We start from the raw sequence: 141,586 nt of genomic DNA on the forward strand, positions 1-141,586 counted from the left end.
CACTGTCTCAGATTACAGAAGATATTTTTTTCCCATGTTAAGATATAATTCCCAAAGGTGCTGGGTTATTAAATAAAAACTAGATCACAGTGCATTTTTAAGTAAACTCGCTTTTGCATTTTGTCAACTCATGATTTTGGGCTAACCACTTAAGAATTAGGAAAAATAAAAGCTGATTTCATAGGGCCCTAAAGTAGGTTGAGCTTTGCAAAAAGTCACTCATGCCAAGACAGTACAGGTCCTGGGAGGCATTTTAACAACATGTGTTATGAGCATGAACAAGATATTATACTGTAAACATGTCACCATAGATCAAAATTAATCTGTCAGCTTTCTCTGTCAAACATTTTATCCACGACTCATAAAATTGTCTCCACAAGTAAGCCATGCACAGAACGGCTGCTGGTTTGTATTCGTAATGCGAGGTCAGTTGTTGTTCAGTGGTTACTAAAGCGCACGTTATGATCTGACCAGCGAATGACAAGAAGTCAGTGCTACCACCACAACCTAAATTAATAAACATTTAAAACAACAAAAGTTGTAATATTATTTCTGATCTGTAACACGTGCTTGAGCTTGGTTAAAAGTCATTTGTTAAATGCAGCCTAGGACCTGATGTTTGCTGTCTGCACTGTTCATGTAGTTGTAAAGACAAACAAAGTTTTTGTTAATGGTCAAGAATTAAAGAATGTCACAATTGTGCTTTTTTTGTGTGGTGTCTTCAATCTGTTTGTCAAAAAGCCCTTAAATGATATCCACTGTTTACAACTTAACATCACCGCTGAAGTTAAACCCATTCAAGCTCCATGCATGTGTGTGGTAAATTTTATATTGAGATTTTAAAAGATAATGCAACCTGTGGACTGCAAAAAATGCAGTCCACTTAAATTGGGGTTGTCTGTCTACACTGATGGAGGAAAATTAAGGTCTAATAGACATTTTCATACAATCATAGCCTTTTCTTACATTATTTATATTAGGCATAATTCATATTAATTGTGTTTTCAGGGGAATTAGGGCAATGAGATTTTTAAAAAACAAATATCGCGTCTGTTTTTGACCTGGGTTTTTGAAAACATATTTTTTCAATTCAAATTAAAGATAGAAACTGCATGAATACCCTAATGTATTTTTGTAAATTATAGGGTGTGCTCCCCCTCAATTCACAAGTGTAGTAAGTATACCATGAGCAAAGCTATTAATTAATTGTTAGCACAAGACAGCCCCTCTGTTTAGATCTATTCCTTGCGATGGTAATATGTGTGCAAAAAAGCTTTGGTAAAGGCGATGGACTGCTAATTCATTGTGCTCTGCACGCGTGGGTTCGAATCCCGTCCTCGTCGAAATCTTTATTTTTTATTTTTTTTGTTGTTGAAAAATTGTATACAATTTTAGATTGTTTTTCTATATTAGTAAATGGTGAAACACTAGACAAATACAGTAATATACAATATTTCAACAACAACAAAAATAAAAAAATAAAGATTTCGACGAGGATGGGATTCGAACCCACGCGTGCAGAGCACAATGGATTAGCAGTCCATCGCCTTAACCACTCGGCCACCTCGTCTTATGGACTCCACCACGTCAATAAGGTGCTATTTATAGATGACACACATCCTACCAATGTTCACAATCATTTTTGCTTGTCTTTAACACCGTCACTCTCTCACATAAACTGAACTAAATTGATTGACAATAGCCCCTTTATTCTCAAGCAGCTACAGCTCTGCTAACAGCTAGATAGTGCTACAGGTCGGTGGCAGCCGGTTATGACGTATGTACATGCGCAGCAGCAGCAGCAGCAGCTGAGCAGGATGCATGGTAGCAACTGTGTTGTTATTTGATGGGAGATCACACGGAAACTGGATTAGATCCGTCGTTTTATTCGGTGTTGTCGAGGGCTGTATGGAAATCTGGTGCAGTTATGCAACTAACCTGCAGGATATGCAAGTGTTGGTTGCATTTGCAGCCCCAATAAGGCTGCAGAGTTAGCATTGTGATAGCAAAGGAAACCTGCTTTGGAAACCTGCTTTGTGCACGCTAGTTTTTGCAGTTTTGCAGTTTCTCTGGGAATGCATCTCTCCAAGAAATGCTCCGTCTTCAAAGTGGTGCTGAGTGCTCTGATGATAGTGGCGCTCCTGCAGCTCATCTACCTCTCCTTCTTGTCCCAGTTTCACGGTAAGCAGCAGAGGTACAGGTTCTCGAAGCTCTTTGGAGGCTCTGGGGGCAAAAAAGATGGGCACCAAGAGAAGAACTCGAGGAAGGAGCGTCTGAGGTACTCCCTGTCCACTGGTGGGATCTTTGACAACAGTGGTCAGTACAGGGTGTACAAGAACTTGATCAAAAGTGACTTCACCACCAATCTGAAGCCAGGATCTGACTCCACCTCCAATGTCCTGGCTCTAGCCACACACACAACCATCAACAACCTGCATCACCTGGAGTCTCTTGTGGAAAGGTGGCACAACCCTCTCTCTGTGGCCATATTCGCACACGGGCAAGATGTCAAGTTTGCCACAGCTCTGGTGTACGCACTCAGCTTCTTCTGCCCTCAGATCCAGTCCTTGGTGGACTTCCACTTGGTCTGCCTCTCTGGGGAGATGGCCAGTTTCCCTGAGCAGGACCGTGAGCATTTCGCAGGGCTTGAGGACTGTGCGTCTGTGTTCTCCAGACTGGAGTCCCACAGGGATAAATACAAGAACTACGCCATCAGTGGGAACGTCTCCTACCCCAATAACCTTCTTCGCAACGTCGCCCGAGGTGGCACAGAGTCCTCCTACGTTTTGGTCATCGACATCGACATGATGCCGAGCGCTGACCTGCACCAGCAGTTCCTGGCCTTGATCGTGAGGCGTGAGCCGGTGATCGAGGAGGTGTTCGTGTTGCCCGCCTTCGAGATCCGCCACGCCCGGAAGATGCCCGCCAACAAGGCCGAGTTGGTGCAGCTCTACCAGGTCGGCGAGGTCAGGCCCTTTTACGAAGAGCTGTGTCCTCGCTGTCAGGCCCCCACCAACTACTCCCGGTGGGTCAACAGCCACGTTAGAGAGACAGGCACCCTGGAAGTCGCCTACACGCTCACCTGGGTGGACCCTTGGGAGCCTTTCTACATCGGGCCCCACACTGTGCCCCTCTACGATGAGAACTTCAAGCAATATGGCTTCAATCGTATCAGCCAGGTTTGCACAATTTCAACATTTGACTTTGGAAATCCCAGTTGATTAACAAAAAAAACATAACTCCATAGGTCTGTAAAAAGGTAGTAAGTGGACCAAGAGTTAAGATTTTCTTATCCAGTGCAGAATGAAGATGCAAAAGAAAAACATTTCTGTCAAATCTACTTTCTTTAGCAGAGATGAAACAACAACAGATGGTATTTTACCCCAAAATAAACAATCTTATTGTCTCTCCTTTCTCCAATGGCAATCCAAACATGAAAGGCAGAACCAATAAGTCAGTATTTCTTTAATTATTATTATCAAATCCCACAAAGAGACCAAAACCAACAAAGCATTGGAGCATCTGGTAATATTTTCTGACAATAAGGAAACAATAAGAACTAGAATTGTCATCATTCATCATTTTATCCTGTCAGAAATTTCTGTTAAATACAGTCTGAGTTGATTCATTATTCACTAGGGACCTCAAGAGATGTGAATGTAAATGGGTTCTATGGGTACCCACGAGTCTCCCCTTTACAGACATGCCCACTTTATGATAATCACATGCAGTTTTGGGGCAAGTCATAGTCAAGTCAGCACACTGACACACTGACAGCTGTTGTTGCCTGTTGGGCTGCAGTTTGCCATGTTATGATTTGAGCATATTTTTCATGCTAAATGCAGTACCTGTGAGGGTTTCTGGACAATATTTGTCATTGTTTTGTGTTGTTAATTGATTTCCAATAATAAATATATACATACATTTACATAAAGCAGCATATTTGCCAACTCCTATGTTGATGGAGAATTAAATACTTGGCAAATCTCCCTTTAAGGTACATTTTGAACTGATACTAAATTTGTGATTAATTTGCAATTAATTGCGATTAACTATGAAGAATAATGCGATTGAATGCAATTAAATATTTTAATCGATTGACAGCCCCATTTACTTCTAATCTTCTTGACTCAGAGAGGATTTTTCTTCTTCTGTATTACTTGTTTTGTCCAACCAACTGTTAAACAAACAAATATTCACACTTGAGAAGCTGCAACCAGTGAAATTTTGGTATTTCTGCTGTAAAAAACAACTGGATTAATGGGGCAATACGCACATTTTACACATGAAGGTCACTGTACTTGGCACAAAGAGTATTACTCAGCCTGTAAAAACTGTGATATCATGTCTGAGCGCTCTGAAGTCTGAGAAAATAACCTTAATCATATCATCAGGGTCATATTGGGCATATTTTTTGGCAGTAAGCCTGTGTTATAAAATGGGGGTGTGGAGTTCCAAAGACAAGGGCATTTACCAAGCAGGGAAGGTCTAATGACAGACGCTATTGAGTTGCATTGTGGGATGCTAAGATCCAGTGTTTTTGGAGTCAAAGTCAGGATATCTCGACCTCTGCTGCTTCGGTTTTGACCTCTCCCATGATGAATGCTGTCCATACCATTACGTCTCTTTGCCCTTCCTTCTACCCATCTTCCTCATGCCGTACTTCATCCTCCTCGTTTCCAGTCTGTCCTTCTAGTTGTCACCTTTCTTCTCACCTCCTCTGTCCTCTGCTTAACCCGTCTCGTCCGTCATTCTCACGTCCTCTCATCACTTCCCACTTCCATGTCTCCCTTCTCACCGCGTCTTTCTGTCTCCCCGCAGGCCTGCGAGCTTCACGTGGCCGGATTCAAGTTCTCGGTGCTGAGCTCAGCCTTCGTGGTGCACCGGGGCTTCAAGATCCAGGGGGAGTTCCACGCCAGGAAGGACGAGGAGAACAAACGCAACCGGGTTCTGTTTCGCAGCTTCAAAGAGGGCCTGAAAACCAAATACCCATCCTCCAACCGACGGTGCTGAAACGAGATGAGGGCTACACATCCTTCCTCTACAGTTTTCTTAATTTAAGCTTCCAGTCAGGCTATCTCTTCCCAACACGTCCTAGCTTTTCTTTTAATTTTTTTGTGATGGCGGCACAGCAGGAGTTTCATCTAATGCAACGCTCGGGTTTATTTCAAGTCCCTCTGAAAGTGAGCAGCAGGGATCTCTGGGGATCTCTGAGAAGTAAGAAATGATCACTCAAGACTGGAAAACTGGCTAGCAGCTTTTTTGAATCAAATGCATATCCAACATCTGGATGGTCATTTGATCGACATTAATGTTTAAAGCAAATGAGGTACATTTTCTATTTTAAAACATTTTTTGAGCTTGTCCAGATACAAAAATAGACACGGATGTGACTGCAAGCCAAAGCGTCTCTACATATTCACTCAGAGAGAGATCCTGTGAAACACAAAGTTAAAGGTTCGACACTTCATGACAGCTGATCAAAGATTGCCTCGTTCCTCAAAGTCCAACTGAAATCACATTTAGTCTGTCAAAAGCCACTAATAGTTGAGTTTTTTTATTAAAAAAATAAAGAAAAAAGGGTCTTTCTATCACAAAGATAGAACTGTGATGTTATCGCTACTACGATATGACTGGCTGCTGTACGAAAACAAGTTTTCCGTACACGTGGAAAATAAACTGACTGGTTAATGCAAATATAGGGGGCACAATCAGGAAAAGGGAGAATTACTGGTATATATTTTTTTGGTTTCATGATTGTGCCCCTTATATTTACCTCCGCCAAGGCCAAGGGTCTATATGCAATTCAATTTCAGTTGGACTTTAAATTTGGGTCAACAAAACTCTAGCCTGGTTCAAGACATTTTTATCAGATATTTTCAGCTATTCCATAATAATAATAACAATGAAGTGAAAGTCTGATTACCAGGTTAACTACAAACCCAGTTTTCCCACAAATGTATCACTATATTTTCAGTTTGAATGTCGTGTCAATCAATGATGTGGTCCGACCACTAGGTGGCAGCGGACACTTGTGTGAGTGTTAAGTGCAGTGTTGCAGTGAATATTTGAGCCTGAAGTGAGTGTTAAAACACTTACATCAGAACACAGGGATTACACAACAACATGCAGTGTTGTTTGGCGCTCAGGGGGGATGTAAATGTACGCCGCGCCACATCTGTCAGCACATTTCAGACGTTCTCATCGCAAACTGTCTGAAGAGATCACCCCACAGGTCATGAGGACAACAAAGCACTGGGAAACTTTACATAGAACATTGTACGACACAATGATTTCACCAACACTGTGGGAAACTACTGTATTATAACACGGAGGATCTGGCGCTGGGAGTCGGTTAGATTATTCTCTATATGATGTGGGCTACAGGTAGAAATACTGCACAATCAAAATGTTAACCACGAATAAATAAGCCTGTGTTATCGAAATGTTTATCTCAAATATCTCATATTATTCTGTAACTTACAGCACATATCATCATTAAACCTTGACTACCACTCTTCTTATATAAACAGCATATGTACTGTATGCATATACAAAACATGTTTGGTTACTTTTAAGTGTTAAGTTGTAATTTTGGAGAATACTTGTAGTGTTTTATGATATATTTATTGTGAAAATCTTTTTCCTTCAAATGGGATTAGTTGAACCATCTTTTTAAAAAATAACCCCAAGCAGGAAAACTGTAGCATGAACTTGTGTTTAGTGTGGAAAAAGTGATCATTTTTTGTTTTAGAACCACTATAAACTCATTTTAATTTGGTATTTTTTTGGAGTGAGATCAATTTAATCTTGTGTGATGATGTGATGTGATGTTTCATTTCTCATGTCTTTTCCTTACTTGAAATTTTCTTCTTTTTTTTGTATTTATTTTTTTCTTTTGTGTTCACAAAATACAATGCCTGATTTGTATTGTTGGGACTTCTATTAAACCTACTGGATGACTTTTATTAGACCCATAACTGTCACTTCATTGTACTTATAATTGCTATACAAGATACAGTCAGTTGAAGGGCTGCTCGATTATGGCAAAAATCATGATTATTTCGGTCAATATTGAAATCACGATTATTTAACACGATTACTCATTTACTTTGGAAACATCATGCATTTAAAAAGAAGATTTTGTAGCATGCATTTTAAAATTAAAGGGAGACACTGCAGGCAAAAACATTGTTTTTCATGACCTGGTCCATTTGAGATATGGGGCTATTTTGCTTCCATAACATGTCTTCTTTCAGGGTAGTGCAAAGAAAACATCCAAAATACACATTTAGGTGTTTATTTTACTACACGTGTCGGTAGATTTCTCCTAAATTCACCAAAAGTTAGCACTAGATAATACCTCATTTGCATATTGAAACATTTTAAACTTGTTGTACAAAAAAATAACTTTTCTAAACGAGAGCATCATTGCGAAACAGAATCGAGCGTAATAATTGGTATTTGTCGATTATCTTGTTTTCATAAACGTTGGAAGCCAAAAACGTAATTGAAATTTGATTAATTGCACAGCTCTAGTCAGTTGTTACAACTACTGAACAACGTCCTCAGTCATCAGATTCAATCGATTAACTTCACCGGAGGGATTCGTAATGACAAGTAATGTCAACAGTGTTTCTGGAAGTATCACTTAAATATTGGTGAAGAAGCGGAGGGCAGGTACAGAGCTTAATGTTAAGAAACATGATCTTAACAAACATATTACAGCAGATTTCACTCATTTGAACAAGTGAATATAGGGTAAAAAAAATCGTAACTAATAGATATCACCATGGACCTTCCCCAGTTGATTACTGACATTAAGACAATTATTTTTTGTATTACAAGTTTTATGAAAATGTATGTTTAAATATGCAAATGAGGCATTATCTTACTAAATAAGTGCTGATTTGCATAAATCCAGAACCGAAATCTGAACATTGGAAAAAGCCAGGTTCAAAATTCTTGTTTCATTTTGTTAACATATTAGAGTCAAAGATTTTTACAGAGGGGATTTCAGATGTCTCTTTATCAATCCATAAAAATTATAAAATGTCAACAGCCATAAAAAAATTTTTTTTTCGCAATGCTTTTTAGGAATAAATATTCTATAAATCAGGCTATGAATGATACATGAACAAACCCCTCTGTAAAAACCTTCAGAATATACAGTAGATAGAAATGAAACTGGAAGATTTGTTGAATATAAGTGCTACTGAAGTGGGGATTTCTGACTCAGAGTGAGAAAAAACAAATTTTGAAAAAGCGACCTTTAAAGATATGGTTCGTAAAATTTCATACATTTTGAAGACACCCCAGGTGAATATGGTAAATATGTTTAACTACTAGATATTACAATGAAACTTCCCCAGTTGATTACTTACATTAATATAATAATTTTTTGTTTTACAAGTTTTATGAAAATGTATGTTTAAAAATGCAAATGATGCATTACCTTATTAAAAATGTGCTAATTTGCATACATTTCCAGAGCAGAAATGTGAACATTGGATAAAGCCAGGTTCAAAAGTCTTGTTTAATTTTGTTGACATATTAGAGTCCAAGTTTTTTTTACAGACAAAATATCTATTTATCACTCCATAAATCAGAAAATACTGTCAACAGCCATAAAAAAAAAAAAATTTCTGCATGTTTTTTTAGTAATAAAATGTTCTATAAATGAGGCTACGAATGATGTATGAACAAACCCCTCTGTAAAAACCTTCAGAATATAGATAGGAATGAAACTGGAAAGTCTGTTGTATGTAAGTGCTGCTGAAGTGGAGATTTCTGGCTCAGAGTTTGAAGAAAATGGCCTTTAAAGATATGGATTGTAAGATTTCATACATTTTGGAAAAATGTTAACGAATAGATAGCACCATGAAACTTCCCTAGTTGATTACTTACACTAAGACAATTATTTTTTGTATTACAAGTTTTGTGAAATGTTATGTTTAAATATGCAAATGAGGCAGTATTTAATGGTAATTTTTGGTGAATTTAGGAGAAATCTACCGTCGCAAATAGACAAAGTAGTAAATAAACATCTAAATGTGTATTTTGGAGATTTTCTTTCCACTAGTCTGAAAGAAGACATATTATGGAAGCAACATTGCCCAAAATCTCAAAATTGACCAGTATTTGAAAAACTATGTTTTGGGGTGTCTCCCCTCAAATTGTGTCTGCAGGGATTTGTAGTTTTGTCTTTGCGATGGGTCATTCACAGCGAGACAAACTACAAGATATCAGTAGGAGTATCGTTCACCAAGCGCTTGACACAGTTGACATGAACCTGTGGTGTAACATGTCTTAAGATGGGGGTTTAAAGGCATCCCTGCTCCAATAGCGTGTGGTGGGTGATTACAGGGCGAGTCGCGCCAGCAGCATCCAATTAAAAGCTCCTATTTAGTAATTAAGATCTGAATTAAAGTGGACTTTAAGGAGTTCCAAGTAAGGCTCCTGTTTGATATGAATCACTTCCGTAATGGAGCCCAAACACCTACACCACCTGAATAACCAGCTAATATTTCTAAACGTTTTTAATTATTTAATATCTCTGTATGACAAAAGTTTTTAGAAAGTTGACGCAGAAAAATAAACAACATCTGTGTTTCGAGTAGCTTGCCCGATTGTTGATGGGAGGACAGGCCATCTGTTGGTAAAGTAGAGCACGTGTGACATTCGGCGCTTGACGACCGTCTGAGGCACTTCGGCATTTTGTGGCTAAGCCTGCATTACCGGGCTGGATAATGAGCCAGGCAAGCGAGGGCTGGTCGCACGCAACTTGGCTTTAGACGGGCTTTCATTGAGCACAACTAATCACCGCGTTCCACCTGATCAAGTTGTGTGGCGTCTGTAGTTATCTGGCACTTTTGCTTTCTGGTCAATTTATCACGCCTTCCTCTTCGAATATGCGCTCTTACTCCAACGTAAAAGCACGTACCGACCAATTTTTTTTTAACATTTTTAAGGAAGATTATTCTTATCAATGTTTTTTTTCCACACTCCTTCGAGTTACGACTTTTTCTTACAAGGTTTATGTAAAAATGCGTACATTCAAAACACAACTTACTCCTTAAATAAGCTGTTGGCATTCACACTACTCATGTTTCTTCTCCCCATCTCCCCCTCGTCCCGGGTGTTAATAATGTGGCAGAAGGTGCAGAAATGTTGGGTGGGGGGCGGCTTGTGTGGATCAGCAGAGGCAGGTTTGGTGAGGTAAAGTGGGGTTATATCGACAGCTTTGGGGAGTCGAGGCTTATCTGGGTCAGAGAGCTTTACGACATAAGCAATTAGGGCTGCCCTCTCTTGTGTACGCTAGCAGGAGGGAGGCCTCCCGCCATCTAGATTAGCCGCCCTGCTAAGGCCAGGAGAGCTCCGCGGCTTCTGGACGGTGGAGGGAACCAGCTGGAGGGCGAGATGAGCAGGCGGTGGTGGGGGGTCCTCAACGAGGGCAACGAGAGCAAGGGGTCAACATGCAGGCGTCGTGGACATACGGGCCCTTCTGGGTCAGTGAATGGGGAATGGGTGAGAGATGAGGAGTCAATGACCCATGGCGATGAAAGGAATTCGCAAAATGAAACGTGGGTACAAACAAATGGGTTGTTTGTCCAGCGTAGCATGTTTAACAGAAGAGAAAAAGGACTATAGAGGATGTTTATGCCACTCAGCTTAACATCAGTGATTTCTTCTAATGAGCCACTTGACTGGAAGGATTTGCGAAGTGATTAGGACACATGGTTTAGAGAAATGGTCCAAGAGGTCTTTCCACTTATTGAATGAATATGTTAACTGAAAATACTGACTTACAAATAGATTACAATTACATACTTGTGTATTTGCCACACTGTCCCTCACCCAAAAATACAAATATGGAGAAATTTAACAAAAAGTTCAGCCAATAATGCGTAGTTAAAAATCAACATTTTACTGCTGCTCCCTAAACTTTCCTGAAAGCAAGCCGGTTGGCAGGGTTATGAAAAACTTACTGCAACTAATGATTATTTTCATTGTCGATTAAGCTGTCCATTATTTTCTCGATTAGTTGTTTGGTCTATAAAATGTCATAAAATGGTGAAAAATGTCGATCAGTGTTTCCCAAAGCCCAAGATGACGTCCTCAAATGTCTTGTTTTGTCCACAACTCAAAGATATTCAGTTTACTCAGGAAAGAAATCAGATAATATTCACATTTAATAAGCTGGTATCAGAGAAATTTGACTTTTTTTTCTTTAAAAAAATCACACAAACTGATTTGATTATCAAAATAGTTGCCGATTGTTTGAATGGTTGTGAACTAATTGATTAATTGATTACTTGATTACTTGTCGCAGCTCTAGTCTTCATTATTTTTTGATTAATCAATAAATCTCTTTATTGAATGTCAGAAAACAGTGAAAAAAATGTCCGTCACAACTCCCTAGGTTCCAAGATTTCTCCGAACTGATTTATTGTCAAACCAACAATCCATAAATTTACGTCACTATTTTATATTTACTTTACTTTATTTTATGCCTTAGATACATATTTTATGAGCATTTTTTAAGGAACCTGAGACCAAAGATTTTCATTGCCAATCTAATTGACAAATGACAAATAAACAACCTTGAACCTTGAAAACCCAAACATGTTACAATATTACACTTTATAATGATATAAAACAGAGATACGTAGCAGCAAACAGTCTCATTTGAGAATAATGATTATGATTAAATTAATTATCTGTCACCGACTAATTGTTTCAGCATTATTAGTCGTTTTTATGCTCCATATATCTGGAACAAACTCTCACTTCTTTCAAATCAAGGCTGAAGACTTTTATGTTTGCTGCTGCTTTTTATTAAATCAAATAATTATTAATTTCTTACACTGCACTGTATTCTTGTATTTTACGCCAGACTTATTATGATTTAACTTGTTTTATTTTTTATTATTTATTCTCTTGGTTTTAAAAGTGGTTTACAGATTATGTATAACTTAAGTGTGTTATTATTATTATTATTATTATTATTATTATTATTCAGTGGGTTTTATTTTCCATCTCTTATTTTATCTTTTATAATGTGTTTCTTGATGCTTTTAATGTTTTATGTAAAGCACTTTGAATTGCTTTGTTGCGGAAATGTGCTACATAAATAAACTCCATCTTCTCTGTTCTTTTCATCTCAATAAAACAAGTTTTAAAGTTCGACAACTGTAGTTTCTTATTACTGAAACTGTGGGTTGAAGTTCCAGTTAAGAGCTGCAAGTAATGATTATGTTCACTATCGATCAATCAGTAAAAAACAAAATGCCTTTCACAATTTTAAATGTCTTGTTTTGTCCTGTAAATAGTCAAAAAATTCCAAAGATGTCAAATTTACAATGATATAAGAGAGAGTGGAGCAGCAAATACTCACATTTGAGAAGCTGGAACCACATACTGTTTGGCATTTAACTTGAAAAATGTATTTTTTAAAAATTAATTATATCTTTTATTGACACTTAGCAACAAACATACTTCCATGAAATGAGTCACAGACCCTGTATACATACATCACCCACCTATGTCTGTCTAAAGCGCCACATTTTAAGATTTGTTACACATAGAAAAAAACAAACATTGAAAATCTTGAACAAAATAGGGAGTGATCTTTTCGTTACAATCATAGATTTGCAAAAATAAAATCTGGCCTGTGGGGTGTTACATAGTTAACCAAGTTTTCCCAGCGTGACACAAATTATTCCTTGTTATGGTTAACCTATGCTGTTATAAATGTGTTTTAAATTTCATTATTGTTGACTTTTCGTAAAAAACTCTTATGTCCAACATTTTATTTTGGCTTATGTTTTTATTCTGTATTGTTTTTATCTTGATGTTTGCACTATTTTAACTTATGTAAAGCACTTTGTAACTATGTTTGGAAAGGTGCTATACAAATAAAGTGTATTATTATATTGTAATGTCCATTCATGAATCTAAAGTTGGGCTCTCCTGTGATAACCATCTCCTTGTAAGAGCCTTTTTACCAGCTACCAGCAATATATTTAATAAATGTTTGTCTCTTTTCAGACATTCTTGAGGCATAAGTCCAAAAAAATAACTCTCCAGGGGAACATGACATCTGAAAATATCTCGTCAGGCATTATGAATCCCTGAAATGTTGAATGACGGGACAATCCCAGAAAACATGGTAATGATGTGCATTTAGATTTCCACAATTTCTCAACATCTCAACCTCAATATTCTCCAATGCCCTCTTCTAGTAACACCTTTATAACCTCCCCTCTTCTCCTCCTCATACATGTGTTACATGTTAATTAGATGCATGTGAACACGGACACAGTCTTTCTTGATTGTAACCACGTCTCTGTCTGAGATGCAGCCATCCGTTTCACTTAAACAAGTGGAGGCTTAACCGCCATCAATGCCAGCTTTGGGAGAAGTTTACCTGTCTGCTTACGGGAGAAAAAAGCCTCTCAGGCAAAGGGCACGCATATCACTCTGCCTCTAAACCTGCTGCTCTTGGACGCCCGGGCTACCCGCACTTTAAATGTATCCCGCTAAAGCCAGACTATCCGGGCTGGAGGGCAGAAGTAATGAGACGTGACACTGCCCAGGGGAAAGAAAAGGAGGCCTAACGGATATAGGTAATCCTTCTCACCAAGCTCTTAGCCTCCGGCTGTCACATGAACCCCAGAGGGAAAACACACATCAGACGTGTACACGAGAATACACACACACACAGGTGAGTAATCATTTAAAGTCAGCGTGTTTGCATATGGCGTGCTGCGCTGCAGAAAAATTCACACACAGAGTGAAGCATTAAAACATATGTTCTCTGCCACACACACACACACACACACACACACATTTTACAGTGGGCGCCGTGAGTTAATTCTGAACCGATCGATCGAATGCCATTCAGCAACAGATGATGGAAGCTATGATTCAATTACCCCCATGTTTGCACAACACAACCTGGGTGTATGCCAACAATGTCTCAAAGATTGCCTGAAGGATTGCAGTGATATCATCATGCCTTTGATACTGATATTTTCAAAAGTTTCTATCAAAAGCAGCACTAAAGATTCAACTGATTTTACTGTAAAGATCAACTGCCAACCTGGCTGACCACTTACTCTAACACGGGAGATTAAGTGGGATTTATATGACAGATTAAATTTTAGTTGAGCGGTCAGCCCCTGTATCAAAGGATCACGCAACATGACAAAATCAATATAAGCTAGTAGTGAGGGTGACTGTAGTTGCTTTCTTTGGCCTGTCCTCGACCAAAGAAATTCTTAGTTGACTAATCGAATAGTTGACTTAATGAGTTTCTCCACAAAGAATCACTCAAAAGCACCAGTTTGAATCTTATGTTGACCAGAGGTGTGCTCAGAAGAGTCTTGGAAATATGTCATTCAGCATGAAAAACTACTAATCGACTACAGAAATCTAAGTCGACTACGACCAGAACGACAGATTAGTCGACAGAGAGCCCAACTGCTTTGTGAATTTTCTTGCTGTCATGATGTCAGAGTTTCTTTGCATCTAAAACGCTGCAGTTGGTGTTATCAAGGTAGTCAAAGGGAGAATTGGTGAATAATCCTTAAATAATAATAATAACAGCATGAGAGTTTATCTATATCCAGCAGACTAATTTAACTATTAAGGCCCTGACACACCGCGCCGACGGCTGGCTGTTGGACGGTGAGCGTCCGTCGGCCTAGTTTTTGCGATGTTTTCTCGCAACGTTCTCTCTAGTCTGCCCGTGTCGGAGCTTTTTCGGCCAATTCAGCATGTTGAATCGGCGGTGAGAGAAATCACTCTTATTGGCTGTTGAGCTTAAACAAATCGTGTCCAGTCTTTGCGGTGTGTTCGGGTGCAACTTGTCGGCCAAAACAAAGGCGACGTGAGGCGACGCAACAGGCGGCCTTCGTCGCCGCTAGTTCTCTGATGTCGGGTTGGTGTGTCCCCAGCTTTAGCAAATGACAGACTAATTCAAGTAGATTTTGAGTATGTGTGTTAAAAGCAAATAAAGTATGTATTTTTTAAGGCCCTGATCAGACAGAGCATGTTTAAGCAAACTGCAAAAAACGCTCTGTCTGAACGGGTGTCTTCACCAAAAAAAAAAGGGCAGCGCGGTGCACTTTGCGGTTTCAACTCGCAAAATACGCTCAGACTGATCGCAGCCTAATGAGTCAGAATACATACTGAAACTGATTTTGGAATGTATTGTCCCAAGTAAATGAAGGAGCTGCTCAAAGCTGCACCAAATTAAAAGAATTAGACGACATAAATTCTACACAGAAACGATTTGTTTGTTCAATCCAGCTTTGACTAAATATTTACCAGCCTACTTTGGCCATTGTGATTGGAAAGTTTACACACACATGTGCAAAACTTCAATATTAAATGCACAAAACAGTCAAAATATGAGATGTGAGAAAGAACGCTGTTGAGCATTATGGCAGAAGACTAGAGCTGCAACAATTAATCGATTAGTTGTCAACTATAATATTAATCGGCAACTATTTTGATAATCGATCAATTAAGTAATTTTTTAAGAAAAGATTCTCTGATTGCACCTTCTTAAATGTAAATATTTTCTGGTTTCTTTACTCCTCTATGACAGTTAACTGATTATCTTTGAGTTGTGGACAAAACAAGACATTTGAGGACGTCATCTTGGACTTTGGGAAACATTTTTCTCCACCCCCCCCCCATGTTTTCAGACATGAGCCTATAGAAAACATACAAAGTGACCATCATGGGGGTATGTGTCTTAGCCCACCCCCTCCTAACACAAAGGTCACCAACAGGCACAATGTTTTATCTGTTTCCCGACATGATCCAATGGTTTCAAAAATCCTGCACCTCATAATTATACAGCAGTACAACTTCTATAAAGTATGGGTGTAATGTTACATGTATTCATCCTAAACGGTTTGTCTTATAGTTCGGTATTTCTTTCTTATCATAGGCGTGTTTCTTATCGTGGATATGTGACTATATGCAGTCATAGAGAAAACAAAGCTTGCTATAATGTTCCTTCATGTGTGCATAGTTTTGTAATTAATTTACTCCAATACTGACACATTTTACTTTTGTTTTACTTTAACTCGCTGACAATAGAGTGCTGCAGGGATAGCAGTACAAACTGTGGTTCACTTGAATATTTCCTAATATTCTTATCAACCCCTCTGTCATGCTTCGTCATAAAGCCCTCCTCTACCTCTGCTTCCCGCCATCATCATATGTAACAGGTGTTACTGGAGTTGTTTAGAATCCTGATGGGTTTAAGGTGGGACTTATTCTTACCTAATACTATAATGCTCATTAATTCCTGCTTTGGTGACTTACGTCCCCCTGATCCTCTCTGGTCGGCCCGGCCCAGCCGGGCCCGGCCTCGCCCTCTGTGCTGCCGACGCTGTCAGAAGGGCTGCTCAGCTGTCAGATGGGAAGAAGCATTGGAAGGATGATTTGTCTTTTTAGAGGGAAGTTAAAGAAGAAGGCGGGAACATGAGATTGTAATATAGGGGTCTGCATGGGCGTGCCACTATGGGCAATTTAGTCATGACCCACCAAGCGCAGAGAGGTGTGTTTTGTGTAACAATTGTTTGCAGGGATTCGGGGCATACTGTGTCCAAAACAATGGTTTCTTTAGTTAAGGCGGGGGAAGAAATGTTATAGTGCTTTTTCTTTTCATTGATTCCCTCAACTGGAAACCCCTGGTTCAAACATCACAAGCGTTCGCCCTGTTGAAGCATGATGTAGTTTGTACTGGTTCTCCTGTTCTGTGGCTGAACTCTTTCTTTACCTAATTTCTTTAACGCATTTACACAGTCGATCTGTCGGAGGCTGTAGTGGGCTCAGAGGAAAGATACTGGCATCATATGAAACTAGAAAAACCTAAAGAATCCATTGGTACCATCCATGTCATACTAGCTTGTCGAGAAGGAGGTTAAATAGCGCTCCAAACTTGTGCTAAATTATGGCGAGGAAAAACTGTCATGGCCATTTTCAAATGGGTTCTATGAGTACCCACGAGTCTCCCCTTTACAGACATGTCCACTTTATGATAATCACATGCAGTTTTGGGCAAGTCATAGTCAAGTCAGCACACTGACACACTGACAGCTGTTGTTGCCTGTTGGGCTGCAGTTTGCCATGTTATGATTTGAGCATTTTTTTATGCTAAATGCAGTACCTGTGAGGGTTTCTGGACAATATCTGTCATTGTTTTGTGTTGTTAATTGATTTCCAATAATAAATATATACATACATTTGCATAAAGCAGCATATTTGAGAATTAAATCTTTGACAAATCTCCCTTTAAGGTACATTTTCACCAGATAAAAAATTTATTAATTAGCGATTAATCCAGATTAAATATTTTAATCGATTGACAGCCCTACTATACTGTATATAAATGTGTGTGTACGGCTGTCCCTGCGCTCCTTGTTAACTTTAAATTAACGAACATCATTGTTTTACTTAAAAATGACATATACAAACAGCAAAAGCAGTTTAAGAGGATGGAAATTGTAAAGTCACTTAAAATTACAACAACTAAAAAGGAACGACACATTTCTATAATTTCCCTCATCGGACTCTTTCAAACAAATTTAACAGTCAAAGTCTTTCCAAGTCTGGAAAAAGTCCCATTTTTACTCCTGGCCTGTTACGTCACCTACTGTGTCACCCAGACAGTCAGCTCTCAGTATTCAAAGCTCTTTTGACCACAATCAGACCAGAAAACAAATAATCCAGTGCGAGCAGTGACTTTGCCGGGCTATTTTTTTAAAGGCTTAAATTAGAGTTTGCCAGCTAACCGTGAGCTTGTGGTAAGCTGATCCTTCAACAGCGAACATGATACTGTCCGGGGGTGGTTCGCTGTACTGGAGGGAACGACAACCCCGATCCACCTGTTAACGATACCTGGAAAGAACAACTCATTACACAAATAATCTCCAAGCAGCTTTTCACTTCACACATTCAAGTGTAAAGGAGCTTGTTGCTCTGACTCTCTTATGGATTCACGCGGAGGGGATTTCCCCTGGATATGCTATAATGTCACGAAACCAGCACTACATACGAGAAGTGAATCAAGTCACATGCCACAAGATCAGTGACTTTTAAGAAAGAAGACCTCTTGAATATGCTTGACATGGCGTCATTATTACCTGATCTACTTCTCTTTTAATCTGTACGATGTTTTAATCCTGGATGGAAAGCTCTCGGGGTTAGATGATGTATGAAAAAGAGTCTGTTATCTACTTACTATCTACTAATTTCTATAGAAACCGGACCTTTAAGTGACGTTTTAAAAATATATTAACAATGTATTCCCTTGAGCATAAACATAACAACATGATATCCACAGTAGGGCTGGGCAATATGATGATATATATAGTCAAAACGATAATAAAACTTGTTATATTCATTTTGCACTCAAGTTCTTAAAATGAGAAAATACTCTACTACTCTACTCTTCATCATAAATACTTTTAATTTGTCAAGTATTTAATTCACACAGGAATATACAAACATAGGCTTTACCATGTGGTTATTTCATATAGACTATTTATTAAATTACACACTATATCCTGATATATATCGTTATAAAGATATGAAATTACCTAGATCGTGATAGAAGATTTTGGCGATATCGCCCAGCCCTAAGCCACAGTCTTATTTCTGACATAACTACCACTGCCGATTTATTCCACAGCTACGAATTTACCATGAAAGTAATTTGGTAATTGTTTACAGGGCTCAACAATAAGGATTGCCCGCTTGCCCGGGGCAAGTAAAAATAGCCTCTTCGGGCTAGTAAATTGAATCGGTCAAGTGGTAAAAAAGAATTAAACTCATTGTTTTTTTCAGAGCTGATGATGGAAGTAGCTAAGGAGTATGGAGGACGGAAGCTGCCAAAATAAATGACTCGATAAATAAACAAATAAATATGTCATTAAATATAGCAAAAATGATATTAAAAAAATTTATTTAATCATTAATTAATTGATAAAATGTAACATTAATTGATTTTTCTGTTTTAATTTGCTTCTTTACTTATATATCTTTGTATTAATTCCCCTATTGATTTACTCTTCTGTTTAATTTTCCCTTTTATTTATTTATGTATTTATCTTTATTAATTTTTAAATGTATTTATTTATTTTTGCATTTTTTTAATATTTATTTTTAAATGTATGTATTTATTTATGTATTTATGCATTTATTTATGCACGCTTTTCCCTTTTTCACCGCATTTCAGCCCTATCATCTTTGTCATTCAAAAACCAACAATATACCTAATGTTTAGGTTGTTTAGCCTAACAATAAAGCTTATTTAAATAGCATTAAAATCAGGATAAATAAAGTAAAAAAGCCAAAAAAAGTTGCGCTGTTGAGCCAATCATTATCCCCGCAGGTGAAATTCCTTTACTGCGACAGCCCTACTTGGGTGTAACAGTTAAACAAAATGAATCATTATATAATACGTTACAAGCCAAAACTGCAAAATAGAGATTGTATATGCTCACAAGCTTTGCATTGCCTTTCTCCCATAAGATCACAAAGTCTCTGAAAAAAGTGTTTGCTAGGCAGAAGCTTTGAATATACCACTAAAGGTTTTTAGATATTCACACTGGCACAATGTGTGTCTGTTTCCTTAATTTATATTCATACTTTAAATATATTCAAATACATCCATCAAGTTTAGCTGGAGATGTAATTGAAACCTCTATTTAGTTTTGCTGATATCCCATCAGTATTTGCTGAAAATGCACCTTTACTTTATATCACCTGTGTCTATTGAATCAAGAGATCTACCTCTCTTTCTCTCCTCCTCTCACCACACAGCGATGGACGGGGAAGTAATTTCTGTCGTTTGTTTGGCGAGTGCCCCCGGCGTGGGCTGAGAGGTAAAGCTAACACACAGTATGCTGAGGACAAGAGGAGGAGAGGGGGGGTGGTGGACGCACGGGGATAGACCTGTCTGAGAGGATACTGCTATTGAGTTGCAAATGAGCTTGTAATTAGCCCTTACACATTTGCCTGGAGGGAATTAGTGTGTGTGTGTGTCATTGTGTGTTTTTCAAGCCATTTTCCTTATAGAATAGGGGTCGACGGTGATAAGCAGATAATACTAATTACTTCTCCTCCCAATTGCTTGTTAATTGTGCTTGGTGTGGATTTATACAGCATGGTAATACCCCCCGTTCCACACACACACACACACACACAGATGCATGCCCCCCCGCTTTGCCTGTTGGCAAAATCAACAGGTCATTTCTTTAAGCAGGAGGCTTCTGTTTAAGCCTCTAATTAATTATGCCAAGTGGGGTTCCACCATCTCTGGGTCCAGCCAACGAGGCAGCGTGTGTGTGTGTGTGTGTGTGTACATTAATTTGTGGTTGCATATTCTCCGGTTAGTTCTTGAATTTGGAAACATCATGCATTTAGAAAGAACATTTTGTAGCCTACATTTTAAAGTTAAATGCATCAATCTGGTGCACTTTAAGAGCAAAATTAAGAGGCTAGATCTATGAAGAACTTTGTGATGTAGCAAACAATTTAATCATAAACACATTGGCTGTATAGATATGAATGGTGATGAAAGTCACACACCCATAAAGTATTGTAAACGAGACGGGGTCCGTGTTACAAGATCGGACTTAGAGACCATTACGGAGGAAATATGCTTATGTTTTCCGTACTTGTGTTACGTATTTTACTTAGTTTATGTGCTTATTGTAAGGCCAACCATGATGTTTTTCCTAACCCTAACTAAATGAAGCTTATAGCGGAAGTTCGATCAGGAAGACCATTGTGTGCATCGATTGATTCTCGGCAACTCATAAAGTCCGGAGATATCACATGAACATGTTGTATTTACCATGTTTTTTTTCATCGAGTGGACTTCAATCACTCGTACACATGAACTACACTTAAACCCTGCCTGGTATAAATAATGGAAGCTAGGAATAATCTCCACTGTTGATATTTAGATTCAGTCAACTTCCTGGTAGTAAACATCTTTTACCTGATGAGTTGACGAGGAGCACTTGAATGCACCAGTAGTTTTCTGTTCAGTCTGGCCTTCAGATCTGGTGTTCTGTGTCCTTTGGATGATTCACGATCTGAATTAGGACACAGCACAAGACACACTGTCACTTCTACAGGCAATTTGTGCTTTCCAGTTCAACAATCCTGCATGTGTTGGGACTGTTTGAGGGAGGGAACCCGAACACTTGAAGGTCACCTTGGAGAACATGTAAACTCCACACAGAAATGCTCCTGTCGGCCAGGTTGGGTTCAAACCGTTCTGTGCAGTGACAGTGAATATTTAAATTCTTGGTTTTGCTGCTGAGGGTTTACCTAAGGCTTCATTCACACCAAATCGGGCGTTGTGGTGAAAATGCCAGTGCTCCCATTCATTTGAATGTGGGTAGTGCGTTTAATCTGCGGCGGTCACAGGGGGTGCTGGAAAAAACACAGCGGCGAAAAAGTTGAAACACTTTTAAAGAAACGCAACACGACTGCGGTGGTCGATCACATAACCGGCGATCCAGAGCTAAACAACCGTGCCATGATGGAACAAATGACGTTGATCTTCGTACAGTGGCTTAGTGTTGATGGGCCATTAAGTGACACTCTCACAACGCTGCACAAGAACTATAATATGTAGAGACGAAGTTGAAAAATTCACTTTCAGAATTCCTCTCACCTGATAGTTTAATGCATCCATGACACCTGACCAAAGCTTTTGTGGCAGCTATTGAACATTCATTTAAATTAGGGCTGTCAATCGATTAAAATATTGAATTGTGTTCAATCGCATTATTGTTTATAGTTAATCGCGATTAATTGCAAATGAATCACAAATTTAGTATCAGTTCAAAATGTACCTTAAAGGGAGATTTGTCAAGTATTAATACTCTTATCAACATGGGAGTGGGCAAATATGCTGCTTTATGCAAATGTATGTATATATTTATTATTGGAGATCAATTAACAACACAAAACAATAACAAATATTGTCCATAAACCCGCTACAACCTAAAAATCACAAGTTGTGTTAATGCGTTAAAGAAATTAGTGGCGTTAAAATGAATTTGCCTTAACAGCCTTAATTTAAATACATCTCTGTTAGAAATTTACTGTTATTCTCCTTGTCATTTGAAAGTGCAACGGTGCAACAATTTTTTCTATCAATTTCAAAATAAAAGTTTGCCCGAAATTGTTGCAGATGACATACAGGAAAATATATCTTATTTAAATGGCCTCACTAAAGCGGGGGTAAATTATCAATAACAATACATTTGAGGGTAGTAATGACAAAAGCATGATCAGTGATGTCAAGATATACTATTTCACAAAGACATCAAGTACAGGATATGATATAAACGACCCCCCGCCCTTCTACAAACACATACATAATCCGTTCATCCCATCACCATCTTACCATTCATCCTGTTCTAACGGCTTGGGAGCGCTTAAGCAGATTTTGGTTCAGTCTGCTCTCAAAGTGTTAAACAGATTGGGTCCGGGGGGGGATTTCTTGTAATGAAGGTGAGTGTGTGTGTGTGTGTGTGGTGGTCAGGGGCGCGAAGTGTCTGAAACTTGGAGGGGTTAGATTAACGGTGAGCATGATCTTCACTGAGCTCATTTCTCCCCTTCTGTGCCAAAGAGTGTGGCTGTCACACACACACACAGTCACACCTACCCCCCCTTTGCATTAGCCCACCAATCCCACCTGGTATTTTAATCTAGATTTAGGATCTAACACGTATCAAATGATTGCCTACTGCTTATAAAGTAATTCTATACGCTTTCTATAGCCTAAACTCCACCGAACAGCATCTCAGGAACAGATTTGGAAAGCGTCCTCCTTGACTGCTGCTGGAAGGATTAGTCTACTAGTTGACTGAACATTAACTTGTGTCAATTCTGATAATTGATTGTTTGTTTTAAGTAATTTATCTAGTACATATTTGCTCATTTCAGCTGCTCAAACGTGAGGATTTTCTCTTATATTATTGTAAATTGAATATCTTTGGGTTTTGGGCGGCTGGTTGATTGAGCATAGTTTTTTATGTTAAATGCAGTACACTAATTTCTTTAACGCATTAACACAACTTGTGATTTTTAGGTTGTAGCGGGTTTTCTGGACGATATTTGTCATTGTTTTGTGTTGTTAATTGATTTCCAATAATAAATATATACATACATTTGCACAAAGCAGCATACTGTATTTGCCCACTCCCATGTTGATAAGAGTATTAAATTCTTGACAAAAAAATAACTTAAAAAAATAATGAATATATATATATATTAATTATATCCCTGACAAAAGAAATTTACGGAAAAATGACACTATAAATACAGATTTTCACTATATAAATATATATAATATATAATGTTGAGGGTCTTTTCTAAAAGTGTGGCATTGACAAAATGTCATAATTGGTGATTAGGGAAAAGATGAAGCCTCAGCCATAATTATATTGTCGAGAAAAAAAATTCAAACTTAAAACTATTTGGGGGTAAAACTTGCTTCACGAAACCGATTAAATATTTGTATTGCTTAAATGAATGAAAACAATTTGAAATATTTTATTTGCACATGCTTTATATCCATTCAGGAAAAAATGTCCTGTGTTTCATCAGTAAATATTTAAAAATCAGAAAACATTTTTATCATGACAAACACAACTGGTGTGTGAGTAAAGCTCTTAAGATGACTCCTAACTCGATGCTCGTATGGACTTTACATTTTAATACCATTTTACTAAATAAAGGAACAAAATTGATCAGATTCATATAGTTCACGGTTCAACAGTTAATTTCGATTTAAACATAATTTTCTGCATTTCTATGTGTTTATTAGCACTGAAAGAGTTAAATAAGATGACACGAACAGAGTTTATTGTTGTTTTTGTTGGACCTAACTACAATCTATTTGCACACACATATTGGGACTCCTGATGTTCATAGATCAGCGCTCGGTGTCTGGCAGGCTCATATCTGTATTCTAGACAGATTTTAAGCCAATTCACCTCATTTTAAACCAGATGATCCTTCACCTGACTGCAGCCTTTATGCAAAGCCTCATATTCACTCCAGGGATTAATCTGTGTCTGGCTTCAGGGGCGTTTATTGTAGGCTTTAAGTGAAATGTAATATCTATAATTTAACATTCTGTATTCAGGCTTTTGTCCACTGATTCAAGGCAAAAGTCACAGATTTCCTCCAAGCTATGAAGTGCAAATGAAGTGTAACATATTTGCATTAAAGTTGACAGATGCTTACAGGATCCTTAACCTGATTAATAAGAAAATTATCCTAAGACTGATTAATGAGCTACTGAGATCAGAAGGATTGGAGATTGCAGATCATTAATTCCCTGTCCTGGAGTTGCTCCGCCATACATCGATATCTAGGGGCGTTCTCATTATGTCTTGTCCTGGCAAGAAGTCTCTGAGGATGACCTATAGCTGCTACCATGTCTGTTTTAATTACATGGGTATTAGCTGGTTGGGGATCGCCACAGATTTGTGTCCCGACGTGTCCCGACGTGTCCCCAATGTGCCATCCAAGTGTGTGGCAGAGTAACTGTTGCGGCTTTAAAGTTTTTACTCATATATAAAAGAATAAATGACAGAATTTCTTTGCTATTTTCTCGGGGTTTTGCCTGCTAAGCGTTGCCCACTCCACATTTCACTCCCCTCATCATCACCTCCTCCTGAGGCTCCCTCTCCACTAGATCCGTCCTATCAAATAACCTATCCTCGCTTGTTTGCTCACTGCAGTCATCCTGGCAGTCAATGTATCCTCAGGCTATAAGCCAAACAAGCTGATCAGCCAGTCACCTCTGTACACACTACCCCCCACTAAGAAGATAATGGCCTGGGGACGTATAATCCTTCTCAAAACAACTACAGAGATGCTAATTGCATCTAGCTATAAATACAGGTTGACTCCTTGTCCTCTTTCTTTATTTGGCTCTACTCTGGAAACCTTGGAGGAGCCGCCACCGTGGCCATTGCGCACCGGCTTTCTCTGAAACATTTGCCCAAATACCAGAAAAAGACTCAGCTACATAAGAGAGGCAGCACATAGATGCCGCAAGTGTCAGTAATCTTGCCAATCTTGCCAATTACGCACGGAGCGTTACGCACGGTTGGAGCGTTACGCACGGTTGGAGTGTTACGCACGGTTGGATACATCCATTCCATGCGCCTTTGTGAGAGCATTTCACAGCTTCTTCGGTGACAAGCAACTAGCCCGAGATGTTCCCACTGCCGATGTTCACACCGGACCAAGTCGCCCGGGTGTGCGAGAACCTGGAGGAGACCGGGGACATCGAGCGCCTCGGGAGGTTCCTCTGGTCCCTGCCCGCCGCCGTGCCTGGCTCCGCCGGGGAAGCGCTGAACCGACACGAGTCCGTGATGCGAGCGAGAGCGCTGGTCGCCTTCCACGGGGGGAACTTCGAGGGTCTCTACCAGATCCTCCAGAGCCACCGGTTTACACGCGAGTCGCACGCCAAGCTCCAAGACCTGTGGCTGGACGCGCACTACCGAGAGGCGGAGAGGCTCCGGGGTCGGCCGCTGGGCCCCGTGGAGAAGTACCGGATCCGCAAGAAGTTCCCCCTGCCACGCACCATCTGGGACGGAGAACAGAAGACGCACTGCTTTAAGGTAAACATTGGGGCTGTGGAGTTATTCAATTCAAACTTTATCTCAGACACACAGGAGGGTCCATAGCTATAAAAGAAAAAGAAACAAAAAACATACAAGATAAGACAACAGCAGTTCATCATTCAATTCATATGTAGGCTCTGAGGTCATCTGGATCAGGTCTGCTTAGTGTCCCCATAGTCAGAACTAAACATGCAGAAGCAGCGTTCAGTTTTTAGCAGGAGCTGCAGGACCAACTCCAACTCTGAGTTCTTCTAAATCAAAGCTTAAAACTTTCCTGCTTGCTGCTGCTGCCTTTTATTAAACCAGATAATGATCTTACACTGAACTAGAGCTTTTACTCTTGTGTGTTATATTCTATTTTAGCTTTTATTTTTAGCTTGTTTTTATTTTCTAATCTTTAATGTCTTTATAACTGTTTTAATTATGTCTTAATGTTCTTTTGCACTTTGTCACAATGTTCTTGAATGTTTATGTAAAGCACTTTGAATTGCCCTGTTGCTGAAATGTGCTATACAAATAAAGCTGCCTTGCCTTGCCTAGGCTATCTCGCCAGTGTTTTCTGAGCCTGGATAAGTACCGAGTGCAGCTCTTGCTCGGGCTGGTTAAAGATCTCAATGATGCTGTTCTCTGACTCATCCAAACGACAAATAAAATTATACATCAAATGTCTTAAAAGTGCCTCACATGTAGGAATACAAGAGGACACAAACAGTTGACTGGCACTATGCCATCTGGGAACCCGAAGCAACAACCTCATTTCATCATTGTAAGCCACTATGAGCCTTCGCATACTACTTTTCTTGTAGCTAAACCACAGATGAGCTGTGTACAAAGGCGTGCAGAAAGCTCTAAATAATGAACATTTTACATTTACGAAACACATACTGAACTTACGAAGCAACATATTTGCCTGAGCATATAGTCTACAGCACTGTCGATAGATACCTCTGTCATCGTTCCGATCATCAGAGAGAAAATGGCCACGGTGTTTTAGTTAGAAATTTAACCCACATGGCTGCTGGTGACACAGGGGGGGACCCCGGTACCCACGTGTTCCCTCGAAAATGTAACTGATCAGGCTGCTGACCCGGACTCCCAGGCATATTACAACATGCATTTAAACTACATGAAACTGCATCTTAACATTGGAAACTTGACCACCAGTTGCTCTCTTGTAAAGGTGCTTCTTGCACACCGGCAACATTTGCACTATCTGTTTATAGCTTATTTTGTATACTGTATATTGGTAGAAATTCAATTTTTTTATTGTTATTTCATTCTAACGTGTTTATATCTATTATTTTGTTATTATACTGTTTAACTTGCACCAACAAATCCAAGGCAAATTCCAAGTGTGTACCTCTTACACCTGGCAATAAACACGATTCTGATTCTGCATCAAGCAGCCTGCTCTTTGAGCTCTTAAGGTGATAATGATCAGGAGCTGTGGTTATCCTTCTGCCTTCTGCCATGAAGTTTAGACTTGTTGCAAGATCAGAGATCTGGTACAAATCTGGACTGTATTTTTTCCTACCAGGAAATTCACGCTGTGACTGTTAAAAACAAAGTCAGACAAACTGGTTGTGGCTCCTAAAGATGCCAAAAACTAGTAGTTTTAGCACTGATTCTTGTGCAACTTGTCAATCCACATGTTAATTTTCATTATTATTTTGTCTCATATAGCTTATAATAACTTTATATGATTAATTTTATTTACATCTGACACGTTTGAATTGTCACTTCAGCATCATTTTCTTCTTCTTTTTTTATTTACTTTGTTGTTACATTTACTGTGTGTAGCTGCAAAAGGCAGGTTTCCCAACAGGGTCCATCAGAGTTCATTCTTTAATTAGTAGATATACTTCTTTCAAATATGAACTCCACTTTAACTGGCACAACCATGCAGGAGTCTAAATGAGCCATCTATCTGATATCCAGGAGCCTTTTAAAAGAGCCATGTTTAAAGAGCAACATTTTCAGTGCATCGCCTGCAGACTGCTGGTGCATCTTGAGCACCATCGTGTATACAAATATCACTTACTGGTTCATTCGGAAGCAAATAAATTCCATGTTTTCACTCACAATTATGACACAATTTGTTAAATTTCACAAGAGAGGAATGAGTTTACTGGATTCAAAGTTAATAAAAAATAGTGTATGTTAGACAGCAAAGAAGCATGCACCTTGCCTCCTGGCTGTGTGTGTTTGTGTGTGTGATCTCCCTCATGTGGCCGGGTGACGTATTGTTCATAGTTAATCTTTAATTCCAAACCTCAGGAGGGATAGCCTCTCCAACTGCCTATTAAGCCCCTTAACATGATCCAATTTAGTGGCTATAAATTGTTATGTATACTTGTGATGTAGATTGTAATCATCTACTGAATTCATAAATCCAGTCTAATACGATTATACTGAGCATCATATGAGAGTGGTAAGATTATTGTGCTTTAATAGGATGATATCAAAACACCATATGGTGTCTTTTCAAAGTGCTAATAAAGTGCACTTTGTCTCAGGAGATATATGCATGAAGATGAAATGAATGGCCGCCTAAATATTCCATATATTTCTGTGCGTTCTCCAGGAAAGAACTCGCAGTTTGTTGAGAGAGTGGTACCTCCAAGACCCGTATCCCAACCCGTCCAGGAAACGCCACTTGGCCCAGGCCACGGGACTCACGCCCACGCAGGTCGGCAACTGGTTCAAGAACCGCCGCCAAAGAGACCGCGCTGCATCCGCAAAGAACAGGTATGTCAAGATTATGCTGATTATTAGGGCACAAGATTTTCCCAACATGATCATCGTGGGCCAAAAAAAAAAAATCACGATAACGATATTATCGTGATATCTTTAGAAAATGTAAATAATAATAATGCTATCAAATTGACTTTGTTTATTGTGCGTTTTGTCTCTTTTTTGGCAAATGAATTACACTCAAAATACAATATGTAGGGAGGTGGAGAGATAGTCTTTAACCACATGTAGAATGATTTAAGAGGCGCTGGATTATTTATACGATATTATCATATGTGTATTATTAACATGATATTAGTATTTAATTTTTTAAATATCACGGTTATTGTCAATACCGGTATATCGCAACACCCCTACTGAATAAAAAAGAGAAAAGAGGAGGAAAATTGGACTCATGGCGACTCAGAATTAGCTGTTTAAGTCGAGTTAAGATTCAGTTTGTTTTGTACAAACATTTCCTGAGAAGCAGACTCAACTGGCCTTTGGTACAATAGGTTAAAACAACTGATATTGTGTTAAATGTATGTGATAAATGCCTGAAGAGCAGCTACACCACATGCATTGTTAAACCCACCCTCATCTCTCCCTCTACCCAGAATGCAGCAGGATCCGTCCCTGATGCCCTCTGGGAGCTCACCCGACGGCTCCCTTCAGGACCGCCGCCATCACCCCCACATGTTGCCTCCCTCCCCTCGCCACCTGGGCAGCCCGGAGGCCAGCGACTGTAGCACGGACGAGCGCAGAGGAACAGGAGCGTCCACCCCAGAGATCTCTGTCAGCAGCGACAGCGAGTTTGAGTCTTGAGATGATCACGACTCTCGGACCTCCTTGCAGAGGTGAGAGCAGATCATCAGACTCAGATAAAGACACTTGAACTGGCTGTGGACACACTGGAGGTGTTCACAGTGAGGCCACTTGATGTGGCTGTGAGTGGACGTTGCAAGGCAATGATATGCAAAAACAACATGCACTTAAAAAAAACACCATGGCACATGACCTCGACTGCTATATGAATTAGTGTACTGCTGACCATGGTCTTTAGATAATGCGAGAATTAATATTTCAAGTTTTGATACTGGTTTCAGTTCATATCTTTGGATAGATCATTTTCTAATAGTCATTACCTAAGCTACATAATTCATTTGTACGGAAATTGTGAGGACACAATGAACAATGCCTTGAGTAGGCTATTACTACATTTACATGCACATTAATAACTTGATTATCTTCAGATTACAGCAAACTGTGGTAAGCAAACTATTTAATTGTCTTATTTTAAATTAATTATCAGCTAGATTTTTGCTCCACCATTCAATTTATTTGATAAAAAAATGTGGGTGTTCGTGAAGTTGAAGCAAATATAAACATTTAAAATTGCAGTATTATTACCGTAATCTTGTTTTTTCAGAGTGATCGGGATATAATGTGCATGTGAGCATAGTGACTGACCAATTAAACCCATTTCACTGCCTTAAAAAGGAACTAAGGGCATCACTCTTTTACAATGCAAAACCAAATAATAACATGAGTTTAGACAGACTTTACATATGCACCTAATGATGCACATGTGCTGCTTAAAATACAAAGCATGTTGTCACCAGCTGTGTTTTACCTGTTCACTTGTCTTTTGGTTACTGTTTGAAGTATGTAGGGCTTTTTGTAAACGCTCCTGAGCTGCTCTGACCATGAATTCCTGCAGGAGCTGAAACAGAAAAAATGAGACAGCGAGAATGTAAAGCATTAATCGGTCTTAACTCAATGTGCCTATTACATTTGAGAACAGTGAGACCGAGTCGGATATGATTGTGTCCTCATGTCAGAACGACACACTCAAAGGCCTACCGTTTGCCGTCTTTCTTACAACCATCATTTCTCATAACACATGACTGCATTTCAATGAAAAGATGTATTTTGTAAATGTTTTATGTAAATAAATGAACCTATTTTTATCCAAGGTTATACTGACTCACTGTATTTAAGTTCAAAACTGTATTAATGCGGTATAGCGATGAAGTGTGATAGGTCTGTGCGGCAGATATCTGAAATTAAATCGTGACGAGTCAGAATGACGTTGTCGATATCTCTAACTGGAGTTAGAGTCTAAAAAAGATAGTCTAAATGTAATTACAGATATCTAGAATTAGAGTTGTGACTAGGTCAGGGGTCTCTAAGCAACCTGCGTCTCGTAAGCTCCTCTACAGTGGCTCCCTGTGGATTTAAAAAAATGGAAATTAATAACAGTTTTTTGTTTACATTTTCATTTATCATTGCTGTAGGTCTATGGTACGGCAGAGTATTAGGGCCACATTGAGGGAAAAAAAAAATCTGAGATTTCAAGAATAAAGTCGTAATATTGTAATTTTACTTGCTATTTTTCTTTTATCCTCGTAAAGTTATGACTTTATTCTTGTAATGCCACAACTTTTTTTCTCGTAAAGTTAGGACTTTTTTCTCATATTACGTTTTTTTTTCTCATAAAGTTATGACTTTTTCTTGTAATACTACAACTTTTTTCCTTGTTAAGTTATGACTTTATTCTTGTAATATTACGACTTCTTTTCTCGTAAAGTTAGGACTTTTTTCTCGTAATATTACAACTTTTTTTCTCGTAAAGTTATGACTTTATTCTCGTAACATTGCGACTTTTTTTCTCATAAAGTTAGGACTTTTTTCTCATATTACATTTTTTTTTCTCATAAAGTTATGACTTTTTCTTGTAATACTACAACTTTTTTCCTTGTTAAGTTATGACTTTATTCTCGTAATATTACGACTTTTTTTCTCGCAAAGTTATGACTTTATTCTCGTAATTTTGCGACTTTTATTCTAGTAATGTAACGACTTTATTCTCGTAATATTCCGACTTTTTTCTCGTAATATTATGACTTTTTTCTGTAAATCTCAGATGTTTTTTCCTCTCAATGTGGCCCTAATACTCCGTAATACATTTGCACTTTGGCCCTCACTGCATTAGACTTATATACTATATACTTAGACTATAAACTGCGTTACCTCCATCACAATGCTCAAATGTTTTGCGGCTCCAGACAGATTTTTTTTTTTTGTTTTTGCATAAAAGGGCTCTTTTGATAGTAAAGGTTGCTGACCCCCCGCCCTAATGAATGGAAGTCATTATTCACCCTCCTTTGAGCTCTTTCGTTAGCCTCCTGGGGGATAATATCAGGCTCTTTAGCTGCTAAATGTTCCAATATGTTCACCAGCCAGCATGATTTAGCTGCTAGCTGACTTTTGTCTGTTGTAGGGCTGGGTAGAGTACAGTGTTTTTATGAGAGCTTTTCACTCTTTATTCCTTGTGTAATCATAGTTTTCACATTTTAAATTTTTGCACAGATGATCTGCATAAACATACAAGTCAAACTTTGAAGAAAAAAAACAAACACACACACTTACCAATGTTTTGAGGACATTTCCAGGTTCCCGAAATATTCTTCTACCCAGCTTGAAACGAAAACTATGTTCTGCTGCACAATGGAGAAGGTGTTTAACACTGTTCACATGTTGCAACCGTTTCCTAAAGCAAACAAACATGGCGACCGGAAGTGACATACCTTCCTTCTCTTTTTGTAGCCCAACCTGAGCCAAAGAGTATAGAAGCGGCCAAGAGGCCAAACTCTGCTGCTTTTTGACAATGGCCGCTATATACCGCCATTTTGGACTGAAAATGCCAATGAGTCCATAGCCATGAATGTAAAAAGAGACATCATTTTTTATTTTTTGAGAAAAATCAACTTCCCAGTAGGAACACTTAAATATCCCTCATTTAAATCATTATGTCCGAAAAGTTGTAAAATTAAGTAACAGCTGAATCCAGAGTTATTTTCCTCGGCATAATGAACGTGTATCAGAACAACGTGACTGCACCACCCTGCACATTCATACGACATATCCGGTTCGGCCAGCTTCCTGCTAGCTGAATGCAGCTGTAATAATGGATATATTGGCTGTAATTCATCACTTTTATTATCTTATAATACACACATGGGCTGTATGCTGTAAGCCTGTACCGTGGTGGATGTATTAACGTCTCTGTTCCCAAACAACCGGCTATCATGTCGAAAATCATAATAAAAAAGTCATGGCGCGTCAAGGCAATGATTTAGCATTACAAATCAGCAAAGAAAGAAGAATTCAAATTGTTTAATTGTCATTTATTAATGAAAAATGCCAAAAAAATTGGCCATAAATATAAGTGAGGTTGTGTATACAAATGGATAAAAAAAGGCATGTTAATATTAAATAGGATTTTTTTATATGGTAATAGAAAACAGTGAGTCAGTCACTCTCAAATATAAAATCGGACTTCTTCTTCTTCTGAAGGGAACCTTTATACTAACATATTGACATCTCATTTTTGTGGCAAACATTTTACATTCAGTTACAAAGATGTAGCTATTGCAAAAGTGTATTTCATTCAGTTAGTGAACACCTCTCCACAAGAGATTCACCTCTATGGTTTCTCCTGTGTATATTGACCCTCAGGTGTTTTCTCAAGAATGTGATTTGAGAAAATCTTTTTCCACAAGTGTTGCAATTATGTGACTTCTGACTTGTGTTGGTTCAAATAGAACACTACTTGTCTGTATTCACTCGTATATGCCTTTTCAATTCAAGCACTACAAAGAATCTTTTCCCACAGGTCTTACGAAGTTACGCCTTCTCACCAGTGTGGATTCTTCTCATGTGGACCATCAAGTTACTATTATGTCCGAAATCTTTCCCACATGTTTTACAAGTAAACGGCTTCTCACCTGTGTGGGTTCTCATGTGGACCATCAAGCTACTATTATGTCCGAAATCTTTCCCACATGTTTTACAAGTAAACGGCTTCTCACCTGTGTGGTTTCTCATGTGGACTGTCAAGCTACTATTATGTCCGAAATCTTTCCCACAGGTCTTACGAAGTTACGGCTTCTCACCAGTGTGGATTCTTCTCATGTGGACCATCAAGTTACTATTATGTCCGAAATCTTTCCCACATGTTTTACAAGTAAACGGCTTCTCATGTGGACTGTCAATTTTCCATTCAGTCTGAAAGCTTTTCCACATGTTTTGCAAGAATATGGCTTCTCACCTGTGTGGACTCTCATGTGGACCAACAAGCTACTATTACGTCCGAAAGCTTTTCCACATGTTTTGCAAGAATATGGCCTTTCACCAGTGTGGGTTCTTATATGACTCTTCAATGTTGATTTCCGAATATATTTTTTTCCGCATGTTTTGCAAGAATATGGCTTCTCACCTGTATGAGTTCTCATGTGGACTGTCAATTCAACATTACGCATGAAATCTTTTCCACATGTTTTGCAAGAATATGGCTTCTCGCCTGTGTGAGTTCTCATGTGGACTGTCAAATCTCTATTTTGTTTGAAATCTTTCCCACATGTTTTACAAGTAAACGGCTTCTCACCTGTGTGGATTCTCATGTGGACCAAGAAATTACTGTTACTACCAAAATCTTTTCCACATGTTTTGCAAGTAAATGGCTTCTCGCCAGTGTGGGTTCTTATATGACTCTTCAATGTTGATGTCCGACTGAATTTTCTCTCACATGTTTTGCAAGAATACGGCTTCTCGCCTGTATGAGTTCTCATGTGGACTGTCAATTCACTACTTTGTATGAAAGCTTTCCCACATGTTTTACAAGTATACGGCTTCTCACCTGTATGGGTTCTCATGTGGGCTTTCAATGAACCTTTACGCATGAAATCTTTTCCACATGTCTTACAAGTAAACGGTTTCTCACCTGTGTGGGTTCTAATATGAATCTTCAATGATGTTATGTGACTGAATCTTTTCCCACATGTTTTGCAAACGAACGGCTTCTCACCTGTATGGGTTCTCATGTGTCTCTGCAATTTTAACTTAAACTTAAATTCTTTCCCACATGTGTCACAGCTGAAAGACTGTTTACCTGTGTTAGTGGTACGGTGAATCTCTAACAAGTTAGAGTTGTTTACATTGTTACTGTGACTTCTGCTTTTGCAATGTCTTTTCTGTGATTTCGGCTCTGCATCTCTAGTTGATCCTGAGTCTCCATGCTCGCTTCCTCTCTGATCTTGGCTCTCAGCTTCATGAGAGATGTGAGAGAAGAGCTGGTGGTCACTGTTTGGTACCGATACCACAGAGGTTATAACTGGCATGTTGACAACAGGCTCTTTCTCTGCAGCATTCAAGTAAAGAGTCTGATCTTCACTGTGGTCAGCTTCCTCATGAGTAGGAGTCAACATAAAGGAATCAGTCTCCTGCTTCAGTACAAGCTGCTCTCCCTCCTGACTGGTGCAGAGTACCTCCTGTTCCTCTTTAATCTGTGGAGGATCTGGGTCCTCTTGGTCCAGACTGGAGTTCCTCTCCTGAATACAGAGCTGCTGGTCAACAGGAACCTCCTCCTCCTTACAGACATGTTGCTGTGGGAGCTCTGTAGGGACAGAGAACAAAAGCAATATGATACTAACGTTACTGTGATGAGAGAAAAACTGACATCTGAGCAGACAAATACAACCAGTATGTCTTTAAACCATTATGAGTCATTTTGCCCCGTTATTTTAACTTTAAAAATATATATTTTTTTAAATATAGAAAATAAACATATACATTTGTTATATAGTACATATAAGTTTGATGCTTTTTTACTATGTAGGCTACATTCCTCAAGGAATTGAGAAAACTTTTAGAGGTCAAAAACAGTCTGCAGTATAGCTTGGAATTTATTCATCTTGATATTGAAGGAATTCCCCTCAGGGAATCGTCACCTTCATGCGTGTTGGTTTATCTTCTAGGCAGCTGCAAGCTCAGAGTAAAATCATAAAAGATTGCAAAGTAGGTTAAATCAGTATCAATTTATTCCGCAGATATATTCATCAAAGTTGCACAGAGTTATTCACAGAAGTTCTGGATTCATCAATGTGTCCCTGATACCATGTAGTACAGTGTTCAGTTCGCAGTGAATGAACCCCGAGCTTTTCTTTACATTTGCCTTCATACACAGCAACAAACATTCTCTGAAGGGGGGGGCAGGGTTTTGATCAGTCTTAGTACTTTTCCACAATATCACTGTGACCTTCCTCTATCTGACTCCATCCTTACACAAAGCTGTCTACTGTTCATAACATTCTGTCCTCTCCCCCCCATCTGTTTCTTCCCTAAGGCTGTGTCCTTGAAACTGTTCTATCTACACAAAAGTATGTTATGCCGTCCCACCCTTGTGACTCTGCACGAGAAGTCCCTCAGGCGCAACAGTATTCATCTTATAATTCTAGTCTAAACATCTTTAACCCAATGAACTCGTAACATAATAGTTTAAGCATTGCCATATTATTCTTCATGATATATTTCCAACAATATTTAAATGTGGAACCTTCCAAAAAGGTACACAAGTTTGATGGTATAATTTACTAAGTAGGCTATTTTCATTTCCAGTGAACATAAGTAAAGACATGTCTCGTCAGAATTGGGCAGAGTAGAGATATACATATAATAAATTGACCAAATATTCTTCTTTTTTGTTGCAAAATGAGCAACTTTTAGAAATTATTCATAAATGCCTTATTCAAAGTTTGGTATTTCAGATTGATTTAGCAACCACTTTTTTTATTTTTATATTTGTATCAATATATCATGTTATATAGTAGACTAATACAAAAAAACTTAGGCTACCAACTGCTGCTGTGACATTAGAAAAATAAAAATAAAAAATACAAAAACAAATGAGCAGCGAAAGAAGAAGAATTCAAATTGTTTAAGTAAAAAAAACAGTGTAATTCACAGTGCATTAAAAATGTTGAGTAAGAACGGAAATACGAGAAAAACATGTTCAAACTCAGACAAATCATTATGTACAATGCCCATGTCAGTGCCACATAATGACATCATATTTAAATGTTTTGGGATTAAAAGTGGTGAAGAATTACAATATTGCATACATTCTGAGATATTTTGTGAGTGAATATTTTGTCAAAACCAACAACCATCAAGATCACATCATTAACAGCCACTACTGCCCACTCACTGTGAAACTAACACTTTTCCTTGATTTGGGAGATGAAGATTGTTTCAAAGAAAAACGGTTTCTAACAGAAATACAAGTAATACAGTCAAATGAAGGGAACCTTTATACTAACATATTGACATCTCATTTTTGTGGCAAACATTTCACATTCAGTTACAAAGATGTAGCTATTGCAAAAGTGTATTTCATTCAGTTAGTGAACACCTCTCCACAAGAGATTCACCTCTATGGTTTCTCCTGTGTATATTGACCCTCAGGTGTTTTCTCAAGGATGTGATTTGAGAAAATCTTTTTCCGCACGTGTTGCAATTATGTGACTCCTGACTTGCGTGGGTTCAAATAGAAAACTACTTGTCTGTATTCACTCGTATATGCCTTTTCAATTCAAGCACTACAAAGAATCTTTTCCCACAGGTCTTACGAAGTTACGGCTTCTCACCAGTGTGGAATCTTCTCATGTGGACCATCAAGCTACTATTATGTCCGAAATCTTTCCCACATGTTTTGCAAATAAACGGCTTCTCACCTGTGTGGGTTCTCATGTGGACCATCAAGCTACTATTATGTCCGAAATCTTTCCCACATGTTTTGCAAATAAACGGCTTCTCACCTGTGTGGGTTCTCATGTGGACCAACAAGCTACAATTACGTCTGAAAGCTTTTCCACATGTTTTGCAAGAATATGGCTTCTCACCTGTGTGAGTTCTCATGTGGACTGTCAATTCACTACTTTGTATGAAAGCTTTCCCACATGTTTTACAAGTATACGGCTTCTCACCTGTATGGATTCTCATGTGGACTTTCAATACACCTTTATGCATGAAATCTTTTCCACATGTCTTACAAGTAAACGGTTTCTCACCTGTGTGGGTTCCCATATGAGTCTTCAATGATGTTACGTGACCGAATCTTTTCCCACATGTTTTGCAAACGAACGGTTTCTCACCTGTGTGGGTTCTCATATGACTCTTCAATGATGATGCCTGACTGAATCTTTTCCCACATGTTTTGCAAGAATATGGCGTCTCGCCTGTGTGAGTTCTCATGTGAACTGTCAAATCACCACTAAGTCTGAAATCTTTCCCACATGTTTTACAAGTAAACGGCTTCTCACCTGTGTGGATTCTCATGTGGACCCAGAAGTTACTGTTACTACCAAAATCTTTTCCACATGTTTTGCAAGAATATGGCTTCTCACCAGTGTGGGTTCTTATATGACTCCTCAATGATGAAGCCTGACTGAATTTCTTACCACATGTTTTGCAAGAATACGGCTTCTCGCCTGTATGGACTCTCATGTGGACTGTCAATTCTCTATTACAGATGAAATCTTTCCGCCTGACTGAATTTCTTACCACATGTTTTGCAAGAATACGGCTTCTCGCCTGTATGGACTCTCATGTGGACTGTCAATTCTCTATTACAGATGAAATCTTTCCCACATGTTTTACAAGTAAACGGTTTCTCACCTGTGTGGGTTCCCATATGAGTCTTCAATGATGTTACGTGACCGAATCTTTTCCCACATGTTTTGCAAATGAACGGCTTCTCACCTGTATGGGTTCTCATATGGACTGCCAATTCTCTATTACGGATGAAATCTTTCCCACATGTTTTACAAGTAAACGGTTTCTCACCTGTGTGGGTTCTTATATGACTCTTCAATGATGATGCCTGAGTGAATATTTTCTCACATGTTTTGCAAGAATATGGCTTCTCGCCTGTGTGAGTTCTCATGTGAACTGTCAAATCACCATTAAGTCTGAAATCTTTCCCACATGTTTTACAAGTAAACGGTTTCTCACCAGTGTGGGTTTTTATATGAGTCTTCAATGATGATGCCCGAGTGAATCTTTTCTCACATGTTTTGCAAGAATATGGCTTCTCGCCTGTGTGAGTTCTCATGTGGACTGTCAAATCACCATTAAGTCTGAAATCTTTCCCACATGTTTTACAAGTAAACGGTTTCTCACCTGTGTGGGTTCCCATATGAGTCTTCAATGATGTTATGTGACTGAATCTTTTCCCACATGTTTTGCAAACGAACGGCTTCTCACCTGTGTGGGTTCTCATGTGTATCTTCAATTTAAAATTATACTTAAATTCTTTCCCACATGTGTCACAGCTGAAAGACTGTTTACCTGTGTTAGTGGTACGGTGAATCTCTAACAAGTTAGAGTTGTTTACATTGTTACTGTGACTTCTGCTTTTGCGATGTTTTTTCTGTGATTTCGGCTCTGCATCTCTAGTTGATCCTGAGTCTCCATGCTCGCCTCCTCTCTGATCTTGGCTCTCAGCTTCACGAGAGATGTGAGAGAAGAGCTGGTGGTCACTGTTTGGTACCGATACCACAGAGGTTATAACTGGCATGTTGACAACAGACTCTTTCTCTGCAGCATTCAAGTAAAGAGTCTGATCTTCACTGTGGTCAGCTTCCTCATGAGTAGGAGTCAACATAAAGGAATCAGTCTCCTGCTTCAGTACAAGCTGCTCTCCCTCCTGACTGGTGCAGAGTACCTCCTGTTCCTCTTTAATCTGTGGAGGATCTGGGTCCTCTTGGTCCAGACTGGAGTTCCTCTCCTGAATACAGAGCTGCTGGTCAACAGGAACCTCCTCCTCCTTACAGACATGTTGCTGTGGGAGCTCTGTAGGGACAGAGAACAAAAGCAATATGATACTAACGTTACTGTGATGAGAGAAAAACTGACATCTGAGCAGACAAATACAACCAGTATGTCTTTAAACCATTATGAGTCATTTTGCCCCGTTATTTTAACTTTAAAAATATATATTTTTTTAAATATAGAAAATAAACATATACATTTGTTATATAGTACATATAAGTTTGATGCTTTTTTACTATGTAGGCTACATTCCTCAAGGAATTGAGAAAACTTTTAGAGGTCAAAAACAGTCTGCAGTATAGCTTGGAATTTATTCATCTTGATATTGAAGGAATTCCCCTCAGGGAATCGTCACCTTCATGCGTGTTGGTTTATCTTCTAGGCAGCTGCAAGCTCAGAGTAAAATCATAAAAGATTGCAAAGTAGGTTAAATCAGTATCAATTTATTCCGCAGATATATTCATCAAAGTTGCACAGAGTTATTCACAGAAGTTCTGGATTCATCAATGTGTCCCTGATACCATGTAGTACAGTGTTCAGTTCGCAGTGAATGAACCCCGAGCTTTTCTTTACATTTGCCTTCATACACAGCAACAAACATTCTCTGAAGGGGGGGGCAGGGTTTTGATCAGTCTTAGTACTTTTCCACAATATCACTGTGACCTTCCTCTATCTGACTCCATCCTTACACAAAGCTGTCTACTGTTCATAACATTCTGTCCTCTCCCCCCCATCTGTTTCTTCCCTAAGGCTGTGTCCTTGAAACTGTTCTATCTACACAAAAGTATGTTATGCCGTCCCACCCTTGTGACTCTGCACGAGAAGTCCCTCAGGCGCAACAGTATTCATCTTATAATTCTAGTCTAAACATCTTTAACCCAATGAACTCGTAACATAATAGTTTAAGCATTGCCATATTATTCTTCATGATATATTTCCAACAATATTTAAATGTGGAACCTTCCAAAAAGGTACACAAGTTTGATGGTATAATTTACTAAGTAGGCTATTTTCATTTCCAGTGAACATAAGTAAAGACATGTCTCGTCAGAATTGGGCAGAGTAGAGATATACATATAATAAATTGACCGAATATTCTTCTTTTTTGTTGCAAAATGAGCAACTTTTAGAAATTATTCATAAATGCCTTATTCAAAGTTTGGTATTTCAGATTGATTTAGCAACCACTTTTTTTATTTTTATATTTGTATCAATATATCATGTTATATAGTAGACTAATACAAAAAAACTTAGGCTACCAACTGCTGCTGTGACATTAGAAAAATAAAAATAAAAAATACAAAAACAAATGAGCAGCGAAAGAAGAAGAATTCAAATTGTTTAAGTAAAAAAAACAGTGTAATTCACAGTGCATTAAAAATGTTGAGTAAGAACGGAAATACGAGAAAAACATGTTCAAACTCAGACAAATCATTATGTACAATGCCCATGTCAGTGCCACATAATGACATCATATTTAAATGTTTTGGGATTAAAAGTGGTGAAGAATTACAATATTGCATACATTCTGAGATATTTTGTGAGTGAATATTTTGTCAAAACCAACAACCATCAAGATCACATCATTAACAGCCACTACTGCCCACTCACTGTGAAACTAACACTTTTCCTTGATTTGGGAGATGAAGATTGTTTCAAAGAAAAACGGTTTCTAACAGAAATACAAGTAATACAGTCAAATGAAGGGAACCTTTATACTAACATATTGACATCTCATTTTTGTGGCAAACATTTCACATTCAGTTACAAAGATGTAGCTATTGCAAAAGTGTATTTCATTCAGTTAGTGAACACCTCTCCACAAGAGATTCACCTCTATGGTTTCTCCTGTGTATATTGACCCTCAGGTGTTTTCTCAAGGATGTGATTTGAGAAAATCTTTTTCCGCACGTGTTGCAATTATGTGACTCCTGACTTGCGTGGGTTCAAATAGAAAACTACTTGTCTGTATTCACTCGTATATGCCTTTTCAATTCAAGCACTACAAAGAATCTTTTCCCACAGGTCTTACGAAGTTACGGCTTCTCACCAGTGTGGAATCTTCTCATGTGGACCATCAAGCTACTATTATGTCCGAAATCTTTCCCACATGTTTTGCAAATAAACGGCTTCTCACCTGTGTGGGTTCTCATGTGGACCATCAAGCTACTATTATGTCCGAAATCTTTCCCACATGTTTTGCAAATAAACGGCTTCTCACCTGTGTGGGTTCTCATGTGGACCAACAAGCTACAATTACGTCTGAAAGCTTTTCCACATGTTTTGCAAGAATATGGCTTCTCACCTGTGTGAGTTCTCATGTGGACTGTCAATTCACTACTTTGTATGAAAGCTTTCCCACATGTTTTACAAGTATACGGCTTCTCACCTGTATGGATTCTCATGTGGACTTTCAATACACCTTTATGCATGAAATCTTTTCCACATGTCTTACAAGTAAACGGTTTCTCACCTGTGTGGGTTCCCATATGAGTCTTCAATGATGTTACGTGACCGAATCTTTTCCCACATGTTTTGCAAACGAACGGTTTCTCACCTGTGTGGGTTCTCATATGACTCTTCAATGATGATGCCTGACTGAATCTTTTCCCACATGTTTTGCAAGAATATGGCGTCTCACCTGTGTGAGTTCTCATGTGAACTGTCAAATCACCACTAAGTCTGAAATCTTTCCCACATGTTTTACAAGTAAACGGCTTCTCACCTGTGTGGATTCTCATGTGGACCCAGAAGTTACTGTTACTACCAAAATCTTTTCCACATGTTTTGCAAGAATATGGCTTCTCACCAGTGTGGGTTCTTATATGACTCCTCAATGATGAAGCCTGACTGAATTTCTTACCACATGTTTTGCAAGAATACGGCTTCTCGCCTGTATGGACTCTCATGTGGACTGTCAATTCTCTATTACAGATGAAATCTTTCCCACATGTTTTACAAGTAAACGGTTTCTCACCTGTGTGGGTTCCCATATGAGTCTTCAATGATGTTACGTGACCGAATCTTTTCCCACATGTTTTGCAAATGAACGGCTTCTCACCTGTATGGGTTCTCATATGGACTGCCAATTCTCTATTACGGATGAAATCTTTCCCACATGTTTTACAAGTAAACGGTTTCTCACCTGTGTGGGTTCTTATATGACTCTTCAATGATGATGCCTGAGTGAATATTTTCTCACATGTTTTGCAAGAATATGGCTTCTCGCCTGTGTGAGTTCTCATGTGAACTGTCAAATCACCATTAAGTCTGAAATCTTTCCCACATGTTTTACAAGTAAACGGTTTCTCACCAGTGTGGGTTTTTATATGAGTCTTCAATGATGATGCCCGAGTGAATCTTTTCTCACATGTTTTGCAAGAATATGGCTTCTCGCCTGTGTGAGTTCTCATGTGGACTGTCAAATCACCATTAAGTCTGAAATCTTTCCCACATGTTTTACAAGTAAACGGTTTCTCACCTGTGTGGGTTCCCATATGAGTCTTCAATGATGTTATGTGACTGAATCTTTTCCCACATGTTTTGCAAACGAACGGCTTCTCACCTGTGTGGGTTCTCATGTGTATCTTCAATTTAAAATTATACTTAAATTCTTTCCCACATGTGTCACAGCTGAAAGACTGTTTACCTGTGTTAGTGGTACGGTGAATCTCTAACAAGTTAGAGTTGTTTACATTGTTACTGTGACTTCTGCTTTTGCGATGTTTTTTCTGTGATTTCGGCTCTGCATCTCTAGTTGATCCTGAGTCTCCATGCTCGCCTCCTCTCTGATCTTGGCTCTCAGCTTCACGAGAGATGTGAGAGAAGAGCTGGTGGTCACTGTTTGGTACCGATACCACAGAGGTTATAACTGGCATGTTGACAACAGACTCTTTCTCTGCAGCATTCAAGTAAAGAGTCTGATCTTCACTGTGGTCAGCTTCCTCATGAGTAGGAGTCAACATAAAGGAATCAGTCTCCTGCTTCAGTACAAGCTGCTCTCCCTCCTGACTGGTGCAGAGTACCTCCTGTTCCTCTTTAATCTGTGGAGGATCTGGGTCCTCTTGGTCCAGACTGGAGTTCCTCTCCTGAATACAGAGCTGCTGGTCAACAGGAACCTCCTCCTCCTTACAGACATGTTGCTGTGGGAGCTCTGTAGGGACAGAGAACAAAAGCAATATGATACTAACGTTACTGTGATGAGAGAAAAACTGACATCTGAGCAGACAAATACAACCAGTATGTCTTTAAACCATTATGAGTCATTTTGCCCCGTTATTTTAACTTTAAAAATATATATTTTTTTAAATATAGAAAATAAACATATACATTTGTTATATAGTACATATAAGTTTGATGCTTTTTTACTATGTAGGCTACATTCCTCAAGGAATTGAGAAAACTTTTAGAGGTCAAAAACAGTCTGCAGTATAGCTTGGAATTTATTCATCTTGATATTGAAGGAATTCCCCTCAGGGAATCGTCACCTTCATGCGTGTTGGTTTATCTTCTAGGCAGCTGCAAGCTCAGAGTAAAATCATAAAAGATTGCAAAGTAGGTTAAATCAGTATCAATTTATTCCGCAGATATATTCATCAAAGTTGCACAGAGTTATTCACAGAAGTTCTGGATTCATCAATGTGTCCCTGATACCATGTAGTACAGTGTTCAGTTCGCAGTGAATGAACCCCGAGCTTTTCTTTACATTTGCCTTCATACACAGCAACAAACATTCTCTGAAGGGGGGGGCAGGGTTTTGATCAGTCTTAGTACTTTTCCACAATATCACTGTGACCTTCCTCTATCTGACTCCATCCTTACACAAAGCTGTCTACTGTTCATAACATTCTGTCCTCTCCCCCCCATCTGTTTCTTCCCTAAGGCTGTGTCCTTGAAACTGTTCTATCTACACAAAAGTATGTTATGCCGTCCCACCCTTGTGACTCTGCACGAGAAGTCCCTCAGGCGCAACAGTATTCATCTTATAATTCTAGTCTAAACATCTTTAACCCAATGAACTCGTAACATAATAGTTTAAGCATTGCCATATTATTCTTCATGATATATTTCCAACAATATTTAAATGTGGAACCTTCCAAAAAGGTACACAAGTTTGATGGTATAATTTACTAAGTAGGCTATTTTCATTTCCAGTGAACATAAGTAAAGACATGTCTCGTCAGAATTGGGCAGAGTAGAGATATACATATAATAAATTGACCAAATATTCTTCTTTTTTGTTGCAAAATGAGCAACTTTTAGAAATTATTCATAAATGCCTTATTCAAAGTTTGGTATTTCAGATTGATTTAGCAACCACTTTTTTTATTTTTATATTTGTATCAATATATCATGTTATATAGTAGACTAATACAAAAAAACTTAGGCTACCAACTGCTGCTGTGACATTAGAAAAATAAAAATAAAAAATACAAAAACAAATGAGCAGCGAAAGAAGAAGAATTCAAATTGTTTAAGTAAAAAAAACAGTGTAATTCACAGTGCATTAAAAATGTTGAGTAAGAACGGAAATACGAGAAAAACATGTTCAAACTCAGACAAATCATTATGTACAATGCCCATGTCAGTGCCACATAATGACATCATATTTAAATGTTTTGGGATTAAAAGTGGTGAAGAATTACAATATTGCATACATTCTGAGATATTTTGTGAGTGAATATTTTGTCAAAACCAACAACCATCAAGATCACATCATTAACAGCCACTACTGCCCACTCACTGTGAAACTAACACTTTTCCTTGATTTGGGAGATGAAGATTGTTTCAAAGAAAAACGGTTTCTAACAGAAATACAAGTAATACAGTCAAATGAAGGGAACCTTTATACTAACATATTGACATCTCATTTTTGTGGCAAACATTTCACATTCAGTTACAAAGATGTAGCTATTGCAAAAGTGTATTTCATTCAGTTAGTGAACACCTCTCCACAAGAGATTCACCTCTATGGTTTCTCCTGTGTATATTGACCCTCAGGTGTTTTCTCAAGGATGTGATTTGAGAAAATCTTTTTCCGCACGTGTTGCAATTATGTGACTCCTGACTTGCGTGGGTTCAAATAGAAAACTACTTGTCTGTATTCACTCGTATATGCCTTTTCAATTCAAGCACTACAAAGAATCTTTTCCCACAGGTCTTACGAAGTTACGGCTTCTCACCAGTGTGGAATCTTCTCATGTGGACCATCAAGCTACTATTATGTCCGAAATCTTTCCCACATGTTTTGCAAATAAACGGCTTCTCACCTGTGTGGGTTCTCATGTGGACCATCAAGCTACTATTATGTCCGAAATCTTTCCCACATGTTTTGCAAATAAACGGCTTCTCACCTGTGTGGGTTCTCATGTGGACCAACAAGCTACAATTACGTCTGAAAGCTTTTCCACATGTTTTGCAAGAATATGGCTTCTCACCTGTGTGAGTTCTCATGTGGACTGTCAATTCACTACTTTGTATGAAAGCTTTCCCACATGTTTTACAAGTATACGGCTTCTCACCTGTATGGATTCTCATGTGGACTTTCAATACACCTTTATGCATGAAATCTTTTCCACATGTCTTACAAGTAAACGGTTTCTCACCTGTGTGGGTTCCCATATGAGTCTTCAATGATGTTACGTGACCGAATCTTTTCCCACATGTTTTGCAAACGAACGGTTTCTCACCTGTGTGGGTTCTCATATGACTCTTCAATGATGATGCCTGACTGAATCTTTTCCCACATGTTTTGCAAGAATATGGCGTCTCACCTGTGTGAGTTCTCATGTGAACTGTCAAATCACCACTAAGTCTGAAATCTTTCCCACATGTTTTACAAGTAAACGGCTTCTCACCTGTGTGGATTCTCATGTGGACCCAGAAGTTACTGTTACTACCAAAATCTTTTCCACATGTTTTGCAAGAATATGGCTTCTCACCAGTGTGGGTTCTTATATGACTCCTCAATGATGAAGCCTGACTGAATTTCTTACCACATGTTTTGCAAGAATACGGCTTCTCGCCTGTATGGACTCTCATGTGGACTGTCAATTCTCTATTACAGATGAAATCTTTCCCACATGTTTTACAAGTAAACGGTTTCTCACCTGTGTGGGTTCCCATATGAGTCTTCAATGATGTTACGTGACCGAATCTTTTCCCACATGTTTTGCAAATGAACGGCTTCTCACCTGTATGGGTTCTCATATGGACTGCCAATTCTCTATTACGGATGAAATCTTTCCCACATGTTTTACAAGTAAACGGTTTCTCACCTGTGTGGGTTCTTATATGACTCTTCAATGATGATGCCTGAGTGAATATTTTCTCACATGTTTTGCAAGAATATGGCTTCTCGCCTGTGTGAGTTCTCATGTGAACTGTCAAATCACCATTAAGTCTGAAATCTTTCCCACATGTTTTACAAGTAAACGGTTTCTCACCAGTGTGGGTTTTTATATGAGTCTTCAATGATGATGCCCGAGTGAATCTTTTCTCACATGTTTTGCAAGAATATGGCTTCTCGCCTGTGTGAGTTCTCATGTGGACTGTCAAATCACCATTAAGTCTGAAATCTTTCCCACATGTTTTACAAGTAAACGGTTTCTCACCTGTGTGGGTTCCCATATGAGTCTTCAATGATGTTATGTGACTGAATCTTTTCCCACATGTTTTGCAAACGAACGGCTTCTCACCTGTGTGGGTTCTCATGTGTATCTTCAATTTAAAATTATACTTAAATTCTTTCCCACATGTGTCACAGCTGAAAGACTGTTTACCTGTGTTAGTGGTACGGTGAATCTCTAACAAGTTAGAGTTGTTTACATTGTTACTGTGACTTCTGCTTTTGCGATGTTTTTTCTGTGATTTCGGCTCTGCATCTCTAGTTGATCCTGAGTCTCCATGCTCGCCTCCTCTCTGATCTTGGCTCTCAGCTTCACGAGAGATGTGAGAGAAGAGCTGGTGGTCACTGTTTGGTACCGATACCACAGAGGTTATAACTGGCATGTTGACAACAGACTCTTTCTCTGCAGCATTCAAGTAAAGAGTCTGATCTTCACTGTGGTCAGCTTCCTCATGAGTAGGAGACAACATAAAGGAATCAGTCTCCTGCTTCAGTACAAGCTGCTCTCCCTCCTGACTGGTGCAGAGTACCTCCTGTTCCTCTTTAATCTGTGGAGGATCTGGGTCCTCTTGGTCCAGACTGGAGTTCCTCTCCTGAATACAGAGCTGCTGGTCAACGGGAACCTCCTCCTCCTTACAGACATGTTGCTGTGGGAGCTCTGGAGGGACAGAGAACAAAAGCAATCCATCTTATTCTCAGGTGCGTTACTGTAGAAATGATTGGGGCCGTAACTTCCGGTGAGGTAGCGGAAGTAGCAGTAAATAGTTAGTCCCATAGGCTAACCATAGTGGCAAACCATAGTGGCAAACCGCCAACGGTGCTGTGGAGGTCCTGATCTGCCTCAGAGCTTCACAGATTGTTCATCTCTTCACCGTCTGAAGCAACGGAGTCAATAACGTAGCTAAATAAGCTAGTGTAGGTTATCTGAGGTGACTTCTTCAAGTCGTCCTCCCATCCCTCCATAGTATAGGGCTGAGCTATGATCACATGAGCCTGTCTGAGCTGTAATAGATGGTATTCACACATGCTTTACTACATTTATTAATACAATCGCTCAAGGAGAGACGATTAGCGTAGCGTTACTAGGGATGTCACGAGAACCGATACTTCGGTGCCAAAATTCTAAAAAACTGACGGTACTCTTTTTCTACAGTACCGACGGTACCGTACGATGCCTGTAGTGGTCGTTGGTAGGGATGTGTGTGGGATGTGTCTGGCCTCTCCGGTAGAGCTTTGCTGCGGGGCTCCGCTGCGGGGGTCTACTTGGCGCCGCTGCTCCGTGCACACCCGCTGTGACGGTTCCATCCACCTCGCGGCGATTACCTCATTAACATTATAGTTACCTTATGGCATTGAGATTAAACGTGAAATATTGCCAAATAGGTGCGTTTGCTTTTCATTTCGACAACAAATCCTCTGCCTCCTGCTCCTACTACTCTGAGCTGACGGACCAGATGCGTTCACGGTCAGTATGTAGTGTCAGACAAATACAACCAGTATGTCTTTAAACCATTATGAGTCATTTAAAAGATCATAGTAGTAGTCCTCACCTCTCCTGTGTAACTTGATCTCTTTATAAAGATCATAGTAGTAGTCCTCACCTCTCCTGTGTAACTTGATCTCTTTATAAAGATCATAGTAGTAGTCCTCACCTCTCCTGTGTAACTTGATCTCGGGTTTCAACACGATATCCAACAGTCTGCGCTGACGATCGATCTCTTCCTCCTGCTCGACGATAGTTTTCTCTAAAACTCTGAATATTTCTTCAGCAGCAGCAGTTAGTCGCTCGTTAACAAACTCTCTCAAAGACTCAACTGAAGACATTGTTGTTTGATCATCAAGTGAAGAGTTACCCGCACTACGACTACAACATCGTCTTCAGCTGACTGAACAAGCAGCATGCAGCTCATGACGCTATTAGTAGTGTTGTTTACTTCCGCTGGGTGTCACACTGGGAAGGTCCGACAGTGGACGTGAGGCAGCTTTTCTTTCCGCCTTCATACCTTGGAGGTCTACAGACCTTGTAGCCTATAGAACATATTTACTAATATATATTAGTAAATATGTTTTATAGGCTACAAGGTGTGTATATATATATATATATATATATATATATATATATATATATATATACATATTTATATATATATATATATATATATACATATTTATATATATATATATATACATATTTATATATATTTTTTTTTACATAAGTAAATAAATAAAACAAGATTAAATATTTTAACTTTAAAAATATATATTTTTTTTAAATATAGAAAATAAACATATACATTTATACACAATAAATGGATAACTATTGTTATTTTTTGTTGCAAAATGGGCAACTTAAAAAAATATTAATAAATGCCTCATTCAAAGTTTGGTAGCTTACATTTCAGATTGATTTAGCAACCGTTTTTCATCTTTTTATTAATACATCATAAAATATATTTGCTGCTATTTTTTTTATTTTTTTTACACAAGTAAATAAACGAAACAAGATGAAATATTTTTACTTTAAAAATTTTTTTTTTTTAAATATAGAAAATAAACATTTAAATTTATACACTATAAATGGACCAACTGTTGTTTGTAATTCACAGTGCATTAAAAATGTTGAGTAAGAACGGAAATACGAGCAAAACATATTCAAACTGAGACAACTCATTATGCACAATGCCCATGTAAGTTGCACATAATGACATCATATTTAAATGTTTTGGGGTTAAAAGTGGTGAAGAATTACAATATTGCATACATTCTGAGATATTTTGAGAGTGAATATTTTGTCAAAAAAACCAACAACCATCAAGATCACATCATTAATAGCCACTACTGCCCACTCACTGTGAAACTAACACTTTTCCTTGATTTGGGAGATTAAGATTTTTCAAAGAAAAGCTGTTTCTAACAGAAATATAAGTAATACAGTCAAATGAAGGGAAACTTTATACTAACATATTGACATCTCATTTTTGTGGCAAACATTTCACATTCGGTTACAAAGATGTAGCTATTGCAAAAGTGTATTTCATTCAGTTAGTGAACACCTCTCCACAAGAGATTCACCTCTATGGTTTCTCCTGTGTATATTGACCCTCAGGTGTTTTCTCAAGAATGTGATTTGAGAAAATCTTTTTCCAAAAGTGTTGCAATTATGTGACTCCTGACTTGTGTGGGTTCAATTAGAAAACTACTTGTCTGTATTCACTCGTATATGCATTTTCAATTCAAGCACTCCAGAGAATCTTTTCCCACAGGTCTTACGAAGTTACGGCTTCTCACCAGTGTGGATTCTTCTAATGTGGACCATCAAGTTACCATTACATACAAAACCTTTCCCACATGTTTTACAAGTAAATGGCTTCTCACCTGTGTGGATTCTCATGTGGACCAAGAAGTTACTGTTACTACCAAAATCTTTTCCACATGTTTTGCAAGAATATGGCTTCTCACCAGTGTGGGTTCTTATATGACTCCTCAATGATGAAGCCTGACTGAATTTCGTACCACATGTTTTGCAAGAATACGGCTTCTCGCCTGTATGGACTCTCATGTGGACTGTCAATTCTCTATTACGGATGAAATCTTTCCCACATGTTTTACAAGTAAACGGTTTCTCACCTGTGTGGGTTCCCATATGAGTCTTCAATGATGTTACGTGACCGAATCTTTTCCCACATGTTTTGCAAATGAACGGCTTCTCACCTGTATGGGTTCTCATATGGACTGCCAATTGACCATTCAGTCTGAAAGCTTTCCCACATGTTTTACAAGAATATGGCTTCTCACCAGTGTGGGTTCTTATATGAATCTTCAATGATGACATGCAAGTGAATGTTTTCCCACATGTGTCACAGCTGAAAGACTGTTTACCTGTGTTAGTGGTACGGTGAATCTCTAACAAGTTAGAGTTCTTTACATTGTTACTGTGACTTCTGCTTTTGCGATGTTTTTTCTGTGATTTCGGCTCTGCATCTCTAGTTGATCCTGAGTCTCCATGCTCGCCTCCTCTCTGATCTTGGCTCTCAGCTTCATGAGAGATGTGAGAGAAGAGCTGGTGGTCACTGTTTGGTACCGATACCACAGAGGTTATAACTGGCATGTTGACAACAGACTCTTTCTCTGCAGCATTCAAGTAAAGAGTCTGAACTTCACTGTTGTCAGCTTCCTCATGAGTAGGAGTCAACATAAAGGAATCAGTCTCCTGCTTCAGTACAAGCTGCTCTCCCTCCTGACTGGTGCAGAGTTCCTCCTGTTCATCTTTAATCTGTGGAGGATCTGGGTCCTCTTGGTCCAGACTGGAGTTCCTCTCCTGAATACAGAGCTGCTGGTCAACGGGAACCTCCTCCTCCTTACAGACATGTTGCTGTGGGAGCTCTGTAGGGACAGAGAACAAAAGCAATATGATACTAACGTTACTGTGATGAGAGAAAAACGGACATCTGAGCAGACAAATACAACCAGTATATCTTTAAACCATTATGTACGTAGCCCCCCTAGACCCCTAGGAGAACATTTTTATCATCTCCTTCCCCCGAGTTAGGTATCTCGTTCCCCCGAGTTAGGTATCTCGTTCCCTCGAGTTAGGTATCTCGTTCCCCCAAGCACTACAAAGAATCTTTTCCCACAGGTCTTACGAAGTTACGGCTTCTCACCAGTGTGGATTCTTCTCATGTGGACCATCAAGTTACTACTACATCTGAAATCTTTCCCACATGTTTTACAAGTAAACGGCTTCTCACCTGTGTGGGTTCTCATGTGGACCATCAAGCTACTATTATGTCCGAAATCTTTCCCACAGGTTTTACAAGTAAACGGCTTCTCACCTGTGTGGTTTCTCATGTGGATTGTCAATTTTCCATTCAGTCTGAAAGCTTTTCCACATGTTTTGCAAGAATATGGCTTCTCACATGTGTGGGTTCTTATATGACTCTTCAATGTTGATGCCTGACTGAATCTTTTCCCACATGTTTTGCAAGAATATGGCTTCTCACCTGTGTGGGTTCTCATGTGGACCATCAAGTTATTATTACATTCGAAATCTTTCCAACATGTTTTACAAGTAAACGGCTTCTCACCTGTGTGGGTTCTCATGTGGACTGTCAATTTTCCATTTAGTCTGAAAGCTTTTCCACATGTTTTGCAAGAATATGGCTTCTCACCTGTGTGGACTCTCATGTGGACCAACAAGCTACTATTATGTCCGAAAGCTTTTCCACATGTTTTGCAAGAATATGGCTTCTCACCTGTGTGAGTTCTCATGTGGACTGTCAAATCTCTATTTTGTTTGAAATCTTTCCCACATGTTTTACAAGTAAACGGCTTCTCACCTGTGTGGATTCTCATGTGGACCAAGAAGTTACTGTTACTACCAAAATCTTTTCCACATGTTTTGCAAGAATATGGCTTCTCACCTGTGTGGACTCTCATGTGGACCAACAAGCTACTATTACGTCCGAAAGCTTTTCCACATGTTTTGCAAGAATATGGCCTTTCACCAGTGTGGGTTCTTATATGACTCTTCAATGTTGATTTCCGAATATATTTTTTTCCGCATGTTTTGCAAGAATATGGCTTCTCACCTGTGTGAGTTCTCATGTGGACTGTCAATTCACTACTTTGTATGAAAGCTTTCCCACATGTTTTACAAGTATACGGCTTCTCACCTGTATGGGTTCTCATGTGGACTTTCAATGAACCGTTACGCATGAAATCTTTTCCACATGTCTTACAAGTAAACGGTTTCTCACCTGTGTGGGTTCTAATATGAATCTTCAATGATGTTATGTGACTGAATCTGTTCCCACATGTTTTGCAAACGAACGGCTTCTCACCTGTGTGGGTTCTAATGTGTCTCTGCAATTCAAAATTATACTTAAAATCTTTTCCACATGTATCACATTTGAAAGACTGTTTACCTGTGTTAGTGGTACGGTGAATCTCTAACAAGTTAGAGTTGTTTACATTGTTACTGTGACTTCTGCTTTTGCAATGTCTTTTCTGTGACTTCAGCTCTGCATCTCTAGTTGATCCTGAGTCTCCATGCTCGCCTCCTCTCTGATCTTGGCTCTCAGCTTCATGAGAGATGTGAGAGAAGAGCTGGTGATCAGTTTGGTACCGATACCACAGAGGTTATAACTGGCATGTTGACAACAGGCTCTTTCTCTGCAGCATTCAAGTAAAGAGTCTGATCTTCACTGTGGTCAGCTTCCTCATGAGTAGGAGTCAACATAAAGGTCTCAGTCTCCTGCTTCAATACAAGCTGCTCTCCCTCCTGACTGGTGCAGAGTTCCTCCTGTTCCTCTTTAATCTGTGGAGGATCTGGGTCCTCTTGGTCCAGACTGGAGTTCCTCTCCTGAATACAGAGCTGCTGGTCAACGGGAACCTCCTCCTCCTTACAGACATGTTGCTGTGGGAGCTCTGGAGGGACAGAGAACAAAAGCAATATGATACTAACGTTACTGTGATGAGAGAAAAACAGACATCTGAGCAGACAAATACAACCAGTATGTCTTTAAACCATTATGAGTCATTTTGCCCCGTTATTTTAACTTTAAAAATATATATTTTTTTAAATATAGAAAATAAACATATACATTTGTTATATAGTACATATAAGTTTGATGCTTTTTTACTATGTAGGCTACATTCCTCAAGGAATTGAGAAAACTTTTAGAGGTCAAAAACAGTCTGCAGTATAGCTAGGAATTTATTCATCTTGATATTTAAATGTGGAACCTTCCAAAAAGGTACACAAGTTTGATGGTATAATTTACTAAGTAGGCTATTTTCATTTCCAGTGAACATAAGTAAAGACATGTCTCGTCAGAATTGGGCAGAGTAGAGATGTACATATAATAAATTGACCAAATATTCTTCTTTTTTGTTGCAAAATGAGCAACTTTTAGAAATTATTCATAAATGCCTTATTCAAAGTTTGGTATTTCAGATTGATTTAGCAACCACTTTTTTTATTTTTATATTTGTATCAATATATCATGTTATATAGTAGACTAATACAAAAAAACTTAGGCTACCAACTGCTGCTGTGACATTTATTATAAAAATAAAAATAAAAAATACAAAAACAAATGAGCAGCGAAAGAAGAAGAATTCAAATTGTTTAAGTAAAAAAAACTGTGTAATTCACAGTGCATTAAAAATGTTGAGTAAGAACGGAAATACGAGAAAAACATGTTCAAACTCAGACAAATCATTATGTACAATGCCCATGTCAGTGCCACATAATGACATCATATTTAAATGTTTTGGGGTTAAAAGTGGTGAAGAATTACAATATTGCATACATTCTGAGATATTTTGTGAGTGAATATTTTGTCAAAACCAACAACCATCAAGATCACATCATTAACAGCCACTACTGCCCACTCACTGTGAAACTAACACTTTTCCTTGATTTGGGAGATGAAGATTGTTTCAAAGAAAAACGGTTTCTAACAGAAATATAAGTAATACAGTCAAATGAAGGGAACCTTTATACTAACATATTGACATCTCATTTTTGTGGCAAACATTTTACATTCAGTTACAAAGATGTAGCTATTGCAAAAGTGTATTTCATTCAGTTAGTGAACACCTCTCCACAAGAGATTCACCTCTATGGTTTCTCCTGTGTATATTGACCCTCAGGTGTTTTCTCAAGAATGTGATTTGAGAAAATCTTTTTCCGCACGTGTTGCAATTATGTGGCTCCTGACTTGTGTGGGTTCAAATAGAAAACTACTTGTCTGTATTCACTCGTATATGCCTTTTCAATTCAAGCACTACAAAGAATCGTTTCCCACAGGTCTTACGAAGTTACGGCTTCTCACCAGTGTGGATTCTTCTCATGTGGACCATCAAGCTACTATTATGTCCGAAATCTTTCCCACATGTTTTGCAAATAAACGGCTTCTCACCTGTGTGGGTTCTCATGTGGACTGTCAATGATGATGCCTGACTGAAATCTTTCCCACATGTTTTGCAAGAATATGGCTTCTCGCCTGTATGGGTTCTCATGTGGACTGTCAATTCACCATTAAGTCTAAAATCTTTCCCACATGTTTTACAAGAAAACGGCGTCTCACCTGTGTGGGTTCTCATGTGGACTGTCAATTGAACACTCAGTCTGAAAGCTTTTCCACATGTTTTGCAAATGTACGGCTTCTCACCTGTGTGGGTTCTTATGTGAGTCTTCAATGATTGTGGCAGACAGAATTTTTTTCCACATGTTTCGCAAGAATATGGTTTCTCACCTGTGTGGGATTTCATGTGGACCAACAAGTTACTATTAAATGCGAAATGTTTTCCACATGTTTTACAAGTAAACGGCTCCTCACCTGTGTGGGTTCTCATGTGGACTGTCAATTGATCATTCAGTCTGAAAGCTTTTCCACATGTTTTGCAAATGTACGGCTTCTCACCTGTGTGGGTTCTCATATGACTCTTCAATGATGATGCCTGAGTGAATGTTTTCTCACATGTTTTGCAAAAATACGGCTTCTCACCTGTGTGAGTTCTCATGTGAACTGTCAATTCACCATTAAGTCTGAAATCTTTCCCACATGTTTTACAAGTAAACGGCCTCTCACCTGTGTGCATTCTCATGTGGACCAACAAGCTATTGTTACGTCCGAAATCTTTTCCACATGTTTTGCAAGAATATGGCTTCTCACCAATGTGGGTTCTTATATGACTCTTCAATGATGAAGTCTGACTGAATGTTTTCCCACATGTTTCGCAAGAATATGGCTTCTCGCCTGTATGGACTCTCATGTGGACTGTCAATTCAAAACTTTGTATGAAAGCTTTCCCACATGTTTTGCAAGAATATGGCTTCTCACCAATGTGGGTTCTTATATGACTCTTCAATGCTGATGACCGACTGAATTTTTTCTCACATGTTTTGCAAGAATACGGCTTCTCACCTGTATGGGTTCTCATGTGGACTGTCAATTGACTAGTTTGTATGAAACCTTTTCCACATGTTTTACAAGTAAACGGCTTCTCACCTGTGTGGGTTCTAATATGAATCTTCAATGATGTTTTGTGACTGAATCTTTTCCCACATGTTTTGCAAACGAACGGCTTCTCACCTGTGTGGGTTCTCATGTGTCTCTGCAATTTTAACTTAAACTTAAATTCTTTCCCACATGTGTCACATTTGAAAGACTGTTTACCTGTGTTAGTGGTACGGTGAATCTCTAACAAGTTAGAGTTGTTTACATTGTTACTGTGACTTCTGCTTTTGCGATGTTTTTTCTGTGATTTCGGCTCTGCATCTCTAGTTGATCCTGAGTCTCCATGCTCGCCTCCTCTCTGATCTTGGCTCTCAGCTTCATGAGAGATGTGAGAGAAGAGCTGGTGGTCACTGTTTGGTACCGATACCACAGAGGTTATAACTGGCATGTTGACAACAGACTCTTTCTCTGCAGCATTCAAGTAAAGAGTCTGAACTTCACTGTTGTCAGCTTCCTCATGAGTAGGAGTCAACATAAAGGAATCAGTCTCCTGCTTCAGTACAAGCTGCTCTCCCTCCTGACTGGTGCAGAGTTCCTCCTGTTCATCTTTAATCTGTGGAGGATCTGGGTCCTCTTGGTCCAGACTGGAGTTCCTCTCCTGAATACAGAGCTGCTGGTCAATGGGAACCTCCTCCTCCTTACAGACATGTTGCTGTGGGAGCTCTGGAGGGACAGAGAACAAAAGCAATATGATACTAACGTTACTGTGATGAGAGAAAAACGGACATCTGAGCAGACAAATACAACCAGTATATCTTTAAACCATTATGTACGTAGCCCCCCTAGACTCCTAGGAGAACATTTTTATCATCTCCTTCCCCCGAGTTAGGTATCTCGTTCCCCCGAGTTAGGTATCTCGTTCCCCCGAGTTAGGTATCTCGTTCCCCCGAGTTAGGTATCTCGTTCCCTCGAGTTAGGTATCTCGTTACCCCGAGTTAGGTATCTCGTTACCCCGAGTTAGGTATCTCGTTCCCTCGAGTTAGGTATCTCGTTACCCCGAGTTAGGTATCTCGTTACCCCGAGTTAGGTATCTCGTTCCCCCGAGTTAGGTATCTCGTTCCCCCGAGTTAGGTATCTCGTTCCCCCGAGTTAGGTATCTCGTTCCCCCGAGTTAGGTATCTCGTTCCCTCGAGTTACTTCATAGAGCACTTCTTCCAATCATTCCTGACTGTCCACACATTGCTGATGTACAGAGCCCCCCTAGATGATTTACTTCGATAAAGTGGGAAAGATATTGACAGATTCAAACTTCCTGGGTCAATAACTCATAACAGAAACATTGTTTAAACACAAACAACGTCTCTTTCTAGTAAGGTAGACAACGAGCTACAACCTCATTTTAATCAACACATAACGTTGGTCTCTATGCGCAGCCGGCGGTGAGACGAGTGGTCAGGGACCTTCTACAAAATGCAATGCCGAAAAGAGAAAACTATTCAATAACTTCAGTATTATGCAGTGTAGTACCACCAAAATCACTTCACACATCAATGGCCTCTTCCTGATTATACTTATTAAACTAATTAAAACATTTTGATGCACTAAACTTTATAAAAGTGAAGTTATTGAATATTTTTCCCATTTAAAATTCACCAAAATTATGCAAACGCATATTTTTATATCGAGAATTGTGTAAATTTACTGGTATTGGTATCGACTACTAGATTTCTGGTACCGTGACATCCCTATACTTGGACGCATAAACACCTTTAACACTTACAAAACACTTGTCCAGGATATTGTCTTTTCTGGTCTGGTCCTTAACATACTGTTGGAACCCAGGTAACACAGTCTCCAGGTAACCCAGGTAACCCAGTCTCCAGGTAACACAGTCTCCAGGTAACACGGTCTCCAGGTAACACTGGTTCAAGTCCCCCACCACTACTGCAAGTAGCCAACAACCAGTAGCTTCTCATCATGGAGTCATACTGCCCATCTTTATAAAGATCATAGTAGTAGTCCTCACCTCTCCTGTGTAACTGTATATCTTTATAAAGATCATAGTAGTAGTCCTCACCTCTCCTGTGTAACTTGATCTCGGGTTTCAACACGATATCCAACAGTCTGCGCTGACGATCGATCTCTTCCTCCTGCTCGACGATAGTTTTCTCTAAAACTCTGAATATTTCTTCAGCAGCAGCAGTTAGTCGCCCGTTAACAAACTCTCTCAAAGACTCAACTGAAGACATTGTTGTTTGATCATCAAGTGAAGAGTTACCCGCACTACGACTACAACATGTCTTCAGCTGACTGAACAAGCAGCATGCAGCTCATAACGCTACTAGTAGTGTTGTTTACTTCCGCTGGGTGTCACACTGGGAAGGTCCGACAGTGGACGTGAGAAAGCTTTTTTCCCCGCCTTCATACCTTGGAGGTCTACAGACCTTGTAGCCTATAGAACATATTTACTAATATATATTAGTAAATATGTTTTATAGGCTACAAGGTGTGTATATATATATATATATATATATATATATATATATACATATTTATATATATATATATATATATATATATACATATTTATATATTTTTTTTTTTACATAAGTAAATAAATAAAACAAGATTAAATATTTTAACTTTAAAAATATATATATTTTTTAAATATAGAAAATAAACATATACATTTATACACAATAAATGGATAACTATTGTTATTTTTTGTTGCAAAATGGGCAACTTAAAAAAATATTAATAAATGCCTCATTCAAAGTTTGGTAGCTTACATTTCAGATTGATTTAGCAACCGTTTTTCATCTTTTTATTAATACATCATAAAATATATTTGCTGCTATTTTTTTTTTTTTTTTACACAAGTAAATAAACGAAACAAGATGAAATATTTTTACTTTAAAAATTTTTTTTTTTTAAATATAGAAAATAAACATTTAAATTTATACACTATAAATGGACCAACTGTTGTTTGTAATTCACAGTGCATTAAAAATGTTGAGTAAGAACGGAAATACGAGCAAAACATATTCAAACTGAGACAACTCATTATGCACTATGCCCATGTAAGTTGCACATAATGACATCATATTTAAATGTTTTGGGGTTAAAAGTGGTGAAGAATTACAATATTGCATACATTCTGAGATATTTTGTGAGTGAATATTTTGTCAAAAAAACCAACAACCATCAAGATCACATCATTAATAGCCACTACTGCCCACTCACTGTGAAACTAACACTTTTCCTTGATTTGGGAGATTAAGATTTTTCAAAGAAAAGCTGTTTCTAACAGAAATATAAGTAATACAGTCAAATGAAGGGAAACTTTATACTAACATATTGACATCTCATTTTTGTGGCAAACATTTCACATTCGGTTACAAAGATGTAGCTATTGCAAAAGTGTATTTCATTCAGTTAGTGAACACCTCTCCACAAGAGATTCACCTCTATGGTTTCTCCTGTGTATATTGACCCTCAGGTGTTTTCTCAAGAATGTGATTTGAGAAAATCTTTTTCCAAAAGTGTTGCAATTATGTGACTCCTGACTTGTGTGGGTTCAATTAGAAAACTACTTGTCTGTATTCACTCGTATATGCATTTTCAATTCAAGCACTCCAGAGAATCTTTTCCCACAGGTCTTACGAAGTTACGGCTTCTCACCAGTGTGGATTCTTCTAATGTGGACCATCAAGTTACCATTACATACAAAACCTTTCCCACATGTTTTACAAGTAAACGGCTTCTCACCTGTATGGGTTCTCATATGGACTGCCAATTGACCATTCAGTCTGAAAGCTTTCCCACATGTTTTACAAGAATATGGCTTCTCACCAGTGTGGGTTCTTATATGAATCTTCAATGATGACATGCAAGTGAATGTTTTCCCACATGTGTCACAGCTGAAAGACTGTTTACCTGTGTTAGTGGTACGGTGAATCTCTAACAAGTTAGAGTTCTTTACATTGTTACTGTGACTTCTGCTTTTGCGATGTTTTTTCTGTGATTTCGGCTCTGCATCTCTAGTTGATCCTGAGTCTCCATGCTCGCCTCCTCTCTGATCTTGGCTCTCAGCTTCACGAGAGATGTGAGAGAAGAGCTGGTGGTCACTGTTTGGTACCGATACCACAGAGGTTATAACTGGCATGTTGACAACAGACTCTTTCTCTGCAGCATTCAAGTAAAGAGTCTGAACTTCACTGTTGTCAGCTTCCTCATGAGTAGGAGTCAACATAAAGGAATCAGTCTCCTGCTTCAGTACAAGCTGCTCTCCCTCCTGACTGGTGCAGAGTTCCTCCTGTTCATCTTTAATCTGTGGAGGATCTGGGTCCTCTTGGTCCAGACTGGAGTTCCTCTCCTGAATACAGAGCTGCTGGTCAACGGGAACCTCCTCCTCCTTACAGACATGTTGCTGTGGGAGCTCTGGAGGGACAGAGAACAAAAGCAATATGATACTAACGTTACTGTGATGAGAGAAAAACGGACATCTGAGCAGACAAATACAACCAGTATATCTTTAAACCATTATGTACGTAGCCCCCCTAGACCCCTAGGAGAACATTTTTATCATCTCCTTCCCCCGAGTTAGGTATCTCGTTCCCCCGAGTTAGGTATCTCGTTCCCCCGAGTTAGGTATCTCGTTCCCTCGAGTTAGGTATCTCGTTCCCCCGAGTTAGGTATCTCGTTCCCTCGAGTTAGGTATCTCGTTCCCCCGAGTTAGGTATCTCGTTCCCTCGAGTTACTTCATAGAGCACTTCTTCCAATCATTCCTGACTGTCCACACATTGCTGATGTACAGAGCCCCCCTAGATGATTTACTTCGATAAAGTGGGAAAGATATTGACAGATTCAAACTTCCTGGGTCAATAACTCATAACAGAAACATTGTTTAAACACAAACAACGTCTCTTTCTAGTAAGGTAGACAACGAGCTACAACCTCATTTTAATCAACACATAACGTTGGTCTCTATGCGCAGCCGGCGGTGAGACGAGTGGTCAGGGACCTTCTACAAAATGCAACGCCGAAAAGAGAAAACTATTCAATAACTTCAGTATTATGCAGTGTAGTACCACCAAAATCACTTCACACATCAATGGCCTCTTCCTGATTATACTTATTAAACTAATTAAAACATTTTGATGCACTAAACTTTATAGAAGTGAAGTTATTGAATATTTTTCCCATTTAAAATTCACCAAAATTATGCAAAAGCATATTTTTATATCGAGAATTGTGTAAATTTACTGGTATTGGTATCGACTACTAGATTTCTGGTACCGTGACATCCCTATACTTGGACGCATAAACACCTTTAACACTTACAAAACACTTGTCCAGGATATTGTCTTTTCTGGTCTGGTCCTTAACATACTGTTGGAACCCAGGTAACACGGTCTCCAGGTAACACTGGTAACACAGTCTCCAGGTAACACGGTTTCCAGGTAACCCAGGTAACACAGTCTCCAGGTAACACGGTCTCCAGGTACCCCAGGTAACACAGTCTCCAGGTAACACGGTCTCCAGGTAACCCAGGTAACACTGGTTCAAGTCCCCCACCACTACTGCAAGTAGCCAACAACCAGTAGCCTCTCATCATGGAGTCATACTGCCCATCTTTATAAAGATCATAGTAGTAGTCCTCACCTCTCCTGTGTAACTTGATCTCGGGTTTCAACACGATATCCAACAGTCTGCGCTGACGATCGATCTCTTCCTCCTGCTCGACGATAGTTTTCTCTAAAACTCTGAATATTTCTTCAGCAGCAGCAGTTAGTCGCTCGTTAACAAACTCTCTCAAAGACTCAACTGAAGACATTGTTGTTTGATCATCAAGTGAAGAGTTACCCGCACTACGACTACAACATCGTCTTCAGCTGACTGAACAAGCAGCATGCAGCTCATGACGCTACTAGTAGTGTTGTTTACTTCCGCTGGGTGTCACACTGGGAAGGTCCGACAGTGGACGTGAGGCAGCTTTTCTTTCCGCCTTCATACCTTGGAGGTCTACAGACCTTGTAGCCTATAGAACATATTTACTGCTATTTTTTTTATTTTTATTTTTTTACATAAGTAAATAAACGAAACAAGATTAAATATTTTTACTTTAAAAATATATATTTTTAAATATAGAAAATAAACATATAAATGTATATACAATAAATGGACCAACTATTGTTATTTTTTGTTTGCAATTGAGTAACTTTAAGAAATTATGAATAAATGTAATATTCAAAGTTTGGTAGCTTACATTTCAGATTGATTTAGCAACCGTTTTCATCTTTTTATTAACACATCATGTTATAGAGTAGGCTAATACAAACAAATATTTAAAAAAATATATTTTAACTTTAAAAATATATATATTTTTTAAAAATATAAAAAATAAACATTTACACTAGTTACATAGTACATATAAATTTGATGCTTTTTTACAATGTACGCTACATTCCACAAAGAATTGAGAACATTTTTAGAGGTCAAAAACAGTCTGCAATATAGCTAGTACAGCTTTTCTTTCCATTTTCATACCTTGGAGTTCTACATACCTTGTAGCCTATAAAATATATTTACTGTTATTTTTTTTTTACACAAGTAAATAAACAAAACAAGATGAAATATTTTTACTTTAAAATTATATTTTTTAAATATAGAAAATAAACATATACATTTGTACATTTATACACAATAAATGGACCAATTACTTTTATTTTTTTTGCAAAATGAGTAACTTTTAGAAATTAATAATAAATGCCTCATTCATTGTGCCCTTAAGGAGAACAAATCGTTACTCCAAGTCCTTTATCCCTTCTGCTGTTAAGCTGCTGAACACAGACCATACCCATTTTAAATGACTATTATTTAGAGGAATTTTAAGATATGCTGTTCTTATATATTGTTCCTTATTATTTGACTTTTATTGCTATAATCCTATGTATTTATATGGTTCTTATTGTAACTTGTCCCTCCAACTGCCCCATGCCTTTAATATGTTTCCTTTGACTTTAATTATTGGTTGTCTGTTGTATGTCACACAAATACAACGAGTATGTCTTTAAAACATTATTTAAAGATTTAGATTCATAAATGTCTTATTCAAAGTTTGGTATTTCAGATTGATTTAGCAACCATTGTTTTTAAAAAAAAATCTTTTTATCAATATATCATGTTATAGAGTAGACTAATACAAAAAAACATAGGCTACCAACTGCTGCTGTTGCATTTATTCAAACTTGTGTGTCAGTAGTAAGGATGTACATGTATCATTCCACAAGGACATTTGGAACGTTTTAGTAAACTACAACTGTTTTTTTATTTTTTGTTTAATAGCAGTCAATGATTTAGCATGAAAAAACAAAAAAACAAATAAGCAGCGAAGGAAGAAGAATTCAAATTGTTTAAGTAGAAATACCACAGTGTAATTCACAGTGCATTCAAAATATTGAGTAAGAACGGAAATACGAGCAAAACATGTTTAACTGTGAAACTAACACTTTTCCTTGATTTGGGAGATGAAGATTGTTTCAAAGAAATACTGTTTCTAACAGAAATATAAGTAGTACATTCAAATGAAGGGAACCTTTATACTAACATATTGACATCTCATTTTTGTGGAAAACATTTTACATTCAGTTACAAAGATGTAGCTATTGCAAACGTGTATTTCATTCAGTTAGTGAACACCTCTCCACAAGAGATTCACCTCTATGGTTTCTCCTGTGTATATTGACCCTCAGGTGTTTTCTCAAGAATGTGATTTGAGAAAATCTTTTTCCGCACGTGTTGCAATTATGTGACTCCTGACTTGCGTGGGTTCAAATAGAAAACTACTTGTCTGTATTCACTCGTATATGCCTTTTCAATTCAAGCACTACAAAGAATCTTTTCCCACAGGTCTTACGAAGTTACGGCTTCTCACCAGTGTGGATTCTTCTCATGTGGACCATCAAGCTACTATTATGTCTGAAATCTTTTCCACATGTTTTGCAAGTAAACGGCTTCTCACCTGTGTGGGTTCTCATGTGGACTGTCAATTGACTAGTTTGTATGAAACCTTTTCCACATGTTTTACAAGTAAACGGCTTCTCACCAGTGTGGATTCTTCTCATGTGGACCATCAAGCTACTATTATGTCTGAAATCTTTTCCACATGTTTTGCAAGTAAACGGCTTCTCACCTGTGTGGGTTCTCATGTGGACTGTCAATTGACTAGTTTGTATGAAACCTTTTCCACATGTTTTACAAGTAAACGGCTTCTCACCAGTGTGGATTCTTCTCATGTGGACCATCAAGTTACTATTATGTCTGAAATCTTTTCCACATGTTTTGCAAGTAAACGGCTTCTCACCTGTGTGGGTTCTCATGTGGACTGTCAATTGACTAGTTTGTATGAAACCTTTTCCACATGTTTTACAAGTAAACAGCTTCTCACCTGTGTGGGTTCTAATGTGGATTGTCAATTTTCCATTCAGTCTGAAAGCTTTTCCACATGTTTTGCAAGAATATGGCTTCTCACCTGTGTGGGTTCTCATGTGGACTGTCAATTGACTAGTTTGTATGAAACCTTTTCCACATGTTTTACAAGTAAACAGCTTCTCACCTGTGTGGGTTCTAATGTGGATTGTCAATTTTCCATTCAGTCTGAAAGCTTTTCCACATGTTTTGCAAGAATATGGCTTCTCACCTGTGTGGGTTCTTATATGACTCTTCAATGTTGATGCCTGACTGAATCTTTTCCCACATGTTTTACAAGAATATGGCTTCTCACCTGTGTGGGTTCTCATGTGGACTGTCAATTGACTAGTTTGTATGAAACCTTTTCCACATGTTTTACAAGTAAACAGCTTCTCACCTGTGTGGGTTCTAATGTGGACTGTCAATTGACCATTCAGTCTGAAAGCTTTCCCACATGTTTTACAAGAATATGGCTTCTCACCAGTGTGGGTTCTTATATGAATCTTCAATGATGACATGCAAGTGAATGTTTTCCCACATGTGTCACAGCTGAAAGACTGTTTACCTGTGTTAGTGGTACGGTGAATCTCTAACAAGTTAGAGTTCTTTACATTGTTACTGTGACTTCTGCTTTTGCGATGTCTTTTCTGTGACTTCAGCTCTGCATCTCTAGTTGATCCTGAGTCTCCATGCTCGCCTCCTCTCTGATCTTGGCTCACAGCTTCATGAGAGATGTGAGAGAAGAGCTGGTGATCACTGTTTGCTACCGATACCACAGAAGTTATAACTGGCATGTTGACAACAGGCTGTTTCTCTGCAGCATTCAAGTAAAGAGTCTGATCTTCACTGTGGTCAGCTTCCTCATGAGTAGGAGTCAACATAAAGGTCTCAGTCTCCTGCTTCAGTTCAAGCTGCTCTCCCTCCTGACTGGTGCAGAGTTCCTCCTGTTCCTCTTTAATCTGTGGAGGATCTGGGTCCTCTTGGTCCAGACTGGAGTTCCTCTCCTGAATACAGAGCTGCTGGTCAACGGGAACCTCCTCCTCCTTACAGACATGTTGCTGTGGGAGCTCTGGAGGGACAGAGAACAAAAGCAATATGATACTAACGTTACTGTGATGAGAGAAAAACAGACATCTGAGCAGACAAATACAACCAGTATGTCTTTAAACCATTATGAGTCATTTTGCCCCGTTATTTTAACTTTAAAAATATATATATTTTCAAATATAGAAAATAAACACATACATTTGTTATATAGTACATATAAGTTTGATGCTTTTTTACTATGTAGGCTACATTCCTCAAGGAATTGAGAAAACTTTTAGAGGTCAAAAACAGTCTGCAGTATAGCTAGGAATTTATTCATCTTGATATTTAAATGTGGAACCTTCCAAAAAGGTACACAAGTTTGATGGTATAATTTACTAAGTAGGCTATTTTCATTTCCAGTGAACATAAGTAAAGACATGTCTCGTCAGAATTGGGCAGAGTAGAGATGTACATATAATAAATTGACCAAATATTCTTCTTTTTTGTTGCAAAATGAGCAACTTTTAGAAATTATTCATAAATGCCTTATTCAAAGTTTGGTATTTCAGATTGATTTAGCAACCACTTTTTTTATTTTTATATTTGTATCAATATATCATGTTTTATAGTAGACTAATACAAAAAAACTTAGGCTACCAACTGCTGCTGTGACATTTATTATAAAAATAAAAATAAAAAATACAAAAACAAATGAGCAGCGAAAGAAGAAGAATTCAAATTGTTTAAGTAAAAAAAACTGTGTAATTCACAGCGCATTAAAAATGTTGAGTAAGAACGGAAATACGAGAAAAACATGTTCAAACTCAGACAAATCATTATGTACAATGCCCATGTCAGTGCCACATAATGACATCATATTTAAATGTTTTGGGGTTAAAAGTGGTGAAGAATTACAATATTGCATACATTCTGAGATATTTTGTGAGTGAATATTTTGTCAAAACCAACAACCATCAAGATCACATCATTAACAGCCACTACTGCCCACTCACTGTGAAACTAACACTTTTCCTTGATTTGGGAGATTACGATTTTTCAAAGAAAAACGGTTTCTAACAGAAATATAAGGAATACAGTCAAATGAAGGGAACCTTTATACTAACATATTGACATCTCATTTTTGTGGCAAACATTTTACATTCAGTTACAAAGATGTAGCTATTGCAAAAGTGTATTTCATTCAGTTAGTGAACACCTCTCCACAAGAGATTCACCTCTATGGTTTCTCCTGTGTATATTGACCCTCAGGTGTTTTCTCAAGAATGTGATTTGAGAAAATCTTTTTCCAAAAGTGTTGCAGTTATGTGGCTCCTGACTTGTGTGGGTTCAAATAGAAAACTACTTGTCTGTATGCACTCGTATATGCCTTTTCAATTCAAGCACTACAAAGAATCGTTTCCCACAGGTCTTACGAAGTTACGGCTTCTCACCAGTGTGGATTCTTCTCATGTGGACCATCAAGCTACTATTATGTCCGAAATCTTTCCCACATGTTTTGCAAATAAACGGCTTCTCACCTGTGTGGGTTCTCATGTGGACTGTCAATGATGATGCCTGACTGAAATCTTTCCCACATGTTTTGCAAGAATATGGCTTCTCACCTGTATGGGTTCTCATGTGGACTGTCAATTCACCATTAAGTCTAAAATCTTTCCCACATGTTTTACAAGAAAACGGCGTCTCACCTGTGTGGGTTCTCATGTGGACTGTCAATTGAACACTCAGTCTGAAAGCTTTTCCACATGTTTTGCAAATGTACGGCTTCTCACCTGTGTGGGTTCTTATGTGAGTCTTCAATGATTGTGGCAGACAGAATTTTTTTCCACATGTTTCGCAAGAATATGGTTTCTCACCTGTGTGGGATTTCATGTGGACCAACAAGTTACTATTAAATGCGAAATGTTTTCCACATGTTTTACAAGTAAACGGCTCCTCACCTGTGTGGGTTCTCATGTGGACTGTCAATTGATCATTCAGTCTGAAAGCTTTTCCACATGTTTTGCAAATGTACGGCTTCTCACCTGTGTGGGTTCTCATATGACTCTTCAATGATGATGCCTGAGTGAATGTTTTCTCACATGTTTTGCAAAAATACGGCTTCTCACCTGTGTGAGTTCTCATGTGAACTGTCAATTCACCATTAAGTCTGAAATCTTTCCCACATGTTTTACAAGTAAACGGCCTCTCACCTGTGTGCATTCTCATGTGGACCAACAAGCTATTGTTACGTCCGAAATCTTTTCCACATGTTTTGCAAGAATATGGCTTCTCACCAATGTGGGTTCTTATATGACTCTTCAATGATGAAGTCTGACTGAATGTTTTCCCACATGTTTCGCAAGAATATGGCTTCTCGCCTGTATGGACTCTCATGTGGACTGTCAATTCAAAACTTTGTATGAAAGCTTTCCCACATGTTTTACAAGTAAATGACTTCTCACCTGTGTGGGTTCGTATATGACTCTTCAATGCTGATGACCGACTGAATTTTTTCTCACATGTTTTGCAAGAATATGGCTTCTCACCTGTGTGGGTTCTCATGTGGACTGTCAATTGACTAGTTTGTATGAAACCTTTTCCACATGTTTTACAAGTAAACGGCTTCTCACCTGTGTGGGTTCTAATATGAATCTTCAATGATGTTTTGTGACTGAATCTTTTCCCACATGTTTTGCAAACGAACGGCCTCTCACCTGTGTGGGTTCTCATGTGTATCTGCAATTTTAACTTAAACTTAAATTCTTTCCCACATGTGTCACATTTGAAAGACTGTTTACCTGTGTTAGTAGTACGGTGAATCTCTAACAAGTTAGAGTTGTTTACATTGTTACTGTGACTTCTGCTTTTGCGATGTTTTTTCTGTGATTTTGGCTCTGCATCTCTAGTTGATCCTGAGTCTCCATGCTCGCCTCCTCTCTGATCTTGGCTCTCAGCTTCATGAGAGATGTGAGAGAAGAGCTGGTGATCACTGTTTGGTACCGATACCACAGAGGTTATAACTGGCATGTTGACAACAGACTCTTTCTCTGCAGCATTCAAGTAAAGAGTCTGAACTTCACTGTGGTCAGCTTCCTCATGAGTAGGAGTCAACATAAAGGAATCAGTCTCCTGCTTCAGTACAAGCTGCTCTCCCTCCTGACTGGTGCAGAGTTCCTCCTGTTCATCTTTAATCTGTGGAGGATCTGGGTCCTCTTGGTCCAGACTGGAGTTCCTCTCCTGAATACAGAGCTGCTGGTCAACGGGAACCTCCTCCTCCTTACAGACATGTTGCTGTGGGAGCTCTGGAGGGACAGAGAACAAAAGCAATATGATACTAACGTTACTGTGATGAGAGAAAAACGGACATCTGAGCAGACAAATACAACCAGTATATCTTTAAACCATTATGTACGTAGCCCCCCTAGACCCCTAGGAGAACATTTTTATCATCTCCTTCCCCCGAGTTAGGTATCTCGTTCCCCCGAGTTAGGTATCTCGTTCCCTCGAGTTAGGTATCTCGTTCCCCCGAGTTAGGTATCTCGTTCCCTCGAGTTAGGTATCTCGTTCCCCCGAGTTAGGTATCTCGTTCCCTCGAGTTACTTCATAGAGCACTTCTTCCAATCATTCCTGACTGTCCACACATTGCTGATGTACAGAGCCCCCCTAGATGATTTACTTCGATAAAGTGGGAAAGATATTGACAGATTCAAACTTCCTGGGTCAATAACTCATAACAGAAACATTGTTTAAACACAAACAACGTCTCTTTCTAGTAAGGTAGACAACGAGCTACAACCTCATTTTAATCAACACATAACGTTGGTCTCTATGCGCAGCCGGCGGTGAGACGAGTGGTCAGGGACCTTCTACAAAATGCAACGCCGAAAAGAGAAAACTATTCAATAACTTCAGTATTATGCAGTGTAGTACCACCAAAATCACTTCACACATCAATGGCCTCTTCCTGATTATACTTATTAAACTAATTAAAACATTTTGATGCACTAAACTTTATAGAAGTGAAGTTATTGAATATTTTTCCCATTTAAAATTCACCAAAATTATGCAAAAGCATATTTTTATATCGAGAATTGTGTAAATTTACTGGTATTGGTATCGACTACTAGATTTCTGGTACCGTGACATCCCTATACTTGGACGCATAAACACCTTTAACACTTACAAAACACTTGTCCAGGATGTTGTCTTTTCTGGTCTGGTCCTTAACATACTGTTGGAACCCAGGTAACACAGTCTCCAGGTAACCCAGGTAACCCAGTCTCCAGGTAACACGGTCTCCAGGTAACCCAGGTAACACAGTCTCCAGGTAACACGGTCTCCAGGTAACCCAGGTAACACAGTCTCCAGGTAACACTGGTTCAAGTCCCCCACCACTACTGCAAGTAGCCAACAACCAGTAGCCTCTCATCATGGAGTCATACTGCCCATCTTTATAAAGATCATAGTAATAGTCCTCACCTCTCCTGTGTAACTTGATCTCTTTATAAAGATCATAGTAGTAGTCCTCACCTCTCCTGTGTAACTTGATCTCTTTATAAAGATCATAGTAGTAGTCCTCACCTCTCCTGTGTAACTTGATCTCGGGTTTCAACACGATATCCAACAGTCTGCGCTGACGATCGATCTCTTCCTCCTGCTCGACGATAGTTTTCTCTAAAACTCTGAATATTTCTTCAGCAGCAGCAGTTAGTCGCTCGTTAACAAACTCTCTCAAAGACTCAACTGAAGACATTGTTGTTTGATCATCAAGTGAAGAGTTACCCGCACTACGACTACAACATCGTCTTCAGCTGACTGAACAAGCAGCATGCAGCTCATGACGCTACTAGTAGTGTTGTTTACTTCCGCTGGGTGTCACACTGGGAAGGTCCGACAGTGGACGTGAGGCAGCTTTTCTTTCCGCCTTCATACCTTGGAGGTCTACAGACCTTGTAGCCTATAGAACATATTTACTGCTATTTATTTTATTTTTATTTTTTTACATAAGTAAATAAACGAAACAAGATTAAATATTTTTACTTTAAAAATATTTTTTTAAATATAGAAAATAAACATAAATGTATATACAATAAATGGACCAACTATTGTTATTTTTTGTTTGCAATTGAGTAACTTTAAGAAATTATGAATAAATGTAATATTCAAAGTTTGGTAGCTTACATTTCAGATTGATTTAGCAACCGTTTTCATCTTTTTATTAACACATCATGTTATAGAGTAGGCTAATACAAACAAATATTTAAAAATATATATTTTAACTTTAAAAATATATATTTTTTAAAAATATAAAAAATAAACATTTACACTAGTTACATAGTACATATAAATTTGATGCTTTTTTACAATGTACGCTACATTTCACAAAGAATTGAGAAAATGTTTAGAGGTCAAAAACAGTCTGCAGTATAGCTAGTACAGCTTTTCTTTCCACTTTCATACCTTGGAGGTCTACATACCTTGTAGCCTATAAAATATATTTACTGCTATTTTTTTTTTACATGAGTAAATAAACAAAACAAGATGAAATATTTTTACTTTAAAATTATATTTTTTTTAAATATAGAAAATAAACATATACATTTGTACATTTATACACAATAAATGGAGCAATTACTTTTATTTTTTTTGCAAAATGAGTAACTTTTAGAAATTAATAATAAATGCCTCATTCATTGTGCCCTTAAGGAGAACAAATCGTTACTCCAAGTCCTTTATCCCTTCTGCTGTTAAGCTGCTGAACACAGACCATACCCATTTTAAATGACTATTATTTAGAGGAATTTTAAGATATGCTGTTCTTATATATTGTTCCTTATTATTTGACTTTTATTGCTATAATCCTATGTATTTATATGGTTCTTATTGTAACTTGTCCCTCCAACTGCCCCATGCCTTTAATATGTTTCCTTTGACTTTAATTATTGGTTGTCTGTTGTATGTCAGACAAATACAACGAGTATGTCTTTAAAACATTATTTAAAGATTTAGATTCATAAATGTCTTATTCAAAGTTTGGTATTTCAGATTGATTTAGCAACCATTGTTTTTAAAAAAAAATCTTTTTATCAATATATCATGTTATAGAGTAGACTAATACAAAAAAACATAGGCTACCAACTGCTGCTGTTGCATTTATTCAAACTTGTGTGTCAGTAGTAAGGATGTACATGTATCATTCCACAAGGACATTTGGAACGTTTTAGTAAACTACAACTGTTTTTTTATTTTTTGTTTAATAGCAGACAATGATTTAGCATGAAAAAACAAAAAACAAATAAGCAGCGAAGGAAGAAGAATTCAAATTGTTTAAGTAGAAATACCACAGTGTAATTCACAGTGCATTCAAAATATTGAGTAAGAACGGAAATACGAGCAAAACATGTTTAACTGTGAAACTAACACTTTTCTTTGATTTGGGAGATTAAGATTGTTTCAAAGAAATACTGTTTCTAACAGAAATATAAGTAATACATTCAAATGAAGGGAACCTTTATACTAACATATTGACATCTCATTTTTGTGGAAAACATTTTACATTCAGTTACAAAGATGTAATTATTGCAAAAGTGTATTTCATTCAGTTAGTGAACACCTCTCCACAAGAGATTCACCTCTATGGTTTCTCCTGTGTATATTGACCCTCAGGTGTTTTCTCAAGAATGTGATTTGAGAAAATCTTTTTCCGCACGTGTTGCAATTATGTGACTCCTGACTTGTGTTGGTTCAAATAGAACACTACTTGTCTGTATTCACTCTCTCTTTCTAGTAAGGTAGACAACGAGCTACAACCTCATTTTAATCAACACATAACGTTGGTCTCTATGCGCAGCCGGCGGTGAGACGAGTGGTCAGGGACCTTCTACAAAATGCAATGCCGAAAAGAGAAAACTATTCAATAACTTCAGTATTATGCAGTGTAGTACCACCAAAATCACTTCACACATCAATGGCCTCTTCCTGATTATACTTATTAAACTAATTAAAACATTTTGATGCACTAAACTTTATAAAAGTGAAGTTATTGAATATTTTTCCCATTTAAAATTAACCAAAATTATGCAAACGCATATTTTTATATCGAGAATTGTGTAAATTTACTGGTATTGGTATCGACTACTAGATTTCTGGTACCGTGACATCCCTATACTTGGACGCATAAACACCTTTAACACTTACAAAACACTTGTCCAGGATATTGTCTTTTCTGGTCTGGTCCTTAACATACTGTTGGAACCCAGGTAACACAGTCTCCAGGTAACTCAGGTAACCCAGTCTCCAGGTAACACGGTCTCCAGGTAACCCAGGTAACACAGTCTCCAGGTAACACGGTCTCCAGGTACCCCAGGTAACACAGTCTCCAGGTAACACGGTCTCCAGGTAACCCAGGTAACACAGTCTCCAGGTAACACTGGTTCAAGTCCCCCACCACTACTGCAAGTAGCCAACAACCAGTAGCCTCTCATCATGGAGTCATACTGCCCATCTTTATAAAGATCATAGTAGTAGTCCTCACCTCTCCTGTGTAACTTGATCTCTTTATAAAGATCATAGTAGTAGTCCTCACCTCTCCTGTGTAACTTGATCTCTTTATAAAGATCATAGTAGTAGTCCTCACCTCTCCTGTGTAACTTGATCTCTTTATAAAGATCATAGTAGTAGTCCTCACCTCTCCTGTGTAACTGTATATCTTTATAAAGATCATAGTAGTAGTCCTCACCTCTCCTGTGTAACTTGATCTCGGGTTTCAACACGATATCCAACAGTCTGCGCTGACGATCGATCTCTTCCTCCTGCTCGACGATAGTTTTCTCTAAAACTCTGAATATTTCTTCAGCAGCAGCAGTTAGTCGCTCGTTAACAAACTCTCTCAAAGACTCAACTGAAGACATTGTTGTTTGATCATCAAGTGAAGAGTTACCCGCACTACGACTACAACATCGTCTTCAGCTGACTGAACAAGCAGCATGCAGCTCATGACGCTACTAGTAGTGTTGTTTACTTCCGCTGGGTGTCACACTGGGAAGGTCCGACAGTGGACGTGAGGCAGCTTTTCTTTCCGCCTTCATACCTTGGAGGTCTACAGACCTTGTAGCCTATAGAACATATTTACTAATATATATTAGTAAATATGTTTTATAGGCTACAAGGTGTGTATATATATATATATATATACATATTTATATATATATATATATATATACATATTTATATATATTTTTTTTTACATAAGTAAATAAATAAAACAAGATTAAATATTTTAACTTTAAAAATATATATTTTTTTTAAATATAGAAAATAAACATATACATTTATACACAATAAATGGATAACTATTGTTATTTTTTGTTGCAAAATGGGCAACTTAAAAAAATATTAATAAATGCCTCATTCAAAGTTTGGTAGCTTACATTTCAGATTGATTTAGCAACCGTTTTTCATCTTTTTATTAATACATCATAAAATATATTTGCTGCAATTTTTTTTTTTTTTTTTACACAAGTAAATAAACGAAACAAGATGAAATATTTTTACTTTAAAAATTTTTTTTTTTTAAATATAGAAAATAAACATTTAAATTTATACACTATAAATGGACCAACTGTTGTTTGTAATTCACAGTGCATTAAAAATGTTGAGTAAGAACGGAAATACGAGCAAAACATATTCAAACTGAGACAACTCATTATGCACAATGCCCATGTAAGTTGCACATAATGACATCATATTTAAATGTTTTGGGGTTAAAAGTGGTGAAGAATTACAATATTGCATACATTCTGAGATATTTTGTGAGTGAATATTTTGTCAAAAAAACCAACAACCATCAAGATCACATCATTAATAGCCACTACTGCCCACTCACTGTGAAACTAACACTTTTCCTTGATTTGGGAGATTAAGATTTTTCAAAGAAAAGCTGTTTCTAACAGAAATATAAGTAATACAGTCAAATGAAGGGAAACTTTATACTAACATATTGACATCTCATTTTTGTGGCAAACATTTCACATTCGGTTACAAAGATGTAGCTATTGCAAAAGTGTATTTCATTCAGTTAGTGAACACCTCTCCACAAGAGATTCACCTCTATGGTTTCTCCTGTGTATATTGACCCTCAGGTGTTTTCTCAAGAATGTGATTTGAGAAAATCTTTTTCCAAAAGTGTTGCAATTATGTGACTCCTGACTTGTGTGGGTTCAATTAGAAAACTACTTGTCTGTATTCACTCGTATATGCATTTTCAATTCAAGCACTCCAGAGAATCTTTTCCCACAGGTCTTACGAAGTTACGGCTTCTCACCAGTGTGGATTCTTCTAATGTGGACCATCAAGTTACCATTACATACAAAACCTTTCCCACATGTTTTACAAGTAAACGGCTTCTCACCTGTGTGGATTCTCATGTGGACCAAGAAGTTACTGTTACTACCAAAATCTTTTCCACATGTTTTGCAAGAATATGGCTTCTCACCAGTGTGGGTTCTTATATGACTCCTCAATGATGAAGCCTGACTGAATTTCGTACCACATGTTTTGCAAGAATACGGCTTCTCGCCTGTATGGACTCTCATGTGGACTGTCAATTCTCTATTACGGATGAAATCTTTCCCACATGTTTTACAAGTAAACGGTTTCTCACCTGTGTGGGTTCCCATATGAGTCTTCAATGATGTTACGTGACCGAATCTTTTCCCACATGTTTTGCAAATGAACGGCTTCTCACCTGTATGGGTTCTCATATGGACTGCCAATTGACCATTCAGTCTGAAAGCTTTCCCACATGTTTTACAAGAATATGGCTTCTCACCAGTGTGGGTTCTTATATGAATCTTCAATGATGACATGCAAGTGAATGTTTTCCCACATGTGTCACAGCTGAAAGACTGTTTACCTGTGTTAGTGGTACGGTGAATCTCTAACAAGTTAGAGTTCTTTACATTGTTACTGTGACTTCTGCTTTTGCGATGTTTTTTCTGTGATTTCGGCTCTGCATCTCTAGTTGATCCTGAGTCTCCATGCTCGCCTCCTCTCTGATCTTGGCTCTCAGCTTCATGAGAGATGTGAGAGAAGAGCTGGTGGTCACTGTTTGGTACCGATACCACAGAGGTTATAACTGGCATGTTGACAACAGACTCTTTCTCTGCAGCATTCAAGTAAAGAGTCTGAACTTCACTGATGTCAGCTTCCTCATGAGTAGGAGTCAACATAAAGGAATCAGTCTCCTGCTTCAGTACAAGCTGCTCTCCCTCCTGACTGGTGCAGAGTTCCTCCTGTTCATCTTTAATCTGTGGAGGATCTGGGTCCTCTTGGTCCAGACTGGAGTTCCTCTCCTGAATACAGAGCTGCTGGTCAACGGGAACCTCCTCCTCCTTACAGACATGTTGCTGTGGGAGCTCTGGAGGGACAGAGAACAAAAGCAATATGATACTAACGTTACTGTGATGAGAGAAAAACGGACATCTGAGCAGACAAATACAACCAGTATATCTTTAAACCATTATGTACGTAGCCCCGCTAGACCCCTAGGAGAACATTTTTATCATCTCCTTCCCCCGAGTTAGGTATCTCGTTCCCCCGAGTTAGGTATCTCGTTCCCCCGAGTTAGGTATCTCGTTCCCCCGAGTTAGGTATCTCGTTCCCCCGAGTTAGGTATCTCGTTCCCCCCGAGTTAGGTATCTCGTTCCCTCGAGTTACTTCATAGAGCACTTCTTCCAATCATTCCTGACTGTCCACACATTGCTGATGTACAGAGCCCCCCTAGATGATTTACTTCGATAAAGTGGGAAAGATATTGACAGATTCAAACTTCCTGGGTCAATAACTCATAACAGAAACATTGTTTAAACACAAACAACGTCTCTTTCTAGTAAGGTAGACAACGAGCTACAACCTCATTTTAATCAACACATAACGTTGGTCTCTATGCGCAGCCGGCGGTGAGACGAGTGGTCAGGGACCTTCTACAAAATGCAATGCCGAAAAGAGAAAACTATTCAATAACTTCAGTATTATGCAGTGTAGTACCACCAAAATCACTTCACACATCAATGGCCTCTTCCTGATTATACTTATTAAACTAATTAAAACATTTTGATGCACTAAACTTTATAGAAGTGAAGTTATTGAATATTTTTCCCATTTAAAATTCACCAAAATTATGCAAAAGCATATTTTTATATCGAGAATTGTGTAAATTTACTGGTATTGGTATCGACTACTAGATTTCTGGTACCGTGACATCCCTATACTTGGACGCATAAACACCTTTAACACTTACAAAACACTTGTCCAGGATATTGTCTTTTCTGGTCTGGTCCTTAACATACTGTTGGAACCCAGGTAACACAGTCTCCAGGTAACCCAGGTAACCCAGTCTCCAGGTAACACGGTCTCCAGGTAACCCAGGTAACACAGTCTCCAGGTAACACGGTCTCCAGGTACCCCAGGTAACACAGTCTCCAGGTAACACGGTCTCCAGGTAACCCAGGTAACACAGTCTCCAGGTAACACTGGTTCAAGTCCCCCACCACTACTGCAAGTAGCCAACAACCAGTAGCCTCTCATCATGGAGTCATACTGCCCATCTTTATAAAGATCATAGTAGTAGTCCTCACCTCTCCTGTGTAACTTGATCTCGGGTTTCAACACGATATCCAACAGTCTGCGCTGACGATCGATCTCTTCCTCCTGCTCGACGATAGTTTTCTCTAAAACTCTGAATATTTCTTCAGCAGCAGCAGTTAGTCGCTCGTTAACAAACTCTCTCAAAGACTCAACTGAAGACATTGTTGTTTGATCATCAAGTGAAGAGTTACCCGCACTACGACTACAACATCGTCTTCAGCTGACTGAACAAGCAGCATGCAGCTCATGACGCTACTAGTAGTGTTGTTTACTTCCGCTGGGTGTCACACTGGGAAGGTCCGACAGTGGACGTGAGGCAGCTTTTCTTTCCGCCTTCATACCTTGGAGGTCTACAGACCTTGTAGCCTATAGAACATATTTACTGCTATTTATTTTATTTTTATTTTTTTACATAAGTAAATAAACGAAACAAGATTAAATATTTTTACTTTAAAAATATATTTTTTTAAATATAGAAAATAAACATATAAATGTATATACAATAAATGGACCAACTATTGTTATTTTTTGTTTGCAATTGAGTAACTTTAAGAAATTATGAATAAATGTAATATTCAAAGTTTGGTAGCTTACATTTCAGATTGATTTAGCAACCGTTTTCATCTTTTTATTAACACATCATGTTATAGAGTAGGCTAATACAAACAAATATTTAAAAAAATATATTTTAACTTTAAAAATATATCCATCCATCCATCCATCTTCAACCGCTTATCCGGGATCGGGTCGCGGGGGCAACAGCTCCAGCAGGGGACCCCAAACTTCCCTTTCCCGGGCCACATTAACCAGCTCTGACTGGGGGATCCCGAGGCGTTCCCAGGCCAGAGTAGAGATATAATCTCTCCATCTAGTCCTGGGTCTTCCCCGTGGTCTCCTCCCAGCTGGTCGTGCCTGGAACACCTCCCAAGGGAGGCGCCCAGGAGGCATCCGTGCTAGATGCTCGAACCACCTCAACTGGCTCCTTTCGACGCAAAGGAGCAAGGACTCTACTCCGAGTCCCTCACGGATGACTGAGCTTCTTACCCTATCTCTAAGGGAGACGCCAGCCACCCTCCTGAGGAAACCCATTTCGGCCGCTTGCACCCGCGACCTCGTTCTTTCGGTCATGACCCAACCCTCATGACCATAGGTGAGAGTAGGAAAATATATATTTTTTAAAAATATAAAAAATAAACATTTACACTAGTTACATAGTACATATAAATTTGATGCTTTTTTACAATGTACGCTACATTCCACAAAGAATTGAGAAAATTTTTAGAGGTCAAAAACAGTCTGCAATATAGCTAGTACAGCTTTTCTTTCCACTTTCATACCTTGGAGTTCTACATACCTTGTAGCCTATGAAATATATTTACTGCTATTTTTTTTTTACACAAGTAAATAAACAAAACAAGATGAAATATTTTTACTTTAAAATTATATTTTTTAAATATAGAAAATAAACATATACATTTGTACATTTATACACAATAAATGGACCAATTACTTTTATTTTTTTTGCAAAATGAGTAACTTTTAGAAATTAATAATAAATGCCTCATTCATTGTGCCCTTAAGGAGAACAAATCATTACTCCAAGTCCTTTATCCCTTCTGCTGTTAAGCTGCTGAACACAGACCATACCCATTTTAAATGACTATTATTTAGAGGAATTTTAAGATATGCTGTTCTTATATATTGTTCCTTATTATTTGACTTTTATTGCTATAATCCTATGTATTTATATGGTTCTTATTGTAACTTGTCCCTCCAACTGCCCCATGCCTTTAATATGTTTCCTTTGACTTTAATTATTGGTTGTCTGTTGTATGTCAGACAAATACAACGAGTATGTCTTTAAAACATTATTTAAAGATTTAGATTCATAAATGTCTTATTCAAAGTTTGGTATTTCAGATTGATTTAGCAACCATTGTTTTTAAAAAAAAATCTTTTTATCAATATATCATGTTATAGAGTAGACTAATACAAAAAAACATAGGCTACCAACTGCTGCTGTTGCATTTATTCAAACTTGTGTGTCAGTAGTAAGGATGTACATGTATCATTCCACAAGGACATTTGGAACGTTTTAGTAAACTACAACTGTTTTTTTATTTTTTGTTTAATAGCAGACAATGATTTAGCATGAAAAAACAAAAAAAACAAATAAGCAGCGAAGGAAGAAGAATTCAAATTGTTTAAGTAGAAATACCACAGTGTAATTCAGTGCATTCAAAATATTGAGTAAGAACAGAAATACGAGCAAAACATGTTTAACTGTGAAACTAACACTTTTCTTTGATTTGGGAGATTAAGATTGTTTCAAAGAAATACTGTTTCTAACAGAAATATAAGTAATACATTCAAATGAAGGGAACCTTTATACTAACATATTGACATCTAATTTTTGTGGAAAACATTTTACATTCAGTTACAAAGATGTAGCTATTGCAAACGTGTATTTCATTCAGTTAGTGAACACCTCTCCACAAGAGATTCACCTCTATGGTTTCTCCTGTGTATATTGAACCTCAGGTGTTTTCTCAAGAATGTGATTTGAGAAAATCTTTTTCCGCACGTGTTGCAATTATGTGGCTCCTGACTTGTGTGGGTTCAAATAGAAAACTACTTGTCTGTATTCACTCGTATATGCCTTTTCAATTCAAGCACTACAAAGAATCTTTTCCCACAGGTCTTACGAAGTTACGGCTTCTCACCACTGTGGATTCTTCTCATGTGGACCATCAAGTTACTACTACATCTGAAATCTTTCCCACATGTTTTACAAGTAAACGGCTTCTCACCTGTGTGGGTTCTCATGTGGACCATCAAGCTACTATTATGTCCGAAATCTTTCCCACAGGTTTTACAAGTAAACGGCTTCTCACCTGTGTGGTTTCTCATGTGGACTGTCAAGCTACTATTATGTCCGAAATCTTTCCCACATGTTTTGCAAGAATATGGCTTCTCGCCTGTATGGACTCTCATGTGACTCTTCAATGATGATGCCTGAGTGAATATTTTCTCACATGTTTTGCAAGAATATGGCTTCTTGGCTGTGTGGATTCTTATGTGAACTGTCAAATCACCATTAAGTCTGAAATCTTTCCCACATGTTTTACAAGTAAATGGCTTCTTACCAGTGTGGGTTTTTATATGAGTCTTCAATGTTGATGCCTGACTGAATCTTTTCCCACATGTTTTGCAAGAATATGGCTTCTCGCCTGTGTGAGTTCTCATGTGAACTGTCAAATCACCATTAAGTCTGAAATCTTTACCACATGTTTTGCAAGTAAACGGCTTCTCACCTGTGTGAGTTCTCATGTGGACTGTCAAATCTCTACTTTGTTTGAAATCTTTCCCACATGTTTTACAAGTAAACGGTTTCTCACCTGTGTGGGTTCCCATATGAGTCTTCAATGATGTTATGTGACTGAATCTTTTCCCACATGTTTTGCAAACGTACGGCTTCTCACCTGTGTGGGTTCTCATGTGTATCTTCAATTTAAAATTATACTTAAAATCTTTCCCACATGTGTCACAGCTGAAAGACTGTTTACCTGTGTTAGTGGTATGGTGAATCTCTAACAAGTTAGAGTTCTTTACATTGTTACTGTGACTTCTGCTTTTGCGATGTTTTTTCTGTGATTTCGGCTCTGCATCTCTAGTTGATCCTGAGTCTCCATGCTCGCCTCCTCTCTGATCTTGGCTCTCAGCTTCACGAGAGATGTGAGAGAAGAGCTGGTGGTCACTGTTTGGTACCGATACCACAGAGGTTATAACTGGCATGTTGACAACAGACTCTTTCTCTGCAGCATTCAAGTAAAGAGTCTGATCTTCACTGTGGTCACCTTCCTCATGAGTAGGAGACAACATAAAGGAATCAGTCTCCTGCTTCAGTACAAGCTGCTCTCCCTCCTGACTGGTGCAGAGTACCTCCTGTTCCTCTTTAATCTGTGGAGGATCTGGGTCCTCTTGGTCCAGACTGGAGTTCCTCTCCTGAATACAGAGCTGCTGGTCAACGGGAACCTCCTCCTCCTTACAGACATGTTGCTGTGGGAGCTCTGGAGGGACAGAGAACAAAAGCAATCCATCTTATTCTCAGGTGCGTTACTGTAGAAATGATTGGGGCCGTAACTTCCGGTGAGGTAGCGGAAGTAGCAGTAAATAGTTAGTCCCATAGGCTAACCATAGTGGCAAACCGCCAACGGTGCTGTGGAGGTCCTGATCTGCCTCAGAGCTTCACAGATTGTTCATCTCTTCACCGTCTGAAGCAACGGAGTCAATAACGTAGCTAAATAAGCTAGTGTAGGTTATCTGAGGTGACTTCTTCAAGTCGTCCTCCCATCCGTCCATAGTATAGGGCTGAGCTATGATCACATGAGCCTGTCTGAGCTGTAATAGATGGTATTCACACATGCTTTACTACATTTATTAATACAATCGCTCAAGGAGAGACGATTAGCGTAGCGTTACTAGGGATGTCACGAGAACCGATACTTCGGTGCCAAAATTCAAAAAAACTGACGGTACTCTTTTTCTACAGTACCGACGGTACCGTACGATGCCTGTAGTGGTCGTTGGTAGGGATGTGTGTGGGATGTGTCTGGCCTCTCCGGTAGAGCTTTGCTGCGGGGGTCTACTTGGCGCCGCTGCTCCGTGCACACCCGCTGTGACGGTTCCATCCACCTCGCGGCGATTACCTCATTAACATTATAGTTACCTTATGGCATTGAGATTAAACGTGAAATATTGCCAAATAGGTGCGTTTGCTTTTCATTTCGACAACAAATCCTCTGCCTCCTGCTCCTACTACTCTGAGCTGACGGACCAGATGCGTTCACGGTCAGTATGTAGTGTCAGACAAATACAACCAGTATGTCTTTAAACCATTATGAGTCATTTAAAAGATCATAGTAGTAGTCCTCACCTCTCCTGTGTAACTTGATCTCGGGTTTCAACACGATATCCAACAGTCTGCGCTGACGATCGATCTCTTCCTCCTGCTCGACGATAGTTTTCTCTAAAACTCTGAATATTTCTTCAGCAGCAGCAGTTAGTCGCTCGTTAACAAACTCTCTCAAAGACTCAACTGAAGACATTGTTGTTTGATCATCAAGTGAAGAGTTACCCGCACTACGACTACAACATCGTCTTCAGCTGACTGAACAAGCAGCATGCAGCTCATGACGCTACTAGTAGTGTTGTTTACTTCCGCTGGGTGTCACACTGGGAAGGTCCGACAGTGGACGTGAGGCAGCTTTTCTTTCCGCCTTCATACCTTGGAGGTCTACAGACCTTGTAGCCTATAGAACATATTTACTGCTATTTATTTTATTTTTATTTTTTTACATAAGTAAATAAACGAAACAAGATTAAATATTTTTACTTTAAAAATATATTTTTTTAAATATAGAAAATAAACATATAAATGTATATACAATAAATGGACCAACTATTGTTATTTTTTGTTTGCAATTGAGTAACTTTAAGAAATTATGAATAAATGTAATATTCAAAGTTTGGTAGCTTATGTCGTATCTTTCCTGCGACAGTGCTGTTGAAGTGATGAGAAAAGATGCTCCGAGGACACTGTTCTTGCTGGTATAATAGAGTTTATTACAAACAAGCAACAAATGTCATAACGGACGTCTAGAGCGTCCGGAGGTCTCAAGTCAAATCTGAAAGTCCTCCACTTCGGGGCTCTCGTGCCCCCTTATATCGGGTTCATGTCAGGCAACATCTGAGCTGAGCGTATGACCATATATGGCTCTGTTATCCTACATGTTTATCTTTCAGCCCCTGGTCTTAGTATGACCATGTGTGTCTCCACATATACCCCCCACACATATGTTTACAATTAGGGGCCTCGCTGTCTTGTGCAAGACCTGAAAATATACCACACTTACATTTCAGATTGATTTAGCAACCGTTTTCATCTTTTTATTAACACATCATGTTATAGAGTAGGCTAATACAAACAAATATTTAAAAAAATATATTTTAACTTTAAAAATATATATTTTTTAAAAATATAAAAAATAAACATTTACACTAGTTACATAGTACATATAAATTTGATGCTTTTTTACAATGTACGCTACATTCCACAAAGAATTGAGAAAACTTTTAGAGGTCAAAAACAGTCTGCAACATAGCTAGTACAGCTTTTCTTTCCACTTTCATACCTTGGAGGTCTACATACCTTGTAGCCTATAAAATATATTTACTGCTATTTTTTTTTTACATGAGTAAATAAACAAAACAAGATGAAATATTTTTACTTTAAAATTATATATTTTTTAAATATAGAAAATAAACATATACATTTGTACATTTATACACAATAAATGGACCAATTACTTTTATTTTTTTTGCAAAATGAGTAACTTTTAGAAATTAATAATAAATGCCTCATTCATTGTGCCCTTAAGAAGAACAAATCGTTACTCCAAGTCCTTTATCCCTTCTGCTGTTAAGCTGCTGAACACAGACCATACCCATTTTAAATGACTATTATTTAGAGGAATTTTAAGATCAAATCAAATCAAATCAATTTATTTTTGTATAGCGTCAAATCACAACAGAAGTTATCTCAAGACGCTTTATATATAGAGCAGGTCTATGACCGTACACCATAGTTTAGAGACCCAACAGGATCCACCAAGCGCACTGTGGCCAGGAAAAACTCCCCGATTACTGGGAAGAAACCTGGAGCAGAACCAGGCGCAGGGCGGGCGGCCATCTGTCGAGACCGGCTGGGGGGACAGATAGATAGAGAGAGAGTGAGAGAGAGAGAGAGAGAGATAGATAGAGAGAGAGAGATAGAGAAGCAGCCACAATAGCAGTCTAGCAGCTGTAATAGCTAATACAAGTAGGACTGATAACACAAAACCAATAGTGGTGGATGGAAAGAGTGATAATACAACTATCGGAAAGCCAGCACTGTCCAGCATCTCTCCTCAGTACGTCCATGTGTATTGGTGTGGGACGTCCCTGCGATCGATGCCCGTGTGTTGGTTCCTGCAGCATCAGCATGCTTGCTGGGAGCTCTTGATGTCTTTGGCAGTGATTGAGAAGTGTTATTCTCCAGGCTGCCACATTGTCACTAGGTGTTGGAAATCCCTCGTTAGCATTGGTAGTCCCTCGTACAGACGTAGTTAATTAGGGATGGTAGCAGTTGGTGTCAAGCAGGCACCGACGCGGCAGCAGATGCAGCCACAATACCGGAGACCACCAAGATCCAGGTGAAACCCTGCTCCAAGTGTACCCATGCTCCAGGTATAACCTCGCTCCAGGTGTGACCCCGCTCCACGGTTAGCTGCGAGACAAGGAGGCACAAGGACTCCCGGGAAGGAATGAAGTTAGTAACAACATGGACATGGGACATGAGTATATACATAAGGAGAGGGGAGCTCAGTGTGTCATAGGAAGTTCCTTATGACAGTGTGTCATAGGAAGTCCCCCGGCAGTCTATGCCTATAGCAGCTTAAGTATAAGCGTTATCAAAGAGGAAAGTCTTTAGCCTACTCTTAAATGTAGAGACGGTGTCTGCCTCCCGGACTGAAACTGGGAGCTGGTTCCAGAGAAGAGGAGCTTGATAGCTGAAGGCTCTTGCTCCCATTCTACTTTTGGAGACTCTAGGAACCTCAAGTAACCCTGCATTCTGTGAGCGCAGTGCTCTAGTGGGGTAGTAGGGTACTATGAGCTCTTTAAGATATGATGGGGCCTGACCGTTTAGCGCTTTGTAGGTGAGGAGGACGACTTTAAAATCTATTCTGGATTTTACAGGCAGCCAGTGCAGAGAAGCTAATACAGGCGTAATATGATCTCTTTTTCTAGTTCTAGTCAGAACACGTGCTGCAGCATTCTGGATCAACTGGAGAGTCTTTAGAGACTTATTGGAGCAGCCTGATAATAAGGAATTGCAGTAATCGAGTCTAGAGGTAACAAATGCATGGACTAATTTTTCTGCATCATTTTGACACAGGATGTGCCTGATCTTCGCAATGTTACGTAGATGAAAGAAGGCAGTCCGTGAGGTTTGTTTTATGTGAGAGTTAAAGGACATATCCTGGTCGAAGACAACTCCCAGGTTCCTTACGGTGGTGCTGGAGGCCAGGGCAATGCCATCTAAAGTAACTATATCATTAGATAATTTGTTTCGGAGGTGCTCAGGGCCTAGTACAATAACTTCAGTTTTGTCTGAGTTTAACATCAGGAAATTGCAGGTCATCCAGGTTTTTATGTCCTTAAGGCATGCTTTAAGTTTAGTTAACTGGTTTGTTTCGTCTGGCTTGATTGATAGATATAATTGGGTATCATCTGCATAACAATGAAAGTTTATGGAGTGTTTTCTAATAACATTGCCTAAGGGAAGTATATATAAGGTAAATAGAATTGGTCCAAGTACAGAACCCTGTGGAACTCCGTGACTAACTTTGGCGTGCATGGAGGACTCATCGTTGACATGTACAAACTGAGATCGATCTGATAAATAGGACTTAAACCAACTTAGTGCAGTTCCTTTAATGCCAATTAAATGTTCCAGTCTTTGTAATAGGATGTCATGGTCAATGGTGTCGAAAGCAGCACTGAGATCTAGCAAGACAAGTACAGAGACAAGTTGTCGTATCTTTCCTGCGACAGTGCTGTTGAAGTGATGAGGAAGGATGCTCCGTGGACACTGTTCTTGCTGGTATAATAGAGTTTATTACAAACAAGCAACAAATGTCATAACGAATGTCTAGAGCGTCCGGAGGTCTCAAGTCAAATCTGAGAGTCCTGCACTTCGGAGCTCTCGCGCCTCCTTATATCGGGTTCATGTCATGTAACATCTGAGCTGAGCGTATAACCATGCATGGCTCCTTTGTCCTACATGTTTATCTTTCAGCCCCTGGTCATATCTTATGACCATATTCTCCACTCATGCTTCTTACCCATGTGTTTACCCTTAGGGCCTCTCGGTCATGTGCAAGACTTGAAAATATACCACAAAGTCCTTTGTCCGATGCCATTAGAAGGTCATTTGTAATTTTCACTAGTGCTGTCTCTGTGCTATGGTGCACTCTAAATCCTGACTGATAATCTTTGAATAAATGATTGTTCTGTAGAAAGTCACACAGCTGACTGGCAACTACTTTTTCGAGTATTTTGGAGGTAAAGGGAAGGTTAGATATAGGTCTATAGTTGGCTAGGACCTCTGGATCAAGAGTGGGCTTTTTAAGAAGAGGTTTAATTACAGCTACTTTAAAGGACTGTGGTACATAGCCTGTTAGTAAAGACACATTGATCATATCCAGTAAAGAGGTGCTAACTAGAGGTAAAACTTCTTTAAGCAGTTTAGTTGGGATGGGGTCTAGGAGACAGGTAGATGATTTAGATGAGGAGATCAGTGAGGTTAATTTGTGGAGATCGATAGGAGAAAAGCAGTCTAAATATATATCAGGTTGTACAGCTGTTTCTAAGGTTCCTAAGTTTGAGGATAAATTGGTACCAGTTGACGGTAGGAGGTGATTAATTTTGTCTCTAATAGTTATGATTTTATCATTAAAGAAACTCATGAAGTCACTACTACTGAGGGTTGTAGGAATACATGGCTCAATAGAGCTGTGGCTCTCTGTCAGCCTGGCTACAGTGCTGAATAGAAACCTAGGGTTGTTCTTATTTTTCTCTATTAATGATGAGTAATGGGCTGCTCTGGCATCACAGAGAGCCTTCCTATATGTTTTAAGACTATCTTGCCAGACTAAATGAGATTCTTCCTGTTTGGTGGAACGCCATATCCTTTCCAGTTTCCTCGATGCTTGCTTTAATTTGCGTGTTTGAGGGTTATACCATGGAGCTGACTTCCTTTGTTTTACTAACTTCTTTTTTAGAGGGGCAACAGAATCAAGTGTGACTCGCAGTGAGTCTGTAGCACTATCTACAAGATGATCAATTTGGGTAGGGCTAAAATTAACATACGAGTCCTCTGTTATATTGAGACATGGTATTGAATTTAATGCTGATGGAATCGCTTCCTTAAATTTAGCTACAACACTATCGGATAGACATCTAGTGTACACACTTTTATCTGATGGTGTATAGTCTAGTAATAAGAATTCAAAAGTGATTAAATAATGGTCTGATAAAAGAGAGTTCTGTGGAAAAACAATTAAATGTTCAATTTCAACGCCATATGACATAACAAGGTCGAGGGTGTGGTTAAAGCGGTGAGTGGGTTTATGCACGTTCTGCGAGAAACCAATTGAATCTAATAAAGAGATAAACGCAGTACTGAGGCTATCATTATCAACGTCCACATGAATATTAAAATCACCTACTATAATGACTTTATCTGTTTTCAAGACTAAGCTTGATAGAAACTCTGAGAATTCAGATAGAAATTCTGAATATGGGCCTGGAGCGCGGTACACTATAACAAATAAAATTGGCTGTAGTGCTTTCCAGGTTGGGTGTGAAAGACTAAGAACAAGGCTTTCAAATGAGTTATAATTTAGTTTAGTTTTAGGGTTTATTAATAGGCTTGAGTCGAAGATGGCTGCAACTCCACCTCCTCGGCCGGTGTCTCGAGGAATGTGAGTATTAATATGACTCGGGGGAGTGGATTCGTTTAGGCTGACATATTCTTCCTGACACAGCCAGGTTTCGGTAAGACAAAATAAATCAATGTGATTATCTGATATTAAATCATTTACTAGTAGAGCTTTAGATGACAGAGATCTGATATTTAAGAGTCCACATTTAATTCTCCTGTTTTGTTGCTTTATTGCAGTGCTAGTGTTAGATTTTATTAGATTATTATGTTTAACTCCTCTTCTGTTTACTTTTGATTTAATTAATTTAGGTGGGGCAGACACAGTCTCAGTTAGGTTTGGGGTTAAGCTATGGGTGGGTAACTGCTCTAATGGAAGCGCAGAGAAGTGTGTAAGACTACAGCTCTGCGTCCTGGAATGACCCCTGGTTTGTCATGGATTTGTTCCACCAACAATCTTGGTCAGATTTCTGGATAAGAGAGCCGCACCATCCAAAGTAGGATGAATGCCGTCTCTCCTAATCAGACCAGGAATTCCCCAGAAAGGGTTCCAATTGTCAATGAAGCCCACATCATTTGCTGGACACCACCACGAAGATATGCTGTTCTTATATATTGTTCCTTATTATTTGACTTTTATTGCTATAATCCTATGTATTTATATGGTTCTTATTGTAACTTGTCCCTCCAACTGCCCCATGCCTTTAATATGTTTCCTTTGACTTTAATTATTGGTTGTCTGTTGTATGTCAGACAAATACAACGAGTATGTCTTTAAAACATTATTTAAAGATTTAGATTCATAAATGTCTTATTCAAAGTTTGGTATTTCAGATTGATTTAGCAACCATTGTTTTTAAAAAAAAATCTTTTTATCAATATATCATGTTATAGAGTAGACTAATACAAAAAAACATAGGCTACCAACTGCTGCTGTTGCATTTATTCAAACTTGTGTGTCAGTAGTAAGGATGTACATGTATCATTCCACAAGGACATTTGGAACGTTTTAGTAAACTACAACTGTTTTTTTATTTTTTGTTTAATAGCAGTCAATGATTTAGCATGAAAAAACAAAAAAACAAATAAGCAGCGAAGGAAGAAGAATTCAAATTGTTTAAGTAGAAATACCACAGTGTAATTCACAGTGCATTCAAAATATTGAGTAAGAACGGAAATACGAGCAAAACATGTTTAACTGTGAAACTAACACTTTTCCTTGATTTGGGAGATGAAGATTGTTTCAAAGAAATACTGTTTCTAACAGAAATATAAGTAGTACATTCAAATGAAGGGAACCTTTATACTAACATATTGACATCTCATTTTTGTGGAAAACATTTTACATTCAGTTACAAAGATGTAGCTATTGCAAACGTGTATTTCATTCAGTTAGTGAACACCTCTCCACAAGAGATTCACCTCTATGGTTTCTCCTGTGTATATTGACCCTCAGGTGTTTTCTCAAGAATGTGATTTGAGAAAATCTTTTTCCGCACGTGTTGCAATTATGTGACTCCTGACTTGCGTGGGTTCAAATAGAAAACTACTTGTCTGTATTCACTCGTATATGCCTTTTCAATTCAAGCACTACAAAGAATCTTTTCCCACAGGTCTTACGAAGTTACGGCTTCTCACCAGTGTGGATTCTTCTCATGTGGACCATCAAGCTACTATTATGTCTGAAATCTTTTCCACATGTTTTGCAAGTAAACGGCTTCTCACCTGTGTGGGTTCTCATGTGGACTGTCAATTGACTAGTTTGTATGAAACCTTTTCCACATGTTTTACAAGTAAACGGCTTCTCACCAGTGTGGATTCTTCTCATGTGGACCATCAAGTTACTATTATGTCTGAAATCTTTTCCACATGTTTTGCAAGTAAACGGCTTCTCACCTGTGTGGGTTCTCATGTGGACTGTCAATTGACTAGTTTGTATGAAACCTTTTCCACATGTTTTACAAGTAAACGGCTTCTCACCAGTGTGGATTCTTCTCATGTGGACCATCAAGTTACTATTATGTCTGAAATCTTTTCCACATGTTTTGCAAGTAAACGGCTTCTCACCTGTGTGGGTTCTCATGTGGACTGTCAATTGACTAGTTTGTATGAAACCTTTTCCACATGTTTTACAAGTAAACGGCTTCTCACCAGTGTGGATTCTTCTCATGTGGACCATCAAGTTACTATTATGTCTGAAATCTTTTCCACATGTTTTGCAAGTAAACGGCTTCTCACCTGTGTGGGTTCTCATGTGGACTGTCAATTGACTAGTTTGTATGAAACCTTTTCCACATGTTTTACAAGTAAACAGCTTCTCACCTGTGTGGGTTCTAATGTGGATTGTCAATTTTCCATTCAGTCTGAAAGCTTTTCCACATGTTTTGCAAGAATATGGCTTCTCACCTGTGTGGGTTCTCATGTGGACTGTCAATTGACTAGTTTGTATGAAACCTTTTCCACATGTTTTACAAGTAAACAGCTTCTCACCTGTGTGGGTTCTAATGTGGATTGTCAATTTTCCATTCAGTCTGAAAGCTTTTCCACATGTTTTGCAAGAATATGGCTTCTCACCTGTGTGGGTTCTTATATGACTCTTCAATGTTGATGCCTGACTGAATCTTTTCCCACATGTTTTACAAGAATATGGCTTCTCACCTGTGTGGGTTCTCATGTGGACTGTCAATTGACTAGTTTGTATGAAACCTTTTCCACATGTTTTACAAGTAAACAGCTTCTCACCTGTGTGGGTTCTAATGTGGACTGTCAATTGACCATTCAGTCTGAAAGCTTTCCCACATGTTTTACAAGAATATGGCTTCTCACCAGTGTGGGTTCTTATATGAATCTTCAATGATGACATGCAAGTGAATGTTTTCCCACATGTGTCACAGCTGAAAGACTGTTTACCTGTGTTAGTGGTACGGTGAATCTCTAACAAGTTAGAGTTCTTTACATTGTTACTGTGACTTCTGCTTTTGCGATGTCTTTTCTGTGACTTCAGCTCTGCATCTCTAGTTGATCCTGAGTCTCCATGCTCGCCTCCTCTCTGATCTTGGCTCACAGCTTCATGAGAGATGTGAGAGAAGAGCTGGTGATCACTGTTTGCTACCGATACCACAGAAGTTATAACTGGCATGTTGACAACAGGCTGTTTCTCTGCAGCATTCAAGTAAAGAGTCTGATCTTCACTGTGGTCAGCTTCCTCATGAGTAGGAGTCAACATAAAGGTCTCAGTCTCCTGCTTCAGTTCAAGCTGCTCTCCCTCCTGACTGGTGCAGAGTTCCTCCTGTTCCTCTTTAATCTGTGGAGGATCTGGGTCCTCTTGGTCCAGACTGGAGTTCCTCTCCTGAATACAGAGCTGCTGGTCAACGGGAACCTCCTCCTCCTTACAGACATGTTGCTGTGGGAGCTCTGGAGGGACAGAGAACAAAAGCAATATGATACTAACGTTACTGTGATGAGAGAAAAACAGACATCTGAGCAGACAAATACAACCAGTATGTCTTTAAACCATTATGAGTCATTTTGCCCCGTTATTTTAACTTTAAAAATATATATATTTTCAAATATAGAAAATAAACACATACATTTGTTATATAGTACATATAAGTTTGATGCTTTTTTACTATGTAGGCTACATTCCTCAAGGAATTGAGAAAACTTTTAGAGGTCAAAAACAGTCTGCAGTATAGCTAGGAATTTATTCATCTTGATATTTAAATGTGGAACCTTCCAAAAAGGTACACAAGTTTGATGGTATAATTTACTAAGTAGGCTATTTGCATTTCCAGTGAACATAAGTAAAGACATGTCTCGTCAGAATTGGGCAGAGTAGAGATGTACATATAATAAATTGACCAAATATTCTTCTTTTTTGTTGCAAAATGAGCAACTTTTAGAAATTATTCATAAATGCCTTATTCAAAGTTTGGTATTTCAGATTGATTTAGCAACCACTTTTTTTATTTTTATATTTGTATCAATATATCATGTTTTATAGTAGACTAATACAAAAAAACTTAGGCTACCAACTGCTGCTGTGACATTTATTATAAAAATAAAAATAAAAAATACAAAAACAAATGAGCAGCGAAAGAAGAAGAATTCAAATTGTTTAAGTAAAAAAAACAGTGTAATTCACAGTGCATTAAAAATGTTGAGTAAGAACGGAAATACGAGAAAAACATGTTCAAACTCAGACAAATCATTATGTACAATGCCCATGTCAGTGCCACATAATGACATCATATTTAAATGTTTTGGGGTTAAAAGTGGTGAAGAATTACAATATTGCATACATTCTGAGATATTTTGTGAGTGAATATTTTGTCAAAACCAACAACCATCAAGATCACATCATTAACAGCCACTACTGCCCACTCACTGTGAAACAAACACTTTTCCTTGATTTGGGAGATTACGATTTTTCAAAGAAAAACGGTTTCTAACAGAAATACAAGTAATACAGTCAAATGAAGGGAACCTTTATACTAACATATTGACATCTCATTTTTGTGGCAAACATTTTACATTCAGTTACAAAGATGTAGCTATTGCAAAAGTGTATTTCATTCAGTTAGTGAACACCTCTCCACAAGAGATTCACCTCTATGGTTTCTCCTGTGTATATTGACCCTCAGGTGTTTTCTCAAGAATGTGATTTGAGAAAATCTTTTTCCAAAAGTGTTGCAGTTATGTGGCTCCTGACTTGTGTGGGTTCAAATAGAAAACTACTTGTCTGTATGCACTCGTATATGCCTTTTCAATTCAAGCACTACAAAGAATCGTTTCCCACAGGTCTTACGAAGTTACGGCTTCTCACCAGTGTGGATTCTTCTCATGTGGACCATCAAGTTACTATTATGTCCGAAATCTTTTCCACATGTTTTGCAAGAATATGGCTTCTCACCTGTGTGGGTTCTCATGTGGACTGTCAATTGACTAGTTTGTATGAAACCTTTTCCACATGTTTTACAAGTAAACGGCTTCTCACCTGTGTGGGTTCTAATATGAATCTTCAATGATGTTTTGTGACTGAATCTTTTCCCACATGTTTTGCAAACGAACAGCTTCTCACCTGTGTGGGTTCTCATGTGTCTCTGCAATTTTAACTTAAACTTAAATTCTTTCCCACATGTGTCACATTTGAAAGACTGTTTACCTGTGTTAGTAGTACGGTGAATCTCTAACAAGTTAGAGTTGTTTACATTGTTACTGTGACTTCTGCTTTTGCGATGTTTTTTCTGTGATTTCGGCTCTGCATCTCTAGTTGATCCTGAGTCTCCATGCTCGCCTCCTCTCTGATCTTGGCTCTCAGCTTCATGAGAGATGTGAGAGAAGAGCTGGTGATCACTGTTTGGTACCGATACCACAGAGGTTATAACTGGCATGTTGACAACAGGCTGTTTCTCTGCAGCATTCAAGTAAAGAGTCTGAACTTCACTGTGGTCAGCTTCCTCATGAGTAGGAGTCAACATAAAGGAATCAGTCTCCTGCTTCAGTACAAGCTGCTCTCCCTCCTGACTGGTGCAGAGTTCCTCCTGTTCATCTTTAATCTGTGGAGGATCTGGGTCCTCTTGGTCCAGACTGGAGTTCCTCTCCTGAATACAGAGCTGCTGGTCAACGGGAACCTCCTCCTCCTTACAGACATGTTGCTGTGGGAGCTCTGGAGGGACAGAGAACAAAAGCAATATGATACTAACGTTACTGTGATGAGAGAAAAACAGACATCTGAGCAGACAAATACAACCAGTATATCTTTAAACCATTATGTACGTAGCCCCCCTAGACTCCTAGGAGAACATTTTTATCATCTCCTTCCCCCGAGTTAGGTATCTCGTTCCCCCGAGTTAGGTATCTCGTTCCCCCGAGTTAGGTATCTCGTTCCCCCCGAGTTAGGTATCTCGTTCCCCCGAGTTAGGTATCTCGTTCCCTCGAGTTACTTCATAGAGCACTTCTTCCAATCATTCCTGACTGTCCACACATTGCTGATGTACAGAGCCCCCCTAGATGATTTACTTCGATAAAGTGGGAAAGATATTGACAGATTCAAACTTCCTGGGTCAATAACTCATAACAGAAACATTGTTTAAACACAAACAACGTCTCTTTCTAGTAAGGTAGACAACGAGCTACAACCTCATTTTAATCAACACATAACGTTGGTCTCTATGCGCAGCCGGCGGTGAGACGAGTGGTCAGGGACCTTCTACAAAATGCAACGCCGAAAAGAGAAAACTATTCAATAACTTCAGTATTATGCAGTGTAGTACCACCAAAATCACTTCACACATCAATGGCCTCTTCCTGATTATACTTATTAAACTAATTAAAACATTTTGATGCACTAAACTTTATAAAAGTGAAGTTATTGAATATTTTTCCCATTTAAAATTCACCAAAATTATGCAAAAGCATATTTTTATATCGAGAATTGTGTAAATTTACTGGTATTGGTATCGACTACTAGATTTCTGGTACCGTGACATCCCTATACTTGGACGCATAAACACCTTTAACACTTACAAAACACTTGTCCAGGATATTGTCTTTTCTGGTCTGGTCCTTAACATACTGTTGGAACCCAGGTAACACAGTCTCCAGGTAACCCAGGTAACCCAGTCTCCAGGTAACACGGTCTCCAGGTAACCCAGGTAACACAGTCTCCAGGTAACACGGTCTCCAGGTACCCCAGGTAACACAGTCTCCAGGTAACACGGTCTCCAGGTAACCCAGGTAACACAGTCTCCAGGTAACACTGGTTCAAGTCCCCCACCACTACTGCAAGTAGCCAACAACCAGTAGCCTCTCATCATGGAGTCATACTGCCCATCTTTATAAAGATCATAGTAGTTCTCCTCACCTCTCCTGTGTAACTGTATCTCTTTATAAAGATCATAGTAGTAGTCCTCACCTCTCCTGTGTAACTTGATCTCGGGTTTCAACACGATATCCAACAGTCTGCGCTGACGATCGATCTCTTCCTCCTGCTCGACGATAGTTTTCTCTAAAACTCTGAATATTTCTTCAGCAGCAGCAGTTAGTCGCTCGTTAACAAACTCTCTCAAAGACTCAACTGAAGACATTGTTGTTTGATCATCAAGTGAAGAGTTACCCGCACTACGACTACAACATCGTCTTCAGCTGACTGAACAAGCAGCATGCAGCTCATGACGCTACTAGTAGTGTTGTTTACTTCCGCTGGGTGTCACACTGGGAAGGTCCGACAGTGGACGTGAGGCAGCTTTTCTTTCCGCCTTCATACCTTGGAGGTCTACAGACCTTGTAGCCTATAGAACATATTTACTGCTATTTATTTTATTTTTATTTTTTTACATAAGTAAATAAACGAAACAAGATTAAATATTTTTACTTTAAAAATATTTTTTTTTAAATATAGAAAATAAACATATAAATGTATATACAATAAATGGACCAACTATTGTTATTTTTTGTTTGCAATTGAGTAACTTTAAGAAATTATGAATAAATGTAATATTCAAAGTTTGGTAGCTTACATTTCAGATTGATTTAGCAACCGTTTTCATCTTTTTATTAACACATCATGTTATAGAGTAGGCTAATACAAACAAATATTTAAAAAAATATATTTTAACTTTAAAAATATATATTTTTTAAAAATATAAAAAATAAACATTTACACTAGTTACATAGTACATATAAATTTGATGCTTTTTTACAATGTACGCTACATTCCACAAAGAATTGAGAAAATTTTTAGAGGTCAAAAACAGTCTGCAATATAGCTAGTACAGCTTTTCTTTCCACTTTCATACCTTGGAGTTCTACATACCTTGTAGCCTATGAAATATATTTACTGCTATTTTTTTTTTACACAAGTAAATAAACAAAACAAGATGAAATATTTTTACTTTAAAATTATATTTTTTAAATATAGAAAATAAACATATACATTTGTACATTTATACACAATAAATGGACCAATTACTTTTATTTTTTTTGCAAAATGAGTAACTTTTAGAAATTAATAATAAATGCCTCATTCATTGTGCCCTTAAGGAGAACAAATCATTACTCCAAGTCCTTTATCCCTTCTGCTGTTAAGCTGCTGAACACAGACCATACCCATTTTAAATGACTATTATTTAGAGGAATTTTAAGATATGCTGTTCTTATATATTGTTCCTTATTATTTGACTTTTATTGCTATAATCCTATGTATTTATATGGTTCTTATTGTAACTTGTCCCTCCAACTGCCCCATGCCTTTAATATGTTTCCTTTGACTTTAATTATTGGTTGTCTGTTGTATGTCAGACAAATACAACGAGTATGTCTTTAAAACATTATTTAAAGATTTAGATTCATAAATGTCTTATTCAAAGTTTGGTATTTCAGATTGATTTAGCAACCATTGTTTTTAAAAAAAAATCTTTTTATCAATATATCATGTTATAGAGTAGACTAATACAAAAAAACATAGGCTACCAACTGCTGCTGTTGCATTTATTCAAACTTGTGTGTCAGTAGTAAGGATGTACATGTATCATTCCACAAGGACATTTGGAACGTTTTAGTAAACTACAACTGTTTTTTTATTTTTTGTTTAATAGCAGACAATGATTTAGCATGAAAAAACAAAAAAAACAAATAAGCAGCGAAGGAAGAAGAATTCAAATTGTTTAAGTAGAAATACCACAGTGTAATTCAGTGCATTCAAAATATTGAGTAAGAACAGAAATACGAGCAAAACATGTTTAACTGTGAAACTAACACTTTTCTTTGATTTGGGAGATTAAGATTGTTTCAAAGAAATACTGTTTCTAACAGAAATATAAGTAATACATTCAAATGAAGGGAACCTTTATACTAACATATTGACATCTAATTTTTGTGGAAAACATTTTACATTCAGTTACAAAGATGTAGCTATTGCAAACGTGTATTTCATTCAGTTAGTGAACACCTCTCCACAAGAGATTCACCTCTATGGTTTCTCCTGTGTATATTGAACCTCAGGTGTTTTCTCAAGAATGTGATTTGAGAAAATCTTTTTCCGCACGTGTTGCAATTATGTGGCTCCTGACTTGTGTGGGTTCAAATAGAAAACTACTTGTCTGTATTCACTCGTATATGCCTTTTCAATTCAAGCACTACAAAGAATCTTTTCCCACAGGTCTTACGAAGTTACGGCTTCTCACCAGTGTGGATTCTTCTCATGTGGACCATCAAGTTACTACTACATCTGAAATCTTTCCCACATGTTTTACAAGTAAACGGCTTCTCACCTGTGTGGGTTCTCATGTGGACCATCAAGCTACTATTATGTCCGAAATCTTTCCCACATGTTTTGCAAGAATATGGCTTCTCGCCTGTATGGACTCTCATGTGACTCTTCAATGATGATGCCTGAGTGAATATTTTCTCACATGTTTTGCAAGAATATGGCTTCTCGCCTGTATGGACTCTCATGTGACTCTTCAATGATGATGCCTGAGTGAATATTTTCTCACATGTTTTGCAAGAATATGGCTTCTTGGCTGTGTGGATTCTTATGTGAACTGTCAAATCACCATTAAGTCTGAAATCTTTCCCACATGTTTTACAAGTAAATGGTTTCTCACCTGTGTGGGTTCCCATATGAGTCTTCAATGATGTTATGTGACTGAATCTTTTCCCACGTTTTGCAAACGTACGGCTTCTCACCTGTATGGGTTCTCATGTGGACCATCAAGCTATTACTATGTCCGAAATCTTTACCACATGTTTTGCAAGTAAACGGCTTCTCACCTGTGTGAGTTCTCATGTGGACTGTCAAATCTCTACTTTGTTTGAAATCTTTCCCACATGTTTTACAAGTAAACGGTTTCTCACCTGTGTGGGTTCCCATATGAGTCTTCAATGATGTTATGTGACTGAATCTTTTCCCACATGTTTTGCAAACGTACGGCTTCTCACCTGTGTGGGTTCTCATGTGTATCTTCAATTTAAAATTATACTTAAAATCTTTCCCACATGTGTCACAGCTGAAAGACTGTTTACCTGTGTTAGTGGTATGGTGAATCTCTAACAAGTTAGAGTTCTTTACATTGTTACTGTGACTTCTGCTTTTGCGATGTTTTTTCTGTGATTTCGGCTCTGCATCTCTAGTTGATCCTGAGTCTCCATGCTCGCCTCCTCTCTGATCTTGGCTCTCAGCTTCACGAGAGATGTGAGAGAAGAGCTGGTGGTCACTGTTTGGTACCGATACCACAGAGGTTATAACTGGCATGTTGACAACAGACTCTTTCTCTGCAGCATTCAAGTAAAGAGTCTGATCTTCACTGTGGTCAGCTTCCTCATGAGTAGGAGTCAACATAAAGGAATCAGTCTCCTGCTTCAGTACAAGCTGCTCTCCCTCCTGACTGGTGCAGAGTACCTCCTGTTCCTCTTTAATCTGTGGAGGATCTGGGTCCTTTTGGTCCAGACTGGAGTTCCTCTCCTGAATACAGAGCTTCTGGTCAACAGGAACCTCCTCCTCCTTACAGACATGTTGCTGTGGGAGCTCTGGAGGGACAGAGAACAAAAGCAATCCATCTTATTCTCAGGTGCGTTACTGTAGAAATGATTGGGGCCGTAACTTCCGGTGAGGTAGCGGAAGTAGCAGTAAATAGTTAGTCCCATAGGCTAACCATAGTGGCAAACCGCCAACGGTGCTGTGGAGGTCCTGATCTGCCTCAGAGCTTCACAGATTGTTCATCTCTTCACCGTCTGAAGCAACGGAGTCAATAACGTAGCTAAATAAGCTAGTGTAGGTTATCTGAGGTGACTTCTTCAAGTCGTCCTCCCATCCGTCCATAGTATAGGGCTGAGCTATGATCACATGAGCCTGTCTGAGCTGTAATAGATGGTATTCACACATGCTTTACTACATTTATTAATACAATCGCTCAAGGAGAGACGATTAGCGTAGCGTTACTAGGGATGTCACGAGAACCGATACTTCGGTGCCAAAATTCAAAAAAACTGACGGTACTCTTTTTCTACAGTACCGACGGTACCGTACGATGCCTGTAGTGGTCGTTGGTAGGGATGTGTGTGGGATGTGTCTGGCCTCTCCGGTAGAGCTTTGCTGCGGGGCTCTGCTGCGGGGGTCTACTTGGCGCCGCTGCTCTGTGCACACCCGCTGTGACGGTTCCATCCACCTCGCGGCGATTACCTCATTAACATTATAGTTACCTTATGGCATTGAGATTAAACGTGAAATATTGCCAAATAGGTGCGTTTGCTTTTCATTTCGACAACAAATCCTCTGCCTCCTGCTCCTACTACTCTGAGCTGACGGACCAGATGCGTTCACGGTCAGTATGTAGTGTCAGACAAATACAACCAGTATGTCTTTAAACCATTATGAGTCATTTAAAAGATCATAGTAGTAGTCCTCACCTCTCCTGTGTAACTTGATCTCTTTATAAAGATCATAGTAGTAGTCCTCACCTCTCCTGTGTAACTGTATCTCTTTATAAAGATCATAGTAGTAGTCCTCACCTCTCCTGTGTAACTGTATCTCTTTATAAAGATCATAGTAGTAGTCCTCACCTCTCCTGTGTAACTTGATCTCGGGTTTCAACACGATATCCAACAGTCTGCGCTGACGATCGATCTCTTCCTCCTGCTCGACGATAGTTTTCTCTAAAACTCTGAATATTTCTTCAGCAGCAGCAGTTAGTCGCTCGTTAACAAACTCTCTCAAAGACTCAACTGAAGACATTGTTGTTTGATCATCAAGTGAAGAGTTACCCGCACTACGACTACAACATCGTCTTCAGCTGACTGAACAAGCAGCATGCAGCTCATGACGCTACTAGTAGTGTTGTTTACTTCCGCTGGGTGTCACACTGGGAAGGTCCGACAGTGGACGTGAGGCAGCTTTTCTTTCCGCCTTCATACCTTGGAGGTCTACAGACCTTGTAGCCTATAGAACATATTTACTAATATATATTAGTAAATATGTTTTATAGGCTACAAGGTGTGTATATATATATATATATATATATATATATATATATACATATTTATATATATATATATATATATACATATTTATATATATATTTTTTTACATAAGTAAATAAATAAAACAAGATTAAATATTTTAACTTTAAAAATATATATTTTTTTTAAATATAGAAAATAAACATATACATTTATACACAATAAATGGATAACTATTGTTATTTTTTGTTGCAAAATGGGCAACTTAAAAAAATATTAATAAATGCCTCATTCAAAGTTTGGTAGCTTACATTTCAGATTGATTTAGCAACCGTTTTTCATCTTTTTATTAATACATCATAAAATATATTTGCTGCAATTTTTTTTTTTTTTTTTACACAAGTAAATAAACGAAACAAGATGAAATATTTTTACTTTAAAAATTTTTTTTTTTTAAATATAGAAAATAAACATTTAAATTTATACACTATAAATGGACCAACTGTTGTTTGTAATTCACAGTGCATTAAAAATGTTGAGTAAGAACGGAAATACGAGCAAAACATATTCAAACTGAGACAACTCATTATGCACAATGCCCATGTAAGTTGCACATAATGACATCATATTTAAATGTTTTGGGGTTAAAAGTGGTGAAGAATTACAATATTGCATACATTCTGAGATATTTTGTGAGTGAATATTTTGTCAAAAAAACCAACAACCATCAAGATCACATCATTAATAGCCACTACTGCCCACTCACTGTGAAACTAACACTTTTCCTTGATTTGGGAGATTAAGATTTTTCAAAGAAAAGCTGTTTCTAACAGAAATATAAGTAATACAGTCAAATGAAGGGAAACTTTATACTAACATATTGACATCTCATTTTTGTGGCAAACATTTCACATTCGGTTACAAAGATGTAGCTATTGCAAAAGTGTATTTCATTCAGTTAGTGAACACCTCTCCACAAGAGATTCACCTCTATGGTTTCTCCTGTGTATATTGACCCTCAGGTGTTTTCTCAAGAATGTGATTTGAGAAAATCTTTTTCCAAAAGTGTTGCAATTATGTGACTCCTGACTTGTGTGGGTTCAATTAGAAAACTACTTGTCTGTATTCACTCGTATATGCATTTTCAATTCAAGCACTCCAGAGAATCTTTTCCCACAGGTCTTACGAAGTTACGGCTTCTCACCAGTGTGGATTCTTCTAATGTGGACCATCAAGTTACCATTACATACAAAACCTTTCCCACATGTTTTACAAGTAAACGGCTTCTCACCTGTGTGGATTCTCATGTGGACCAAGAAGTTACTGTTACTACCAAAATCTTTTCCACATGTTTTGCAAGAATATGGCTTCTCACCAGTGTGGGTTCTTATATGACTCCTCAATGATGAAGCCTGACTGAATTTCGTACCACATGTTTTGCAAGAATACGGCTTCTCGCCTGTATGGACTCTCATGTGGACTGTCAATTCTCTATTACGGATGAAATCTTTCCCACATGTTTTACAAGTAAACGGTTTCTCACCTGTGTGGGTTCCCATATGAGTCTTCAATGATGTTACGTGACCGAATCTTTTCCCACATGTTTTGCAAATGAACGGCTTCTCACCTGTATGGGTTCTCATATGGACTGCCAATTGACCATTCAGTCTGAAAGCTTTCCCACATGTTTTACAAGAATATGGCTTCTCACCAGTGTGGGTTCTTATATGAATCTTCAATGATGACATGCAAGTGAATGTTTTCCCACATGTGTCACAGCTGAAAGACTGTTTACCTGTGTTAGTGGTACGGTGAATCTCTAACAAGTTAGAGTTCTTTACATTGTTACTGTGACTTCTGCTTTTGCGATGTTTTTTCTGTGATTTCGGCTCTGCATCTCTAGTTGATCCTGAGTCTCCATGCTCGCCTCCTCTCTGATCTTGGCTCTCAGCTTCATGAGAGATGTGAGAGAAGAGCTGGTGGTCACTGTTTGGTACCGATACCACAGAGGTTATAACTGGCATGTTGACAACAGACTCTTTCTCTGCAGCATTCAAGTAAAGAGTCTGAACTTCACTGTTGTCAGCTTCCTCATGAGTAGGAGTCAACATAAAGGAATCAGTCTCCTGCTTCAGTACAAGCTGCTCTCCCTCCTGACTGGTGCAGAGTTCCTCCTGTTCATCTTTAATCTGTGGAGGATCTGGGTCCTCTTGGTCCAGACTGGAGTTCCTCTCCTGAATACAGAGCTGCTGGTCAACGGGAACCTCCTCCTCCTTACAGACATGTTGCTGTGGGAGCTCTGGAGGGACAGAGAACAAAAGCAATATGATACTAACGTTACTGTGATGAGAGAAAAACGGACATCTGAGCAGACAAATACAACCAGTATATCCTTAAACCATTATGTACGTAGCCCCCCTAGACCCCTAGGAGAACATTTTTATCATCTCCTTCCCCCGAGTTAGGTATCTCGTTCCCCCGAGTTAGGTATCTCGTTCCCCCGAGTTAGGTATCTCGTTCCCCCGAGTTAGGTATCTCGTTCCCTCGAGTTAGGTATCTCGTTCCCCCGAGTTAGGTATCTCGTTCCCTCGAGTTAGGTATCTCGTTCCCCCGAGTTAGGTATCTCGTTCCCTCGAGTTACTTCATAGAGCACTTCTTCCAATCATTCCTGACTGTCCACACATTGCTGATGTACAGAGCCCCCCTAGATGATTTACTTCGATAAAGTGGGAAAGATATTGACAGATTCAAACTTCCTGGGTCAATAACTCATAACAGAAACATTGTTTAAACACAAACAACGTCTCTTTCTAGTAAGGTAGACAACGAGCTACAACCTCATTTTAATCAACACATAACGTTGGTCTCTATGCGCAGCCGGCGGTGAGACGAGTGGTCAGGGACCTTCTACAAAATGCAACGCCGAAAAGAGAAAACTATTCAATAACTTCAGTATTATGCAGTGTAGTACCACCAAAATCACTTCACACATCAATGGCCTCTTCCTGATTATACTTATTAAACTAATTAAAACATTTTGATGCACTAAACTTTATAAAAGTGAAGTTATTGAATATTTTTCCCATTTAAAATTCACCAAAATTATGCAAAAGCATATTTTTATATCGAGAATTGTGTAAATTTACTGGTATTGGTATCGACTACTAGATTTCTGGTACCGTGACATCCCTATACTTGGACGCATAAACACCTTTAACACTTACAAAACACTTGTCCAGGATATTGTCTTTTCTGGTCTGGTCCTTAACATACTGTTGGAACCCAGGTAACACAGTCTCCAGGTAACCCAGGTAACCCAGTCTCCAGGTAACACAGTCTCCAGGTAACCCAGGTAACACAGTCTCCAGGTAACACGGTCTCCAGGTAACCCAGGTAACACAGTCTCCAGGTAACACTGGTTCAAGTCCCCCACCACTACTGCAAGTAGCCAACAACCAGTAGCCTCTCATCATGGAGTCATACTGCCCATCTTTATAAAGATCATAGTAGTTCTCCTCACCTCTCCTGTGTAACTTGATCTCTTTATAAAGATCATAGTAGTAGTCCTCACCTCTCCTGTGTAACTTGATCTCTTTATAAAGATCATAGTAGTAGTCCTCACCTCTCCTGTGTAACTTGATCTCTTTATAAAGATCATAGTAGTAGTCCTCACCTCTCCTGTGTAACTTGATCTCGGGTTTCAACACGATATCCAACAGTCTGCGCTGACGATCGATCTCTTCCTCCTGCTCGACGATAGTTTTCTCTAAAACTCTGAATATTTCTTCAGCAGCAGCAGTTAGTCGCTCGTTAACAAACTCTCTCAAAGACTCAACTGAAGACATTGTTGTTTGATCATCAAGTGAAGAGTTACCCGCACTACGACTACAACATCGTCTTCAGCTGACTGAACAAGCAGCATGCAGCTCATGACGCTACTAGTAGTGTTGTTTACTTCCGCTGGGTGTCACACTGGGAAGGTCCGACAGTGGACGTGAGGCAGCTTTTCTTTCCGCCTTCATACCTTGGAGGTCTACAGACCTTGTAGCCTATAGAACATATTTACTGCTATTTATTTTATTTTTATTTTTTTACATAAGTAAATAAACGAAACAAGATTAAATATTTTTACTTTAAAAATATATTTTTTTAAATATAGAAAATAAACATATAAATGTATATACAATAAATGGACCAACTATTGTTATTTTTTGTTTGCAATTGAGTAACTTTAAGAAATTATGAATAAATGTAATATTCAAAGTTTGGTAGCTTACATTTCAGATTGATTTAGCAACCGTTTTCATCTTTTTATTAACACATCATGTTATAGAGTAGGCTAATACAAACACATATTTAAAAATATATATTTTAACTTTAAAAATATATATTTTTTAAAAATATAAAAAATAAACATTTACACTAGTTACATAGTACATATAAATTTGATGCTTTTTTACAATGTACGCTACATTTCACAAAGAATTGAGAAAATGTTTAGAGGTCAAAAACAGTCTGCAGTATAGCTAGTACAGCTTTTCTTTCCACTTTCATACCTTGGAGGTCTACATACCTTGTAGCCTATAAAATATATTTACTGCTATTTTTTTTTTACATGAGTAAATAAACAAAACAAGATGAAATATTTTTACTTTAAAATTATATTTTTTTTAAATATAGAAAATAAACATATACATTTGTACATTTATACACAATAAATGGAGCAATTACTTTTATTTTTTTTGCAAAATGAGTAACTTTTAGAAATTAATAATAAATGCCTCATTCATTGTGCCCTTAAGGAGAACAAATCGTTACTCCAAGTCCTTTATCCCTTCTGCTGTTAAGCTGCTGAACACAGACCATACCCATTTTAAATGACTATTATTTAGAGGAATTTTAAGATATGCTGTTCTTATATATTGTTCCTTATTATTTGACTTTTATTGCTATAATCCTATGTATTTATATGGTTCTTATTGTAACTTGTCCCTCCAACTGCCCCATGCCTTTAATATGTTTCCTTTGACTTTAATTATTGGTTGTCTGTTGTATGTCAGACAAATACAACGAGTATGTCTTTAAAACATTATTTAAAGATTTAGATTCATAAATGTCTTATTCAAAGTTTGGTATTTCAGATTGATTTAGCAACCATTGTTTTTAAAAAAAAATCTTTTTATCAATATATCATGTTATAGAGTAGACTAATACAAAAAAACATAGGCTACCAACTGCTGCTGTTGCATTTATTCAAACTTGTGTGTCAGTAGTAAGGATGTACATGTATCATTCCACAAGGACATTTGGAACGTTTTAGTAAACTACAACTGTTTTTTTATTTTTTGTTTAATAGCAGTCAATGATTTAGCATGAAAAAACAAAAAAACAAATAAGCAGCGAAGGAAGAAGAATTCAAATTGTTTAAGTAGAAATACCACTGTGTAATTCAGTGCATTCAAAATATTGAGTAAGAACAGAAATACGAGCAAAACATGTTTAACTGTGAAACTAACACTTTTCTTTGATTTGGGAGATTAAGATTGTTTCAAAGAAATACTGTTTCTAACAGAAATATAAGTAATACATTCAAATGAAGGGAACCTTTATACTAACATATTGACATCTCATTTTTGTGGAAAACATTTTACATTCAGTTACAAAGATGTAATTATTGCAAAAGTGTATTTCATTCAGTTAGTGAACACCTCTCCACAAGAGATTCACCTCTATGGTTTCTCCTGTGTATATTGAACCTCAGGTGTTTTCTCAAGAATGTGATTTGAGAAAATCTTTTTCCGCACGTGTTGCAATTATGTGGCTCCTGACTTGTGTTGGTTCAAATAGAAAACTACTTGTCTGTATTCACTCGTATATGCCTTTTCAATTCAAGCACTACAAAGAATCTTTTCCCACAGGTCTTACGAAGTTACGGCTTCTCACCAGTGTGGATTCTTCTCATGTGGACCATCAAGTTACTACTACATCTGAAATCTTTCCCACATGTTTTACAAGTAAACGGCTTCTCACCTGTGTGGGTTCTCATGTGGACCATCAAGCTACTATTATGTCCGAAATCTTTCCCACAGGTTTTACAAGTAAACGGCTTCTCACCTGTGTGGTTTCTCATGTGGACTGTCAAGCTACTATTATGTCCGAAATCTTTCCCACATGTTTTGCAAGAATATGGCTTCTCGCCTGTATGGACTCTCATGTGACTCTTCAATGATGATGCCTGAGTGAATATTTTCTCACATGTTTTGCAAGAATATGGCTTCTTGGCTGTGTGGATTCTTATGTGAACTGTCAAATCACCATTAAGTCTGAAATCTTTCCCACATGTTTTACAAGTAAATGGCTTCTTACCAGTGTGGGTTTTTATATGAGTCTTCAATGTTGATGCCTGACTGAATCTTTTCCCACATGTTTTGCAAGAATATGGCTTCTCGCCTGTGTGAGTTCTCATGTGAACTGTCAAATCACCATTAAGTCTGAAATCTTTCCCACATGTTTTACAAGTAAATGGTTTCTCACCTGTGTGGGTTCCCATATGAGTCTTCAATGATGTTATGTGACTGAATCTTTTCCCACGTTTTGCAAACGTACGGCTTCTCACCTGTATGGGTTCTCATGTGGACCATCAAGCTATTACTATGTCCGAAATCTTTACCACATGTTTTGCAAGTAAACGGCTTCTCACCTGTGTGAGTTCTCATGTGGACTGTCAAATCTCTACTTTGTTTGAAATCTTTCCCACATGTTTTACAAGTAAACGGTTTCTCACCTGTGTGGGTTCCCATATGAGTCTTCAATGATGTTATGTGACTGAATCTTTTCCCACATGTTTTGCAAACGTACGGCTTCTCACCTGTGTGGGTTCTCATGTGTATCTTCAATTTAAAATTATACTTAAAATCTTTCCCACATGTGTCACAGCTGAAAGACTGTTTACCTGTGTTAGTGGTATGGTGAATCTCTAACAAGTTAGAGTTCTTTACATTGTTACTGTGACTTCTGCTTTTGCGATGTTTTTTCTGTGACTTCAGCTCTGCATCTCTAGTTGATCCTGAGTCTCCATGCTCGCCTCCTCTCTGATCTTGGCTCTCAGCTTCACGAGAGATGTGAGAGAAGAGCTGGTGGTCACTGTTTGGTACCGATACCACAGAGGTTATAACTGGCATGTTGACAACAGACTCTTTCTCTGCAGCATTCAAGTAAAGAGTCTGATCTTCACTGTGGTCACCTTCCTCATGAGTAGGAGTCAACATAAAGGAATCAGTCTCCTGCTTCAGTACAAGCTGCTCTCCCTCCTGACTGGTGCAGAGTACCTCCTGTTCCTCTTTAATCTGTGGAGGATCTGGGTCCTTTTGGTCCAGACTGGAGTTCCTCTCCTGAATACAGAGCTGCTGGTCAACGGGAACCTCCTCCTCCTTACAGACATGTTGCTGTGGGAGCTCTGGAGGGACAGAGAACAAAAGCAATCCATCTTATTCTCAGGTGCGTTACTGTAGAAATGATTGGGGCCGTAACTTCCGGTGAGGTAGCGGAAGTAGCAGTAAATAGTTAGTCCCATAGGCTAACCATAGTGGCAAACCATAGTGGCAAACCGCCAACGGTGCTGTGGAGGTCCTGATCTGCCTCAGAGCTTCACAGATTGTTCATCTCTTCACCGTCTGAAGCTACGGAGTCAATAACGTAGCTAAATAAGCTAGTGTAGGTTATCTGAGGTGACTTCTTCAAGTCGTCCTCCCATCCGTCCATAGTATAGGGCTGAGCTATGATCACATGAGCCTGTCTGAGCTGTAATAGATGGTATTCACACATGCTTTACTACATTTATTAATACAATCGCTCAAGGAGAGACGATTAGCGTAGCGTTACTAGGGATGTCACGAGAACCGATACTTCGGTGCCAAAATTCAAAAAAACTGACGGTACTCTTTTTCTACAGTACCGACGGTACCGTACGATGCCTGTAGTGGTCGTTGGTAGGGATGTGTGTGGGATGTGTCTGGCCTCTCCGGTAGAGCTTTGCTGCGGGGCTCTGCTGCGGGGGTCTACTTGGCGCCGCTGCTCTGTGCACACCCGCTGTGACGGTTCCATCCACCTCGCGGCGATTACCTCATTAACATTATAGTTACCTTATGGCATTGAGATTAAACGTGAAATATTGCCAAATAGGTGCGTTTGCTTTTCATTTCGACAACAAATCCTCTGCCTCCTGCTCCTACTACTCTGAGCTGACGGACCAGATGCGTGAATGCATCAGTATGTAGTGTCAGACAAATACAACCAGTATGTCTTTAAACCATTATGAGTCATTTAAAAGATCATAGTAGTAGTCCTCACCTCTCCTGTGTAACTGTATATCTTTATAAAGATCATAGTAGTAGTCCTCACCTCTCCTGTGTAACTGTATATCTTTATAAAGATCATAGTAGTAGTCCTCACCTCTCCTGTGTAACTTGATCTCGGGTTTCAACACGATATCCAACAGTCTGCGCTGACGATCGATCTCTTCCTCCTGCTCGACGATAGTTTTCTCTAAAACTCTGAATATTTCTTCAGCAGCAGCAGTTAGTCGCTCGTTAACAAACTCTCTCAAAGACTCAACTGAAGACATTGTTGTTTGATCATCAAGTGACGAGTTACCCGCACTACGACTACAACATCGTCTTCAGCTGACTGAACAAAGCAGCATGCAGCTCATGACGCTACTAGTAGTGTTGTTTACTTCCGCTGGGTGTCACACTGGGAAGGTCCGACAGTGGACGTGAGGCAGCTTTTCTTTCCGCCTTCATACCTTGGAGGTCTACAGACCTTGTAGCCTATAGAACATATTTCTAGTAAATATGTTTTATAGGCTACAAGGTGTGTATATATATATATATATATATATATATATATATATATATATACATATTTATATATATATATATATATATATATACATATGTATATATATATATATATATATTTATATATATATTTTTTTACATAAGTAAATAAATAAAACAAGATTAAATATTTTAACTTTAAAAATATATATTTTTTTTAAATATAGAAAATAAACATATACATTTATACACAATAAATGGATAACTATTGTTATTTTTTGTTGCAAAATGGGCAACTTAAAAATATATTAATAAATGCCTCATTCAAAGTTTGGTAGCTTACATTTCAGATTGATTTAGCAACCGTTTTTCATCTTTTTATTAATACATCATAAAATATATTTGCTGCTATTTTTTTTTTTTTTTTTTACACAAGTAAATAAACGAAACAAGATGAAATATTTTTACTTTAAAAAATTTTTTTTTTTAAATATAGAAAATAAACATTTAAATGTATACACTATAAATGGACCAACTGTTGTTTGTAATTCACAGTGCATTAAAAATGTTGAGTAAGAACGGAAATACGAGCAAAACATATTCAAACTGAGACAACTCATTATGCACAATGCCCATGTAAGTTGCACATAATGACATCATATTTAAATGTTTTGGGGTTAAAAGTGGTGAAGAATTACAATATTGCATACATTCTGAGATATTTTGTGAGTGAATATTTTGTCAAAAAAACCAACAACCATCAAGATCACATCATTAATAGCCACTACTGCCCACTCACTGTGAAACTAACACTTTTCCTTGATTTGGGAGATTAAGATTTTTCAAAGAAAAGCTGTTTCTAACAGAAATATAAGTAATACAGTCAAATGAAGGGAAACTTTATACTAACATATTGACATCTCATTTTTGTGGCAAACATTTCACATTCGGTTACAAAGATGTAGCTATTGCAAAAGTGTATTTCATTCAGTTAGTGAACACCTCTCCACAAGAGATTCACCTCTATGGTTTCTCCTGTGTATATTGACCCTCAGGTGTTTTCTCAAGAATGTGATTTGAGAAAATCTTTTTCCAAAAGTGTTGCAATTATGTGACTCCTGACTTGTGTGGGTTCAATTAGAAAACTACTTGTCTGTATTCACTCGTATATGCATTTTCAATTCAAGCACTCCAGAGAATCTTTTCCCACAGGTCTTACGAAGTTACGGCTTCTCACCAGTGTGGATTCTTCTAATGTGGACCATCAAGTTACCATTACATACAAAACCTTTCCCACATGTTTTACAAGTAAACGGCTTCTCACCTGTGTGGATTCTCATGTGGACCAAGAAGTTACTGTTACTACCAAAATCTTTTCCACATGTTTTGCAAGAATATGGCTTCTCACCAGTGTGGGTTCTTATATGACTCCTCAATGATGAAGCCTGACTGAATTTCGTACCACATGTTTTGCAAGAATACGGCTTCTCGCCTGTATGGACTCTCATGTGGACTGTCAATTCTCTATTACGGATGAAATCTTTCCCACATGTTTTACAAGTAAACGGTTTCTCACCTGTGTGGGTTCCCATATGAGTCTTCAATGATGTTACGTGACCGAATCTTTTCCCACATGTTTTGCAAATGAACGGCTTCTCACCTGTATGGGTTCTCATATGGACTGCCAATTGACCATTCAGTCTGAAAGCTTTCCCACATGTTTTACAAGAATATGGCTTCTCACCAGTGTGGGTTCTTATATGAATCTTCAATGATGACATGCAAGTGAATGTTTTCCCACATGTGTCACAGCTGAAAGACTGTTTACCTGTGTTAGTGGTACGGTGAATCTCTAACAAGTTAGAGTTCTTTACATTGTTACTGTGACTTCTGCTTTTGCGATGTTTTTTCTGTGATTTCGGCTCTGCATCTCTAGTTGATCCTGAGTCTCCATGCTCGCCTCCTCTCTGATCTTGGCTCTCAGCTTCATGAGAGATGTGAGAGAAGAGCTGGTGGTCACTGTTTGGTACCGATACCACAGAGGTTATAACTGGCATGTTGACAACAGACTCTTTCTCTGCAGCATTCAAGTAAAGAGTCTGAACTTCACTGTTGTCAGCTTCCTCATGAGTAGGAGTCAACATAAAGGAATCAGTCTCCTGCTTCAGTACAAGCTGCTCTCCCTCCTGACTGGTGCAGAGTACCTCCTGTTCCTCTTTAATCTGTGGAGGATCTGGGTCCTCTTGGTCCAGACTGGAGTTCCTCTCCTGAATACAGAGCTGCTGGTCAACGGGAACCTCCTCCTCCTTACAGACATGTTGCTGTGGGAGCTCTGGAGGGACAGAGAACAAAAGCAATATGATACTAACGTTACTGTGATGAGAGAAAAACGGACATCTGAGCAGACAAATACAACCAGTATATCTTTAAACCATTATGTACGTAGCCCCCCTAGACCCCTAGGAGAACATTTTTATCATCTCCTTCCCCCGAGTTAGGTATCTCGTTCCCCCGAGTTAGGTATCTCGTTCCCTCGAGTTAGGTATCTCGTTCCCCCGAGTTAGGTATCTCGTTCCCTCGAGTTAGGTATCTCGTTCCCCCGAGTTAGGTATCTCGTTCCCTCGAGTTACTTCATAGAGCACTTCTTCCAATCATTCCTGACTGTCCACACATTGCTGATGTACAGAGCCCCCCTAGATGATTTACTTCGATAAAGTGGGAAAGATATTGACAGATTCAAACTTCCTGGGTCAATAACTCATAACAGAAACATTGTTTAAACACAAACAACGTCTCTTTCTAGTAAGGTAGACAACGAGCTACAACCTCATTTTAATCAACACATAACGTTGGTCTCTATGCGCAGCCGGCGGTGAGACGAAAACAAAATGCAACGCCGAAAAGATGCAAAATGCAACGCCGAAAAGAGAAAACTATTCAATAACTTCAGTATTATGCAGTGTAGTACCACCAAAATCACTTCACACATCAATGGCCTCTTCCTGATTATACTTATTAAACTAATTAAAACATTTTGATGCACTAAACTTTATAGAAGTGAAGTTATTGAATATTTTTCCCATTTAAAATTCACCAAAATTATGCAAAAGCATATTTTTATATCGAGAATTGTGTAAATTTACTGGTATTGGTATCGACTACTAGATTTCTGGTACCGTGACATCCCTATACTTGGACGCATAAACACCTTTAACACTTACAAAACACTTGTCCAGGATATTGTCTTTTCTGGTCTGGTCCTTAACATACTGTTGGAACCCAGGTAACACGGTCTCCAGGTAACACTGGTAACACAGTCTCCAGGTAACACGGTCTCCAGGTAACACTGGTTCAAGTCCCCCACCACTACTGCAAGTAGCCAACAACCAGTAGCCTCTCATCATGGAGTCATACTGCCCATCTTTATAAAGATCATAGTAGTAGTCCTCACCTCTCCTGTGTAACTGTATCTCTTTATAAAGATCATAGTAGTAGTCCTCACCTCTCCTGTGTAACTTGATCTCGGGTTTCAACACGATATCCAACAGTCTGCGCTGACGATCGATCTCTTCCTCCTGCTCGACGATAGTTTTCTCTAAAACTCTGAATATTTCTTCAGCAGCAGCAGTTAGTCGCTCGTTAACAAACTCTCTCAAAGACTCAACTGAAGACATTGTTGTTTGATCATCAAGTGAAGAGTTACCCGCACTACAAATACAACATCGTCTTCAGCTGACTGAACAAAGCAGCATGCAGCTCATGACGCTACTAGTAGTGTTGTTTACTTCCGCTGGGTGTCACACTGGGAAGGTCCGACAGTGGACGTGAGGCAGCTTTTCTTTCCGCCTTCATACCTTGGAGGTCTACAGACCTTGTAGCCTATAGAACATATTTACTGCTATTTTTTTTATTTTTATTTTTTTACATAAGTAAATAAACGAAACAAGATTAAATATTTTTACTTTAAAAATATATATTTTTAAATATAGAAAATAAACATATAAATGTATATACAATAAATGGACCAACTATTGTTATTTTTTGTTTGCAATTGAGTAACTTTAAGAAATTATGAATAAATGTAATATTCAAAGTTTGGTAGCTTACATTTCAGATTGATTTAGCAACCGTTTTCATCTTTTTATTAACACATCATGTTATAGAGTAGGCTAATACAAACAAATATTTAAAAAAATATATTTTAACTTTAAAAATATATATATTTTTTAAAAATATAAAAAATAAACATTTACACTAGTTACATAGTACATATAAATTTGATGCTTTTTTACAATGTACGCTACATTCCACAAAGAATTGAGAACATTTTTAGAGGTCAAAAACAGTCTGCAATATAGCTAGTACAGCTTTTCTTTCCACTTTCATACCTTGGAGTTCTACATACCTTGTAGCCTATAAAATATATTTACTGTTATTTTTTTTTTACACAAGTAAATAAACAAAACAAGATGAAATATTTTTACTTTAAAATTATATTTTTTAAATATAGAAAATAAACATATACATTTGTACATTTATACACAATAAATGGACCAATTACTTTTATTTTTTTTGCAAAATGAGTAACTTTTAGAAATTAATAATAAATGCCTCATTCATTGTGCCCTTAAGGAGAACAAATCGTTACTCCAAGTCCTTTATCCCTTCTGCTGTTAAGCTGCTGAACACAGACCATACCCATTTTAAATGACTATTATTTAGAGGAATTTTAAGATATGCTGTTCTTATATATTGTTCCTTATTATTTGACTTTTATTGCTATAATCCTATGTATTTATATGGTTCTTATTGTAACTTGTCCCTCCAACTGCCCCATGCCTTTAATATGTTTCCTTTGACTTTAATTATTGGTTGTCTGTTGTATGTCACACAAATACAACGAGTATGTCTTTAAAACATTATTTAAAGATTTAGATTCATAAATGTCTTATTCAAAGTTTGGTATTTCAGATTGATTTAGCAACCATTGTTTTTAAAAAAAAATCTTTTTATCAATATATCATGTTATAGAGTAGACTAATACAAAAAAACATAGGCTACCAACTGCTGCTGTTGCATTTATTCAAACTTGTGTGTCAGTAGTAAGGATGTACATGTATCATTCTACAAGGACATTTGGAACGTTTTAGTAAACTACAACTGTTTTTTTATTTTTTGTTTAATAGCAGTCAATGATTTAGCATGAAAAAACACAAAAACAAATAAGCAGCGAAGGAAGAAGAATTCAAATTGTTTAAGTAGAAATACCACAGTGTAATTCAGTGCATTCAAAATGTTGAGTAAGAACGGAAATACGAGCAAAACATGTTTAACTGTGAAACTAACACTTTTCCTTGATTTGGGAGATGAAGATTGTTTCAAAGAAATACTGTTTCTAACAGAAATATAAGTAATACATTCAAATGAAGGGAACCTTTATACTAACATATTGACATCTCATTTTTGTGGAAAACATTTTACATTCAGTTACAAAGATGTAGCTATTGCAAACGTGTATTTCATTCAGTTAGTGAACACCTCTCCACAAGAGATTCACCTCTATGGTTTCTCCTGTGTATATTGACCCTCAGGTGTTTTCTCAAGAATGTGATTTGAGAAAATCTTATTCCACAAGTGTTGCAATTATGTGGCTCCTGACTTGCGTGGGTTCAAATAGAACACTACTTGTCTGTATTCACTCGTATATGCCTTTTCAATTCAAGCACTACAAAGAATCTTTTCCCACAGGTCTTACGAAGTTACGGCTTCTCACCAGTGTGGATTCTTCTCATGTGGACCATCAAGTTACTACTACATCCGAAATCTTTCCCACATGTTTTACAAGTAAACGGCTTCTCACCTGTGTGGGTTCTCATGTGGACCATCAAGCTATTACTATGTCCGAAATCTTTACCACATGTTTTGCAAGTAAACGGCTACTCACCTGTGTGGGTTCTCATGTGGACTGTCAAATCTCTACTTTGTTTGAAATCTTTCGCACATGTTTTACAAGTAAACGGCCTCTCACCTGTGTGGGTTCTTATATGACTCTTCAATGATGATGTCCGAGTGAATGTTTTCTCACATGTTTTGCAAGAATATGGCTTCTCGCCTGTATGAGTTCTCATGTGGACCATCAAGCTACAATTATGTCCGAAATCTTTCCCACATGTTTTACAAGGAAACGGCTTCTCACCTGTGTGGGTTCTCATGTGGACCATCAAGTTACTACTACATACGAAATCTTTCCCACATGTTTTACAATTAAACGGCTTCTCACCTGTGTGGGTTCTCATGTGGACCATCAAGCTATTACTATGTCCGAAATCTTTACCACATGTTTTGCAAGTAAACGGCTTCTCACCTGTGTGGGTTCTCATGTGGACCATCAAGCTATTACTATGTCCTAAATCTTTACCACATGTTTTGCAAGTAAACGGCTTCTCACCTGTGTGGGTTCTCATGTCGACTGTCAAATCTCTACTTTGTTTGAAATCTTTCGCACATGTTTTACAAGTAAACGGCTTCTCACCAGTGTGGATTCTTCTCATGTGGACCATCAAGCTACTATTATGTCTGAAATCTTTTCCACATGTTTTGCAAGTAAACGGCTTCTCACCTGTGTGGGTTCTCATGTGGACTGTCAATTGACTAGTTTGTATGAAACCTTTTCCACATGTTTTACAAGTAAACGGCTTCTCACCAGTGTGGATTCTTCTCATGTGGACCATCAAGTTACTACTACATCCGAAATCTTTCCCACATGTTTTACAAGTAAACGGCTTCTCACCTGTGTGGGTTCTCATGTGGACTGTCAATTGACTAGTTTGTATGAAACCTTTTCCACATGTTTTACAAGTAAACGGCTTCTCACCTGTGTGGGTTCTAATATGAATCTTCAATGATGTTTTGTGACTGAATCTTTTCCCACATGTTTTGCAAACGAACGGCTTCTCACCAGTATGGGTTCTCATGTGTCTCTGCAATTTTAACTTAAACTTAAATTCTTTCCCACATGTGTCACATTTGAAAGACTGTTTACCTGTGTTAGTGGTACGGTGAATCTCTAACAAGTTAGAGTTGTTTACATTGTTACTGTGACTTCTGCTTTTGCGATGTTTTTTCTGTGATTTCGGCTCTGCATCTCTAGTTGATCCTGAGTCTCCATGCTCGCCTCCTCTCTGATCTTGGCTCTCAGCTTCATGAGAGATGTGAGAGAAGAGCTGGTGGTCACTGTTTGGTACCGATACCACAGAGGTTATAACTGGCATGTTGACAACAGACTCTTTCTCTGCAGCATTCAAGTAAAGAGTCTGAACTTCACTGTTGTCAGCTTCCTCATGAGTAGGAGTCAACATAAAGGAATCAGTCTCCTGCTTCAGTACAAGCTGCTCTCCCTCCTGACTGGTGCAGAGTACCTCCTGTTCATCTTTAATCTGTGGAGGATCTGGGTCCTCTTGGTCCAGACTGGAGTTCCTCTCCTGAATACAGAGCTGCTGGTCAACGGGAACCTCCTCCTCCTTACAGACATGTTGCTGTGGGAGCTCTGGAGGGACAGAGAACAAAAGCAATATGATACTAACGTTACTGTGATGAGAGAAAAACGGACATCTGAGCAGACAAATACAACCAGTATGTCTTTAAACCATTATGTACGTAGCCCCCCTAGACCCCTAGGAGAACATTTTTATCATCTCCTTCCCCCGAGTTAGGTATCTCGTTCCCCCGAGTTAGGTATCTCCTTCCCCCGAGTTAGGTATCTCGTTCCCCCGAGTTAGGTATCTCGTTCCCCCGAGTTAGGTATCTCGTTCCCTCGAGTTACTTCATAGAGCACTTCTTCCAATCATTCCTGACTGTCCACACATTGCTGATGTACAGAGCCCCCCTAGATGATTTACTTCGATAAAGTGGGAAAGATATTGACAGATTCAAACTTCCTGGGTCAATAACTCATAACAGAAACATTGTTTAAACACAAACAACGTCTCTTTCTAGTAAGGTAGACAACGAGCTACAACCTCATTTTAATCAACACATAACGTTGGTCTCTATGCGCAGCCGGCGGTGGGACGAGTGGTCAGGGACCTTCTACAAAATGCAACCCCGAAAAGAGAAAACTATTCAATAACTTCAGTATTATGCAGTGTAGTACCACCAAAATCACTTCACACATCAATGGCCTCTTCCTGATTATACTTATTAAACTAATTAAAACATTTTGATGCACTAAACTTTATAGAAGTGAAGTTATTGAATATTTTTCCCATTTAAAATTCACCAAAATTATGCAAAAGCATATTTTTATATCGAGAATTGTGTAAATTTACTGGTATTGGTATCGACTACTAGATTTCTGGTACCGTGACATCCCTATACTTGGACGCATAAACACCTTTAACACTTACAAAACACTTGTCCAGGATATTGTCTTTTCTGGTCTGGTCCTTAACATACTGTTGGAACCCAGGTAACACGGTCTCCAGGTAACACTGGTTCAAGTCCCCCACCACTACTGCAAGTAGCCAACAACCAGTAGCCTCTCATCATGGAGTCATACTGCCCATCTTTATAAAGATCATAGTAGTAGTCCTCACCTCTCCTGTGTAACTGGATCTCTTTATAAAGATCATAGTAGTAGTCCTCACCTCTCCTGTGTAACTTGATCTCGGGTTTCAACACGATATCCAACAGTCTGCGCTGACGATCGATCTCTTCCTCCTGCTCGACGATAGTTTTCTCTAAAACTCTGAATATTTCTTCAGCAGCAGCAGTTAGTCGCTCGTTAACAAACTCTCTCAAAGACTTAACTGAAGACATTGTTGTTTGATCATCAAGTGAAGAGTTACCCGCACTGCGACTACAACATCGTCTTCAGCTGACTGAACAAAGCAGCATGCAGCTCATGACGCTACTAGTAGTGTTGTTTACTTCTGCTGGGTGTCACACTGGGAAGGTCCAACAGTGGACTTGAGGCAGCTTTTCTTTCCGCCTTCATACCTTGGAGGTCTACAGACCTTGTAGCCTATAGAACATATTTACTGCTATTTATTTTATTTTTATTTTTTTACATAAGTAAATAAACGAAACAAGATTAAATATTTTTACTTTAAAAATATTTTTTTAAATATAGAAAATAAACATATAAATGTATATACAATAAATGGACCAACTATTGTTATTTTTTGTTTGCAATTGAGTAACTTTAAGAAATTATGAATAAATGTAATATTCAAAGTTTGGTAGCTTACATTTCAGATTGATTTAGCAACCGTTTTCATCTTTTTATTAACACATCATGTTATAGAGTAGGCTAATACAAACAAATATTTAAAAATATATATTTTAACTTTAAAAATATATATTTTTTAAAAATATAAAAAATAAACATTTACACTAGTTACATAGTACATATAAATTTGATGCTTTTTTACAATGTACGCTACATTTCACAAAGAATTGAGAAAATGTTTAGAGGTCAAAAACAGTCTGCAGTATAGCTAGTACAGCTTTTCTTTCCACTTTCATACCTTGGAGGTCTACATACCTTGTAGCCTATAAAATATATTTACTGCTATTTTTTTTTACATGAGTAAATAAACAAAACAAGATGAAATATTTTTACTTTAAAATTATATTTTTTTTAAATATAGAAAATAAACATATACATTTGTACATTTATACACAATAAATGGAGCAATTACTTTTATTTTTTTTGCAAAATGAGTAACTTTTAGAAATTAATAATAAATGCCTCATTCATTGTGCCCTTAAGGAGAACAAATCGTTACTCCAAGTCCTTTATCCCTTCTGCTGTTAAGCTGCTGAACACAGACCATACCCATTTTAAATGACTATTATTTAGAGGAATTTTAAGATATGCTGTTCTTATATATTGTTCCTTATTATTTGACTTTTATTGCTATAATCCTATGTATTTATATGGTTCTTATTGTAACTTGTCCCTCCAACTGCCCCATGCCTTTAATATGTTTCCTTTGACTTTAATTATTGGTTGTCTGTTGTATGTCAGACAAATACAACGAGTATGTCTTTAAAACATTATTTAAAGATTTAGATTCATAAATGTCTTATTCAAAGTTTGGTATTTCAGATTGATTTAGCAACCATTGTTTTTAAAAAAAAATCTTTTTATCAATATATCATGTTATAGAGTAGACTAATACAAAAAAACATAGGCTACCAACTGCTGCTGTTGCATTTATTCAAACTTGTGTGTCAGTAGTAAGGATGTACATGTATCATTCCATAATGACATTTGGAACGTTTTAGTAAACTACAACTGTTTTTTTATTTTTTGTTTAATAGCAGTCAATGATTTAGCATGAAAAAACAAAAAAACAAATAAGCAGCGAAGGAAGAAGAATTCAAATTGTTCCTCTCCTGAATACAGAGCTGCTGGTCAACGGGAACCTCCTCCTCCTTACAGACATGTTGCTGTGGGAGCTCTGGAGGGACAGAGAACAAAAGCAATATGATACTAACGTTGCTGTGATGAGAGAAAAACGGACAACTGAGCAGACAAATACAACCAGTATGTCTTTAAACCATTATGTACGTAGCCCCCCTAGACTCCTAGGAGAACATTTTTATCATCTCCTTCCCCCGAGTTAGGTATCTCGTTACCCCGAGTTAGGTATCTCGTTCCCCCGAGTTAGGTATCTCGTTCCCCCGAGTTAGGTATCTCGTTCCCTCGAGTTAGGTATCTCGTTCCCTCGAGTTACTTCATAGAGCACTTCTTCCAATCATTCCTGACTGTTGAAGGAACTGGCCTTCTACCTCCGAGAGGTCAAGGCCCAGTTACGTGCTGGTTAATCTTGTATGACAAAGAGATTTTCCAAACAGACGGGTCAAAGCATAATAATACAATTTATTCCGAACAATTAATGTTGCATAAGTAAAATAAAAGAGTATACAGATATCTGGATCCAGTCTACGTGTCCCTGACAACATACAGTGCATGGGTCAGTTCGCGAAGTCTGAACCCCGAGCTATCACTGATCCAGCCTATTCATAGTTTACACAATATTAATATTCATGAGTTATGGCACGTGATGTTTTTGCTGCATATCTTCTTCTTTGTTTCTCCTTCTGACTCCTTTCTCTCTTTGACCTTGCAAAAGAACAGAACGTACATCCTCCCTGTCCTCGCAAACACTTCATGCACAACAAATCCAACAATCAGGTTATTGCAGGTCATTGTAAGCACTTTTGTACATAATAAATCCAACAGACCCTCTTTTGAACTTAACTAAGTTCACCTACAGATATATTTATTATAAGCATAGATAATGTTACGAACAGATGTATTAATTATAAGCATCATCACACAACCTCTTCAGGGTCAACATCTTCACTATCCCCCACCATTTCCAGGAGACCCTGTCTCTCAGCTTGGAACATGGCCATCTGATAAGAAGGAGGTGCATCCGGATGCTTTCGTTGCACAGCAGAAATAATCACACGCTCAGTGAGGTGGCGAATACATGGAATACAGCAACAACCACATAATACTAAGCATGCACACACAGCAAGGATTGAGGAGAATAGAGATACCACCATGGACTTCCATTTCCCAAAGGTACGGTCTAACCAGTCGTTAATGGGGCTGTTGATACCTGAGTCATCGTGCATGGATTCAGACAGTGTCCGGAGCCCCTCTAGCGCCTTAGTTACAGTCCCGTCCGGCGCTGTATTGTTAGGGATGAAAATACAACATGAGTCTTGGAACATTGAGCATACACCGCCTTTCTCTGCCAGCAGCATATCTAATGCCATTCTATTTTGGATCACCATCAGTGACGTAGGAGCCATTTGTTCAGCTAGTCCGGCAATTGCATCACGGGTTAGATTAGTCAAACGGAGAACATTATAGTGGATGTAGTTAATGCGGTCAACATTTTTGTTAGGAGTGATAGGGATCAGAGCACTTATTACAGGTATGTTTTCAAAACCTGCAGCTATTTGGTCAGCTAGTTTATATTCATTAGGGGAGCTACCTCATTACATCATTCTTTATAATCTTGGTTTAGCCTTCCCCCCCTTGTAGCCCACACCTTCCACCCTGCTTCTGAGTGAAAGCATTGTCTATTGTTAAAGAGTTACTTGTGATTAGCTATTTTTAGCAGAGTGCAGAGGCGAGGATGATAAGTAATGTATCTAAACTAGTACAGTCTGTGCTTTCCCAGGTTATTCAGATTTATCTGAGTACACAAATTCTACACAAGGGTCATGGTATTTTCTCTCACATTCCCTCCTTTTATCATGAATAACTAAAATGGTAACTGAAAACACGAAAATACATGATGAATTGCATTAAGATAGTAATATGAAATGAAAACATTTAAAATACATGACAAATCACATTAAGAAAGTTTGTACAGAAGAACGAGGACAAGAGAGGTAAACACAAATGCTACAGCAAACGCCACTAGCAGTTTGCCGCACTGCATGATGCTTCTAGTTTGTTTTCCTGTGCGCAACTGAAAAACTTTTATCCGGGTGGTCCTATTTTATACTGGTTTGGGAAAGGAAGTGAAACTTCTCTCTGGTGGATTCTCCCCACCCCTGGTTTCTCTTTTTATCTATTTTTAGCATTTATTCTAAGCAACAAGTTTTAATACAATGTGATATATAATGTTTTTCAAAAACCACCTAGATGAGTCCACCTAAACAACCATGTTAGCCTGATTTAACTGTAAATACAGGCAAGACCTTGTAACCTTCTTTCCCTTATGTGTATCTCATCACAGTCACAGTTTATACAGTATATGAAAAATAAAAAATATACGTGACCCTCTTTTCACGTAGCCTGGGCTCCTTGTGGGGCTGCCTCCTCTACTGCTTCAGGTCCTGTCCTGCTGCTGGAGCACTGTGTTAGGTGCCACCAGTTGAGTCCTTTTCCTGCAAGCTGCACAGCTGTTGCAGTTCTGGCCAGAACCTTGTGTGGGCCTGTCCAACGTGGCTCCGACCACTTCCTCTTTAACACCTTCAACCAAAGGTGTTCCGGGGGTCCGGGGTCAGGTCCTGGAACGTCCTCTGTGACAGGGGTGACAGGTTTGTCACCTGTATAGAAGAGAGCTGACACAAGAGCATTAACCTTCAAATAGTATGGTCTGTAACCGAGGTCAGGAAGGGGAGAGGGGTTTTGGGACGGCCCTGGGAAAGGTCGGCCACACGTAAGCTCAAATGGTGTGAGTCCTGTTATTGTGGATGATACACAGTGCCAAATTTGTGTTGTAGTCCCAGAGCCTTTTCAACAGATTGCAGGTCTTTATTTTTGAAATGTGAACCATTATCTGACCTGATCAATTTAGGAAACCCATGTTTCGGAATGTACTCATTCACCAGACATTTAATGACTGATTTTGCGTCCTCTTTTCCCGTAGGGTAGGCCTCAACCCAACGTGAAAATGCGTCCACAATTACTAGGAGGAATCTTTTCCCCCCAGCCCTTATTCCCATATCTGTGAAATCAATAAAGATTTCCTGTACCGGGGCAGTGGGAGAAGGATGTTTTCCTGCCCTAGGAGTGATGGTAGGTCTGATGTTACATGTACTACATACGTCACACTTAGTCAAGAAGTCAGTTATAGTAGCATGTTTCCGGGGAATCCACCAGTGGCGGAGATCTCGTAACATCTGTTTGTGGCTTTTATGGTCAAGTCCATGAGTCTGAGTCAGTATTGAGGACATCCAACAGGGGGGCATAACTATTTGATCTCCGTTATACCATATACCATCAAACTGTTCTATAGCTCCCTTATCTTCCCAGATGGTTCGTTCTGCTGCTGTGGCAGATTCTTGAGCTTGTATAATGGAGAAATCAGTTATCTCAGAACCGAGATCTGCTGTGGTCATGACCATCATAGTAGGTAAATACCCTGCCGCCTTTTTAGCAGCTGCATATCTGACACAGGGGCTGGCTCTCTGTTCTTGTGTGTCTAGCAAAATGCTACAATAGTACAATACGTTCCTAGCTCCTCTGTGTTTCTGATATAAGACACCATGGGCTGTACTAAGCTGCTCTGAGACATCCAGATGGAATGGTTGAGAGTAATCTGGGAGAGCGAGTGCTGCGGCCTCTGCCATTTCCTGCTTGAGGTGGATAAACACCTCCTCGGCCTCTGTAGACCATTCTAGCTCAGCGGTGAGATTTCTCATTCCAGCCATGGTTACCATTTGTCTGAGTAACTGAGTGTCGCCTGCATAGTTAGGGATGTATTGTCTTGAATACCCAGTCAGCCCTAAGAATGATAACATCTCTTTTACTGTCTGTGGTTTCGGATGGTGGAGTATTGAGTCACGATGAGCTGGAGACATTGCGGTGCCCTTTGCTGACACCATTCTACCTAGGAACGAAACTTGTGCGCGACAACACTGAAGTTTTTCCTTTGAGACTTTGTAACCGTAGTTATGTAACCTCAATAACAATGCATGAGTTAGTGACAGGCATACCTCAGCCGAGGGTGCGGCCACTAACAAGTCATCTACATATTGTACAATAAAACACCCCTCAGGGAGTTCAAGGCCGGCTAAGTGAGTTCTCAAAGTTTCATTAAAAATAGAGGGGGAGAGTATAAACCCCTGTGGTAACACATTATATGTCAGCCTTTGGCCTTCATATGTAAATGAGAAAATGTCCTGTAAATGATCTGCTAAGGGCAGGCAAAAGAAGGCGTTAGCCAAATCTATACATGTGAAAGATGTATGGGCTCGGGTGAGCATCGAGAGAGCAGAGTGGGGGTTCGGTACTGGTGTAACAGGAGTCAAAACCAGCTCATTGATGGCTCTTAAATCATGAGCCATTCTGTATGAGCCGGAGGGTTTGATTACTGGCAAAATGGGAGTGTTCCACTGAGAGTAAGATTTTCTTAATACCCCTGCCTTTATCAGTCCTTCAATCGTAGGGGAGATACCCTGGGCTGCTTCCACTTTATGCTTATACTGAGGTCTCCAGATAGGGCAGTAAGTTTTCATCTCGAAAGTTACCGGTTCCATGCTGCACCTGCCAACATCAAAGGGGCCGTAGACCACAGTGAGGAAGGGAGAGCTGCCAACATGGAAGTGGCTCCTTCACCATCTAACATCTCCCTACCGTGGTGGCGTGTTAGTAACTCATGTTTGCAAATACCTGACACTGCATTGTAAAAGGAGAGTCTATATATGTTAGAGGATGGTGAGATTGAAACCCCCAAAAGGGAAGTGGGAACCCAGTCTGTCAGAGCGACTGCTGCCTTAACCATGGGGCCTAAGTCTTTAGCCTGATGTTTTGGAGCTATGGCTAGGGACACATGGGGAACAGCTTCTTCTGACATGCGATACCATTGTTCTTGTGCTGGGGTTAGTTTTACTGCGGCTGCTACTCCTGCTGGTGCTATATAAACATCTCTTACTCCTATCCCCCAGGTTGTATCTAACAGATTCTGTTGGAACTCATCTTGATACGTAAGATCATTATTTCTGTCATAATTCAGAGTGCAGTGGGGAGGATCGGGAACAGGGAGGTAAGGGTGTAGAGCCCTAATCCATGGTTGCCACATGTTGTAAAAGTCAATCAGAGGGTTTCTGTCGGCTAGCAGGGTCCAATATATGTCTGCACAGGGTGGTGGGGCATCAGGTGAGGTATCAGGACTCAACATGCACATGCGAACAGCACTGGAGGGGGAGGAGCACACCATTTCTTCTCCTCCGCGGAAACTCACTATCACAGCTTCTGGTGAACAATGTACAGAAGCCCCCAGTGCTGCCAAAACATCTCTTCCCAGGAGATCACGTGGACAATCAGGTGCATACAAAAAGGGGTGCTCCATCACCTGTCTCCCAAGCCGGACAGGAAGGGGAACAGTAAAAGGCAGTCTTTGTTTAGTGCCGGAAAATCCCAAAACGGAAACATAGTGAGAGGAAAGGGAACACAGAGGTTCAGCTAAGGTGGAGTAACGTGCTCCCGTATCCACCATGAACCATCTTCGTTTTCCGTTCACTGTCAACTGGAGACAGGGCTCTGCCAGCCCCTGTCCCTCCATCTCCGTCGGGCACCCCTATGGGAACATTCCTGGTGTATATGGACCAGGTGGAGGTCCCTGCGCAGAGTACCCGCTGTATGCCTGCATTGGAGCTAGCTGTTGGTTTGGTGGAGTCTGTATTGTTGGCTGATATGACTGCTGTGGAGGCCCTCTCATCTGCTGTTGTTGTTTCTGAGGACAGTCACGTGCCCAGTGATCCGGGCTTCCGCAGATGAAACAACTGCCTCCTCTTGGTTGGGCATACCCCCTCCCCCTGCCTCCTCCTCTGCCTCTATTCCGGCCTTCATGATAAGGGGGCTGCTGATATGGGGCAGCTTGGTAAGGAACATGATACTGGGGTTGATACATAGCCTGTGGCGGGCCCTGCAGTGGATAAGGATTCTGTGGCGGGGCTGGAGCTGGTGTTACAATTTGAGCCATCTGGGTATCTTTCTCTTTCCCTCCCTTTTTCTTATCTGTTGCACGAGTCCGTGCATCTGCCAACTGTAATTTAGTCAACTGAGCTACCATCTCTTTTAATGACTCATTTTCCTCTTCCTCCTCCTTGGTTTCTGCATCCTGATGATGGCAGAAATGTGTTTCCCATCTTGATGATTTTGCCCCTGCCATATCTGGATTCTCTTGCATCTTTCTCTTAACTCCTTCCGGAGCATGTTTTAACAGAGCTATTCTGAACAGAGGCTGCTGTGATTCTTTATCTGGGTTCACCCCCGTAGCCCCCGCCCACTCTGTCTTTGCTCTTTCTATGAACGTGCGTCCACTCTCCCCGTTCTTAATCTTAAACACCAAGCTGTGGAGCTTACCCGCTGGTATGGGATACTTTTGTCTAATAGCATTACCGAAGGAGGTAGCATAGGGGTTAAAGTTCCAAAGTACCACCTAACACTTGAAACAATGGTGCCATAACTTCGTTTGTATAATCACTGTCCTGTGGGGTTGGTACCGGACTAGGGGTAGGAGGAGGATAAGGAGGGGGGTCGGGATGTGAGCCAGGTGGGTACTGCTGATGGAGGGACATGTCATGTGGCGGCTGGCTAGTATGTGGGTTTGGTGGTGGGGGTGCGCTAGGACTGGGTGAGGGTTTCACTAGTGGTTTTGCTTCAGCGGTTTTTGCGTGGGTGGCTTTCGTCTGGCTGCCTAAGGCTGATAGTGCAGCCATCTGTATCAAATTATATTTTACCAATTTACTTGCCAACTCGTCTTCTTTCTTCCTCAATTTCCTCCTTACAAACATATGTCCCTTTTCTTTGTCTTGTCACTGGCATGAATTTGGCTTCACTTCCCGTGGCTGGAAAATGCCCTTCCTTCACTGTCATGTTATACCACTCATCTAGGTCTTGAGTCTCTTTATTTCTAGTCTTAGGATCAAATGTACAGATTACATTGGTCCTGACTTTAACCCATTGCTGTCCAAATGATAAACGGGGAGGCCCACAGCCACCCCGTTCCTCACAGTCTTTGTCAAATTCTCCGTCCATTCTGTCCAGTACTATTTCACACAGGTTTATTCAGTTTATGACAGTAACTAGATTCAGAGTAAATGGGTCGCTATGCCCCTCGCTGTGATCCTACCAACATAAGCTTCTACTGGACACTTTGATGTTCCAGCGATGTTCGCCCAGTATCAACAGTAAGTTTTAATTTTCCTCTGAATACTAGTTATTAATGTACACTCATACAGGCGTTATTTTTACACGCTACTAAAAAGGGCAGCTTTCCTCCTCCCAGTTTTCACTAAAAGGGCAGCTTTAATCCTTCCAGTTTTCGTTACTAAAAGGGCAGCTTTCCTCCTCCCAGTTTTCACTAAAAGGGCAGCTTTAATCCTTACAGTTTTATACGCCACTAAAAGGGCAGCTTTCCTCCTCTTAGTTTTACACGCTACTAAAAGGGCAGCTTTCCTCCTCCCAGTTTTCACTAAAAGGGCAGCTTTAATCCTTATAGTTTTACACGCTACTAAAAGGGCAGCTTTAATCCTTCCAGTTGTTACCAAAAGGGCAGCTTTCCTCCTTTCAGTTCCACCAAAAGGGCAGCTTTCCTCCTTTCAGTTCCACCAAAAGGGCAGCTTTCCTCCCTTCAGTTTTACCAAAGGGGCAGCTTTCCTCCTTTCAGTTTCACTAAAAGGGCAGCTTTAATCCTTTAAGCTTCACTAAAGGGCAGCTTTTCCTCCTTCCAGTTTTTACTAAAAGTCTTTACTTCTGCAACATCCATCACTACAAAGGAGATTCAGCACGACAAGAGAGATAATTTAGAGTAAGCCAATATGCAGAGTTCGATACAACAGGTTCTGCTCACCTTTAAGATTTCAGGGATCCCTTTCTCTCTCTCGCCGGTCTGTCCGTCCCTTGGACACGCTTCTCAATGCCGAAGATCACGTCGGGGTCACCAATTGAAGGAACTGGCCTTCTACCTCCGAGAGGTCAAGGCCCAGTTACGTGCTGGTTAATCTTGTATGACAAAGAGATTTTCCAAACAGACGGGTCAAAGCATAATAATACAATTTATTCCGAACAATTAATGTTGCATAAGTAAAATAAAAGAGTATACAGATATCTGGATCCAGTCTACGTGTCCCTGACAACATACAGTGCATGGGTCAGTTCGCGAAGTCTGAACCCCGAGCTATCCCTGATCCAGCCTATTCATAGTTTACACAATATTAATATTCATGAGTTATGGCACGTGATGTTTTTGCTGCATATCTTCTTCTTTGTTTCTCCTTCTGACTCCTTTCTCTCTTTGACCTTGCAAAAGAACAGAACGTACATCCTCCCTGTCCTCGCAAACACTTCATGCACAACAAATCCAACAATCAGGTTATTGCAGGTCATTGTAAGCACTTTTGTACATAATAAATCCAACACTGTCCACACATTGCTGATGTACAGAGCCCCCCTAGATGATTTACTTCGATAAAGTGGGAAAGATATTGACAGATTCAAACTTCCTGGATCAATAACTCATAACAGAAACATTGTTTAAACACAAACAGCGTCTCTTTCTAGTAAGGTAGACAACGAGCTACAACCTAATTTTAATCAACACATAACGTTGGTCTCTATGCGCAGCCGGCGGTGAGACAAGTGGTCAGGGACCTTCTACAAAATGCAACGCCAAAAAGAGAAAACTATTCAATAACTTCAGTATTATGCAGTGTAGTACCACCAAAATTACTTCACATATCAATGATCTCCTCATAGGTGTACTACAACACTTAGTTTGGAAAAATACGCTTTCGCATAATTTTGGTGAATTTTGAATGGGAGAAATATTCAATAACTTCAGTATTATGCAGTGTAGTACCACCAAAATCACTTCACACATCAATGGCCTCTTCCTGATTATACTTATTAAACTAATTAAAACATTTTGATGCACTAAACTTTATAAAAGTGAAGTTATTGAATATTTTTCCCATTTAAAATTCACCAAAATTATGCAAAAGCATATTTTTATATCGAGAATTGTGTAAATTTACTGGTATTGATATCGACTACTAGATTTCTGGTACCGTGACATCCCTATACTTGGACGCATAAACACCTTTAACACTTACAAAACACTTGTCCAGGATATTGTCTTTTCTGGTCTGGTCCTTAACATACTGTTGGAACCCAGGTAACACAGTCTCCAGGTAACACGGTCTCCAGGTAACCCAGGTAACACAGTCTCCAGGTAACCCAGGTAACCCAGTCTCCAGGTAACCCAGGTAACACAGTCTCCAGGTAACACGGTCTCCAGGTAACCCAGGTAACACAGTCTCCAGGTAACACTGTTTCAAGTCCCCCACCACGACTGCAAGTAGCCAACAACCAGTAGCCTCTCATCATGGAGTCATACTGCCCATCTTTATAAAGATCATAGTAGTAGTCCTCACCTCTCCTGTGTAACTGTATCTCTTTATAAAGATCATAGTAGTAGTCCTCACCTCTCCTGTGTAACTTGATCTCGGGTTTCAACACGATATCCAACAGTCTGCGCTGACGATCGATCTCTTCCTCCTGCTCGACGATAGTTTTCTCTAAAACTCTGAATATTTCTTCAGCAGCAGCAGTTAGTCGCTCGTTAACAAACTCTCTCAAAGACTTAACTGAAGACATTGTTGTTTGATCATCAAGTGAAGAGTTACCCGCACTACGACTACAACATCGTCTTCAGCTGACTGAACAAAGCAGCATGCAGCTCATGACGCTACTAGTAGTGTTGTTTACTTCCGCTGGGTGTCACACTGGGAAGGTCCGACAGTGGACGTGAGGCAGCTTTTTTTCCCGCCTTCATACCTTGGAGGTCTACAGACCTTGTAGCCTATAGAACATATTTACTGCTATTTTTTATTTATTTAATTTTTATACATAAGTAAATAAACGAAACAAGATTAAATATTTTTACTTTAATAATATTTTTTTAAAGGGAGTATTTGTAACTTTCAGAAATGCTTCTTAACAGCGACACCTGTGGCCGTGAAATCAACGAAAGTCACCGTCGAGCTTGCGCTTGCTCGCTCTAAATATACCTGAACGAGCATCGCTCAAAACAGTGAGGCGACACACGCCAGCTAAAAGCACAATATCACTCTATATTTCAGCTGCTTGGCAGTATTGTTAGCTGACCAGACGAAGGTCTCTCCATGAACATGATTTAGATCTGGTCCTAGTGTTGGCTTTTCTTGCCTAAGTGCAGGCTGATGCAGCGGGGCTCTGCAGCGTGTCTCCTCTGCTCTCTCCGCCCGCAGCCAGAGAGAGCAGAGGAGACACCAGCACCCAGTCGGTAACGAGAGGGTAACATCACTTCACAAGACACGGGAAAGCTCTGTCGGTCTGGAGGAACTGCAGAATTTATTTCTGCACAAACGTCCCCTGTGCATTCACTAGATATTCTCAGAGCTAAACTGTTCTGCAGTGTGTAGTGAGCGCGCGTTCACGTCTAGAGGTGGAGCGAGACAGCGAGGACGCGCGCGCATTCTGAGTGAAGGAGAGCATGCAGCGGAGACGAGGCTCCAGCCACACGCGAGCGCGCAAATGCGAACGCGCATGTGTGACGACCCGCTACATTTATGCGCGTACAAAGTTACAAATAGTCCCTTTAAATATAGAAAATAAACATATAAATTTATATACAATAAATGGTCCAACTATTGAGGATAAATAAAGTTGTCTGAACTGAACTGAACTGAACTGAACTGAACTCATTCAAAGTTTGGTAGCCTACATTTCAGATTGATTTAGCAACCGTTTTCATCTTTGTATTAATACATCATGTTGTAGGCCAATACAAAAAACATAGGCTACCAATTGCTGCTGTGGTATTTATTCAAACTTGTGTATTTAACATCAGTAGTAGGGATGTACATATATCATCATCAATCCACCGGCCACTTCCAACGCTGCATGTTCAAACCCAGAATTTGACCTTTGACCTCTAAAGCCTCACTAATTTGACTCACAATGGCTTCATATTTGTGTACAGATTAAAGAAAATGAACGTAAGAGAGGTATAGAGGTGTTCAAAGTATTTCTCTAGTGTTGACATTCAGGTAGGATATGTGCTGCTTTACATAATTCACCTACATACATTTTTTATTAACTTTTATGATATTGTTTATTATAATAAAAAAATTAAACCTAATTACCAGTAAATAATGCTAATATTAAAAATAATCACGAGCCCCTCAGTCACAAAGGTCACATGCTTTTTACTGCAAAATATAATTGTAACTGAGCAGACAAATACAACGAGTATGTCTTTAAAACATTATTTAAAGATTTAGATTCATAAATGTCTTATTCAAAGTTTGGTATTTCAGATTGATTTAGCAACCATTGTTTTTAAAAAAAATCTTTTTATCAATATATCATGTTATAGAGTAGACTAATACAAAAAAACATAGGCTACCAACTGCTGCTGTGGCATTTATTCAAACTTGTGTGTCAGTAGTAAGGATGTACATGTATCATTCCACAAGGACATTTGGAACGTTTTAGTAAACTACAACTGTTTTTTTATTTTTGTTTAATAGCAGACAATGATTTAGCATGAAAAAACAAAAAACAAATAAGCAGCGAAGGAAGAAGAATTCAAATTGTTTAAGTAGAAATACCACAGTGTAATTCACAGTGCATTCAAAATGTTGAGTAAGAACGGAAATACGAGCAAAACATATTTAACTGTGAAACTAACACTTTTCCTTGATTTGGTAGATTAAGATTGTTTCAAAGAAATACTGTTTCTAACAGAAATATAAGTAATACAGTCAAATGAAGGGAACCTTTATACTAACATATTGACATCTCATTTTTGTGGAAAACATTTTACATTCAGTTACAAAGATGTAACTATTGCAAAAGTGTATTTCATTCAGTTAGTGAACACCTCTCCACAAGAGATTCACTCATTCATTCATATGGCCTCTCACCAGTGTGGGTTCTTATATGACTCTTCAATGTTGATTTCCGAATATATTTTTCCCCACATGTTTTGCAAGAATATGGCTTCTCACCTGTATGAGTTCTCATGTGGACTGTCAAATCTCTATTTTGTTTGAAATCTTTCTCACATGTTTTACAAGTATATGGCTTCTCACCTGTATGGGTTCTCATGTGGACTTTTAATACACCTTTACGCATGAAATATTTTCCACATGTCTTACAAGTAACCGGCTTCTCACCTGTGTGGGTTCTAATGTGTCTCTGCAATTTAAAATTATACTTAAAATCTTTTCCACATGTGTCACAGCTGAAAGACTGTTTACCTGTGTTAGTGGTACGGTGAATGTCTAACAAGTTAAAGTTGTTTACATTGTTAATGTGACTTCTGCTTTTGTGAAGTCTTTTCTGTGATTTCGGCTCTATATCTCTAGTTGATCCTGGGTCTCCATGCTCGCCTCCTCTCTGATCTTGGCTCACAGCTTCATGAGAGATGTGAGAGAAGAGCTGGTGATCACTGTTTGGTACCGATACCACAGAGGTTATAACTGGCATGTTGACAACAGACTGTTTCTCTGCAGCATTCAAGTAAAGAGTCTGATCTTCACTGTGGTCACCTTCCTCATGAGTAGGAGTCAACATAAAGGTCTCAGTCTCCTGCTTCAGTACAAGCTGCTCTCCCTCCTGACTGGTGCAGAGTTCCTCCTGTTCCTCTTTAATCTGTGGAGGATCTGGGTCCTCTTGGTCCAGACTGGAGTTCCTCTCCTGAATACAGAGCTGCTGGTCAACGGGAACCTCCTCCTCCTTACAGACATGTTGCTGTGGGAGCTCTGGAGGGACAGAGAACAAAAGCAATATGATACTAACGTTACTGTGATGAGAGAAAAACAGACATCTGAGCAGACAAATACAACCAGTATGTCTTTAAACCATTATGAGTCATTTTGCCCCGTTATTTTAACTTTAAAAATATATTTTTTTGAAAATATAGAAAATAAACATATATATTTGTTATATAGTACATATAAGTTTGATGCTTTTCAACTATGTAGGCTACATTCCTCGAGGAATTGAGAAAACTTTTAGAGGTCAAAAACAGTCTGCAGTATGGCTAGAAATTTATTAGGGCCCGAGCACCGACAACGCCAGGCCAGCAAAGGCCCTATTGAAACTGTAGCGTTTCTTATTAGGACCCGAGCACCGACAACGTCGGGCCAGCGAAGGCCCTATAGAAACTGTAAGGATTATTAGGGCCCGACCACCGACAACGTCGGGCCAGCGAAGGCCCAATTGAAACTGTAGCGTTTATTAGGGCCCGAGCACTGACAACATGGGACCAGCGAAGGCCCTATTGAAACTGAAGCGTTTTTAGGGCCCGAGCACTGACAACGTCGGACCAGCGAAGGCCCTATTGAAACTGTAGCGTTTATTAGGGCCCGAGCACCGACAACGTCGGGCCAGCGAAGGCCCTATTGAAACTGTAGCGTTTATTAGGGCCCGAGCACCGACAACGTCGGGCCAGCGAAGGCCCTACTGAAACTGTAGCGTTTATTATTATTAGGGCCCGAGCACTGACAAAGTCGGGTCAGAGGACCTATTGTTCTTCAAATGATTATTATTATTATTAGGGCCCGAGCACCGACAAAGTCGGGTCCGAGGACCTATTGTTCTTCAAATGATTATTATTATTATTCTATTATGTCTTTGAGGGTAAAAATGAGGTGCTTGGGGTACTAAACGCTTTTTGAAATTTTGCACACGTGTCAGACGTGCGTGAAATAGATATCTGATATGGGTTTCGTGCTCGGGTGTGGCAAATTGGCTCGCTAGCGCCCCCTATTGAGTAGCCCCGACACGTTTCACCTAGATTTATGAAATTTGGTAGGTATATGTACCATAATGAGACGTAAATAAAAGCCTCTTGGAGGTATACCGTAAACCCAACAGGAAGTCGGCCATCTTGAATTTTATGGCGTTTTTTTACCATATCCAGGCGCTGTACTTTAACGAACTCCTCCTAGAGATTTAACCCGATCAACTTCAAATTTGGTCAGTAGTATCTTAAGACCTTTGGGATGAAAAGCTATCCAAAGATCCAAAAGTTATCGAACTATGTTGCTGTGGCGTGGCGGCGAAAAAGCGCCTTTCGCCAAGAAACAGGAAGTTGTTGTAACTTTGTCGTACATTAACCTATATGCTCTAAATTTCTCATGCCTGATAAAGGTCCCTGTCTGACGACATCCACATGCAAATCTTGGCTCGCAGTCATAGCGCCACCTAGTGGTAACAGGATATATCATGTTTTACACGTTGATGTACTCTGCCTCAGAAATGAATCACATCTACCTCAAATTTGGTCAGAAAAGCCTTAAGACCTCGATGATGTTTCCTTTCGAAAATCGTAAGTTTCTATCAAATGGCAGCTTAGTGGTGGCATGGCGAATTTTGATGAGTCGCCATGACACAGGAGGCTGTTGTTACTTGACTTTACATAGTCCGATCTGCCCCAAATTTCACAAGCTGGATAATAGTCCAGGCCTGAAGACATATATGTGCCATTATGAGTGAAAGTCATAGCGCCCCCTACAGGAAACAGGAAATGGTTGTATACTGCAACCAACCCTCATAGAAGTGCCTTTAAAGGACGCCCCACATGTTCTCAACAGGTCATATCCAGCGCCACACGCTCCAAAGAGTAAATAAACTCTAACTGTTGCCTACGATGTCCGACTTTCATGGGAATGCACGACAGCAGGTATCCCGACGTGCGCGTTCCCCCGACGTGTGCGCGGGAGCGAGGGCCCGTTCATCGCTGCTCGCAGCTTTAATTCTTTTTCTCTCAAATGAATCGCCTTTTTGACGACCTTAGCCATCTCAAAAAGTTGCTAAACTTGGCACACGTATCAGACGCGGTGAAAAATTTTATATTTTAAGGGTCACGGGTTTGGCTGTTGCAAAATGGCTCGCTAGCGCCCCCTAGGGAGTTGTAAAAGTTGAGCACCGCGCTCTGGTTTCACCTACATTTATGAAATTTGGCAGATAGATGTAACATGTGGAGACGCACAAAAAAGTCTTTGGGAGTTTTGGCCAAAACTCAACAGGAAGTCAGCCATCTTGAATTTAATATGCGATTTTCGCCCATTTTTAGTGTTTTATAGGCCGTGTACTTTAACGAACTCCTCCTACAGATTTAATCCTCCTACAGTTGAAATTTGGTCAGGACCATCTTAAGACCTTGAGGATGAAAATTTATGAAAATGGTGAGTTTTCACCTAACGACCTGACCGTGGCATGGCGGCCATTTTGAGCGATTCGCCATGAAACAGGAAGTTTTTGTAACTCAACTGTACATAGTCTGATCTGCCCCAGACTTCTCAGGTATGATGGTGGTCCAGTCCTGATGACATGTACATACAAAAATATACTCATTGCCCCGCCCCAAGACGATAGCCACGCCCCCTTTCATAACTCATGAACCGTTTGTCGTAGAGTCTTGGGGGAGGTGTCATATCACTCAGCAGAGAGGTCCTGTTTCATTGGTTAAGGTTATGCCCGCCCCCCTACACATTAGCCCCGCCCCCTTTTGTAACTCATGAACCGTTTGTCGTAGAATCTTGTGGGAGGTGTCATATTACTCAGCAGAGAGTGCCTGTTAAGTTGTTATTGATTTCCCCGCCCCCTATACATTAGCCACGCCCCCTTTATATAACTCATGAACCGTTTGTCATAGACTCTTATGGGAGGTGTCATATCACTCAGCAGAGAGTGCCTGTTAAGTTGGGTAATCTTATCCCCGCCCCCTACACATAAGCCCCGCCCCCTTCCATAACTCATGAACCGTTTGTCGTAGAGTCTTGTGGCAGGCGTCATGGCGCTCGTCAGAGTTTCGGTTTCACGGTGCCCGGCAGCGTCGGTCGGCTTCCCGCCAGCAACCCCGACCCGCGAAGAGGGGCGAGGGCCCGTTCATCGCTGCTTGCAGTTTTAATTAGGGCCCGAGCACGAAAGTGCCAGGCCCCTGTGTATATGAATTGTTTCAGAATGTTATAGTGTTAAGTTACAGGTTGTAAAGCAGTTGAGAATAAGACATGTAATGCATAGGTCCAGTAAGGTACTCACCTGGTAACTAGTTTTAAAAAATTAAATTGTTTACAGATTCTGTATAGTAAGTACATTATTAGAAAACACTGTATCACAGACAGACAGAGGCAACAACATATTGCATAACCTCTTTTGCATGAGAAGTAATGGACACAGAGTGTAATTTATGTTAGTTTAGCTAGATTGGAGATCAGAATACAAGGATATAATACAAGGATACAAAGGCTTTATTGTCATATGCATAAATAAACAAGTTATCAATGCAATGACATTCTTAGTTTGCTGGATCACTATTCTGTAGTGAAATATACTAAAAGTAAATATGAAATTAAGAAAGAAGAAAGAAATTATAATATAACATATAGCAGGCCATAATTTTACAATATAAGAGGACAGACCAAGCATATTCTCACTGTGTTTCCCCCCCCCCCCACCCCAATCATACAGAATGGAGCCTAAATTTAGGAGGAGGGGGGATGGCCATGCTAGCCTCTTTGACACAGAGGAAGCAAAACGAATTAAGAGGGAGAACAGGCCATGGGTGCAGGCTCTGTCGCCTGAGAGGGTGAAAGAGTCTGCGGAGACCCGGAGAATATGCAGCATGTCCTGGGCCAACATCAGATGCAGTTTGGGATATTCAGGGGCCAAACTTTTCAATGGGTGGCAGAAAATGCGTTGGGGTATGCGGGTTATGTGGTGGCATCAATGTCAGAGGAGTCAGGAAACTCTGATTCACACAACAACCTCGTCAACAAAAGAGCCTTCCAGGGGTACATCTCACATTATCCGGCAGGCCGTTATGCCATCCAGGTCAAGCGGGAGGTGAGATCCGCTAGAAGCCAGAGCCAACCTGCCACTGCTGCTGCTGCCACCTCCACACAGCCGCCCTCCAGCTCACCACGGCCCTCAGCCTCTTCACGAGCTGCCACCTCCACACAGCTGCTCTCCACCTCACCACGGCCCTCAGCCTCTTCACGAGCTGCAACCACCACACAGCCGCCCTCCACCTCACCACAACCTTCAGCCTCTTTGCGAGCAGCTGCCACCTCCACCTCCTCGCGACTATCCTCAGTGCCTATATCCTCCCTGCGCTCATTGCTGATAGGGAAAGGCAAGTCTCAGCACAGCATTGAGAAGTCTGTGAAGAGGTTGTTTGCACCCCCAAAAGATTCAGCCATGTAAGTATGCAACTAGAAAATGGATTTTGTGAAAAGCTGAGTTGTACATTTTTTCATATCTTTAATGTATTCTATTTTGATGTCATTCTTTTTCAGCTGTTCCTGCTCTGTGCCTTGCTGGATCCACCATGGCACATTTGCTGGAAACAGTGAAGTCGGAACCCACCGACAGTGAGCTTTTGCTGGCCGCTGAACAGATTGAGTCAGAAATAGAGCGTATGTATTTTAATGAAATACTTACACACACTCTTTCTCTCTGTCTCTCACTTTCTCTCTCTCTCTATCTCACACACCACACAGCTGTCTCTCTTAATATTCTTAAAATATATTTGTCTCTTTTATCCACAATTTCTCTTGACATTTTCCCAAAAAGCACAAAGTTATAACCGAGTATACACTTCATTTTTAATTTATGACTTCCCAAGGAGTTTTTAGTTCCGGACAGGACGAAAGAATGTTTAAAAAAATCATTTTTCATTCCTTCATTCTCTCATATCTGTTTAATAGATAGCAGAATTTGCCTGCCCGCTGGTTGGATCCCTGCCCTGCCAGAGATTGACCAGCGCTGGATTGCCAAGACCCTGTTCCGGTGGTCACGTTTTAATCAGCCAGAGCTGGACCCTGCAAAGCTGGACAGTTGAAAGGAAAGGCAGACCCTGTATGCCTAACAGCAGTGTGGCAAATCCCCACATCTTTGTTTTGCCCCCTAATACTGCAGGGATGGCCCAGCTAAAACAAAGACTGAACATAACTACATCTGCTGGTCTTAGGCCGCCCTTCCTTGCAGCTCTCGAGCCGCCTCTCCAGGCAGCTCCCCAACCTCTCAGACCTCCCATGCTTGTGCCCAGACCTCTCCTGTGTGCAGCCCAACCTCACCTGCCTGCACCACAACCTCTCTTGCCTGCCTTCCAATCTGTGGTTCCTGCAGGTTCTTCCCTGACAGATGTGCCTTACACCACTCAAAATTACCACAAGAGGAAAAGACAGGAGGAGGAACAGAGTGGCAAAAGGAAGAGGAAATACTCCAGGAAGAGTGACGCCATCACCTGCAAGCAGTGTCAGAGGGAGCGGGACCCTGCCACCCACCAACAGTACTTTGGGAATTGGTACTGCCAGGCCACAGCCACCGTGACTCTGGCTGAGTGGAGGGCTGCACTTGAAGCCCGGGGATATGGCACAAAAAAAGATACTCGACCCTGATAACTCTGTTCACATTAGCCTATATTGTATTGTATTATATACTATTTCATATACTGTATTGTATTCTAGTAATATAGTATTAAAAATAATCTATTATATTCTATTATACGATACTATATTCTATTCTATTCTATTACATGGTATTATATTATATTATATGGTATTATATTATATTATATTTTATTATATTGCATTATATTATATATATATTATTCTAGTAACAATAGTATTTATAATATATATTTTTTATTGTATTATATATATATATATATATATATATATATATATATATATATTCTGTTCTATTTTGTTCCATTACATGTATTTGCATTATGTATGTATTCCTGTTGATTTTATTGTTGATAAATGTATATACCACTGATTGCACTGATTTTATTACTGTACTGTTTTTTAAAATTTGTTTATAATACATATGTTATTAAGATGACTCAATACAAGTGTTCTTTTTCATTCAAATACAATGTATAGCATACCACTGAATTATATTATATACAATAAATATATATATATACACTCTTCTAGTAATAATAGTATTAATAATAATCTATTTTATTAGCCTATATTATATTAAATTATATTATAATATTATATATAAACTATTCTGTCCTGTTCCTAAATGATAGGCTATTAATTAATCACAATGGCAAGTGTATAAAGTTAATAGTCAATGCTTGTGATAAACAAAATATTGTAATATTTACATACAGCACACACTGCTTAATTTCTACCATAGATTAAGCACAACAGACTGTCACGTCTCTGGCCTTGACTCCAGGAGTTTTTCAGTGTTCTGCTTTCCCTGGGTCTCCCCCTCCCCTGCCTGTGGGTGTGGCAGGGGCGCGGCTTCCTCATCAGGCACCTGGTCTCACTCTCCACTCTCCACTCTGCACTCTGCACCTGTCAACAATCACCTAATCAACCCACAGTACAAGAACACCAGCTTTCCTGCCAGTCCTCGCCAGATTGTTCTGCCTACCAGTTGGTATTTTCTCGGCCGCTCTGTATTCTACTTACCAGAGTTATTCTTATGTTTCCTAGTGCTTCTGATATCTAACCTTGTGTTCTCCTGTCTTCTGGATTCCAGTGCCAGCCTCCCATCGAGCCATCCTCACGCCGCCGCAGCTCATTCCTCCAGCTGCTCCACCCTGCTCAACAGCCTGCCTGTCCCCTGCCTTCTCCAGCGCCCTCACCACCTTTAATTATAATAAATCCACCTGACTTTCAACCACCATCCAGCTGTGTCTGTGTCTGCTTCTGGGTCCTAAACCAAAGCCCTCACAGAACAATCTGGCCACCATGGACCCAGCAGACACAGAGTCACTCCGCCATGCTTTAGCCTCCCAGGGTTCGCTGGTTGGACAACATGACAAGATCCTCCGTGAATTGGTGGAGAATCTGCGAGCTCTTTCCTCCAATGTCATCCAACTCGGCAGCCAAATGGACCAGGTCAATGCCCATCTCACAGCTTCATCTGCCACAGCAGCTTCACCAGCTGACCCCCCACCAGCGCTCCCAACGCCTCCACCAGGGCATGCCACCCCAGCCCCACTAGCTCGGGAGCCTTTCATTCCGACTCCAGAACGCTACTCTGGGGATTTGGGGGCTTGTGGGCGGTTCCTTCTCCAGTGTTCTCTCGTGTTCCAGCAGGAACCTACCACCTACGTTTCAGATAAGTCACGCATAGCATTTATGTTGGGTTTACTTACTGGCAAAGCTTCTCAGTGGGCTACAGCTTTGTGGGAGAGGCAGTCTCCTATTTGTAATTCTTACCCGGTATTTGTAGCTGAATTGCGAAAAGTTTTTGATCATCCTGTTCAGGGTAAAGAGGCTGCTAACCGTCTCCTCTCCCTCCGTCAGGGCTCTGGATCAGTTGCAGAGTATGCAGTTGAGTTTAGGATCCTGGCAGCAGAGAGTGGGTGGGATGAAGTGTCTTTACAAGGAGTGTTTGTTCATGGGTTAGCTGAGAATATTAAGGATGAGTTGGCTGCAAGGGATGAGACTGATAGTTTAGACTCCCTCATTTCCCTGTCCATACGCTTAGACAACCGTCTTCGTGAACGCCGTAGGGAGAGAGTCAGCCGCCCGCATGCCCCCACTTCTCCTTTCCAGTCCAAACCTGCCCCCCGGGTGATCCCTGACAGCCAGTTCTTCACCAGCCAGCCCCTCAGTTCCTCAGCATCACCCTCAATGGAGGAGCCCATGCAGTTGGGACGAGCTCGCCTCTCACCCTCAGAGCGCCAACGGCGAGTCAAGGCTGGTGTGTGTATCTATTGTGGCACGGCTGGCCACTTCCTCGCTTCTTGTCCTCACCGGCCAAAAGATTAGGCTCATCCGGAACTGGAGAGGCCCTGATGAGCCACACCTCCACCTCTCCATCAGCCCCTCACCCCCGAATGCAATTTAATGCATCCCTTGTGTGCCAGGGTGACTCTATCCCCCTTCTTGCTCTGGTTGATTCTGGGGCTGATGATAATTTCATTGACTCCACCCTCGTTACCCAAGCTGGGATCCCTGTTGAAGCCCTTCCTGCTCCTAAGGATGTCAATGCGCTGGATGGAAGGCTCCTGGCCCGCATTACTCATCACACTGTTCCCCTGAGTCTCATCCTGTCAGGTAATCACCACGAATCTATAAAACTGCTAGTTATTCCCTCACCTCATGCTCCTGTGGTCCTAGGTCAGCCCTGGCTTAAACTCCATAACCCCCATATTGATTGGTCCACCGCATCTATTGCTAGTTGGAGCACCTTTTGCCACTCCCATTGTCTCCAGTCAGCCCTAGCTCCCTCTCATTTAACTGCTGCTCCTACTTTTGAGCCCCCTGACCTCTCTTTAGTCCCTCCTGTGTACCATGGCTTAGGTGAGGTGTTTAGTAAGCAGCGGGCCCAAACCTTGCCCCCACATAGGCCCTATGATTGTGCTATAGACCTGCACCAGGGTGCCCCCCTTCCCTCGAGCCGTCTCTATAAACTCTCCCGTCCCGAAAGGGAGGCTATGGAGAAGTACATCAATGACTCACTAGTTGCTGGCTTTATTCGACCCTCCTCTTCTCCTGTTGGTGCCGGCTTCTTCTTTGTTGCAAAGAAAGATCACACTCTACGCCCCTGTATTGATTTCCGTGGCCTCAACGACATAACTGTTAAAAACAAGTATCCACTACCCCTCATCGACCCCTCTTTCGAGCCCCTGCACAAGGCCACTGTTTTTTCAAAGCTGGACCTCCGGAATGCCTACCATCTGATCCGAGTCAGAGAAGGAGATGAGTGGAAAACTGCATTTAACACTCCCCTGGGCCATTTTGAGTATCAAGTCATGCCCTTTGGCCTCACCAACGCCCCTGCAGTTTTCCAGGCCTTGGTTAATGACATCCTCCGTGACATGCTGAACCACTTCATTTTTGTTTATCTTGATGATATACTCATCTTCTCCCGGAACATGGAAGAACATGTCCAACATGTGAAGTTAGTGCTCCGTCGTCTTCTGGAGAACAAACTGTTTGTAAAAGCTGAAAAGTGTGACTTCCACGTGACTTCTGTGAGTTTTCTGGGCTTCATCATCGAGCAGGGGCAGGTGAAGACGGACCCAGCAAAGGTTCAGGCGGTGGCTGAGTGGCCCAAACCCACTACACGGAAACAGTTGCAGCGGTTCTTAGGATTCGCCAACTTCTACAGACGGTTCATTCGAGACTACAGTAGAGTGGCGGCCCCTCTCACACAACTCACCTCCCCAGCCATCCCCTTTACTTGGACGCGGGAGGTTGACATAGCATTTGACACTCTGAAACAGTTATTCACTAGTGCTCCAATTCTAACTCACTCTGATCCCTCTTTGCAGTTTGTCGTGGAGGTGGATGCCTCTGATTCAGGTGTGGGGGCCGTCCTCTCTCAGCGGTCTCCTAAGGATCACAAGCTGCACCCCTGTGCCTTCTTCTCCCGGCGCCTTTCTCCGGCGGAGCGCAACTACGATGTGGGAAACCGTGAGCTGTTGGCGGTGGTTCTGGCACTTGAGAGGAATGGAGGCACATGCTGGAAGGGGCTGAGCAGCCATTTGTAGTTTGGACAGACCACAAAAACCTCTCTTACCTCCGCTCTGCTAAACGGCTAAATTCCCGCCAGGCCCGGTGGGCTCTGTTCCTGGGAAGGTTTAACTTCATTCTCACTTACCGTCCTGGCTCACGCAACACCAAACCTGATGCCCTCTCCCGCCAGTCTGTCCCAGAGAAATCCTGCTCTGAGCCAGAAACCATTCTACCTCATTCCTGTGTGGTGGCCGCAGCTACATGGGAGATTGAGACCTGCATACGGGAGGCACAGCGCTCTCATCCAGACCCAGGTAATGGCCCTCCTAACTGTCTGTTTGTGCCTGATTCAGCCAGATCTCAAGTTCTACAATGGGGCCATTCATCTAAGCTCACCTGCCATCCTGGCTTCCACCGCACCCTCTCCTTCATCAAAC

The 141,586-nt window shown here is 39.3% G+C and overlaps 15 protein-coding genes and 3 long non-coding RNA genes across 18 annotated transcripts in view; 3 read left to right on the plus strand and 15 right to left on the minus strand.

Annotated features, from left to right (window-relative positions):
* The window catches only part of pfdn2 (prefoldin subunit 2), a 3,414-nt gene extending 2,712 nt beyond the window's left edge, over positions 1 to 702 (plus strand). The window contains exon 4 of the mRNA XM_074623307.1: positions 1 to 702. This exon is cut by the window's left edge and continues 523 nt beyond it. The gene's annotated coding sequence lies outside the window, so the exon portion shown is untranslated.
* A 1,050-nt stretch (positions 703 to 1,752) lies between these two features.
* b4gat1 (beta-1,4-glucuronyltransferase 1) lies at positions 1,753 to 5,861 on the plus strand. Its single transcript, XM_074623741.1, has 2 exons — positions 1,753 to 3,179; positions 4,822 to 5,861. The coding sequence occupies exons 1-2, from the start codon at positions 2,076 to 2,078 to the stop codon at positions 5,011 to 5,013; spliced, it is 1,296 nt and encodes a 431-aa protein (XP_074479842.1). The 5' UTR covers positions 1,753 to 2,075; the 3' UTR covers positions 5,014 to 5,861.
* Positions 5,862 to 20,955: 15,094 nt separating this feature from the next.
* Positions 20,956 to 31,992, minus strand: LOC141760502 (uncharacterized). Its single transcript, XR_012592383.1, has 3 exons — positions 31,857 to 31,992; positions 30,058 to 30,147; positions 20,956 to 21,128 (listed from the first exon to the last, which is right to left on the minus strand). It is a non-coding gene; the product is annotated as an uncharacterized LOC141760502 (long non-coding RNA).
* On the plus strand, positions 25,191 to 30,394 carry six7 (SIX homeobox 7). Its single transcript, XM_074623356.1, has 3 exons — positions 25,191 to 25,688; positions 28,276 to 28,439; positions 29,042 to 30,394. Exons 1-3 carry the CDS (start codon positions 25,281 to 25,283, stop codon positions 29,247 to 29,249), a joined length of 780 nt encoding a protein of 259 aa, XP_074479457.1. The 5' UTR covers positions 25,191 to 25,280; the 3' UTR covers positions 29,250 to 30,394.
* Positions 31,993 to 33,368: 1,376 nt separating the features above from the next.
* Positions 33,369 to 48,546, minus strand: LOC141761287 (uncharacterized). The gene is made up of 8 exons (XM_074624621.1): positions 48,375 to 48,546; positions 46,793 to 47,380; positions 46,121 to 46,708; positions 45,365 to 45,616; positions 34,654 to 34,881; positions 34,064 to 34,575; positions 33,476 to 33,979; positions 33,369 to 33,374 (listed from the first exon to the last, which is right to left on the minus strand). The coding sequence occupies exons 1-8, from the start codon at positions 48,544 to 48,546 to the stop codon at positions 33,369 to 33,371; spliced, it is 2,850 nt and encodes a 949-aa protein (XP_074480722.1).
* A 2,823-nt stretch (positions 48,547 to 51,369) lies between these two features.
* LOC141760504 (uncharacterized) lies at positions 51,370 to 52,410 on the minus strand. The gene has a single exon (XM_074623358.1). The coding sequence runs from the start codon at positions 52,408 to 52,410 to the stop codon at positions 51,370 to 51,372; it is 1,041 nt and encodes a 346-aa protein (XP_074479459.1).
* Positions 52,411 to 53,769: 1,359 nt separating this feature from the next.
* LOC141760503 (uncharacterized) lies at positions 53,770 to 57,937 on the minus strand. Its single transcript, XM_074623357.1, has 2 exons — positions 57,766 to 57,937; positions 53,770 to 56,411 (listed from the first exon to the last, which is right to left on the minus strand). Exons 1-2 carry the CDS (start codon positions 57,935 to 57,937, stop codon positions 54,547 to 54,549), a joined length of 2,037 nt encoding a protein of 678 aa, XP_074479458.1. The 3' UTR covers positions 53,770 to 54,546.
* Positions 57,938 to 62,522: 4,585 nt separating this feature from the next.
* Positions 62,523 to 70,028, minus strand: LOC141761288 (uncharacterized). Its single transcript, XM_074624622.1, has 4 exons — positions 69,972 to 70,028; positions 64,365 to 65,218; positions 63,712 to 64,112; positions 62,523 to 62,530 (listed from the first exon to the last, which is right to left on the minus strand). The coding sequence occupies exons 1-4, from the start codon at positions 70,026 to 70,028 to the stop codon at positions 62,523 to 62,525; spliced, it is 1,320 nt and encodes a 439-aa protein (XP_074480723.1).
* Positions 70,029 to 74,395: 4,367 nt separating this feature from the next.
* On the minus strand, positions 74,396 to 77,174 carry LOC141761289 (uncharacterized). Its single transcript, XM_074624624.1, has 2 exons — positions 77,108 to 77,174; positions 74,396 to 75,606 (listed from the first exon to the last, which is right to left on the minus strand). Exons 1-2 carry the CDS (start codon positions 77,172 to 77,174, stop codon positions 74,498 to 74,500), a joined length of 1,176 nt encoding a protein of 391 aa, XP_074480725.1. The 3' UTR covers positions 74,396 to 74,497.
* Positions 77,175 to 79,544: 2,370 nt separating this feature from the next.
* Positions 79,545 to 81,943, minus strand: LOC141761290 (uncharacterized). Its single transcript, XM_074624625.1, has 4 exons — positions 81,772 to 81,943; positions 80,678 to 80,905; positions 80,150 to 80,605; positions 79,545 to 79,897 (listed from the first exon to the last, which is right to left on the minus strand). Exons 1-4 carry the CDS (start codon positions 81,941 to 81,943, stop codon positions 79,545 to 79,547), a joined length of 1,209 nt encoding a protein of 402 aa, XP_074480726.1.
* Positions 81,944 to 89,002: 7,059 nt separating this feature from the next.
* LOC141761291 (uncharacterized) lies at positions 89,003 to 94,552 on the minus strand. The gene is made up of 4 exons (XM_074624626.1): positions 94,496 to 94,552; positions 90,205 to 90,760; positions 89,974 to 90,120; positions 89,003 to 89,637 (listed from the first exon to the last, which is right to left on the minus strand). The coding sequence occupies exons 1-4, from the start codon at positions 94,550 to 94,552 to the stop codon at positions 89,003 to 89,005; spliced, it is 1,395 nt and encodes a 464-aa protein (XP_074480727.1).
* A 910-nt stretch (positions 94,553 to 95,462) lies between these two features.
* LOC141761292 (uncharacterized) lies at positions 95,463 to 99,112 on the minus strand. The gene is made up of 5 exons (XM_074624627.1): positions 98,941 to 99,112; positions 97,681 to 97,908; positions 97,175 to 97,608; positions 96,651 to 96,840; positions 95,463 to 95,470 (listed from the first exon to the last, which is right to left on the minus strand). The coding sequence occupies exons 1-5, from the start codon at positions 99,110 to 99,112 to the stop codon at positions 95,463 to 95,465; spliced, it is 1,032 nt and encodes a 343-aa protein (XP_074480728.1).
* A 1,312-nt stretch (positions 99,113 to 100,424) lies between these two features.
* Positions 100,425 to 103,358, minus strand: LOC141761293 (uncharacterized). The gene is made up of 2 exons (XM_074624628.1): positions 103,292 to 103,358; positions 100,425 to 101,635 (listed from the first exon to the last, which is right to left on the minus strand). Exons 1-2 carry the CDS (start codon positions 103,356 to 103,358, stop codon positions 100,527 to 100,529), a joined length of 1,176 nt encoding a protein of 391 aa, XP_074480729.1. The 3' UTR covers positions 100,425 to 100,526.
* A 2,422-nt stretch (positions 103,359 to 105,780) lies between these two features.
* On the minus strand, positions 105,781 to 107,959 carry LOC141760270 (uncharacterized). Its single transcript, XM_074622933.1, has 3 exons — positions 107,788 to 107,959; positions 106,565 to 106,792; positions 105,781 to 106,492 (listed from the first exon to the last, which is right to left on the minus strand). The coding sequence occupies exons 1-3, from the start codon at positions 107,957 to 107,959 to the stop codon at positions 105,867 to 105,869; spliced, it is 1,026 nt and encodes a 341-aa protein (XP_074479034.1). The 3' UTR covers positions 105,781 to 105,866.
* Positions 107,960 to 109,294: 1,335 nt separating this feature from the next.
* LOC141761294 (uncharacterized) lies at positions 109,295 to 112,025 on the minus strand. The gene is made up of 2 exons (XM_074624629.1): positions 111,959 to 112,025; positions 109,295 to 110,505 (listed from the first exon to the last, which is right to left on the minus strand). The coding sequence occupies exons 1-2, from the start codon at positions 112,023 to 112,025 to the stop codon at positions 109,397 to 109,399; spliced, it is 1,176 nt and encodes a 391-aa protein (XP_074480730.1). The 3' UTR covers positions 109,295 to 109,396.
* A 2,084-nt stretch (positions 112,026 to 114,109) lies between these two features.
* On the minus strand, positions 114,110 to 116,990 carry LOC141760259 (uncharacterized). Its single transcript, XM_074622922.1, has 3 exons — positions 116,819 to 116,990; positions 115,048 to 115,719; positions 114,110 to 114,792 (listed from the first exon to the last, which is right to left on the minus strand). The coding sequence occupies exons 1-3, from the start codon at positions 116,988 to 116,990 to the stop codon at positions 114,110 to 114,112; spliced, it is 1,527 nt and encodes a 508-aa protein (XP_074479023.1).
* A 3,610-nt stretch (positions 116,991 to 120,600) lies between these two features.
* LOC141760284 (uncharacterized) lies at positions 120,601 to 127,079 on the minus strand. The gene is made up of 3 exons (XR_012592313.1): positions 126,761 to 127,079; positions 126,509 to 126,660; positions 120,601 to 121,229 (listed from the first exon to the last, which is right to left on the minus strand). It is a non-coding gene; the product is annotated as an uncharacterized LOC141760284 (long non-coding RNA).
* LOC141760280 (uncharacterized) lies at positions 122,181 to 125,861 on the minus strand. Its single transcript, XR_012592309.1, has 2 exons — positions 124,856 to 125,861; positions 122,181 to 124,656 (listed from the first exon to the last, which is right to left on the minus strand). It is a non-coding gene; the product is annotated as an uncharacterized LOC141760280 (long non-coding RNA).
* Positions 127,080 to 141,586: the final 14,507 nt, after the last annotated feature.

The sequence above is a fragment of the Sebastes fasciatus genome, chromosome 22 (assembly GCF_043250625.1).
Source record: "Sebastes fasciatus isolate fSebFas1 chromosome 22, fSebFas1.pri, whole genome shotgun sequence".
NCBI classification, from domain to species: domain Eukaryota; kingdom Metazoa; phylum Chordata; class Actinopteri; order Perciformes; family Sebastidae; genus Sebastes; species Sebastes fasciatus.

What these genes read in the sequence shown, in the direction of transcription:
- LOC141761292 (XM_074624627.1), bottom strand. Translation starts at nt 99,112, where the DNA reads ATGTCTTCAGTTGAGTCTTTGAGAGAGTTTGTTAACGAGCGACTAACT. An exon ending in GGAAGCTGACCACAGTGAAG is followed by an intron (nt 97,609 to 97,680) that starts ATCAGACTCTTT and finishes CCTCTGTGGTAT; the next exon opens with CGGTACCAAACAGTGACCAC. An exon ending in AACAAAGTAGAGATTTGACA is followed by an intron (nt 96,841 to 97,174) that starts GTCCACATGAGA and finishes TCATCATTGAAG; the next exon opens with AGTCACATGAGAGTCCATAC.
- six7 (XM_074623356.1), top strand. Translation starts at nt 25,281, where the DNA reads ATGTTCCCACTGCCGATGTTCACACCGGACCAAGTCGCCCGGGTGTGC. An exon ending in AGAAGACGCACTGCTTTAAG is followed by an intron (nt 25,689 to 28,275) that starts GTAAACATTGGG and finishes TGCGTTCTCCAG; the next exon opens with GAAAGAACTCGCAGTTTGTT. An exon ending in GCTGCATCCGCAAAGAACAG is followed by an intron (nt 28,440 to 29,041) that starts GTATGTCAAGAT and finishes CCCTCTACCCAG; the next exon opens with AATGCAGCAGGATCCGTCCC.
- LOC141760259 (XM_074622922.1), bottom strand. Translation starts at nt 116,990, where the DNA reads ATGTCTTCAGTTAAGTCTTTGAGAGAGTTTGTTAACGAGCGACTAACT. An exon ending in GATCAAGTTACACAGGAGAG is followed by an intron (nt 115,720 to 116,818) that starts GTGAGGACTACT and finishes CTGTCCCTCCAG; the next exon opens with AGCTCCCACAGCAACATGTC. An exon ending in TCATATTAGAACCCACACAG is followed by an intron (nt 114,793 to 115,047) that starts GTGAGAAGCCGT and finishes GAACCCACACAG; the next exon opens with GTGAGAAGCCGTTTACTTGC.
- LOC141761287 (XM_074624621.1), bottom strand. Translation starts at nt 48,546, where the DNA reads ATGTCTTCAGTTGAGTCTTTGAGAGAGTTTGTTAACGAGCGACTAACT. An exon ending in GATCAAGTTACACAGGAGAG is followed by an intron (nt 47,381 to 48,374) that starts GTGAGGACTACT and finishes CTGTCCCTCCAG; the next exon opens with AGCTCCCACAGCAACATGTC. An exon ending in CCACATGAGAACCCACACAG is followed by an intron (nt 34,882 to 45,364) that starts GTGAGAAGCCGT and finishes CTGTCCCTACAG; the next exon opens with AGCTCCCACAGCAACATGTC.
- LOC141761294 (XM_074624629.1), bottom strand. Translation starts at nt 112,025, where the DNA reads ATGAAGGCGGAAAGAAAAGCTGCCTCACGTCCACTGTCGGACCTTCCC. An exon ending in CAGTGTGACACCCAGCGGAA is followed by an intron (nt 110,506 to 111,958) that starts GTAAACAACACT and finishes CTGTCCCTCCAG; the next exon opens with AGCTCCCACAGCAACATGTC.
- b4gat1 (XM_074623741.1), top strand. Translation starts at nt 2,076, where the DNA reads ATGCATCTCTCCAAGAAATGCTCCGTCTTCAAAGTGGTGCTGAGTGCT. An exon ending in GCTTCAATCGTATCAGCCAG is followed by an intron (nt 3,180 to 4,821) that starts GTTTGCACAATT and finishes GTCTCCCCGCAG; the next exon opens with GCCTGCGAGCTTCACGTGGC.
- LOC141761291 (XM_074624626.1), bottom strand. Translation starts at nt 94,552, where the DNA reads ATGAGCTGCATGCTGCTTGTTCAGTCAGCTGAAGACGATGTTGTAGTC. An exon ending in TCATATAAGAACCCACACTG is followed by an intron (nt 90,121 to 90,204) that starts GTGAGAAGCCAT and finishes GAACCCACACAG; the next exon opens with GTGAGAAGCTGTTTACTTGT. An exon ending in TCAGGCATCAACATTGAAGA is followed by an intron (nt 89,638 to 89,973) that starts GTCATATAAGAA and finishes GTCAATTGACAG; the next exon opens with TCCACATGAGAACCCACACA.
- LOC141761288 (XM_074624622.1), bottom strand. Translation starts at nt 70,028, where the DNA reads ATGAGCTGCATGCTGCTTGTTCAGTCAGCTGAAGACGATGTTGTAGTC. An exon ending in ATGTTGTAGTCGTAGTGCGG is followed by an intron (nt 65,219 to 69,971) that starts GTAACTCTTCAC and finishes GAGCTCCCACAG; the next exon opens with CAACATGTCTGTAAGGAGGA. An exon ending in AAGCCATATTCTTGCAAAAC is followed by an intron (nt 64,113 to 64,364) that starts ATGTGGAAAAGC and finishes TACTTGTAAAAC; the next exon opens with ATGTGGAAAAGGTTTCATAC.
- LOC141761289 (XM_074624624.1), bottom strand. Translation starts at nt 77,174, where the DNA reads ATGAAGGCGGAAAGAAAAGCTGCCTCACGTCCACTGTCGGACCTTCCC. An exon ending in CAGTGTGACACCCAGCGGAA is followed by an intron (nt 75,607 to 77,107) that starts GTAAACAACACT and finishes CTGTCCCTCCAG; the next exon opens with AGCTCCCACAGCAACATGTC.
- LOC141761290 (XM_074624625.1), bottom strand. Translation starts at nt 81,943, where the DNA reads ATGTCTTCAGTTGAGTCTTTGAGAGAGTTTGTTAACGAGCGACTAACT. An exon ending in GATCAAGTTACACAGGAGAG is followed by an intron (nt 80,906 to 81,771) that starts GTGAGGACTACT and finishes CTGTCCCTCCAG; the next exon opens with AGCTCCCACAGCAACATGTC. An exon ending in GGAAGGTGACCACAGTGAAG is followed by an intron (nt 80,606 to 80,677) that starts ATCAGACTCTTT and finishes CCTCTGTGGTAT; the next exon opens with CGGTACCAAACAGTGACCAC.
- LOC141760270 (XM_074622933.1), bottom strand. Translation starts at nt 107,959, where the DNA reads ATGTCTTCAGTTGAGTCTTTGAGAGAGTTTGTTAACGAGCGACTAACT. An exon ending in GATCAAGTTACACAGGAGAG is followed by an intron (nt 106,793 to 107,787) that starts GTGAGGACTACT and finishes CTGTCCCTCCAG; the next exon opens with AGCTCCCACAGCAACATGTC. An exon ending in GGAAGGTGACCACAGTGAAG is followed by an intron (nt 106,493 to 106,564) that starts ATCAGACTCTTT and finishes CCTCTGTGGTAT; the next exon opens with CGGTACCAAACAGTGACCAC.
- LOC141760504 (XM_074623358.1), bottom strand. Translation starts at nt 52,410, where the DNA reads ATGAGAACCCATACAGGTGAGAAGCCGTATACTTGTAAAACATGTGGG.
- LOC141761293 (XM_074624628.1), bottom strand. Translation starts at nt 103,358, where the DNA reads ATGAAGGCGGAAAGAAAAGCTGCCTCACGTCCACTGTCGGACCTTCCC. An exon ending in CAGTGTGACACCCAGCGGAA is followed by an intron (nt 101,636 to 103,291) that starts GTAAACAACACT and finishes CTGTCCCTCCAG; the next exon opens with AGCTCCCACAGCAACATGTC.
- LOC141760503 (XM_074623357.1), bottom strand. Translation starts at nt 57,937, where the DNA reads ATGTCTTCAGTTGAGTCTTTGAGAGAGTTTGTTAACGGGCGACTAACT. An exon ending in GATCAAGTTACACAGGAGAG is followed by an intron (nt 56,412 to 57,765) that starts GTGAGGACTACT and finishes CTGTCCCTCCAG; the next exon opens with AGCTCCCACAGCAACATGTC.